At 36.3% G+C, this 144,179-nt stretch overlaps 2 protein-coding genes across 5 annotated transcripts in view; both read left to right on the top strand.

Annotated features, from left to right (window-relative positions):
- The window catches only part of slitrk3a (SLIT and NTRK-like family, member 3a), a 12,735-nt gene extending 7,267 nt beyond the window's left edge, over window positions 1-5,468 (top strand). For all 4 annotated transcript variants that reach the window (XM_027998967.1, XM_027998964.1, XM_027998966.1 and 1 more), the window contains one exon: window positions 1-5,468. This exon is cut by the window's left edge and continues 3,713 nt beyond it. The gene's annotated coding sequence lies outside the window, so the exon portion shown is untranslated.
- Window positions 5,469-30,625: 25,157 nt separating this feature from the next.
- On the top strand, window positions 30,626-89,263 carry si (sucrase-isomaltase). The gene is made up of 48 exons (XM_027999541.1): window positions 30,626-30,772; window positions 31,607-31,730; window positions 32,431-32,516; window positions 32,730-32,850; window positions 34,224-34,333; window positions 34,470-34,621; window positions 37,750-37,921; window positions 38,207-38,306; window positions 39,371-39,483; window positions 39,581-39,706; window positions 41,354-41,485; window positions 41,729-41,848; window positions 44,670-44,783; window positions 45,222-45,306; window positions 45,700-45,817; window positions 48,276-48,447; window positions 50,612-50,728; window positions 53,104-53,258; window positions 54,146-54,230; window positions 57,759-57,815; window positions 60,766-60,890; window positions 61,014-61,102; window positions 61,317-61,366; window positions 61,752-61,931; window positions 64,105-64,254; window positions 64,356-64,562; window positions 64,700-64,854; window positions 65,745-65,913; window positions 67,441-67,537; window positions 67,992-68,104; window positions 68,401-68,526; window positions 70,006-70,134; window positions 70,388-70,501; window positions 70,636-70,698; window positions 71,207-71,320; window positions 71,428-71,518; window positions 71,631-71,769; window positions 73,690-73,823; window positions 73,964-73,998; window positions 74,585-74,701; window positions 78,942-79,090; window positions 79,690-79,774; window positions 79,913-79,969; window positions 80,405-80,529; window positions 81,033-81,121; window positions 83,808-83,857; window positions 85,592-85,762; window positions 88,924-89,263. Exons 1-48 carry the CDS (start codon window positions 30,755-30,757, stop codon window positions 88,996-88,998), a joined length of 5,475 nt encoding a protein of 1,824 aa, XP_027855342.1. The 5' UTR covers window positions 30,626-30,754; the 3' UTR covers window positions 88,999-89,263.
- Window positions 89,264-144,179: the final 54,916 nt, after the last annotated feature.

Below are 144,179 nucleotides of genomic sequence, written 5' to 3'. Positions count from 1 at the left end.
TTGTAGTAAGCACTTTTAATGTTTTCTCTTTCACAAAGATTTGAAGAAAAAAATGTGCATATATTTATTCTGTAATTTCAGTGAAGAATTTTATTGTAAAGATAATGTTAAATCAATGTATAGTGATTATGCGTCTGGTATAGCCTTCTTAATAAAAACAAACTCTTTAATCTAATTGATGAAGGTGTCAATACCAATTCCAGTGGAACATGTGTGGAGTGGAACAACAGGGTGTGTATCTGGTGTAGGATGTGGTCAGCCATTAGCTGTTACTAGACTCAAAAAGCATGCTAGACCAAGAAGCAGTGCAAGGTATGATAATACAAACTTGCTAGTATTCATATAATGGGATTTGCATCCACTGTATCTAAACTACATGGAAAGCATAAATACAGGGTGCTGATTTGTTTTCTTCTTTTTTAACAGAGGGACTCATTTTCATATTTTAATGTGCAGCTTGACTTTATTTTGTCCAGTACAATGTAGGATTTAGCCACATTTAATCTAAAACCAAAGTAAAACACAACCCAGAAAACGTAGAGTAAATGCTGCTGCCTCTTGAAGAAGATATCTTAAAAAGTAAAAGGCAAATCAGTGAGGAATGGCACACCTGTCACTCTCTGAACATGTATCACTGATGTATGCAAGTAAAAGGGTGAGTGATATCATGATTGGAAAATACTTTTGTAATTTATACATTTCATAATTTGGCTCTCTCATCAAGTTTGCTATGTGCTTTCACTCCACTGGAGGGCGATAAAAGTGTTCTGCCATTGCAGAAATGTCATTATATAAGCTTGATTGGGTTTAGCTGACAGATACACACACACCCACGCATGCACACCCCTACATGTGACTACATCATGAAGATATTATCTTATTAGCTTATTAAATCTACACTATGAATTGAAAATGTAATTTACTTTCAGCAGTCATAATTTTATGTGATTTTTAATTGTATACCACAGGCTCCTTTCTTAGCCTCCTCCATTCTACAAACAATGAAAAGGGAATTTTAAATAAAGCCTTAGGGTTGTGTCAACTATGGATTAATTTGCTATAGAAGTCAATATTTTCAACCAATAGACTCTTTTTTTCTTTCTTAGTAACATTTTTTTGGGAGAGATGTGAAGTAGTCCTGTCAAACTTGTAAGTACAGTGAATCTAAGAAGTTTACACATCCATGTTAAAATGCTGGTGTTTGGTGATGAAAACACTGAGACCAATACAAATTCTTTGAGAATTTCTTTCCACCCTTAATGTGACTTTTAACCCATACAACCTGACATTATTACAGAACTGTTTATTTTAATGGGAATGAATATCCATAGCAAATGTTTATTTGGACATATTTGGTCGCTCATTGCAATGCTCTAGACTTGTTCGACTGTGAAGGCATCTCTTCTGTTCAGCCTACTGTAACCACCCCATAGATTTCCAGTCAAAATGAGGTCTAAGCTGTTGGTAGACTATTTTGTGAAAAAAAGTTATTTGTTTCTGGAGAAGTCATTATTTTGTGGATTTTGAAATGCACTATGAGTTGGTGTGCTAAAAGCTGAATTCAGTTTTCTAGCAGAAAACTGAATTTTCTAGCAGAAAACTGAATTCAGATGTGAAAACTTTGGTAGTTGGGAATGTTCATGGTATCCTCCATATTGATTAAGTCCCCATATCCGGCTTCAGAAAATCAGTCCTACAGTATGATGTTGACATCATCGTCCCTCAATTTATGTATCATGTTCTTTTGGTGATGTGTAATGTTGTTTTGGCCCCAAGCAGACATTTTGGGATTATGGTTCTAAAGCTCAACACTGGTTTGATAAGACCATAACACATTTTCCCATGTATTTTTAACAGATTAGGCTAGAAGGCTTTTCTTTACATGAAAATGCTTAAATTTTTGTCTATCTTACCATTGTACCCCAGGCCCAGATATATGAAGGTTACTATCAGTACTTGTCAGAAGTTTATGCAACTCCTCTTGGCAGCCTCCCTGGCCAGTTTTCATTGTAATATCATCACCTTTGAAGGAAAATCTAGTTCTTGTTAATGACAATGTTGGTAGATATTTTCTACACATGATGTGTAGTATACATAATGCCTTATAAAGTATTTTGTGCACTTTCCCTAATTGGCACCTTTTGACAAAGAGATCCCTCTGATGCCTTTGAAACTCTGCAGATCATTGTGTTTGCTCTGAGATGCAGCACAGAAAATGTTGGGAAAAGCATACTAGGATGACTGAATTTATGTCATGGTTAATAAGAGGCACTCTGAACGGTGACAGGTGTGTACTGATACCTATTTAAGATGAGGTTGTACAGGGTGGCCAGCCAGATCCCCACATATGAGAGGTTGCCCACTCTTTCATTTGAGTTGAATGTGAAATAGGTTACATGCAAGCTTTAAAATGTTCTCAAATGATTGATCTGGGTCTCAGTTGTTTTGGATCAGAAAAACAGAACAGGTATTTTACACTAAGGTATACAGACACCTTCACTGTGTGTAAATTGGGAGATTGATTCAGATTTTGTTTAATCCCCTTGCTTTGATTTCAATGCTTAGTTGGAATACAGTGTTATATTCCCTAATATATGTCAACATAACACCAACTAAAATGTAGCAAACCAAATTTTATTTTCTAAAACATGTTGAGGTATTGTTGATGGGTCATCTCCGGTATCGGTTGTCAGTGATTCAGCCTACAAGCTTGCATTAAATTGAGCCTTTTATCTCATGTTGCCTTCATTGTTCATTTATTTTTGGCAAGTGTTGTTGATCAGATAAACAAATGACACATTCATATAAATTCTTCAGAAGCGTGGCTGTATAATGTCAAGCCTCTTTTGTCTTTATTGCTTTTAGAGGATGTTGCAGTGCTGAAATGTGATAATCTGCTCCACCTAATTTATCTTCTTATTTTTCTGCACTTACACACATTCACACACAGAAAACACACAAAACCTTAGTTTCCATGAATACAAGGTCAGATTATACCACAAACAGTTTTAGTGTGCACTCAGTTTGATTAAAAGCATGATATATTACTCTCTTAACATAAACCCTTACCACATCCAACCCACTCCAAAATTAACAAAATAAATAAAACCTTGCAATCGTTAATGATTTTATTACCTTTTTACCCTCCCCATAGTTCAATGATTACACAGATGAGCATTGAGCTTTCCTCCAGGACTTTTTCATGTGTTCTTGTTATTCTACTTGAACATCTGTTGGCCACTTGGCTGTGAAGGTTGCTAATATTCCTTCGAGAATAAGATGATGCTATGATCCATGAGTAAAAACTATTCCCATCATGTTCTGAGGTTTCAAAAATAAGCTCATTGTGAAAGTGGTAATTTTACACTGGACCATGAGTCCAAAGTGTACAGACATTTTTCTATAGCAGTTTCTTAAGCAAAAGCATACATACAATTTCCTATGTGGATTTCAAGTGAAAGCATTTATGGAGTACATATTACATTATTGATATCCTATGAGGATATTTTAGCTTTATAACTACAATGCTTATGCAAGCTGAAATAACATTCAGTTTTGCAAGTTTTTTTACCTGTGCCTGCTCTCTTTACTTGCCGTTATTTCTTTATTTAATTATTTTCTAGTGGATTTTTATGTCAGCAATGCACGCTTATTAACACAGCTGTCTTGATGTTTATTTCTATATTTCCTGTCTGACATGCCATTGCCATGATACTGCTGCTGTTAATTCTTCAGGAGATATGAGATACCATAATCCTATTAGAAGAACGTCAGCGGGCTCCTGTGACAACACTGAATTCAGGACAGCCGTTAATTGTCTGTAACTGCGCTGGGTAATATTTGGAGTAAAATTGATAATGGGGCAATCTAAAAGCGGGATCTTTCTTCAAACTTGGTGTGGTGTGATGTTTTCTCCTTCTCTCTACTTACCTTTTTTTTACTTACCTTATGATGTGTTTTGGCCTCTGGTTGTTTGGGTGATATTTGTCTGCACTGCACCTTGGAGGAAACATGCTGTCAGTATGGATCTGTATGCATTTGTGTGCACGTGCGTGTGCATGTCACTGAATGTGTGAGGTTATCATCTGCTGCATGGATTGTTTGCTGATTTGTTGTGGTTATTTGAGTGAAAATTGGCTTAGTCTTTGATTTGGACTTGCAGCCCATTATGAATGGAGAGGAATGACAAGAGGAATTCTGTTTTCTAAGAGCAGCATTGATCATTCGGGCGAGCAAAGACCAACAGCTTAGGAAGGTGTGACAGAACATTGAATCAACAGAAGGAGGTTCTGAAAACAGTGCCTTATATAAAAAATGAACATATGTTTAGTCATCTAAAAATGCAAGTGTAATGAAAAGACAAAAGAGGAGGAGAAGACTAAGAGCCACTTAGTAGCATTTTGTGTGTGTGGTATACATTTCCTTTATTGTAGTAAAATGCAACATTATCTTTAGTTTGCTTAAAAAAAGCCAATCTGCCTCTGACCACTGTGCTGAGTTGCAGTGTGATGCAAATGCTACATACAAAAAGGTAGAGTAGTGTGCCATAGAAGGTATTGGGTGATCCAGAGAATCTTTCTTTGCTTGTATTTTTATCTAGCAGCTAATGTGCTTATGCTGATGGGTAATGTAGTTCTGTTGCATGTTATGTAGCTCCATCCGTTCCATCAGCTTTGATCAGTTATCCCATCCCCGGCAGAGAAAACAATGTCATCATCAGTATGATGCTGCCACTGCCACCTTTGACAGGAAATAGTGTGTCCAGAATGATGTGCAATGTGTAGTTATCTGTCACATTGTGTGTTACATAGGTCTTAAAGTTCCATTCTGGTATAACCTGATGAGAGCACCTGCTTCCACAATTTTTTGTGCCCTCTACAAATGGGGCTTTTATGGCTTTCATTCAACAATGGTTTTCCTCTTGCGTGAAGATCAAATTTTTTTTTTTTTTTTTTTTGCATGGTAGTTTTCCAAAATTATAGGTCCCTGCAACTCTTTCTGAGTTACTTTAGGGATCTATGTTGCCTCTATTTATAATGTTCTTATTACCCGGACTGTTAGATTGAGGGGATGAGAGCTGTCCTTTACTTTTACTTGATTCATGACTGAAATGTCCTCTTGGAGATGTGCAACGCATGGGAAAACATAACTTGAAACTCCTTTAAACTTCTTACTAGCTTCTTTTTTGACCTGCCTGCTGTCTACTTTTGTCTTCAAGATGTTGTTTCTTTTACTAATGCTCTCTAATAAACCTCTGAGCCTTCACAGTAAAACTTTATCTTAAAGTAAATCAAACACAAATGAATTGGATTTACTAATTAGATGACTTCTAAAGGCAAGTGGTTACAATGGAATGTATTTCAGGGCATCGTAGCAAAGAGGCCTGAAGACTAATATATGCAGAACTTTTCAAATTTTTATTTGTAAAAACCATAAATAATAAAAATATGTAATATTTTTCCATTTCACAGTGATGTACTATTTGTGCTGAATTCTTTTATTTATGATTACATAAATTCCCTCGATATACCCAAAAGTTTTCTAGAAGTAATGTGACAAAGTGTCAAACGTTTCAGTTCAAGTTCAAAGTTCATAAAGGGTTATTTCAATTTATTTAATGAAGGACAGGGCATTTTAAAACAATGCAACCATTGTTTTGTACAACAGAGGCTGTGAATATGTTTGCAAGGCACAGTTTTAAAATAGAAGATTTTGGTAAACTACACTTTCTTTTTATTTTTGTTACCATGTGAAAGCTTTATTGTATGTTATACAGAAGGAGAAGTTAAAGGCATAAGACCACCCCTATAAATGCAGTTTCCTATGTCCTGAAATTATGAAAAAAAATCTTTCACACTGCAGTGCAGGAGCTCAACTGACCCAGTATGCCGAAAGAGAGAGCGACAGAGAGAGAGAGAAAGAAAGAGAGAGAGACATGGAGGAGAGAAAAGAAATGGGCGCAGAAAGCAGCAGAGTGAAAAAGGGAAACGAGGTGATTCTCTCAGCCCCGTGCTACCTCTGCTACCATGTGTGCAATAAAGCTCTGCAGCCGTATTGTTTGCCTTGTGAGTTTTGGCTCCCTTGAGATTCTGGTTCTCTCCCCTGTCTGGAAAAAAATACTGCAAGTTTGGGGAAAGTAGGAGTCGTTTGTGCTGCTCAGCAGTGTACTACAGCCGCAGCTCTTGTGCATAAAACAGATTAAGAAATCTATGTCCTTATCACTCTTTCCAGGGAGAGACAGAGAAGAGAACAGGAAGCATAAATTTATATAAAAAAGAATATGGAGCATGGTGTCCCTAGCTAGTGTTAGGAACAGTCCATTTCTCTCTTTGTTCCGCAGTGTGGGGCCTACTTTGTGCTTTAAATGGCTTGTAATGAAATTCTATGAACTACTGCAGGAGACCTCTTCTCCTATCCCTCCTCTTTCTAATGAAGTGACATTTGCACACTCACTCATCTTAATGGCCTAAGATGTCATGTGATGCAAGAGTTAAACCCCATTGAAACATTTAGCAGTTTTCTACGGCCATTTACAGTGTTGGAAAACTTTTCACACCTTTATCAAGTTCCTCAATTTTTGCATTTTGTTACGTCTAATTGTTTCAAACCATCAAACAAATTTTTATGTCAAACATCAAATGACTTGATTAAATACAAAATGCAGTTTTCAGATTACAATTGAGTTTATTAAGCTCTGTAAATTTACCTGAAGCCTTTGTAGAAATTTAATTTTCTCTAAACCTAACAGCTGGTCAAACGTGGCCGGAAAAAATCTTTTGTCTTCTGTTTTAATTTAGTCATATTGCATGTTTGCGTGGATGAAGAGCCTGTTTAAGGTCATTTTACTGCATCTCAATCAGAAATGACTTTGGAAAATCTACTCAAAAACCTTTATTTCTTCATGAACAATCTCATTCAGGATTTTCTGCTAGAGAACAGTTTCATCATAACTCAATCAATTACGGCAAGTTGTCCAGATCCTAAAGCAGCAAAGCAGACTGAGATCATCACTTTATCACCTCTATGTTTGGCTGTTGGTATGCTATTAATTTTCTGGAATGCTGTATCATTTTAATCCAGAAAATGTTAAATTTAATCATGCTAGTCTTCAGAATATTTTCACAAACATCTTATGGATCTTTAAGATTGTTTTTGGGAAATGTGAGAAAGGCCTTTTTTCTATTTTTGGTCAGCGTTAGACTTTGGCTTTAACTTTGTGGATGTCATTTTAACCAGGTCTCTTTCTTAACAAACTGAACCATGAATCATGAACCCTGACCTTAACTGAGGCACGTGAAGTATTTTGTGTCTTCTTGATTGAGATGGTGCTTTGCACCTGGATCATGTTTGTGGGCTTGCAAAGTGGAAACAGCTTCATAATCCTTCCAGACTGATATATGTCTAAATTTGGGCGTGGTCTGTTTCGGTATTTGAGATGTGTTAGCCGTTTTCATGCTGTCAGAAAAGTTCTAATTACATGGCAATATTATGTTTTCTACTCATTCTGGCTGTTATCGAGCTCAGGTGTGGCTACTAAAATGAATTCAGCTTTCCAATCTCACTTACTTCATAGTTTGATAAGAAGACACAATTACTTTTTCATACAATGCCTTTTAGATTTATAGAACAATTTTACCTTATTGAATGAAATTGTAATTTTATATGAAACCAAGCATAGCCATCCATTTGTTTCCTGTATATATTGGCAAACAAGATGGTGGTGACCATCAGAGCTCCCTGCCTCTGTGTAGGAACTGGATAGGTCATTTTTCTGTGGCACCTTTCAGTCTTGTAGTCTCTGCTCTGTTTTAACTGACATTGTGCTGCTTTACATATACACATATAAAAGCGACTATAATGTGTGTTTTTTCCACACACATATCCACTCAGATCCAAGTACATCATCGATTTATTTTGTATATTTAAGGTTCACTTTCTGCTCATTTTTTTCCTGTCAAGAAAAATAGAAAAAAGTATTGCTTCATATTTTTTTTACCATCATTTTTGTTTCTTTTTGTTATGTTGGATTTCTAATTAAAACAAACTAAAAATTCGTGAATGTGTGAAAATCAATTTTTCAAACACTGCGTGGACTTGAAATTAAATGACAGATTAGGGAGACTGCTGTCTTTTTTTTTGCCTGTGTTTAAAAATACAGCTGCTCCTCTTAAATACAAATGGCTTAGTTGGCCAAGCCCTCACGCTGATCGCTTTTATGACTGATGTGCTTGTTTGTTCAGACACCATAATCTTTCTCGTTTTAAAGTACCATTCATTCAGGGGGTTTCACAGCTGTTACAAATTTTGAAAATGTCAGAGATTTGGTGAAAGCAAAATCTTGCTTCCTGTTCAAATACGAAAACAACAAAGCATGCGTGAAATTTATTTCGATCAGACAAGACGGGAATAATGTAATGCAGATGACACTGCCAGCACTCTCTGTTCTAAGTATCACTAGAATTGATGATCGATATGACAAGTGGTAAGAGAGAAGAAGAGATGAAAACTGAAGTCTAGAATAAGGCCTTAAAATTTGTCAAGTTTTCTTGTTTGTACAATTTGATTGTTGAAATTTCCATGGATGTGGAAGCAATATGCAAGGCTAATGCTCCAAGAATGCACCACTGAGGGAGTTTTAGTGAATTTGCATAAATTATTCATGTTTTCATGTGGGTCACCATTATGCAAAATTGACTGTTTGAGGTCAAGTGAAAGATAATGTCATATTGTATCACACAGTAGGGTTTTATTAATAGGGGTTTGACATACTGCAAGGCCCGTGACTGAGCCATCAGTTTTTTTACTCTAAAAACATTTTGTGATGTTTCCATGATATCAAACTAAATGCCCTTAACTCACATTAATGTTTTAAAGAACAAAACAGCCACTATAGGCTACTTGTTTTATTTATTCTCCTTAATTATGAATGACAATTTTCTTGAACTTAGGTGCATTTGATTAAAGTAGAACATCACTAATACGTTAAAACGTATATGTTGTTTTTTTAACACATTGCCTGGCCAATAAAAAAAGACAACACCTGAATTTAAATGAGCAAATAGGTATGTGTCTCCTATTGGATAGTGACTGCATGCCTAAAATATTAGAGTGTGTGACTTTTTTGTGGTGGTGTTATATCCATTTATCTTAATTGTAGTTGGTCGATCAAGGGCTTCTGTTCCTTTTATTTAACATTTTACATGTTTGTAAAGCAGTTTTTCAAAGAGCGTATGCTTTAGAATTGAACACGGTTATTTTTTTTTCTTATGTATAAGATCTTTTATTAATTACAGAGACACAGAAGTTTTAAATGTGTAAAAAAACAAAAAAAATTGTGCCCTTGTTCGATTTCAAAATTGGGCCGATGGAAAGAAACATTACTAACTATTAGAAACATATAAGAAACACTGCAAACTATTATGCACTCACAAGCAACATGCAGCCATTTTTGCTCCATTAATTGTAAAAATGAGAGTTTCTGGTTATAGCTGATGTCAATTTAGGCTTTAAAGATGCAGGTCTTTGAGTTTGTTGAAGTTCAGCTTGTGGACAGAGACCAATACCATCTTCACACCGACTGATCCTATACTAACCAAACATATTTTTCTGGTTAGACAACATAATGATGCTCATATTTTGCAAGAGTGTGGCCTTGACTGTGATTCTGTACGTGTGTAATGATGTGCATCGGATGTTGTGCTCTGTGAAAAGTACTTCAGTGGAGAAGAAGCGATTTGTAGAGCATTTTGCCTAATTGAGGAAGGATTACTTGCATTGCTCGCATTAGCTCAGCATTACAGGAGTTAGCTTAATTAAGGCAAGTGAGATTTTAGAGGGATCAGCAATTCCCCACAGTTCCATGCACCCACACATGCCTGAAGATTTCTGTGGGCCATAAATGTCCCAATACAGAGATTCATTGTTCCTGCAGCAACACAATTTTTATGCTTAAATAATAATGTAATTTTGGAAGACAAGAACTCCAAACATGTAAAGATATGCACACACTTACTTACCTGACTTATCCTAATAAGTCAAGTAAGTTATTAAAATGAGTTATAGCGATTTATTATGTCTATAATATATTGTTTGACATTATCAGCTCATTTTTGAGGAGGAGGCTCCTTGTGTTCTTTGAATTCATATTGCAAATATCTAAAGCAAAAACAAAATGTAAAATGTGTTTAGGAATACATCAAATCCCTAAACACATACTCTAGCACATACTTTATGCTCCCATGTATGGAATATCCAAATGAAAGCTTGAGTTCGTAATGCCTCTGTTAACAGGGAAGGCACTGCTTGTGGGCGGATAATCTATGATACTACTCCTTTTACATACAGTACAAGAGGAAGCTAAAATTATATATCTGATAATTAAGCTGAAGTTGTTATGTTTAGGATTGTTTTGTTGTGAAGTGTAAACGTAGGAGGAGCATGTGTTGCTTTTTGTGGCACCAAAGCCATTGCATAATCTTCCTGGAAATCAGTCAAATCAAAAGGGAGAAAATTAAAGTCAGCAGAAAAGTTTTGCTGATGTCTGTTCACTGCTTGTGTTACTACTTATGTCAGTGTATGTTTGGTATTTGCCTGGACAGCAGGCATGTTTAGGAGAACATTCATAACACAACCCTGTTTGTCAAACAGCAGGTTAAATCGTGGGCATGAAATCGCTGTGTTACATGTCTGGTTTGTTGGGTTCATATTACCAAACAATGGAGACATTCATCAAGGCATACAGCAGATAAAATACTGCGCCGAATATGGCAACATTTGTTTTTTTATTAAGTAGAAATCTAAAAGTTCAATATATAATTAATAAAATTAAATACCCTCCAGATATCAATAACAATCCACATAATCTATAAGTAAATACAAATCAACAAAAGTTAATCCATAAAATAAGTTATGAGTAATTAAAAGAAATAAGTGTGGATGTAATAAAAATAAATATGTGCGATAAGGTGTAGCATGAGCAAAATGGATATATTGGCATAATCACATATTTTATTAACTGGCCTGGCCTGTAAAAACATGTATAAAAGTAACGTAAAAGAAAAATTAATATTTATATAAAATGTTCTACTGATCCAACATATATTAATTGCAATGGTCACAGCTGGTTTCCTAAATTTCTAAATGTTCTAGCCAGAGGAGAAAAAACCTAGTTTCACTATAAACCAGTCATGACCAACCTCTTGTACGAGTAAAAGGAATAATCAAAATATTGTCCAAGAGCCACTGAGCACTTTCAAAGAGCTTAAGATAGACAGAATTGGCAGGTGCTGTTTTTCCCAAAGGAAAAAATTGTCTGGTCAGAATAAGACCATGTGTTAACATTGTTGTGTTTACAATCTCACAGCGTGTGATAACGACAAACTTCATCTAATGAAACAAAAGAGGAATAGAAGGATGTACTGGGAAATTGTTTAGAAGAATTTGAAGATGAAACATGTCAGGATTTCACAGAAAGTCAGATAGAAACTTTTAAATGCTTTAGAAGAAATTAAGGTTGCTAGAATGGCCCAATCAATCAGCTGACTTGTAATAAATTAAAAAATTCCCTGGAAGAACTGAAGAACGGAGTACATAGAAAGGACACATAGAACCTTCAGGTTTTGAAGACAGTTATGTTTAAGCAAATCTTATGAAGTTTCTCACTAGAGGAGATGCCTTGAAATCTTCACTCCCAAAATAAACTTTTTCCAGAAGTATTTTGTACGTATCTGTCAGTATGTTCAACACTTATTCCTTCTGTCATCCCAATTTTTTTTACCTATTTTTGGACCAATTAGTTGTTTGATTATGTCATCTGTGTGGATTACTTTTTACTGACATTTGGTTTGAATTATGGATAGACGGATAGATACATAGATATATGTACCCAGCGCCCAAGCCATTGACTGCTAAGTAAGTAATTAAGTAAGAGAGGAAGGAAGGATGGAAGGGAGACTTCCTGTTTGTGTAAATGTGAAACTTAATGGCTTCATAGAATGACTACAATCTCCCAGACAGAAAATTATTTACAGATTTTAAAACAAATGGAAAAGTGACCAGGAAGGCTGTAAAAGTAGCACATTTCCTTCTTTCTTTTTTCTTTTTGCTTCTAGCAAAGGTGATGAAGGTGCTACTGTAAATAAAAAAGACTCCCTGAAAGACAGAAAACCTTAGCAAAGGAGTGTCAGGATCAATAAGTTAACTTAACTCCCTGTACTTATGGTGCAGGAACTTTGCTAATGTAACACAAGGACAAATACACACGATAATTTGAATATAACACACATAATTGCTCAGTGATTCAACACAACATGCATAATACTGCAACAGATATCTTAGAGCTGCCTTACAAAAGACTCAAAACATCTTAGATTTATCCATCAAACAAACACATTGAGTTCTCAGTTTAACTCAAAGTCCAAAGATGGCTGTTTGGGAAACAATGATTACCATTACAAATAAATATACAATTAACATATTTAACTGTACCTCAATTTTGGAATACAGTAGAAAATTCCCTAAGCCCAAGATCAATGTGCATCAAGTCGTGACGATGCAACACAACTGTGCTGTTGTTTCGGTATACGAGTGAGCGCAGACACTATTGGTGTGATGGGTGCGAATATGTAAATGAGTACATAGAGACAGCAAGTTGTTAGAAAAAACAGTGAAAGAAAAGCCCCCAATAAATTCCCCGTAAGCTGCTGTCAGTCTTCCTCCCACTATCTCCTCTTCCACCATGGTCAGTTTTATTTTTTAAATTCCCTCCATCTTGTCTGAAAAGGAGAGGGGCAGACTGTGATAAGAAGCCAGAGGGAAAAGTGGGGTGGGTGATAAGATGAAAAGGCATGGAGAAGAGAAGAGAGGATGGGAGATAAACAGTGTAGGCGCTGCAGACAAGTGAAATTATGGACACTCAACCAAAGAGTGAAGGGGCAGATGGAAAGGAGAGAAGACAGAGAGGTACTCTAAAGGGCAAAGACTATTTTTAAATGACTGATGTTTGAATGTGCTTAACTACTTTGGATGAAAAATCTTAGGGGCTTCATGAGTAATTTGATTAGAAGAATGACTGAGCAGTGACAAGAAAATAGGAGGAGAAGATGGACAGGCATGTAAGGAAGGGGGAAGTGCAAAATGTATTGTTATAGTTCCCTCCAATGCAGCTTGAGATGATGCTTTTAACAGTGCTAGGGGAATCCATCATAGTTTTTTCACATTATTAGTTCTTTACAAATGTATTTTGGCTCTTTCATTTTCATTTTTTTTATCACACTTTCAAAATTAAATAAATATGTAATATTTAAAAGAAGGTTTTATTTACTGGCAGAAAAACTATACGTTAACTAACCCAATCTTCTGTGTTTAACTATAGACTTGGAAAGCTGAGTTCAGTTCACTAACCCCATCCAAGCCTGATTAGTACCAAATCTATAGAATGAACAGAACAAAAAACAGCCTTTCTGGCAACACGTTGTAGGTCAACATGGAATAGGATCTCAAACAGAGACAGTTTTTGAAATAAGAAAAGTATAGGCAAAAACTGGCACTGATGGCACTTCCAAGGTGAAAATCAGAGCTCCTGAGAAAAAGAACATAGTGGCCCTGCTCACCTTTCTCCAAACAATAATTGCTGATCCACAAAACCTTTAGGAAAATATTTGGAGGACAAACAAAAGTGGAACTTTTTAGAAGGTGTGCCTTTAGAAGTGTAGTTTTTCAGAAAATGATATTACTGACAGTCAAGCCTGGTGGTGGTACACCATACACGGGAACTTCATGGTTAGAAACTTGTGTGGATCAAATAAAACAATTCTCAATTTTTCTCCCACTCCTGGACTGTAGCTATCTCAACTTCTGATGGACATTTGACCAGATGACAAACAGATTTAAGTGATGAACAAACAGCAGAAAATAAATAGTTCAAGACAATTTTTCAAGAGGAATATAGATGGAACAAACCACCTGCTGATCCATTTCAGTTTCATTAGTTACAGGTTTTCACTGGGATGTTTGAAAGTAGTAGCCATGAGACTAATACAATAGTGGTGCAAAATATGATCATATACAAAGTACGCTGCATTAAGTAAAGAATACTCCAGCACAGTATGTTTTACGTAACTCCAGTTTAATCACACTACATGTTCAACAAGTTTGGGTGTGATTTCACTAACAGTGCAACAGTGATGAAAAAAATCTATGTGTTATAAGATCACTGAGTGTCAAGCTCCATGATGCTGGCATTTTGTCTGCACCGATGAATGTTTAATCACCTGAAATTTTCAAGTGGCTCCAACAGCAGCTCAGAAAAAGACTTGTCAGGACCTGAGATTTCACTAAATGCTTTTAATTTATTTTCCGTCAGACTCTTGCAAAAAGCGGTTTTAGATGTGCCAACACAAATAGCAAGATAAGAAAAAGTATGACAGCAGTTTAAGGAGAAGAATGGTGACACAATCAGCCCTGATAAAATGAAAAGGCTTGGTGACTAAAAAAAAAAATGGTTTAGAATTTAAATTAGAGATACTCCAGTGGCTTGGCAATTAAAAAAGGAGTGCTGTAATCTTCAATAAAATACTATATCTACAACAAGTGCCCACCAGCTGGGGCAGAACAAATCCTATTCCTCTTTATTGTGTAGTTCGCTGGAAGCTATTGTATCATCACTGTAAATCCCGAAATGACATAATGATCATGGCTTTCTCCCAAGACTTGCCAGTTGATACTTATCAACTTTCATTTAAGTGTAGTGTAGCTAATCACTTTATATTGCTTTACCTTAAAATATGTTTAATTTGGATTTAATCCTACAGCTGGAGTACTTGCTTGACACTATTAACTCTTTGACTATTTTAATCCTATGTATGAGATGGAAGCCTGGCTGCAATGCAAGGCTTAATTTTGCTGCACATTCAGCAGTGCCCTTTACTGAGCCAAAACTGAGAAGAGGGAGTACTGATCACCTCTATTGTTGTATATCCAAAAATCTAAGTCTATATCTAAATGAACAATTACCTCAAAAACTGACTTTAGCTTTTGATTTATAAACTACTTCCACTAGAATGAAAAAGTTTAAGGTCCATTTTGCTGACACATTTTTTGCAAAGTAGACAGTTTGTGATTGAACGTCTCATTCAACTGCAGTTTTTGATGAAAAAATTTAGATTTTTAAAAACCTGTATACATAGTAGTCAGGTTGTTATACTTTCATTTAATTTTAAGTTAGAACTTATAAAAGTCCAAAGAGAGGATGAGAGGAGTTTCTGACCATGCTTTGTGCCTTGTGCCTGTGGTGTCATATCCTAAGCAAAAAGCAGAGGCAACTTAATGATCTTCTCAGCTCCCCTCACCGTTCTCTGCAGGGCCTTTTGTCTGCCATAATACCGCTGATGGAGCATGGCCTTGAGGTTCAGTATGTCAGCACACTCCAAACCACAACTCCATATAATGTTGTGAACATGCTGGCTGTTCGTGAATCTTTTTTCATCTTCCACTCATTGGACTGTCTCTACTGGGCCTATTTCAAAATACCAGTGAACACTCACCTGGTGTTCTTCCACCAGGTGAGGTCATCAGAGATCTGCAGGCCACTTAATGTTATTTATTCTCTCTACTGCAACAATGCTGAGGGTGTGTGCGCCCAGGTTATCTATCAACTTGTTGACTATCAACCTTTAGAGGTTGACAGTCAGCGTCTTTATTTTATTCACATTAGCGCTACACTGATGACTCTCCACAAGGTCTCAAGCTTTTTGACTTCATTCGTGTGCACTGATGCATTTTCAAAGAAGGCTGCTTTTGTTTTCCGTAAAATTTTTTGACACATAGGTTCATACAGTTTGAAACACAAGCATTTGGTTCTCACTGTTGGTGTCATATTGAACATTATGTTAAAACCAGAAGCATCTGAGGCCATGAAAAGCCAAACCAGCTAGTGAGTCATCAGAATCATCTCTAATTTGATCTCTAATCACTTGAACTTGAGGGCTGGCTTCAAGTTAAAGAAACATCCTCCAAAAAATTGAAAATATCATCACAGCTGCTTAAGAAAGGCTTTTACTGCTGTTGATATAAATGTGCATACTTGTATAATCAGCAAGATAATACAGTACATAACTTTGTAGTTCTTTCATTGGCGAGTTTGTAAGGAGGAAAACTTTGCTTTCTGAGAAAAGAAAAACAAAGGCCAAACTTAAGTTTACTAAAATAAATGTAAACCAGGACTTCTCGAATAATAATCTTTGGACAGACGAGTGGAACTATTTGGTCATCAGAACAGAGGAAAGAGAGAATCAGAAAAAAAAAAAAAAACTTATGCTGAAGTGAAAATTGACCCCATACAGTGAATTAAAAAATAATGGTAAAGGCACCATTGACTGGCTGAGAATTTAAAAAGGAAAGTCATGGGGCATGTCTGGCCCAGGCTTCAGTGGTTAGCTGCTACAACAGGATCTAGTTTGGTAATATGGCTATTTGTTAATTTAAGCAAGAAAGTGTTCTGGGACAGGTATGTTTAGTTGGACATAAAAGACTGCAGGAAGGAATGTTCTGATAAGAGATTTAAAATTTAAGTGGATGTCCATTTGACTACTTAGGTACTATTCAATAACCCACTCATTTGGAAGTCCAAATGTTATTGTCATCTGTAATTAGGATTTAAATATATTAATCTCAATCACTGGTTCATTACTGTTAGTAAAAAATAGAAAGGATCATACATTTAAATGCTCTCTCTTTCTCTCTGTGTGTGTTTTTGTTGACATTGAGTGTCTGAGATTAGATTGCTCTTGTGGGACCTGATTGAAACACTCCAGTGGATTGAAGTGGACATCAGTAAAGCTTGACATGGCACATAGCTAATGCTGAGCTCACACTGCTTTATTTATCACCCTAAAGTAGGAGTGGCTGGATTGATCCAAATATTTATCATGTCAATACTGTCATTGGTACTGGTATTGGATCAATATTTCCTCGGGATTGATACATCAGTTTCAGTTTCTCTCCAGTTTGTTTGAAATGTTGCATTTTTTGTGTATGTACACATATTCACTATCTCCTCCTCCTCCTGTATGTCATCTTGTTGTGGTGCCTTTCACTCAGCACAGTACTGAGTCATTTAAGTTTCACTGTGTCGCTCCTCCATCTCTGATTGCCACCAGACTTTTGGCTGCGCCATGTCCGATGCTCTTTGTTTGGAATTCCCCTTATGCCACCACTTATGTCTGATTGGTTACCTCACATTCCTTTTTTCTTTCGTCCTCAAGAAAACACAACATACATTGAGATGCAAGACAATAAAAAGTGTTTAATATCCCTGATTTTAGATCAAAGTAGTCATTCTGAGAGGACTCTGAGCACACCACATATGGCAGGATTATCACTTAAAGTTATCTTAAGAGTCATCCTGATAATCAGGGCATCCATAAAGGTATTCAGAATTAGTTGAACATCTTGACCGAAATAGCTGGTTTTAGCTTTGTGATATGTAAAAATCCATGATTACTTCATAAATTTTATGTCTTTCATAACATTTTTAACCCGTGGAGGTTGCCACTTTTTCACCTGCGCAATGCATGCTGGGTTGATGATGCAGTGTGGTTCATTCTGTATTGGAATTCACAGTGAACACAAGAAGGCTAACTTTACCTGACTTGGTTTTTATCATATTGCACTTTATTTGTGTAAATTTAGACAGTGCCACACTGCGTTGCTGTTGGCTACAATTAAAAAAAGATAAAATAGTGAGGTGAGTCTGCATTTTTCTGCATCTTACTCTTCCCAAAAAAAGAAGAGCACAGTGGTATAAAACCAAACACAACTTCTGAGGGACCTACATTTGTGCTCTCAATACTTCTCTCCAGAAAATAGAGTCAAATTGATAATCTAACTGGTTTCCTTCATAAGCTAAAACCAAACGCCATGCCGAGAGTTTTTCTGGACAAAGAGCCTAAACTCGCCACCGGCTAACGAGCGACCCTGAAAGAAACAAAAGAGACAGACAAAACAAGAAGCTCTTTTAAGCAATAAAGGAACTACTGTCAATGCTTTAGACTTAGACTTAGACTTAGACTTGTACTTTATTGATCCCTTGGGAAGACTCCCTCAGGAAATTGAAGTTACCAGCAGCTCCCAGGCAAAAAACAAAGATAACACACAGTAAGCAAAAGTGCAAAAGAATACAAAATACAAATTAAATACTAAGGTACACACTAAATGTGAGTAACCAAAACCTTAAATTATGCAAGAAACAAGGAATAAGAATATAGAATATAAGAATATAAGTAAATATAAATACAACACAAAAAAATATAAGAATTTGGTGGATAGATTGACCAGTGATATCGTATTGCACTATGTGGTTTGACCTGATAAGTTTGGACCTTACAATGGACCAAAGACCAGACCTTAAACAGCTGAAGACTGGACCAGACACAGAGAACATCAACCGTTTACCAGATCACACAGTCCGAGCAGTGGTACATGTCATTCATTGTTTCATTTATGATATTGAAGGTGGAAGCACAAATCTTGCTTCTTCGGCCAACTATTTCCTCTTCCTCCATTTGGTCCTCCTCATTTTCATTACCTCTTGTGATTTGTACCTTCCCTTCAATTTCAACATGGTCCGTTTCGCATTGAAAACGATGTTACTTGTTGCTGTTTTGGCTGAACAGAGCTAGAGTAATCGGACCTACCATACGTCATATTCCCAAAATGCATTGCAGCATGGTGATCTCTGTGTCACAATATGTTATTTAGATTTTTAAAAACCAGACAGCCTACAGTATTTTTACTTTACTGTGTTCGCATCTAAAATAAATATTTCTCAAAGTCTATTGTTACAATTAATTGTGGATCCATTTAAGATTGTTGGAAGGGGAAAATCGGGACGAAAATCAGCATAAAAATCTTGCAATGCAAACTGGGCATTATGTTATTTGCATTGTTTTGAAAAGAGAAAGATGTGACTTTTGTACACAGCTTCCTAAAAGGAGCGTGTTTGGGATTGACAGTATTTATATAAGCCTTTCACAAAAGAATATGCATGTAATTTCTGTCTTTTATGTATAAGAAGGCAGGAAACTGTGAGCCTATCAATACAAGCACACAAATATGTGTGTGTGTCAGTGTGTGTGAGAGAGACTCTGGACTTAGTCCAAGTTCTGCCTTTTTTCCTAATTTTATATATTATATTTACATCACAAGGACAGTCATGGAGTCAAAAAGAGACTGGTAATGAAGTGTATCCCTATTTGCCTTTCATGTGTATGCGTGTGTGTGTGTGTATTTTTATAGCACAAGGACAGTGATGAGGAGAGCACTGGCATACTGACTAAGTGAAGTCGAAGAGAGGGTCTCTGTGTTGGCAGAGCCTCTTAGTAACAAAAAGTCATTCACCTAATTTAGAACACACACACACACACACATGTTTTAACCCAGAATCCTTCAGATAATGATGCATGCAGAAGCTACAACCTAAGATGTTGATGAAAAATAGCATTTTTCAACCGAGCTGCACTTTAAATTCAAACTTTCAGTTTTTGCTGCATTGTTGCTACCGTCGAAATACACTGTACTGGCCTATGATTAAGTAAAGCAGTCATCAGAAAAAGAGCTTGGAAAGAAGATGGGACCAGAAAGAAGAGACTATAATGGATAGAGCGGGCAGAAACGGAGACAGAGGATGGGAAAGATCAATACAGTCTGTACTTTGAGAGAAGCAAATCTGCATATCATGAAAAAAAAACGATGCAGGGCGAGGGTGGAACGTGGGAGGAGGAAAACAGAAAAGCACAAGGCAAGTTTTCACGTTTTGTTTACACATGTCCAGGGCAGATATAAAGGAAAGGAAAACATCAGGGCAGATAACAGATAAAGAGAATTTGACAAAGGTGAGCCTTCTTGAGTTATCCAAAAAGAAAGAGACATAATCATGAAAAGGAATTACTCGATTAAAGATTATGGAGGATATCAAAAGAGAAGCTGAGACAGAAGCAAAGTCACGGTGCTTGATAAATCAGAGTGGCAGACTGAAGGAGGAACTTGGTCTTCCTCCAAGATAAGCACTTTTTCTTTTATTCAATACACAGTACATTTTGGAAATCACGCAAGATGCTGTAATGTTGGTGAATATTGCAAAAACAATGACTTAAAAAGTGCTGCTGCCTTTCTGCTTTGAGTTCATAGCAAACATAGACCCTAGATAATGAAAGGTCAATCAGTGCACTGGAAAAAAAATCAATTGTTTGGATCTCAGCAACGAGGTTTTACTGAAAACATCTGTTGACATCTTGTTTTGCCATTGAAACGGATATGTTGTATTTTCAAACAACTTTAGCACCTTGGCTTCTCTTTATGTAGCAAAAGCTTTATAATGTATCCAATACTCAGAATTACCAACTATATTCTGGCATATAGAGACTAAATGCATAATATCTACATAATCAGGTAGATTCATTGCAGTTCAAGCAATTGTGCAGCTTTATGGTTAATAATACAAAAGTTAACATTCACAAAACATGCACACTGCACCTCCCAACAAAATAAAAAATAAAATCTAATAAAATACACACAGAATATAACTTATTCTTGCCTGATTTTCTTGTAAACATAGCATGTAGTAAATTAATCTAACTTATGTTGTGCTTTTCACACCACTCATTTTATGTTTTTAAGCAGTTAAAATAGACTGGCAGCTTAGAGAGAATTATTGTAAGCAAATTATGAACGTTTAAGTCCAAATAAGAAGACACAGGCACAGATTCCAACCTGGATATTTCTTACTATAAGTCCAAAGTGGAAACAAACCCACTGTTATGACGGGTATACCTTGTACTTTGTAGTTTGATTTATTTTTGTCATGTCCCACAGGCTTGGATTATAAAATTATACATGGTACTTTAGTGTATAATTAAGCAAAAAATGTGAGAGATTTCCAAAAGGAGCTATTCGTGCCATCCACATTCCAGAGAATCTACCTTTAGGTTCAGAAATGACACCCTCATTTCTTTGTGTGCTTTACTCTGCTGCAGCTCTTGGCACCTGACAAAAGTTCATCTGCTCAAGTTGTCATGGCAACAGAGACATTTCTTGTTGCTACCCGTTTGCCCTGGATCCCAACCTGATGAGTTAAAGAGCGTATGATGGAATAAGAAAAAGGATGCCATTTTATTGAATTTTTAAATAACAATGTTGATTTAATGACAGGAGTGTTTATTCAGCAAAAAAAAAAAAAGTCAACATTAAGTATGCACTCCAGTTATTTTATTCTTTTTTTATTTTTTCAATTTTGGCAGAAGTTCAGAATATAATATTAATAATTTCTGATCAGGAGATATCAATATTATAATTTTCGATGTCTAATAACGTCACAGTTTGAATGTTATTGTTCTAAAATTTTATGGAAGTGACTTATTATTTGTTGCTTCTTTCTGACTTATTACTTTACTTAGGGACCCATGAAGATGTTTGAAAACAGAGTATTTTTTTAAAATAATAATGCCTCCATTTTAGATTTTTTTGGAGGAGCTGGTTTTCTGAAGTTCCTCTTCTATTGTTTTTTTCTTCTCTGAATATATTTTTAATTTCTCTGAATTTCAGTTGTTTTCATCAAATACAACTTCCAAATAGTGAAAAAACTTCTTTCAAAATGAATATTCATTGATTTTTGGCACATTCTAAAGTGGTGAGGTTGAAAGGAGTTATGGTAATATTTCTTTTGTTATAAATATCTTACAACATAATGTCAACATGAGATGACTTTGGAAAAAAACCCCTACATGGTCTCACTTTGAAAATATAAACTATTTATTTCTTGTCTCTGAAACAAATATGGTGTTTAATCCAAAATATGTACATTAGCAAATTTCAGCTTTTCTCTTTGTAAAGTGTTAAATTTTTTTGTCCTTTGAACTTCTTCTTCATCTTACCAATTCTCAAGTACCAAATAAATCCAAAGCCATCGATTCTGTCAATAACACTGCATTGCTATGACTGTGAATTCAAATAATGTACCGTTTTGAACATTAAGGTTTTTATTTTGAAGCGCAAAGCAGGTCTTTGTAGTGATAATAAATGACAGAGGCAAGTAGAAGCTTTTCATTCTGAAATGACCTGAGGTCATTTAATACATAATTCAATATGAGAGGCATCTGTGAGGTCATTATTGTGAAGCTACAGCTAAAGTGAGCAGATTGGGTTTAACTATTAACAGCACAAAGTCTGCAGATGCCTATCTTCTTGCTATTACCTGGTTGGACCCCCTGTTATCTTACGAACCTCCTAGTGCTTTTTGTTATAGGATTGCCATTATATTTGACCCATCCCTTGCTATGTATTTGTGTCAATCCAAAAAATATAATTTAATAATGCAGCAAAAAAAAATACCATTTGCAAAACAAAAATGGTGATGGAAATGCATGTTATCTTTCACATGAATAATTTCCCCTAAGTAAAGGATTTATTTCTTTAGAAATACTCTTCATGAGCTAAATATCCCAAGTTAACATTTCTTGCCTTTCAATTGTTGGAAATACCATGTGTAACAAAATTTGACAAGAAATGGTGAGATGCCAAGCAGTGGTAGAAATTACATTGTGATGGATATCTTTGTGTCTTTACAACAGTTTGTTGAGTGTTATGGCTTCTCTAAAATCCAGCCCCCACAGATTTTATAAAGTTATTGCCAGGTTTTACAACAACCATGACAATGGAAAGTAGATAAAGTCATACTTTGACCCCTTTAATAAATCCCCAACTCTTTCAAACATGCTTTGCACAGCAGCATGGATTGCATCCCATGCACAATTGAGCAACAGTTAATCATTATACTGCGATAGCACGCACTCTGGTTAATGAAGCAAACAAGGCTCAACAGAAACAGCTTTTATCATACCTATTTTATGAACGACAATGAGCAAACACACTCATTTGAATGTTTGTAAGTGGAGATGGAAGTCTGTTCCTGTCAAAACATGCAGACAGTAACAGCAACAATGAAGAACATGACTCTTAAGAATGACAGCAAAAGCCATGTGTGCATACATGTGTGTAGCTCTGTGCATTATTATTTTTGTGTACATTAATTTCCCTGTTTTTTCCTCAAAGGGCTATAACATCTCCACTGATCTTTTCCTGGAATGAAAGCCTAGTGACAACATTGAGACAGACCAACTGCATATCATCACCTTCCTAAAAGAACAGCAAGTCATCTTTTGTCAAAAGTGATTTTTGGCAACAACAACAACAAAAAAAACACCCCTTGTTTTTTTGCCAAAAGATGATTTAAGCAAGAAAATCCCATTTAGCAAAAAATGACATAGGCCATTATTTTATTGAGGTGACGATATTATAGTTTGAGATGTCTTTGAGAGATCTAGTCACTTCATAAAGTTGCAGAGTCATGGTGTAAAAAAAGTGATGACGTTTCTAAGGACAATAAGTAACTAGATAAAATGAGGCAGCTGATTGTAAAGCAAACATTTCCATCATCCGATTCTGATGTGACTCAAAGTCATCCTTTCACTGCTGCTTGATGAGGGAAATAAAATGTTCTTATCACACACCTTGATAAAAGAAAATGCTGATAACAGGGGAAAACATTGCATTTTTATTTTCATATAATTATTATTATTTTTTATTTTTTATTTTTTACAAGGAATCAAGTTTTAAGGAGGAGGTTTCTATGAAGAAAAAAAATCTTAGTCGATAAATTAAAGGTTTGAAAGGTTAACTTATTTCAATAATTCCATTTGCAACTTAAATATTTTATAAATGACATGCAGACTGATGTTTTCATGCCTTTATTTTTGACAGTTTGTGATTTTCTGCTTACAGCTAATTAATATTAGAAAACATCAGACCAAAATAATAAAATAAAAAATGTGTAAAAAATATGTAAAAATAGTAAACATATTTTTACATATTTCTGTAAAAATACAGTATGTTTACTACCTGCTTAATGGTTGTTTTTTTTTTAAAAAAAAAAAAGCTATTATCAGACTGACTTTCCAACATGCCAACATGCCCATCCTTGTGCCTTCCTCAACATTTCCACAGTTTACCTCAACTACAGATAAAATAGCAATTAGACGAAATATCACCTACTGACACAGCCCATTATTAGCGTCATTATCTGGTGGGTCGGTTTAAACCTGCTGTTTCAGCTTTTATCTGTGCTTTTAAATGAACATAGCATGTTAATGTACAGTTTGTATATGGATTATCCAAATAGGATGACGACAGATCACAGATGTGTTTTAAGAAGCTGGTCAGAAGTTTACACTCATAAGCATAAATGTCATAATAATTTTGCGTTGAATTTTCAGCTATAATATCTGTAGCTGAAAAACAAACAAATCGAAAATTGTTTATTTTTCTATTTGTTTACAAAAACACTTCTCTCTAAGGAAATGTGTATGATTGCACAAAGTCACTGTCTTCTCCTGCTCCAATCACTCCTGATCCAGCATGTAGTTGTGATGGTAGACAGTCAATTACATTGAGTCTTTACATTTGTACCAATCTCTCATGCTGAGAAAGCACAAAGCAATGGTGGAGATAACTTCCCTATAACTTGATAAACTTGCCTTAATGTGTGTGGCTTCCTGCTATGACTGACTTGGAGTTCTGAGAAGAACCTAAAGGCACTAAAAAAAACAGAAACTCTGGTCTGGTGTCAGTATTTTTTATGTTAAATAAAAATGGTAAACAATTAATAGCTGCAATAACTCATTTAGCAGCTTCAAATTAGACAGAAACACAGCCACAAACATATGCTCTGAGCCAGTTGTAAAATATACAGGCTGAAGCACAGCTCACAGAATCCTTCAGCTGCTTTGTCTAAGGAAGAGACAAAAGAGGGCTGAAAAGAGAAAGAGGCAGATGTATTATCTGTAGGAGGAGAACGTGGGGTTTTTGGCAGCAGTAGCTAAGCCTTCATTCCAAGAAGCTGGGGCAGCTAAACAAAATGCCAGACCACATGTATCACACTGTACCTTCAATTTTGTTAGAAATGCAAAATTGGAGAGCAGTAGGAAAATGCAAAGTGGTTTTAAATTGTCATTGCATTCTTTAACAACCTAGGCATATTGAACAGACATAGTTCAAGATAACCTAAGTTGCTCACTTATTAGCTTAATCAAGAAAAGTGTTTTTGTCATGATGTCAGTGTGTTGTGTTTTTTTGTTTGTTTGTTTCGTGTGTGCTTCCTGTTAGATGTCAGGGTTTATTTTGACCCAAGTAGTCTCCAGTGCTCCCTGTTAATTTAGGCCTTCTGTGTCACCCGGGTCAAAAATTTGTTATTCCCCTCACCTGTTCTCCATAGCATTTAATTTTGAGTTGCGTCCTTGCATGGGGCGGGATTCTTGTCTGTGTTTAAATCGTGCCAGTGTCTCTCCGAGTGTGGACCTGCTCGCGTTGCTGACTAAAGAAAAATAAAAGCAAAATGCCACGTCGCCGTGTATCGTCTGGTTCATCCTTTACCTTAAAAACATCATTCCTGACAGTTATGGAATGGTGGTGAGCAGGATCCAAATGCAGAGAGGATGAAGGAGGTTGAAAAATGAAACTATTTGCTAAATGAAATAAGAAAATTCAAAAACATATAAAAGTCAAAGTTCAGGGGAAAATACAAGAGGATCATGAGGACCCGGAGACAAGATGGAGGTAACAGTGGGATCTGACACAGAACTGACTGAAAGATATTTAAACTAGAGAGTTGATTGCTAAACAAGGATCATGTGTTGAATTATAGTCTATATAATTCTATATATTATATAGGAAATAGTGCAATGTAGTCTTCTGTACTATTTTTAGAATTCAGACTTTGTTGTGCAATAGTTCCAATAATTCACTTCGAATTCCATGTGAAAAAAATTAATGTAATGAAAAAAATATTAAGCATTTTTTTCTATTTATTGCAATATGTTTTCATTATCTTGTTATTGTGTAATGTAAATCTAAATTTTCTAAGTGTATAGGACTGAGAAAAGCTTCATTCCTCATATCAACAACGGTAAATACAACAACAAGGTCTCAATGGAAAACCTTGAAGAACTGCAAATTTAAAAATTTTATTAATGAAAAATTAAAATTAAATCTAGCAATTCTAGCATTCATATCACTGTGAAAAAGCTAATTAAAACTTATGCCTTGCTGCTAGGATACAGGGACTAACGTTGATAGGTCTGTGCATAAAATGTTAAAAGTTAAAATTCACAGGCTACATAAAATAATTGATGCTCATAACTGATCAGATTTTCTCCAACTTCTGGCTGAGTTTGCTCTGCGCTTCGCACCAAGCTATGCCTAACAAGCACAGAAGGCAAAGAATACTTTCTCTGCCTTCTCTGAGATAGAAAAAAGATTCAATTAAACATTTATGAGTAGGAGAGTTCACAAGGGACAAGGACAAATGAACACAATATAAGAGCAACATTGGACCTGGAAGTTGAAATCACTGTATTGAATTGACTTAGACACAAAGCTGCAACAGCTACAACAACTTGACATTACTGCTTAATGGAAAATATACTGATTTGTAAAATGCAGAGATGTCTATGTAATACAGCAAATTGTGAAACAGTTACAGATTTGTGAATACTTTTACAAGGCACTGTTTGGGCATATTGCATAACCATGTTCACACGAGCAGTAGAACACATGCATTTACACACATATAAACTTGCTTGGCAGCTCTCAGTGTTGAGTGGCGACTTTTGAAGTGACTGGATCGATACGGGGGAGTGAATTGCCAATTTCAGTTTGTTCTATTGAAATCGGCTGTCGCTGCATTCTGGAGGGAAAGCACCTGAACTTGGCAGAGGCAGAGTAGAATTGAATTTGCTCAGGGAGACAGAGATTGAGGATGGCTATACCTATTCTCACAAACAAACAGCATTTACTAGTAGTGTATTCAAAGTTGCATACATTTTTGGATGAATTATGAAGCCATCATACACTTGCACAACACAAACTTCATAAGCATATTTTATCGTCTTCGATTGTTTGATCTTTGGAAATCTTCTTTTCTTAGAAGTCAATTTGGAGTATAGTTTTAGTTTAGTTTTCTTAACTCATGACAGAGGTCTGGTTGGACTGGATAAAATCTAATTCATGGAAGAATAAATTACATCTGCAGGAAGCGTGGAGTTTTGTTTTGTATTTCAAGATCTCTCAGCCAAGCTCACTAAACATTGTTTCAGAGTACTGCTTCTATTCTGAACATGTGGCCCAGGAAACTTCACTTCCCCAGTCGCACGTTTAGCAGCAAACAACAGTCATACTCAACTCTCTATATCTCTATTTATCTTTACAAGGCGGACAGTGAAGCTTGTATTTTATGTGTTTCTGGTTAATGTTTAACGGTTTTGTTGGTGTAGTCTTTGTTTTACGATGTCCCTTGAATTTGATTACACTGGTTATGTGTTCAGCTGCTTAACAGGATTTCATTTGGTATTCTGGTTAAATTTACTTAATATAAAGCTCTGGATGAAATGAAGAGACCACTGCATTGAGCCCCATTGAAAACCTCATGATTTTCCACCAAATATTCCCTTCCTGAGTTAAAACATTAGTTTCTAAATGAATATGATCTTGTTTTCCATTTCTCATTTTTTACAAATAAATAAAACATTTTTGCTTGGAATTTCAAAGACATGTTGTCAGTAGTTCACAGAATAAAAGAACAATGTTCATTTTACTCAAACATATACCTATAAAAAGTGAAGTCAGAGAAACTGCTATTGTCACCCCCTAATGGCATTCCCAACAACTTCCTTTATTTGCTCCCGGTTCATTGCCTACTCTTTGTGAACATCATTGTCTACTTCAGTTTATCCACATTTGTATTTTTCTCTTTGTCGGTCATCAGGATTTTTAGCTTAGATTTGGGATTGCATTGAAGTTTTTATTGTTGGCAAGTCCTAGAAAACAGCTTATTATTATGCCATCTGACAGTTTATTCTTTTTGTATCTTTCAACTTTGTGATGTCCTGCAAATCTGCAAGGATAAGTAAATGTGTGGATGGATGAACTTTGTGATATAATGTTACAAACTCACAGTGAGCAGAATATGGTGTTGCTCTCATCCCAAGCTACATTTATGTGACAAAAATTGACTAAACATCTGTTTAGACATGGTCTTCCAAAGGTGTAGATTTTGGCATAGGTCCCCCATTTTTTTTGTATTAGGGACCGAGATTGCAGAACTCCTACCACCATCACTACCACCACAAAACCACAACATGGGATAAGGAACACCCTACTTTCGGTGTATTTAGGTAAAAGGGGAAAAAACATGCTTCCTGTATCATGTTTTATTTGAAAAATTTGTCTTTAAATGTTTTCTTAAGGTATTTGTTAATTCCTATAATTCCTGATTTTTAACTGCTCACTCTGAAATGTATCTTCTCTTTTAATGTAATTGGACAAGCAGGAGTCTGTCTACTAATGTTGACCAATTGAGAATCATTAAGGTCCAGTAATGCAACCTATCAGGTTTAGGGAGCGTGAAGAATCGCAGCTCTTGATGGAAGATTCTTGTTGTAAGTTTGAGCTGTTGGCAACTGACTTTCATGCAGTGTTTCTCAATTCCGGTCCTCAGACCTCCCTGCCCTGCATGCTTTAGGTATTCCCCTCATGCCACACACCTGGATTGAATCTGTGGCAGAAGCCTGTTAATCACCCACAGATGGGTGCAGAAGAGGACATGCAATAATTTGGATCAGCTGTTTTGGAAGAGAGGCACATCTAAAACATGCAGAACAGGGGGTCTGAGAACAGGAATTGAGAAGCACTGCTTTAATGCAAGTACTTTTTATGTTGTCATTTTGTTTGGCAGCATTCGATGCAAATTAGAAAAAGTAAATTGTTCGTTTATATCGCTTGATTTCACTGGTGTCTGTGAATTCTGTTTGAGATATCAATGCTGTTCTGTTAGCTTTTCTGTGCACCAAGAGTTTCTGCATCAAGTTTTAGAATTTGTTATGTGGCTATTTGTGTTTTGTGTTATGACCTAATTTTGGATTTGTGTAATATCTAAACAATGGGCTTTGACGAGTTGCCACTCAATCTACAGCATAAGTATGCAAGGACTTGTCTCTGACACCCTGAGGTCCAGCTCCTTTCCATGTATGGCAAACTAGAGGGATCCTTAAAATTCATCTCACTGAACAAAATACATTTTAATTGCATCATCTATAAGGATTGCACTAGGTACTAAAGAACAAAAGATTGGAAGTATTTCAGTTGAACAGTGCGTTCCAGTTGGCTGTGTGGTGACGATAGAACTTCCTACAAATTTACAAAGTATGGGATTTGTTTTATTTATTAAAATCAATTCTGGGTCATTTTAAGTTTATTCTGAATCATATTAAATGAGAATCCCAATTCTTATGCGTTTTCTTTTTTTGTTTGTTTGTTTTGACACACCTGTAGAGAGTATTCATATAGACTGGACAGATAGTGATATCTGCTTCAATTTTAACCTGAATTGTTGCTCTGATGTGCAAAGATATAGAACAACATGTTCCTCCTAACTAATATCGCTCCAACATTAACTAATTTATATTGGTGAATTATGCAGGTCTGCACGATGTGTTTTCACAGATTATCTGTAATATCGCTTATACATGTTTATTTAACAAATATGGTAAAAAAAAAAAAAAAACACATACTGCAGCCTTAACTGTATTAAAGTTCAGTTTATTAGTCATTATCTCTAATTACCTGAAATGTCTGGTTACCAAAAAAGGTTGTGGTGAATATGTAAGAGGACTTTAATAAATAGCTCATAATGATACTATATTTGAAGATTACCAGTAATACATACGAATATGTAAAAGTTTGTTTTAAAATCCTGAGACCAGCTTGCTGTATGTCCTATTATGAATTATCAGCTTAAATTAAAAAAAAATCTGTTTTGGTAATAATGTTCATAAAGTTTATGAGCTGTTAAATGAGTATACACACAATGAAAAAAACTTTTTAACTTTTGGTTTTGTTTTTTTTAAATTTTGTGGTTTGTCTAAACTAAAGTAACTTGTCTGTTGCTTAATTTTCATTCTGCACAGAAGCAGGAATCTCTACATCAGCCAAAAACGCTGCATTGATTTAAAATTCTGCATCCCTTTTAAGTGGGTTGTCCTAGGATCGCGGTCCAGTATAAAATAAGATCTAAGGTTAACATACATTCTAACTGCTGCAACAGAAAACAATTTATTGCACATATATTTACCGCAGTATAGCAATATATTTTGTATTCTATGTTCCTATTTATGCTCTGTTTACTCCTCTAACTTCTGGAATGTGAGCATATGAGAACGTACACCCAAGAGTGTTAATTACTAACAAGTGGTGATGTGACTATGAAGGGCTAAAGATTACACTGAATCATATCTTCATAATTCCATAAAAAACACACTGTTACTTAGGTAATTACAGGCTAATAATACATACTTGCTAAAAATGACGTAGAGGTCAGACTGAGTTCACACTTGCACAGGTTGAATTAAATGACTGCATGATAGATAACAACATGCTGATATGAGTATTCTGTTTTTTGATTCACCTGTTTTGTACGCTGCAGATTGTTATCTGACATTCTGTGACCTTGGGGTCTGCACGTTCAGACTGTAAATCACACACCCACAATGACTTGCACATTGAGGAGAAGGAGTGGCAGTACCTTTCGACAACAATACGTCCTTTGGTTTATAAAGGATCTATCTCTCTTGAGCTAATCACCATTTTTCCTTGGATGCAAAGGAGAGGCAAGGTAAGTGCTACATGGTTCATCTGTTACATTCACTGTAATCTACAGGCAAGTAAATATTCCCCACAGTCCGCTTCACAGCTTTTGGTATGCTAATAATTGAGTATGTAAAAAATAAAAATGCAATGCTTTACAGATTTGAATCAGTAACAAATAAATAAATAAATAAATTTAAAAAATAATATATATTTATATATATAAATATATATATATTCATCATTGTCCATTTGCAGTTTTCAATTTGCAAATTGCATATTCTGTAAGAAACTGTGTGGACAAGGCCTGTATTAATAAAAATTGACAACCATTTCATGCCCAAATGATAAGACACTAAATTTTCTGCAGAAATAAACTTAAATAGTTTAAGTGTGTTGAGTTTGCGTGTCATCATAAACCCTGTGTTGAAAGTAGTAAGATGATCCACAGTGGGGAAGTTATTTTTAGGAGAGTAGCGCAAACTACAAGAAGACTAGTAAGTTTGCACACTTGCTCTCTGTTAATCTGATTTCTATGTTGTTTTCTATGTGTAACCATGCATGTTAGTCAGAAATGTTTTGTGTTTTACATGCAGCTGATTGGAAACAAACAGGGGCATGCACAATGCTTGGTTCTGTCACACGTTTTAATTTCTTCACAGCAGATTTAACTTAATGGTTATGAGCCTTGACAACATCTAGAGAAAAAATAATAGATGCATGCATGGGCAGAAAATTTTGAGAACTTGCTTTTATGAAATGAGATATCTGTAAAGGACTCAGAGGCAATGACATGGTTGCACTATGTAACATCTGCATATTTCTGTGTTTTTTTTGTGTTTGTTTTTTTGTGGGTGATTAGATGGGGAAAAAGCGATGGACCACTGCAGAAATCATCCTTACGATTCTGTTTATCCTGATGACCATACTGGCCATGACTATGATCGCTCTTTTCGTCACCAAAGAACCTGGTGTCATTTCAGAGGGTAAGTGAATTATACTAATAAAATAATAACAAGAATTATTAGAGATTTAAAGAAAAATAATTTAAAAAGTAAGGCTCTGGGGTCCAATCCCAGTCCGGGATGTTTCTGCATGGAGTTTGAGTGTTGCAAACGTAGCTTTTCCCCAGGTACTTCAGCTTCCTCACTATTCAAAGACCTGACTGTTAGGTTAATTGGTCTCTCTAAATTGTTCTTAGACATGTGTGTGTGCATGTATTCACTGCAAAAAGGGAATGGAGAGCCAACTTAAAAATTACATTAATCTGCTACATGTAACTGAATTAAGTTTGTCAAACCTGCGTGTGTGTGTGTGGGTGTGTGTGTGTGTGTGTGGGGGTGCGTGTGTGTGTGTGAGTTTTTAAGTTTGCACACACAACACAGTGTCAACTTCTGAAGTAAATTCAGAGAGGAAAATTAAAAAAAACACTCCAAGACATTCTTTTACAAAGTTGTCAGAAAGTTAATTTTTCAATAAATGTTTTGCCATCTGGGAAAATACCACTACATTTTAACATGGATCCCATCTCCTTCCACAATTTCTATTATGAAGGATGATGGTAGCGGTATGACACTTTGAGATGTTTTAAATCACCACAGCCTGGAAAACTACAAGAATTATTGATGGAACCAAAACATATTTACATTTACCTGCTTTTTTGTGTACTTGTTATTGACTTCACAGAAACGCCAAATAGATTTATGCCTGAGTGTCCCAACATTCCTATGGCTGAAAGAGTCGACTGTTATCCTGATGCTGGAGCCTCAAAGGTACGAGTCAACATCATCTCCAGAAATTCAATCTAACTGTGTTTTGCTTTTTTTCATTGCTTAGCATATAAAAATAACAGTTATTTTGATTACTACTACTACATTATGTTGCCAATTACCAAAATCTCAACACTAATCACATCACTGTAAATAGTAGCTCTAAAGACAATATTGGTTAAAGGTAATAACAGTCACTTCATCTTGTTTGAACAGGCAGGATGTGAGCAGCGTGGTTGTTGCTGGAATCCTCTGGATGAGCGAAACGTTCCCTGGTGTTTCTTCCCAACCAACCATGGATACATAATGCACTCATTCCAAACCCCACAGCCTACTGGTAAAGCTATATTTTTCAGTTGTCACCTATGTTTTAAAGTGTAAAGCTCTGGTATTTACTTACCAATACAGGAGTTGTTTTTTTTCTAATCGCTCCTCATGCTCTCAGAATGTCTGCATTTCCCGCTATTTTCACTCACTCTGGCCAAGGTGTGAGTTTTCAGTGAAAGTAAGACATAGATGGCATATCAGAAAACCTGATTGATTTCACTGCACGCAGGTTTTTACAATTTCTGCTTGATCTCTCTCCCGAAAGTAAGCTGAGTTATTGTGTAAAAGCAAAACAAAAGAAAATATTGGACCTTTTTATATTAAATCTAAACTATATTTTCAGTTGTTTTGTTTGTGATGTAAAATAACACTTCTTTGAAGGTAGAAATTAATTGTGTGACAAGGATAGAAAAACTGAAGAAAATAATGATGTCCTTGTGGTTAGACTAAAAAAGGAACAACATCCAACATATCTCTTTTTTACTTGGCAAGACTGAGAAATCCAAGGGAAGTAATGCAAAAATAGATAACAAATAAAACAAATATGGACAAATGTAAACCTTCATATCTAATCTTGAGCAAACTAAGCTAACATCAAAATAAAATTCTTACACTTTCTTTTGTATGACAATAAAACAATAATTTTTCAAAAAAAAATTCAGCTTGGAGTACAAAATTTGTTAATTAGCAGTTATAAATTTCATTAACCAGATAATGTCAGAACAATTAGGTTTACTTTTGACATTTTTGTAAACTAAAAGTTACTTTTGTGATATTTTTTTCATGGCCAGAGTTCCTTGGTTCCTAAGCAATGAAATTATTTGTGCCTGTGTCCGGTCACCTGTCAACTTTTGACTCACCGGAATATAAATCACTGCTGTTGTGCTTCCCAACAATCTACCTGGCCTTCAACCAAGAGACATGATACAGCACAGAAGATTAGCTGGTGATATCATGGGCTGTTTACATTGCTCCTTCTCTGCCACCTAGTCCAACAATTTACTTAGAAGCAAAATGATTTATTTGAGTGAACATGTAAGTGTAGGCATGTTTAAGCTGAATTGCTTCAGCCTACACTTTTTATATCTACACAACCCTTAGGAATTATTTTTACTTGACTTTGTTTTGCATTTCTTTAATTTGTAGTTTGAGAGTTGATTGACTGTAGCAGCTACCAGTTGTGTGTCTGAATGTTTTGGATTGAATAAACTAAACTACAACCAAAATTTCAAAATTATTTTAACTAGACCGCATTTAACTTTGTGGTAGTAGTGGACAAAAAATGTTTCTTAATATGAAGCAATTTCATAAAACTAAGTGTATTTGCTAGTAAAATAAAAAGTAAAGGAAAGTAAAATTGCTTTATTGGGTTTTCTTCTGCAGTGTTTTTTGCGGAAATGAAGAGAATGGATTCTCCATCCTTGTTTGGTGGAGACATACAGGACCTGACACTGCATGCAGAGATGCAGACAAACAATCGACTTCATTTTAAGGTGATTGCTAGCAGACTTTTCTCTCTCTCTCTGTCTCTCGCCACTGGGATGCTAAACAAACAGAGGAATATATCGCAATGTGCGAAAATGACCAGGAAATAGGACACCGCTTGATTGCCTGTTCCTTTTGCCTTAGATCTATGATTCCAAAAGCCAGAGATTCGAGGTCCCTCATGAGCACATCCCTACAGTCACAAACAGCGCCTCCAGCCCTATCAGCGACACACTCGAGATCAGAAACAACCCCTTTGGCCTGATTGTGCGCAGAAAGGAGAACAAGAAAGTCCTGTGAGTGTTGCCACGAGGGTCTTCTACAACTTGTCTTGGGTGGTAAAATTAAATCTTACATGCTATGAAAAGACTAAATAGATAAAAGCATGTATACACATTAGATATGAAGAATATAAAGGGGACGTTTTAAATCTATGTTCAGGATAGACAATGTAGTTTTAACTGTGAAGATACATCATGTGTCATAGCACTTCTAATCTATGAGACAAGATGAGTTACTGAATATTTGATTAAGTGACTCACTTAATAGCTATCAAACATCTCCCTCAACCTGAAAGTTGCCAAACAAAATTGTCATTGATTTTGGGATTCTCATTTGCTTTAATTATGTCTGAAATCTTTTAAAGTGAGCTGTTTTGCTCATCATCTTGTTTGCGTTTGTCATGCGTTGTTACCTTACCATAATTTGGTTCAGGTTCAGGTAAAACTTGATTGGTCAACGTTGACATCTCAATAGTCAACTGGATCTTGGAAAAGTGTGCACTAGAACACAATGCCATTGGAAATCAAAAACAGCTTGATAGTATAGGTGTGTTTTTGAGAATTACAATAAACATAAGCCAATAAATAAGAATAAGAATAATAAGAAGAATAAATGATCAACAATAACTTCTTGAAATGAGTTCCAACTGGCCTTTATGTGCAGATCTTTTGTCTCTCATGAACAGCATTTGCTTTATTTAGATTATTTGAATGGTTTTCCTGTCTCGGAGGGATAATGAAAGCTTAATTTTACATTATTCTTAAAACAAAGGACCATGGAATTTTAATCCATTTAATAACACATTCATTAAATTTTTAATATGATATATTATTATGGGTTGATACTGATAAAGAGAAAGCATTAAAGTTGGCACTCTGGGGATTGCTGGTGTGTTAATATAGGAATTACGGATGACTAAGCGTCTTTTTCATATGCATTTGTTATAGGATAAAGAAAAGCAATGCACGGGCAAAGGCTGTCAAATATATTTACCCCTAGAATGCCCTGAAGTCTGAAAGACTTCAAAACTGGTAACATGTCAAATGTTGGGAACAAGCTTTCTAAGAACCCTGCTCCCCACCCCTACACACACACCCTCATTTTCCAATATAATCCCTGCATCTCATCATGCAAATGTGGCCATGTGTGTATTGATATGCCAGAGAACATGTGAAATAAACAGTGAGCTCCACAATTGAGCATGACTTCTTTAGAATACTTTATGGCCTTGAAAGAATGCAGTTCACTTTGGCTTTTTTATGTTTATGTGTTGCACTGTGTGCCAAAGGATACCAGCAACAATTAATGCAGCTGCTTTGCAATTAAATTTATGTTTCCAGCAGCATGGTAACCCATAATTATAACATAAGTGTGAGATCTCACCATCTAACCCTGTGTTTCCTATTTAAACATCTATGCAGAGGTAGACATGGGCAATAAACCTCAACTCCAAGGGTATCAATCCATTCAGAATGACACAAGCTCTCAAAGCAAAGTTATCTATCAATTTCACCTCTTTTGACTTTTCCTTTGCATATTTACATGTCCTGCTATTGAGAGTTTGCCCCAAGTACTTTGGACTGTAAGAAAATATGTCTGCACATCGGAAATGAATATTAACGTCTAAGTGGCTAATTACTTCACAGATTCTAGTTTGTCCAAAAGTTAAAATGCTGTTATGTTTTTTGTGACTAGATTTCTTCATCTTTAGTTAAAATCTAATATATATATACATTTCACAGCAAATAGAAAAATGTAGATATAGACTATTTGTGTTTATTCACTTTTGCATGGCTATCTCAGGGAGGCCTGTCCTTATCCCTACTATATCTTTACTTGCAGAATTAGCCTAGATGTAGAAGCTGAAAGTCAACTTTAGTTGGGGTGTTTGTTGTTACATTTTTTGGCTATTGTATTCAGCAATGTTGCCTGAATATACATTTCTCTCAGGATTTTTATTTTTTATTTGTTAATGTTTTTGTGCTTCCTAAAAACAAAACAAACAAACAAGAAGACACTGTCTTGGAAAAATACTGGAAATAAAAATATGTAATACACTATGTATTTTAAAACATATCGATACTATTGCTACATATTTTCCAGCCGAACAAGTGAGTAAAGAGTCATCCTGAGGTCACGTCGCAACCTTTGCTTTAGCACTAAGCAGTATAGTTCCCTATCAGTGCATTTCACAACCCTTCCTCCACCTTGAGCCAGGAGACATGATATCACTCTTGTGATTTGCTACTGAATTTTAATTTTGTTGTAACTTTAGCTGTTTTTTTCTATTAGTGGTTCTACATTACGACTAATCCACATTGTATCCAAGCAAATAGGCATTTTTTCAATTGATCGGTTTCTCAAAAAACCAACTGTTTTTTTTCTTCCAAATTGACTTTTTCATCTCAATGTATAGCAGATAAGGAGACCTTTAGTTAGCATTTCTGGATTCTCTTTGCACAAATCTGAGGTGATATCCTGACAATGATGACATATAAACACATTATCAGACATATATCTATGAAATTAGGGTTAAATATTTACTTTATTATTTATATGCGGCCAATAAAAGCTGATTGTGTTGTCTAATTGCACCAGCAACAGGTAAATAACTTCTAAGTATTGATTGTGCATGCAGGGTAGTCGTGATTCTGCTCTTCTGCCTGTGTGGCTGCCACATAGGTGTTCTATTGTCATAATGAAAGCTTCTTGTAAAAAGATATTTCTATTTACAGGGACATTAATGCACTGACTGTGCTTTATATAACCGATCATGATGACTGATAACAAACACTCTTTATTTCTACCATATGTTTATGATGATTATTCATTGACAAAGTATATTCATTGCATCCACAACTTGGGTTTTGACAGCTGTTTGCAATTGCAGTATTTCAATTATCCGTGCACGTTTGGTGTTGAAGAAATGCTGGCCAGAGGGCTTATTAGAGCTTTATGAGATGGCCTGCTTTTTTTCTCTTTGCAATAACCCCTTCACAATTCCTTGTCTTATTTCTCCTCTCTCCACTGCATCTTACTCTTGTTTTCTTTCTCACATTTTCTCTCTTCTCACCAATCTGTTTTTTTCACATCAAAATCTTTTCTCTCACATCTGTGTCTTTTTTCATCTGAACACATTCAGGTTTGACACCACAATGGCTCCACTTGTTTTTGCGGACCAGTACATACAGCTGTCTGCTAAGCTCCCATCTCACAACATCTATGGCCTGGGTGAGCATGTGCATCAAAGATATCGCCATGACACAAACTGGAGAACTTGGCCCATTTTCACCAGAGATGGATTCCCTAATGGGGTAAGAACTTGCACACACAAGTCACACCACTGTTGATGTAGATGCAGCATGTAAATCAAGACTCTTCAATACCAGTTAACTCTGATGTAGACATGCATTTGTGCACACATGCAACCTTCTATGTGTTTGCATTCTGCCCCCTCAAAGGGCTTTTAATTGAATGTTTTATGATCTAATTGGACAGCATAGTCACCCCTCTTCAGTTGCAGTGAGCCCCCCACATCCCTCCTGCAATTCACAGCTCTTTGCCACATCCCTTCATCCTTCATTCTTTTCTCCCTGCAGGGAACACACAACCTCTATGGACACTATCCCTTCTTCCTCTGTCTGGAAGATGAGAGTGGAAAGTCATTTGGGGTCTTTCTGCTCAACAGCAATGCCATGGGTAAAGATAAACACTGACACGTGCACACGCAATACACACGTTTCTATGTTTCACTCTCCTCAGGAATGTTCACGGCAACCAAAGACTACAGTGTGAAAAGGCAGCAGCATGTTTAAGAGCAAGGTCTATGCCCTCCCTCAGTTGTAATGTGCAAAATAAAACATAGGCATGAAGAGCTATGCATGATTTTAAAATTTCACCAAAAATCTTTTTTAGAAAGATTACACCTTTAATTTAAGTACATTTATAATGCCAGGAAAATTCTTGTTTTTAATACTGATGCCACACCTACTTGCATAAAATGAAATGGAGGATTATTTCTCCTACCAGTTCTTCAAAATGGGAAAAATAAGAGCATATTCCATTTAGCTGTAGGGAAGATGTGCATAAATTTTCAAAAGCCAGGCTGTTTGAAAAGAGTTTTTGGCCTAAGCTTGCCCACTTATACGGTGAGTAATAATTAAAAGATTTACAGCGTCTGGAACTGTGAGAAACAAGGACAAAGGAGGCGACACGGTTATCTTGAGGAAGAGATTATAAAAAATAACCTACAATGCTCACGGTTAAAAAACTGTTGTGTGACATTAAGCTACCGAAAAAAGAAAAACTTAATGGGAAGGTTTTTTTAAAATTTCTTTTCACATACAGTAGTTAGTAATGGTCCCAAGAAATATTGAGGGTGCTATAGAAAATTACAAAGCAAACAGTAAAGAGAAAGGGATTGGATACACTCCTATAGCATAAAACAGGAAAAGCAAATTTCAGAAATGACTCCACACATGGCAGTCATTTATACCCCACCCAAGTCACCCGAAAAGAGCTTCTGCTGACTCATTCAAGCAGCTGTGCAAAGAGAATAACTCATGGCTGAAGTAGATTGAAAACACCAACAAAAAAGTCCACTGTCATGTTTAACCATCTTTTGTTTATTCTATAATACAATAAAAAGGTTAATTTTTTTCACAATAAATGATGCATTGTTAAGACAGGAGTGCGATTAACAAAAACAATGACAAGGGCAGCCTGGAGAGCAATTGACATTAATAATTTTTTTCTTTTTTCAGAGGTGACTTTGCAGCCTGCCCCAGCAGTGACCTACAGGACCATCGGAGGAGTCCTTGACTTCTACATTTTGTTTGGCGACACACCAGAAGATGTGGTGCATGAATTCCTTGAGGTAATATTCTTGTTTCATGAATATATGGACACCTAATTTATTTTAAGTACTGTAAAAGCTTTCCAGCTGTATGATAATGTATAATCCTCCTCTCCAGCTCACTGGGATGCCTGTCATTCCTGCCTATTGGTCCCTGGGCTTCCAGCTTTCACGGTGGAACTACGGGAGCCTCGATGAAGTCAAGACCACAGTGGAGAGGAATCGTGCCATTGACCTTCCATATGTAAGATCTAGTTTTCTTTCAACTTATGCTTGTTTTTTTCTTTTCACTTTTTAAGTTTACTTCATTATCTCCTTACAAAATGTTCTTCTTGTCTATTTAAAACTGATAAAAGCTTACAGAGCTAGGATTGCTACCTATTACTCTCATATCTTGATATGGAAAGTAATAGAAAGCATTTACTACCAAAGCTTTTATCTACAACAATGTGTTTTATACCTAATGTTTGCACAAGTTTGGCATGTTGTCAACGCTGTTTAAATTTCAACCTGTTTGTAGCACTTTTATGGTCCCATTGTGAGTAAATGATAAACCGTCTGTCAAGTAAGCAGAGGTGTAAAATTTTGATAACGATACCACTTAAGATGAAAACATGACAGCTGTTTTATAGCTAAAAGAATAACTTTTTATTTCAATTGAATACTGTGTCAAAATCTGCACATTGATTTTGACACACAAAATCAATATACAGAGAAAAACAGGTGTTTAAAACATTATGTGAACCAGGAAGAAGCAGTGGCAAAGTCTGGTACACAAAAGAGAAGCTTCTTTAACTATTACCACTGCTTTATAGCTTCCAGGAAGGGAAACGGAAGCAGCTGATAACTCACCTTGTAAACCTGTTTTTGAATTTGAACCCCTGTGTGCTTCCAGAGGCAAGAGACTCAAACCTCTACACTGTCTGTAAGAACGCGATATGAAGGTTGGAGCAAGAGTTCGATAGACACCCTGAGTGATAGGGGTGGCCTTTAGCTTAGATTGGGTAATCCAGCTCTCTGTCAAATAATGGAGAGTCTGCTGGCCTGTACAGGTTCAGTTCAGGAAGCACAATTCTTTTTAAGCATCAACGAATGTTAGCACTGATCAAAGATCAATCGCCCAGATTCCTTTTATTATCTCATTCATCTTCAACAGAATGTTAAAAATACTCCAGTACTGCATTACTACTAAGCCATGAGATAAATACCAGTTCTGGTTGACATTTTCTTGGAAATGAACCTCACTACTTATCTTTGTGGAGCATATGACAGTGAGACTACTGTCAGATGATCTTTTCAGAGAGAAAACTGATATTCAGCATACATTTTTAGCCCTAATTATTCAATCAAAATTTAATAAGATTGTGAATACCACCTTAACATATTTAACTGTATCACAACAAGGCAATAAATGCACAAATCAAGGACTAGACTTGAGTTATGTCTTATCAAAAAGAAAATACACCAACAATCTCTATAATATTTTTAGCAACCAGTTGGACATGTCAGACTGCTGTATTATACATGAATATATTTAATAACATCACAAAAAAACACATATAATAGTCTAATTGTTTTTTCTGGAGGTGAATACCGTCAAAAAAAAACATGGCAGAGACTCTCATAACTTAACTGACAAATGTTATACAAGATACATAAGATATAAAGTTCTTACAAAAGATTGTAGAATGATTATTTTTGTGTCTTAACATGTGATTTAAAAATGAAGAGAAATACGTGTTTAGAAATTTAGTAAAATTTACCAAATAACAGCAAACACTGGAAACAAGTAGCCATATAATAAAATTACTCCGAGGTAACGTTTTTATAGATGCAGAAAAGAAATAGACATATTATAGGCAACTTATTTGATCTACTTTATTTTTGACAGGACGTTCAATACACAGACATAGACTACATGGAAGAGAAGAAAGATTTCACCTATGACAAAGTGAACTTCTCAGAGCTTCCTGGGTTTGCTGACTACCTCCATGAGAAGGGGCAGAAGTACATCCTCATCCTGGTAAGAACTCTCATTTCTCACAAAACAATGACAGACGCAGTAATACATCCAACAATATAAACTTATCAAACTGAGTTATGTACTGTTTTTTCCAATCAACACCAAAGTGACAATTAATTCACCCACCCATGTTGCAATGTAAATCAATCATTGTGGCTTTTAGTTGATATAACAAAATTATGTTTACTGATGTAAAAATAAAATATTGTCACATTCTTCTAAAAAGGTGTTTTCTTTCCCCAGGACCCTGCAGTAGCCACCAGCAAAAGGGTGGGGGGTGCTCCATATGAGGCGTATGACCGTGGGACTGAAAAGAGTGCTTGGGTCTTTGAATCAGATGGAAAAACTCCACTTGTAGGAGAGGTAAGCTGTTTATTGGTACCGATTATTGAGTGCAGATAAGACCAAGAAATATCACCTACATTTTCCAAAACTTTAGAGAAATCCTGTAAAATTTTCTGCAGTTCATGAACCACTTAAATTCTTTCTGTTCACATTAATCCTATGAGATACACCCTGCTACATGTGCGTGTGCTATTATTTTACTGTCTCCATCATGCCAGAAGAAATTTCTGTATAGACATTCAAACCTACAAAAGGCTATTTTTGATCATTTTTCCCACATTGAACACATTTGAAAACTCTTGAGTACTGAGGTGGGGAGCAAAGGTATGTTGCTCCCATGCTTTTATATTGTTGCCTTTGATTATACACATGATTAGACTTAGTCCCAAAACTAATTGCCTTTTCATGCTGTTTATGAACAGGTCAAACATATGCATTGATTCTGCATTAGTGTTTAACCTTAAAATGTTCTGAGTCACTGCATGACAGATTGGGTGTTCCAATGTGTGCATATGTGAGATAGGGAGAAAAATGTCTGGAGTTCATCTGTGTACCCATTTTTAAATGGAAAGCTATATTAGGTCGTCTGCACATGCAGACTGCACATGTGAATATGACTGATTATAGTTATTTTTATATGGCAGAATGTGCTTTTGTTCTAAGGATGAGCTGGCTTTTTCCAAAACAACATTTGCTGTTTCTACACCAGTTAAAAAGTGATACATCCAGAAGCATCCTGGATGCGCCCTTTTTTTGCAACTCCTGTCCCATTATCTCCCAAACCACACACACCTTGCCAGCTTCATACTGGCAGCACATCCAGCCTCAACTCGTCTGTAGTTGTTATAACTCCAAACTCTATGCAAAAATGCAAAAACACACAATAACAACAAATTGATAAATTGGAACCAATGATTTTGATTCAGAAACTTCATAACTTGTGTATCGTCTCTACAAAGTTTATGAATTGATGCAACAGTAAAAATATTTAACCCAGACCTGTTTTGTTGCTTTTGGAGTGACAAGTTAGAATTGAAAGTAGAATAAATGTCAGATTTAAGTTTGAAATAATTTACATATTTATTTTTCATTTGTTCCCTTATTTGCACGTTGAGCCAAGCCATTGAGAACCCTTTTGTATTCACCAGGTGTTTCAAAACCTTTCCTTTTATTTTTATTTTCACTGCTCTATAATTTAAGATAATTTATTGCTTTTTGGGGTCGTTGTTACATTATTAAGGATCAACACCCCCCCTCCCCCCCCAACACTTTACCACAGATAAAAGGATGAAAACAGATTGTCGGAGTATGAATTCCCCCCCCACCCCCCAAAAAAAAAAATAAAACCTGATACGGCAGTGATATATTTTCATCTTGAGAAATCCTTTGGACTGAGATTTGTAGTGGAAGAGTGCTAAACATATACAACTGATGAAATAATTCCTCCATTATAAGTGAATCCTGTAAATATGATCTCATATGAGTTGATTACTTGAGAAATTGCTTTTTTAGTTTTGTTACATATGTCTCGGTGTTTGTGTAGCAGTGTTTGTATTTTTCTCCAGCTGAAGAAGTTAAAAATATACTAAACAAAGCAACTGGAAGTGAACAGAAAGTATAGGTAACATGAAAAAAAGAAGATTAGTCACAGTTAATGGATCAGAAGGGGCTGTAGATAATAGATCAGAATGTACACAGAGACAGACTGTCTGTCTTACTGAGCAACTGACAAGACAATTGCACAAGAATCAATCTACAATGAGACATGAAAGACAAAGCAACAGTTTATCAGGCACCTGGAACAAGAGGACAGACAAGGTGGAAGCAGGAGAATTACTTTAAGAGAGAAGGTTGTGAAAGGGACTTTGAACCATCCAAAAGAAAAGAAAAAAAGTCAAAATCCAAAATGGTAAAAGAGGAACATAAAAACTACAAAAGGCAGCAAGAGGTATGTGATGACAAATGTCAGCTGATTTGTTTAACGCATTTGCTCTGTAGAAGCCATCAGCAGGGATGTGTAGATGACAAAATCCTGGAGTAAGGGAACAAATGACTCATAAAAGAAAGATGGCATCCGCAACGGTCTATCAATAAGCTCTGACCTTGCCGTTCTTTCCACGTGCCAAAAGCATTGCCCATAAATATGTGTGCGTGCACGTGAGTGTACATAAGCATAATTCATACGCTCGCTACAAACTGGGCTGTGAAGTTATTGCCAGCAGAAGTAAAGGTAAAAGATAGCCGGATTGGAGCAACCTTGAGATTTTATATCCACAGCAGGGTTTACACACAGAAACTGCTTACACACCCACACACACAAGGAAAATTTCTCCCTCTCTCTGTGTGGATTAATCATTTTTCTCAATACACGTCATTAAGGGTGACTTCTAACACACAGTCACGTCGCAAGATTTCTATTGCATTATCGATTTCTTCTCTTCTCTGTTCTCTTCCTCAACTCATTCGACTCTTTATCCCCTTTCTCCTTTTTCACCTTTCCCTCATCAATCCCACCCCTTCTCTTAGTTCATCTATACTTTCCTCTCTTTCCTATTCACAGGTCTCAGAGCCGTTTCTCCAATACCCTCACAGGCACAGTTTTTTTTTTTTTTTTTGCATAGCTTCAATGAATCTCACTTCTACATATTTTCAGGAGCATGTGGTTACAGACAAAGCACCTTTGAATAATAGAATATAAAGGTATTGTTACAATTGGAGAAAACAAAGAATGGAGCTTGCAAAGTGAATACCAAACAAATTTTTCCACAGAGTTGTCTGCAACAACACTAAAGTGTAATGGCAGAAACAAATGGTTTTCATGCGTGTATCTTCTTTGTAGGTTTGGCCAGGGGAGACGGTATTTCCGGACTACACCAGTCCAAATTGCATTGAATGGTGGATAGATGAGTATGTGCGGTTCTCCAAGGAGGTCAAACATGATGCCCTCTGGATTGTAAGTGGATTTTCAGACACATATGATAGTCCTGGTAATTAGCTGAAATTCTGAACATCCTGACATTGTTCAGCAGCCAATTACAAATATTCAGCAAGGGACATTTTGTTTGATGTTCTAAAATATTTTGTGGCAATTGCTGTTCTGTGCGTTGAGTATCACTACATAGAACAAAGGTGAAGATAAAACCAGACCGGAATCTGTACCATCAATGAGTTCTTAGTTGAAATTGTGGTTGGGACTTTTGTTACTCAGACATTTTTGTTACAAAACACACATTCAGTTTCAAATTTCCCTGAAATCCCGTGGTATAGCCACGTCTCTTGACCACTAAGGTAAATAATCATGGATCCACAAACCAGCCGGGAAAAAAACAAACAAAGGATAGGTCTTTACTAAAGTCATCACGTTGACGTCACATCTTTATTTTTCATTCAGGATATGAATGAAGTGTCTAACTTCTTGAAAGGATCAAATAAAGGCTGTGCTGACAACAACCTCAACTACCCTCCCTACACTCCAAGTAAGACTTTCAATTTTAATAATCAAAAATAAAATATCTTCTAATTCAAGTATTTGTGATATTTAGATATTTATTAATGAATATCTTTCAGATATATTTATTTCTTCAATTGATGTATTGGCTTCAAATTATATTTAAATATAACATTGTAGCAATGTTTAGTGTAATGGATTGTACCACTTTTGCTCTTACATGTGTGTCAACTTTTGATATGCAAATAAAAAACAATGGGTCCCAAATAAAGCATGACAGTAAAGACATGAATGCACTTCTTTTTCTTTATCAATCACTTCCCTCTTTCTTAGTTTCTCCATGTCTTCTTATTGTTTAGAATGTAATTACCATTGTGTCAAGATCTTCCTCTTACTTTGTTTTTCCTTTCCTTTCCCACAGAGATTCTGGATGAGGTGATGTACAGTAAGACCCTCTGCATGGATGCCAAGCAGGTGTGGGGGAACCACTATGATGTCCACAGTCTGTATGGCTACTCTATGGTGCTGGCCACTGAAAAGTAAGTGCAAGTGCATCTATAATCAGTAACAAGTATGTTGAATGAAAACAAACCCACTGCCTTGCATTTATCTATATAAATATATATATATATATATATATATATATATATATATTACAAAGTGAAAAATGGAACGTGAAACTCCACAAAATATAACAAAGGACCGTTAAAATGAGATGGTATTGTGCCTTGACTGAAAAAGAAAATCAAAGAACTGGTATTTTAAAGTTTTGTCAGTTCATTGCACTGAGGTGACTTATGCCCTGCTCCAAATCGCAGGAAATGATTCCTGTAGAAAATTGTAAGTCAGATACCATGTGCAGAATTATGTTTTAATGAGCCCAGCTCCCAGGGTGCCTTAAATTTCTCATCTGGGTTTTGGCACTAGAAGTGTGTAATGACCCATTATGTTTGCAAACCTACAAAGAGACATCACGGTGAGTATAGGGCATAATCACTGGAACATGGAAATTCATACGGATCATGGATATCTGCCAAAAGACAGCACGAATGCAGGTTTTATAACAAATAATTGCCCTTTAATGCTGAAGAAAATACTCTTAACATACACTTAATTCTATATGTATCATGTGGGCTGTAGGCAGGTAAATTTCTTAAAAATAGATGTGTTAAACATTATAGTCATAATAATCTGGTGTCTCTGTGGTATCCTGGACTTGCAGATATCAAATCACATGTCAAATTTGTCTACAATTAAAAACAAACCAAGTAAACCAGGAGACAAATCTTTAACAAACCATCTGAGATTAGTCAGAGTGCTGTTTTGTATTACTATTTTATAAAATAGGCTGTAAAACTTTGAGTTTTTGACATGGCCAATAAAATTCATACTGTTGCTAAGGTCAAACAAAATTAAACATCTGAACTGTAATAAGTAACGTCTGTGCAAATTAACATACAGTTAAAATTATATATATACATATATATTTTCTTTTCTTCTGAAACTAAAATACATCAAAACGTTTTGGCCGAACATATGGCCTAGTGGAAACTCATATCCTATCTTAAAGTCTCCTTAAAGAAACTATTTGACTTAAGAATCTCATCATCAATGTTCCCAACATGTTTTAGTTGGAGATTTTAATTATCTGAGTTTGACCAAAATCAGTTAGATTAGGTATTTATAAGAAGGCTTGTAAAGCTTTTTCTCAGCTTAACTTTACACAGTCTCATTGAAGTTTGAATTTTAAATATTAATGTTATGTTAAGGCTTTTATTTAGGTCAAAACTGTTTGCATTCATTTATAAAATAATAAAATAGAAAATGTCAACAATACAGAAATAATACTGAAGGAATCAGTTCTATAGCTTTGTGTCCAGTCCGGTAACAGTTGTTTAGAGTCTGGTCTTCTGTCCGTGGTTTAGGCGTTTTGTGGATAAAAACTGTCGACATGCATTTGGTTTTAGCTTGTGAACGTAAGACCATCTGTTAAAGCCTTCATGAGTTTTGCTCGTACACATGACTCAAAGTTTGCTGGAGAGAAATGTTGAGGGCACAAATGTAGGTCCTGTGGAAGTTGTGTTTGGCTCTTTCCCACTGCACTCTTTTTTTATTTTTTTTTTATTTGGGAAATTATCCAGACTAACCTCACTGTTATTTTTAAATAACAGCCAACAGTAGTGCAGTGTGTGGCACTGTCTAAAATTACACCAGTCAAACGCAATACTATAAAAACCAACTCAGGTAAAGTTAGCCTTCCTGTGTTTACTTTGTAAATTACAGTACTGAACGGACCGGCCGCGTCATCAACCCAGCATGCATTGAACAGGTGAATAAATGGTGACTTCTATACTGAAAAATAGAACAAAAGTGCAATAAAAAGGTTACGTTATATATTTAATATAATATATTATTATGTACATATAACGGTGATAAATCTGCAGGATGTGTTATCATTTCCTCTCACTTTGAGCAGTGTACTGTTCACAATAAAAGGCAGCAGAACTGTGTGCTCAGTGAACGCACTAGGACTACATGTGCTCACCCACACTCACACAAACCAAACACAAACCCACCTGAGACTCAGAAATATAATCCCACAGAAGACAATTTGCTGAATCACTACTTTTGGATTAACGTTGACTCATAATTCATTTGTCTATTTTTTATTCTCTTCCTGTTTTTCTCCCTCCTTCTAATTAAAATGTAATATTGGCAGGAGACACATTTTGTAAACATCAGCAAGACTTTGTATTGTCATGGAGATCAATGCAGCTTTGATTTCTCCCAAGCTTAGCAATAACATAGAGCCAGGAAAGGCAAAAAAGTACTACAAAACTGTGTGTCTGTGTATTTTATTCTGCAAACACTGATGTTTGTGTGCACGTGCTTTAAAACTTTTTTACCCTTTCGTAATATTTTGTTTTTAGCTTCAATATCCTTTGCATCGTAATTACCTCCTACCATCTCACACGAGTCTCTCCTGTCTTCTCTCAGAGCTCTGAAGCAAGTGTTCGGGTCAAACCGTACCCTGATGCTGACACGCTCCTCCTTCCCAGGTGTGGGAAAATATTCAGGACATTGGCTGGGTGACAACGGTGCTAACTGGAATGACATAAAATGGGCTATTCCTGGCATGCTGGAGTTTGGGCTTTTTGGAATTCCCTACGTGAGTACCACATACTCCATTTGTACATGCATACAGACAAACGTGAACTAAGAAATACAGGAAAGAAACTATTTTACTTATTGGTTGCCATGACAGCATCATCCAAGAATCAAAGATGGTTTGATATGTTGACTTTGTGCAACTTATGGAATTTGCACACCATTAAAAAAAAATTAGGCTAAAAGTTACTCTGTGTCACGAGTTCCTCATCTTTGCCTATGAGCAATTCAAAAAAACAATGTGAAACACTCAATTACACCCATAGCAGGCAAGTCAAAGATAGCTCCGTCCCTAAAGTCCACCACTATGTAGCTATTGTAGGACTTTTTTTTTTGTGATTGAAAATGTAGCCAGATTGGATTTACGGTGAAGGTTTTTATTGTTTATAGACAATTTGCATCTGAGAAAAGCAAATTAAGCAAACTGTTTCTTTGTTTTGTTGTCTTTGCTGTCTTTGCCTTCCTCATCTTCCAATTGTGCACAATAATTATCAATTACCTATTTCTCCAAAGTTCCTTAGAGCTTCAGTTCCTAGCTGAGCTTCCGAACCTCAGCGCACACTTCTCCCACACAGCTCCTCCAGACTAGCAGCAGCAGCAGCAATTACCAAATCCATCCATCCATCCATTTTCTGTTCACCCTTGTCCCTAATGGGGTCGGGAGGGTTGCTGGTGCCCATCTCCAGCTACGTTCCGGGCGAGAGGCGGGGTACACCCTGGACAGGTCGCCAGTCTGTCGCAGGGCAACACAGAGACATACAGGACAAACAACCATGCACACACACACTCACACCTAGGGAGAATTTAGAGAAACCAATTGACCTGACAGTCATGTTTTTGGACTGTGGGAGGAAGCCGGAGTACCCGGAGAGAACCCACGCATGCACAGGGAGAACATGCAAACTCCATGCAGAAAGACCCCGGCCGGGAATCGAACCCAGGACCTTCTTGCTGCAAGGCAACAGTGCTACCAACTGCGCCACTGTGCAGCCCTCAATTACCAAATACCTTGTGGAATTACAAGTCAATTGAGCTTATCATGCAAACTACAATGTTCCTAAGAACAATTGTACATGACCAAATGGACGGCATAAAGAAGAATTGTGATAAAGTGCTGAAGTCAGGAAGGGAATTATGTTCTTAAAGAGACAAAGACCCATGTCAATGCATCAAATGTAAAGTAAAGTTTCTGTTAGCTTGTTTTTAATATAGACAGCATATTCATAACAACTGGAGATAAAATACTTGTGTGGTATAAGATATCAACATGTGGCTGGAACATGTATAATATTGACCTCTAAAGATGTAGTTATTCTGGGCTTAATGAATTACACTCCATTTTCTGACAACAAGGTAGGCAAGAGTATACAGCACAGCAACCACTGAAATTTCTGTAAGGCTACCAGTAACTACTCTATAAAACCAACATTTTACTGACAAACATACTAGAACTGCACTGCCACTAACAACCCAAGTGTTTATCCATCGCACACTACAAACAGCAGTGAGAAAACAACGGGAAGCAAGCTGCACACACACCACACACACACTCTTCCAGCTGTGCACATCAGGTGGTCTTACAGATGCCAACTACTCCTGGTAGGACTCTGTCAAGCAGATTTTAGGAGCCTCAGCAAACACATAAACACAGATGTATGCTTCACAAACAAAGAAGACAGCAAGATGGAAATAGGATTTGGACCGTTTCCTTCTTATTCTGTCAATCAAATTTGCAAGTGGTTCAAAATAGAAAACAGAGTTTTTGTGAACTTACTAAGGAGCAGGAGTTTGCATTGCACAATTGGTATACTCACATCTAGTCTCTGCATTAATTGAAGAATTAAATCTTTTTAAAAGAGAATATTGTGGCCAGGCATCTCACTAGGGCCAGTTTTTTTTTTTACACTCCAGGTTATCTGTTATCATCAGACAGAGGTGTTTTATCATAACAGGTGCTTAGACTGATATTCTTAACCTTTAGATATTTCATTTTAATAAATCAAAGTAGGAATCCACAGCATGGATCCACAAAGTTTATTATGCTGAGTTTGTTAAATGGTCTTCTAACTCTCTGTTTCTAGTACAACTATAACATGATGACACACAGACACACACCGGAGCTTCTGTCGAAATGTCAAACCTGATATTCCTCCTATGTGTTCCAGATTGGAGCTGACATCTGTGGATTCTTTGAAGATTCAAGTGAAGAGTTGTGCCGTCGCTGGATGCAAGTTGGCGCTTTCTATCCTTTCAGTCGGAACCACAATGCTGAGGGCTACGTGGTACAGTAAAGGCATTTTGTTCTGATGTTCTTTTATTTGAGTGTCACTTTTAGATTTATGTACTGCACTACCCCTGTTTGGTCTAAAGTGCTGCAGGGTATACCCTTTATTCCATCACATTATATAGGTGCTATAAAGTCCAAGCGGTTAAAACATAAACTACTTTTTTTTATCCACAGAGATTGGTGTACACCAATACTAGTACAATTGCTATATGAAATGGGAGCAGTGGGACCTCTGAATTTTGGCTTTAAAACATTGAATGTCAGCTGTTAAACATTACAGCCTCTCTAGGGACCAGAGTAAAAAAAAATGGATTCACACACTAATATTTGCAAATTTTACGCTTAAGCAAAATGTAACAGCTCTGCTGAAGTATGTCAGATTAGCATAATATGATGTACCATATGGTGGACGCAATGCGAGCATGTTGTAAAATATCAAGGTAGTTTCAGCTAAGAAGCCCCCCACTGACAACAGATGGACTAGGAAGAATTATTTTTCTACCTGTACCTCCTCACCTCCAGCTGTGAGCCTAGCTGGATGTGCTGGTCAGAAATGTAAACCAACTGTTTTACACTAATGATGGAAGCCAGCTACCGTCTGACAACATTTATTTTAATACATCTGTTAATTAGTACAAGACAAAATAAAAAAAAAAATACTTTTCTACATCGCTTAATAGGCCTATCCACAGACTGAATGTGGCAGGTCATTTTTACACAAAGCATAAATTCGAGGGAAGATGCAATCCCAGAATTTGGGGGTTAAATTCATTGGACACTTTTATGTACTTTGAAAGCCTGCACAGCAGTTGCTCCTTAAAACACTGCTAAATTTAGCCTAATTACACAAGTCAAGTGCGGGCTAAATGACGAACCATTTGGGAGCCAAAGGAGCCAACGTTTATTGCTAATCTGATCCAAATGATCTGGCTCACTGATGGGGCTAAGAATTCCCATTACTAATTTGTTGAAATGTGGTACGTTGGTGTTAAATTTAAGATGCTCATTTGATTTGGGTTTATAAAAATAAATAAATGAATACCATCCAGAGCAATGAGATAGACTAGAACAAAACATTGTAAATGAAAGGATCGGACGATAGTTCATTGCAGTTGCATGTAACTTAGTTAAACTCTTCAATCTGTTAATTGTTAACAGCAGAGAACATCCTCAGGATCATGACCTCCGTCCTATTCTCCATATTTTCAAATTATATGTTTTATGATGTGGGATTCCCCCCCCCCCCCTCAACTGAATGCATATACTCAAATTTAAGACTTAATTTTGTTACAAAATTTTCAGCAGGAGATTACCACACTGGAATGAAAATGACTACATTTGTAGACTTTCATAGATCTTAACAAGGGTTGCCAATAAAGGTAATTGGAGTATCTTCATATGGCAAAATAAATCTAAACAGCTTTGACTGGGGTATGCCTGATTAGAATTAGGCTTTAGCAAACAGCCATCTGAGCTGCATTATGGATTTTTTAAAAGAGAAATATTAGACTCTCAAAAACATGTAAATTTATCCAAGCAAGATGGATTTGTTGAGTATATGCTTAGATTATAACTGAGCTATTTTTGTTGTTGACACATACAGCTTGTAAGAAAAACCAGTCTCAAATAACAAATGTTGTGAAAACCGATGCTGTGACTACACTCTTTCAGGGGCATTTCCATGCTAATCACTGATGCAAAAAATAGTCTTAAACTGTGAGTGTGTGCATGTGTGTGTGAGGGGGCAGAGGTGGGGGGGCGGTGGTGTTAAGATGTCGTCTATAAGTATGTTATAAGGATTGGTAGTTGCTAGAGGACAGCAACAAGATGATGATGATGATGAATCTGATGCACTATACCCACCAAACAAGACAGCTAATGTGTGACCTTTACTTTGCCCTAATCATGCCCCTCATCAAATGCCCATGCGGCCAAGACCAAGCACACACCGACCCACTCGCACAAGCTGCTCATCAGCCTCTTGGAGGTGCCGGGGGCAGAAATGATTGGCTAGATGTTAGAAGTATGGCCTGTTAGCAGCTAATCATCCTCTCACTCACACCGTCATGAAATTAAATCATGCTGTACTTCTTCACTTATTTTCTTTGCTGAATCCATAAAGGCTATTTCATTTTTTTTTTTTTTTTTTCCATTTTACACGAGTTTAAGGTCTGCTTCCATATAATAAAAAGTGGTTTTATTCCTCACCTGTTTCACTCAATCCCATGCCTTATTCAGACAAGTTTCTTTTCCACCCTCTATCTATTTCTGGTTTATTCCCCAGAAGGTTAAAGACAAATCTTTGTTTTCTTTTTGTTATCCACTCCCATTCATCAACCCCAACGCTTTAATCTGGTTTTCTGCCTCCAGCCCCAGGATCCCGCTTTTTACGGTGCCGACTCAGTGCTGGTGAAGAGCTCCAAACATTACCTGAATATACGTTACACTCTCCTGCCTTACCTCTACACTCTCTTCTACAAAGCCCACACCACAGGGGAGACCGTTGTACGTCCTCTTATGCACGAGTAAGTCATCCATTATGTTGAGTTAAGTTATTTTGGTGCCAATTCAAGTTGTTAGTTTTGTGATTTTTGCTATACTGTTGTCTTTATTCAGATGTATATATTTTTAAAATGTAGAGTTGGTAGTGCTCAAAACAACTTGTTGCTTTTCAATAAAAGTAACCTTATTGTCTATACTTATTGAATTATCTCCCTCATAAAATCCATGTAAAACCTGCATATCTTGAGGCAAATATGAGTAAGTTGCAACAACCATGAAATGGGAATTTTCTCTATTTAAAGTTATTTCTGCAGTCACTTAAGAGCATATGGTAACGATACTGTAAAGTTTTAGTATATTATATTAGGAGTATTAACTTTTAGGGAGCTTATTTTATTAGAAAATAAATGTTGTAAAGATGATAAACATATTTTGTTGCATTGTTAAACTTTCTTTGCAGTCTCTTGTTCATTAAAATGACAATAAAAAAGTGCTTTGCACAGATTAAAGAACATAAAAATGGTAAAACTAAGTGGGGAAAAAATTACACAGATATTATGTACTGTGTTTCACTTCAGACTAAAAAGCTTGGATTAAGAGAAGCAGAAATGAGGAACTTAGTGAAAGAGCTAATCCCTCAAGTTAAAATTATTTATTAAAATTGACTCAGACTGCAACACTGACAATAAGAACAGATAAACATTTGTGAGAAGACTAAGTGAATGTAGTAAAGAAAGTGATGAGAGATCCTATGTTTGTGAAAACTGAACTTGCTAATTTAGGTTTGGAAGGATCCAAAGCTCTCCTAAAATGTCAGTTTTTCAGGGGGGGTTTCTAATAAATGCTGTCTTTTAAAATTTGGATTAGGACATTCTAAGTTACTATATATTGCCACACTTTCTCTTTTAAGGTTCTACTCTGACAGCGCCACCTGGGATGTGGATCGCCAGTTTCTTTGGGGAAAACACCTGCTCATCACACCTGTGCTTGATCCGGTTAGTTAAGAAACAAATACACTTGAATTTCATAAGCAAAATGAAAAGAATAATTTTAGAAGGAACAAATGATGCACGGGAAGTCTTGTATAACACAGAAGCAGCTCTATTATATCCTGGGCATTTAATAAAAAAGCTGCTAAACAAAAAAAAGGTCTGTAGCAGATTAGATGATCAGCTACTTATACGTGCAAACCATGACCTCCCCTGAGAAAATATGACATGGGATTTTCTTTGTTGCCCTCTCCTCTTCTCATCCCTCATTCAGCTCTCTTTCAAACCCTCCCTTCTTTCTCTCAGCTCTAATGAGAACGCTGACCTCATTACTAGAAGATTAGAAGTGCAGATAGAAGTGTGTATACTTGTTTGTTTGATAGTGTATGCATGATGGCGTGTGCACTTACAAATGTGCAGATATGCAAATGTGTGTGTGTGTGTGTGTGTGTGTGTGTGTACATTACATTTACTGTACGTGAAGTAATTGCAGTTGTGTCAAAAGGGCCTGAATTTTAAGCGGTTTTGAATGGCCTCTTGTGTGTTACAAAGTATTGTAAACCCAACTGGATTTGTGTAAGGCTGGAGAGCTTATAACTTTAACCATTGTGGAAAAAGTTTTTTGTAAAAGTGGAAGTGTGTGTTGACAATGGTTTAAAGTTGGTGATGTGCTAAATGCAAGGAGAAAGAACAGTCGAAGAGTGATTTAGTAGGATGCTATTTTAAGCACACATGATTTTCTGAAAGAAGATAAATGTACCTTTTCACAGCTTGTTTGCAGGCAGAGATATAATCCAGCTTTAGCAGTCTAGCTGGAAACAGGATTTTATAAAAAGAAATAATAATTCAGGAATCATGGCTGTGGTATCAATTATGACTAGGCACTCATTTTTTTCTCTTAAGTAGTAATTGCTTTCCATCGCTGTGCCCTGATAATTGAACACAGAGAAAAATCAGCCATAAAAGTTCATCTCCAAAGAAGAAATTAATGACCATGCTTGTGATCACTAGGATTTGTGATGAATGCATTTCCAGTACATTACCTAAACATATTCTGGAAATGGATTCAGAATTTTCACATCATGTTGCCCTTGTCTAATAGTGACAACTTTAGGAGTGCTGCATGTGCAAGCAGCTGCAAACATAAGGACGCATAATGGACATTATTGGTTCGGAATAAAAACTGATTATTATTATTATTATTATTCATCTTTTATTTATCCAATTTTACAATACATACCACTTAGATCAGGGGTCTCAAACTCCAGTCCTCAAGGGCCGATGTCCTGCAGTTTTTAGATGTGCCACAGATACAAAACACTGGAATGAAATGACTTAATTACCTCCACCTTGTGTAGATCAGTTCTCCAGAGCCTTAATGACCTAATTATTCTATTCAGGTGTGGTGCAGCAGAGGCACCTCTAAAAGTTGCAGGACAGCGGCCCTTGAGGACTGGAGTTTGAGACCCCTGACTTAGATAAAGCCAGTCCTTAGTCTTTTTTGCTGTTATGAAGGTTTTAACATGGAAGTCCACCCAAGCACTTACATCACAATCATGTCCATCTTGTGTGAAGCATGAGGGAGTTTCTGAGCTGTGTTGTTTGAGTTCAGTCCAGGATGGCACCATAGCATCTACTATGTGGAACATATGCATCTGGTTTAGTTTTTCTTTATTCTCTTTTTTCTCCAACTCTCTTTATTCTCCGTCCGCTATGCATTTCTCTAAAGTTGCTCTTTGTATAGCATTTAAATCAATGCATGATTTAACTTTGATCTCTGTGATAAACCAAGAGGATCTCCTGTACTGCCTTTATGCTGTCCCCTCTGGTTTTCAGAGTGCTTTCCACTCTGCTGATAACTCCCTTTTCTTTTTAACTCAACCTTTCATCAAACGTTGGCTCCCATTGGAATTCTCTTAATCATCTGCTCCCAACTTACCCTTGTGATCATATTCCATTGCGTCAAGTTTCTCTTTAGCTCGCTCTCACAGTTTTAGTCTGTAGCTGTCTCTCTCTCCTAGCTAGAATCTGATCATTCTGCCAGAGCAAATCTTTGGCCCAACAGATCAAATCTTACCTTTTGACTAACCCAGCTTCAAAAACAAGGATGCATGCCTTTTGCATTGCCCCCTCTAATTATAATTAGCAGCAGAGCTTCATCCTGTAAAGCTTTTCCATTAGTTGGTGAGGTGAGTGATGGGTGATGCTAATATGTCAAGGTATGAGGGGAGCATTTATGTGTAGCACTTGTGACAGGGAAACAGAGCCCGAAAGGCTGCATTATGTAATTTTATTTGGTTTATAGATCCTTTTAGAACCATCTGCTTATCATAATTTACCATTATTTATTAAGTTTCAAATAAATAAATAAAAACTAGAGCACTGCTTAAGCACCAAACCATGTCCCTAACTTTATGACCACTGTGTACTAATTTTGTAATGACTTCTACCAGCAGGATAATAATGTACCATGTCATAAAAATCAATTCTGCTTAACCTATTTTTAATCATGCCAGTGCACTCCAGTTCCCTCCACAGTCTCCAGATCTTAATTCAGTAGAGCACCTGTGGGATGTGGAACAAGAGAATCACATTATGATTGTGGAGCAACTATGTTATGCGATAACCACAAAGCATTAAGATAGTTGTAAGGACAAATGGTGTCCCAACTGGGGGACTACAAAGGTATACCTAATAAATTGGCCAGTGAGGGTGTATGAAAGGCCTGAAAAACAAACCTCTGAAATCAAATGAGCTAATATATGTCTTCTCTAATAATTTTCTTTTTTGGAACCCAAAGACCTCAGCAGGGATCATTCCACTCAAGTCTCAAACAGAAAATGGCTTTTGCCATTGGTACTTATTGGAAATTATGTTTGTCTGTCCTCAGTTGATACAGAGTGTTTCACGATTTGATATTTCTTGGAAGGACATGCAGTTTGCCTTACCTTTTGCTGTGCCCTCTGTGTTTATCTCTTCCCTATCCCTCTGTTCCACACTGTCAGAGAGAACAGGAAAGTGACAATGCCATCAAAGCCCTCGGCGTACGTCTATTGATTGCCCCTGTCTGTGCACCACCTTAAGCCATCAAAGACTGTCACCTATCAGTCGTCTCTTGGTGTTGTCTTTTTCGTCATCTGTTGCAACGTAGCACTATAGATGAAATGTGACAAAGTTTTTTCTAAAAAACTTTTTATTGGAGGATGGGCAGTTAAAAAATAGCTTTCTGAGCTGTGAACATTTAATCTTTTTCTTTTACAAAGTGAATAGTAAGTCTGCCCCGCCTTTATTTGCATAATATGGCTTTTCTTCTAATCTTTTGCATTATAAGATTGAAGTGTCAGGATTGGAACAGTGTGTTGTATAATCCATTTAAAAAAAAAAAAAAAACAGGTCTCCTTTCAAACTAAATGAGATGCTGACATGTTGATTTCCACCCCACATGTTAGAGTCATATAGTCTTAGGTTTACATTATAAGCTTATTGGTATTGCACATGTGAACAAATCTAAAGTGTTTGTTTTTTCTCCTGTAGGGTGTGGACAGAGTCTCGGCATATATTCCAGATGCTGTGTGGTACGACTATGAAACGGTAAGAATCTTTTCTACTCTTCACCAATTGTCCATTAGAAGCCTCACATCTTATTGTGCACAATTTATTTACAGTGTTAACCTTTACTTTCTTTTACATTTTGTAAAGTTTGTTTTTGTATTGGGCTATTGCGTAATAATTTTTCAAGGCAGCTGCACTTTCACTTTGTTTCACATGAAAGTCTTTGCTTTGGGATACTTGTTTGTGATGGAGAAACTAAAGGAATAAGAGTGAGGACAAAGAGAAAGAGAAAGAGGGGACAAATAGGAGAGAGAAGAGACTGTCTCACTGACAGAGAGATAAAAGAGGTGCCGTACTCCTTTGGGACCTTATTTGGGCGTTACACTGATGATGTAAAGCGCCCACTGATCAGATGAGTGATTAGATTGGCTCTCGTGCTGCTGGCCCCTTGTACTGTTTGGTCCCCTGTGACTATTCGGGTAGGAGGATGGAAGGGTGGGAGAGTTTTAATATGAGTGAAAATGACCATGAAAGAAAAACAAGCTCCAGAAAAGGAAAGTACTGGGAAAAAAAGCATATTGGTGGAGAGAAAGCCGATGGAACAGAGCTCAATATTAATAAAACAAGTGAAGAAAAAAACCCCACTCCTTTTCATAAAACGAAGAGAAAACATGGGATGCACAAAAACATTAAAAACAGGCAGATGAGGATCACAGATTTTGGAGAAGTAGTAAGATGTGTCATTTGGACAGAAAAAACTAACAAGACAAAGAGAAGATGAAGCTAAAGAAAACCTAAAGAAAGAAATGGGGAGAAGATAGGATCTTAAATTGCTTATATACGCTCCACTACCTCTGAACCCACACACAAGCCAATACTGTAAAGCAAAAAAAAAAAAAAAAAAAAAGAGAGACATCCTGTACACACATTATAACATAGACACATTATTTTGTTTGAGGTGGATGAAAATGTGACTTTAAAAAAGATTAATTAGAGCATCACAACAATGGAAAGTAGAATGTGGGAAATAAATTGGGTAAGAAGCAGAACAAGAATGGATAGAGAGGAGTGTGTGTCAAACTGGTCTGAGGATTCAGTCTTCAGTGGATCAGAAATTAACCTTGAAGAGTCAGGATCCTCTGATAAATGAAGGCAGAGAAAAACCAAGGGAAATGATAAAAAAAATTTAGAGGGTCTACTCTCATTCTAAATGAAAAGCGTTAACTACCTATAGAACTTACCCATGAGTTGCAAAATATAAATTTTTATATATTCATTATAAATGACTTATTTATTTTATGTCTAAATATTTCTGAAAATTTAAAATCTTTTTATATCATAGTCCAAATGTCATTGTCCACCATATGCTAACAATAAATCCACACAATTAATTCTTAGAGGAAAATTGGGAAACTTTATATCTTAATGCGTTGAATGGGATCAGCAGCTTTTAAATCCAAAGAATTATCTTTGCTTGGTTCCCACAAAATATTGAGTGCAGAATTGCAGAAGCTCATCGAACTGAAAAAACATTTTATGAAGTTTATATAAAATATTTTGTATTTTGATCTTAAATAACTAAAGTAATTATTTAATCATTATTATAATTTTATTTATATTTTTAGTAATAGTAAGTAAAAGTAAAATATCAGTTAGTAAAAGCAAGGAGAACCAGACTAATTGACATTTATTTTTTTTGACATTTTCAAGGTAGATAGACTTTATATGAAGCTAATCATAGGGTAAACACTCCCTTGTTTCACTGCTGGTTTTATTATATTGTGGAATTTCTATGCAGATAGTTTAGACAGAAATGCTAAAATGAAAACGTTTATATGTAAAATTTTCAATTTTTGGATATTGTATTTGTCAAAGTCATTATGAGCCACTGTGGAGTGGATAAAGAGAAGCCACAAATTGCAGACCCGTAATGTAGGGCAGTCGCTAACGGAGGTAAAATGAGCCATAATTCATTAACGGTAAAAAAAAAAAAACACCACGCAGTCGACTGTCCACTGTCACCACATTCTGGTTCATGAGTCATTGCTGAACAGTCAATGACTAGATGTCATCAGCTGGATTTCCTTTCTACCAATTTGAATAAAAATAACACTTTTAAATTGAATCAAATCAAAAATGGGAAATTGGTAGATTACTAATTGTAGTTTTACAATAGTTGTAAAAAAAACCCCAAACATTTAGTAAATAGTTTGATACATTCCTGCAGAGGTTCAGATCTCTGTCTTGGAACTTTATGATGCTGAAGGGACACATTGCAGCAATCTTAAATAAATCAGTGTGATCTGGATAGCAAGAGAGGCATGAAAGGCAAGTGGAAGACAGGTCAAAAAAATCATCAGAGGAAAATTGGCTACAGAAGCCAGAAATATGTTGCAATATAGCAGATGGATCTAGATAAATCAGACTACACTGCCTTTGAGATCAGATGCAGTCATAAAGATAACCAGCAGGGTTAGGCCCACTCCACTACCATCTCATGTCAAACTTGAACTCACAAACTGAGGCATCAAAGAAAGTTGACAAAAGAAACATCAGTCAGTGGTTTCTTTTGTGATCAGGAAGACTGTAATTGATTTCCTGTCCGTTATGGTTTTGTTTTCAATTTGTATTTAAATCTATCAACACCAACTAACAACATTTAGGACAGATATTTTCTATTGAAGTACACTTGCCTTAATTTGAAGTGCAGAAGATGTTCAATGTGAGACTTAAAAAATGGGTTCCATTCATTAAAATGTAAATATAATCATATAAAGAAAATATTTCAATTGGTGCTTATGCATAAAAGGTTCAGGTAGAACAAATGTAACTATGTAATACCTGCAGATAATCAAACATCAGGGTAAACAATTTTATTATCACCCTAAACTGTGGAAGTGTGGACACATAATACAAAGTCTTGAAGTTTACCTTTGATTAAACTAATGCTTAATACAACCTACAATTATTTTTTGCTTTAATAACTTAGATGGAGCGGGTGGGAGACCGCAAAACGCCTGTTGAAATGTATCTACCTGCTGACAAGCTTGGCTTGCACATCAGAGGAGGCGCTATTCTTCCTACGCAGGAACCTGATGTCACCACAACACACAGGTACTCACACACAGCTCCTGTATCGCCCATAAATATAATTACATTGTATGTCTCACATTGAACTCTGTGCCTTTTTGTATGTATATATTATATTTTTGACATCTTTTTTCCATATGTCTGCAGTCGCCGTAACCCAATGGGTCTGATTGTTGCTCTTGATGACAACAATCAAGCAGCTGGGGAGTTATTCTGGGATGATGGAGAATCCCGAGGTATCGTAACATTTCTCATTTTCAGCAGATGTGTTTGTGTCACCAACACTGTTATTATCACTGATTACAGGCCTTCTTTTATTATTATGTAATGGAAGCACTTATCCATTTGAGCTCAAAGAATTGAATGAGTCAATAAAAGTATTTCAAACACAAGCAAGCAGCCCACACAAGTGGGGACCAGTTACTATTAACCTTTGAACTTTCCTTACAGAAACTGTTGAAAACGGCAATTACATCCACTACCAGTTCTCTTTTGATAATGTAAGTTCCAACTACAAGCAATTTCACTGTATCTTCATTGACACAAGCTCACATTGGAGCTCACACTTAATGGTGAGAGCTGCTGGGGACTTTTGTCCAGATCACGAGGCTGAATTGATTTACAGATGCTGCTAAAGCTCTGTTGGATAAAAAAATAAAATAAAAATGATGTTCCTCCTTTCACACTGAATAGAGAATTGGCAGATATGTTTAATGTATGAGTGTTAATGTTATTCATATACTGTAATGTTGAAAGCTTACTCAAAGGAAATGTCACAGTGCTTTATTTGTTAAAATTAAATCATGAAACAGGTATTCTGCTGAAGTGTAACTGTCATATTTTGTGAATTTTAAGCTGACCCTTTTCTTGTCTGCTGCATCATAGGGACGCCTGAATTTACAGGTGACCAAGGCGGGCTACAAGGATCCAAATAATCTTAAATTTGAGAACATCACTATCATGGGAGTGCCTAGTCTTCCCTCATCAGTCAGTGTGACTCACATCCCCTCTGGCTCAATTACACAACTTCCAAACTCCACATTTTACCATGATGAAGTCAAACAGGTAAACAGACTTTAACTATAACTCAAAATAGTAACCCTTTCACCTCACCATTTTAGTTTCTGCATAATCTTTCTTTTTCTTTGCTCCTGTTCATTAATTGAGAATTTTTACGTGTTTCTCATCTTGACTATAAATACCAATTGGTTTATTGTTGGTGCCATGATGTGTTTCAGGTACGCTAAAGACTTACATGCTGTTAAATTTAGCTTTCTCTCTGTGCAACAAAACTATGAGTCTTCACACTCTTCTGCTTCAAACAACAAAGTTAAGAGTCACCTTGTAGACATGTGGGAAAAATTGCCTCAAAGGGATTTAGATTGTTCCCATAAGCTTTGATGACAACCAGGGCTATTATTATCAAACAGTTTCAAAGATAACTCAGAACTTGGTTTCATAAAATGCTGTTGTCTTTCCATATGATCCTTATAAGGTTGGATAAAAAGTTATCAAGATTAAACAAATAGTCAACATTTTATCAACATTTTAATTGACTGGACATTTTACTGTGGTTTGTTTTGTTTACATGAATAGCAAATCTGCCTTTCACAGGGCAACACCTACATGAATTTAGGAAAGACACCAGCATCTAGAGGTGCTGAAAAAGGAGGTGTCTGAAGGTAGCTCAAATAACCACTTGTTATTGCCAAGGTGTGCTGAATACGATCCTTGAATGCACAACATGTAGAACCTTGAAGCAGAAGTGCTGCAGCAGCACAATGACACACTGGATGCTACTCTTGTTAACTAAAAATGGGAAACTAAGGCTACTTATTCCCGCAGACATGATTATGTTATAAATACTTTACATTTGTCTAGAAGTCAGAATAATGCCAAATCATGCTTAATTTTGTGTAGTTGCAGACTAAAACCCTGACATTATGTGTTTTAGTTGGGCTATATTTGCGATGAAAAATATTTACGTAATTAGACACATTACAAAAAAGAAAAAATAAATAAATTAAACAATAATTAATGTTGAAGTAAGTGTAACTCCTGTAAGCAAGAGACAAGGATAGAATAGGATTAACCACAGACAAGTAAGGTGAGCCTAATAAAATATTATCAGTGTCAATTTATATTAAAAAAATAAGCACTTTACAGTCAGTGCTGTTACCTCAGACATGCAGGATGGATAAATTCTCCAACAGCTACACATCTGCCATTTGTTCTAATAAAACCTAAAAAAAACAGGTATGAAATTCAAGGTTGGCCTCTAACTGTAAGAAATGACAACAGTTCACATTAGTTGAGGGCCATGAGAGCCTTCTGTGAGTGTCTTGTGTGTGCGCAAGAAACCAAAACAAAGATTGAGGATAATGACTAAGAGCAATGATTCTACTGTAAGCTCTCATGGTTACTAGCAAAAGGCAAGAGTTTATAAACCATCAAGAGGTCCCCGGTGAAGTAGTGCAAGAGAGATTTTCCTTTGTGTACCCATGCGTGCGCCCACACACTTGCGGGATGCGCTCGTGTGTGTGTGCGTGTGTGTGTGTGTATGCACAGCTGCAGATGCTCTTATGCGGATCCTCAAGGTCTCTCTGGTCACTCACACAAGCCTGCATTTATCAAATGACTGTCTGTGGTAATCATTTCCTGGAGGTGAGGGGTAAATGTGCTGTTGAACTCAAACTTGCGCTTGTTGTGACCATTTGTCTTTGTGAGTCCAAACTGGACCTTGAATGTAGATAGCAACTGCCAAAAATCATTAAATACATGTAGGCTTTTCAATATATGACTTCGATTTACAGGGGGTGGTATTTTACTTATGCATTTTGTCTAGAAGAACATTTTAATGACCTCTTGAAAAGTGTATGGCCTAGCTCTAACTTCTGTTTTTCAAACCTTGTTTTCTTTTTTATTCCTCCTTTTTAATGTCTTGTTTAACATTTTGATAATGCCTTCCTTTGCATTCCTTTACAATTCTATTGTTTATAAATGTAATATTCTCCATTTTTGCTCTGCATGACATAGTCATCACAAAATAATCTGAAACATTGTATGCACCTAATGATCCATAGAGAACAAAAAAGATCACAAATACCAAAATACAAGTTGGGACTAGATACCATTTCCTGAGCAATACAAGTAAAAATAATATAAACAAATTAAAACTTTACAGTTTGGATCTCCTTGACTAAATGATCACACCGATGTTTGGCATAATTCTTTTCAGGTGCTTTTCCTGTCCAAGCTGGACCTGAGCCTGGGAGAAAGCTACATAGTTGAGTGGGAGATGATAAACGAAGAGCTTCATCGTTTTGACTGCTATCCAGAGGAGGGTGCAGATGAAGCCAAGTGCAAGGCCAGGGGCTGCCTGTGGAAAGTGAGTAGTAATTCACCTTGATGGTGTTCATGAGTACCGTACACATAGTCTTTTGTGGATTAAAGATCAACTTCATAATTTTTTTTTTGTACCCTGTGTAGGAAAGTAACAATGCTGAGGCACCTTGGTGTTACTATCCAAGTGACTACGGTTACACTGTTACAACAACCAGTGAAACCAGTACTGGTATGACACTTGATATCACTCGGAACATGAAGTACAGGAGCAGTGGTCGTCCAGACTCACCAGACGCGAACAACCTCCGTGTCCAGATTTGGTATCATAGCAGCGACATGCTCCAGTTCAAGGTTTGTACTTATTTATCATTATAGCGTATGTTTTTTATGCTGCCCTTTGCCAGGCTTCTTTTCCACTAGCAAATATGTGTTAAAGACACCCATGCCATTATATTACTCAACATAATAAAAAACCCATCTTTGTCCAGATTTGGGACCCAACAACAGAACGCTTTGAAGTACCAGTGCCACTGTCAGTTCCTTCAACTCCTGAGGCGGACGAAAACAAAAGGCTTTATAAGGTCTCAGTGACTCAAAACCCGTTCGGCATCCAGGTTGTAAGAAAGAGCACAGGAACCAAGATGTGAGTATTCAACATTAAATGTGTGATTCAAGTCCTCTTAATCCCTGACTGCCCCAGCAAATCCTGCTGTTTTGGGCATTTGGTTAATAAATATTTTTTGTACTATAATGTTGATGTAGCTGCTCTTCCAGGCCACCAGCACAATGAAAAACACAATGTATTTTAGTACTTAAAGAAGTCTTTAATCCACAAGTAAAATGACCGAGTCATTTTAGATTTTAAAATGAGACTAAAACCTCACCTTTTCAAAATAATCTTTGCTATTCACTTTTGTTTTATGCTGTATTGATCACCATGCATTGTGCATTTTTTAACTAATTTACTTGTTTTATGGGGTTTTCTTTATCTTCAACCTTTTTACATTTTCTCCTGTTCATTGGTTGAACATGTTTGTTTTGAGGTCCACTTGTTTACAAAGTGCTTCATAAATGATCTGAATAAGCATTATGGTTATTCTTACAGCTTAAGTAAGATATACCACGTTTATATACTAAAATCTCTAATTTTACCCTGTGGGAGTAAGTAACTACTGACTCCTGTATTTTTGTCAACAAATTAAATATGCTGAAGAAACTTTAACATAGTCAGTGACTAAAGTAGCTTCCTGTTGTTCAGCAGTCACAATAATATCACATAACAAAAAAAGAATCTATTCCAAGCTTAACTCATAGCACAGGTGTCTTATTTTATAGTTTAAGGTTAAGATCTTTGGATTCCATGTCATCAAAGTATTTTCAGTAAAAATTCTGGGGATGTGATAAAGAGAGAGTTGTAGTTCCTTGGGGCCATTTTCCTTTTTCAAAATGAGACACAGCAAATAAGTGCCTTTGACAACAATTCCCTCTACCATCCTGCTTTTGACTAATTACATCCTCCATTGCTTTCCTCAGCTGGGACTCTGCCGTACCAGGTTTTACCTTCTCAAACTTGTTCATCCAAGTGTCGACTCAACTGTCATCAAATTTTGTCTATGGTTTTGGAGAAACTGAGCATACCACCTATAAACATGATCTTAACTATCATACCTGGGGGATGTTCGCCAAGGACCAGCCTCCTGGTGTAAGTACTTCACTAAATTATACCTTCAAAAAAATAAAGAATAAAGATGATCATCCTAAGAGATTTCTTTCAGTATCCAGTCTAACTATGGGAAATTTTATTAAGGTCTTTTGATCACAGTTTCATCACAACCAGCAGTCATTAGCTCCCTTGGTTCCAAAAGTTAGGCCCTCTCAATAGGTTTTACGCTTCTTGTGTTTTGCTACATCCGTGTGCCAAATGTCTTTAACATTGTATACTCTTCAGAGATGTTAGAGGTGACCTGTATAAATTCTTTCTACCATGTCACTTTGATGTGGTTCTGTTGATATGAAGCAGTTTTTGAGTGTCATCATGTTTCTCCAAATAGTGTCAAGGCCAGTCAGGATGAGCTTTCTACCTACATCAGCATTATCAAGCATAATTGCTGAGCACGTGGGATAGCTCTGCAGAGTTCATACAAATGTTATGGTGCCCCTCAGAGAGCAAGGATATTAAAACTAGAAAGGGGAGAAAAAAGGCTAAAACACGCACCATAAAAATAAAATTAATTACTTTGCAAAAATATTCATAGCCCTTGAACTTTTCTTGGTCATGTTGCACTTCAGTGTATTTTCTTCTGATTTTAGTTGACATTTTAAGACAAAGTAGAGCCTAACTTCGAAGTGAAAGTTTAATAAAAATAAACAGACAGGGTAAAATGAATAACAAAATAAGCCACCATGCAGACACAACTTACACACTGAACCATGGCAGTGGCAGTATCAAGCTTTTCTTTTCAAGGGTGAACAAAGATGAGTAAAAAATTCAGTACCTAGATATGAAAAACTGGTATAGATATTTCCCAAAAAACTGGTGAATTTAATGTATCATTTTCCATCCACTTCATTTGAGATGCTGGATAGTTTTTTTGTGAGGTAAGAACCCAAAAAAGTGAAAGTTGTGGCTGTAAAATAACAAGATGTGAAAAGTTCAAGGGATATGAATCTTTCCACAGATCACCGTAAATGTAGAAGACAGAACACAACATTCTTTGTGCACACAAAGACTTTAAAATACAAGTTAGACATTAAATCATAAACTTACCAAGTGATGAGAACTTTTATTTTTTAATTGCTGTTGTGGAAGAATTTCTCAGTTTTTCCCAATGTAAAACTGAAAAAATGCAATACTGAAACAATACTAAAACTGATTCCTATATCCATACAAAAAGCTATAATAGTAACTGAGCTGGAGTTCATCAGCTTCTTATGTTGCAGATATCGTTGCCGGATGGTGACATCTGACAGTGCAAATGTCTTCACCTCCACTAACATATTATCTGCTCTTTTTCAACGACTGTACAGTTCTATCCAAGAAACTTGTGCTGCTGGCAGATATTTCATAATAATAGATTCAATAAAATATTCATAGAAACTTGCTAATGATGAATCAAAGTGGTGGAAAAGCCGGCCTTTGGACAAACGGCACAGATCTCCACATTTCAACCAAGATTTGGCAACTTCACACTTTAAATACTCTTTTATGTATTTACTTCTGTTCCTTCAGTACAAGATGAATTGTTATGGAGTGCATCCCTTCTACATGGGCCTTGAGAACACTGCTGATGCTCACGGAGTGCTGTTGCTGAACAGTAATGCAATGGGTGAGAAATACATACACATTAATACAGACTCTAAATCAAAGGTAAATAAGGGTTTCATCGGTTTTCACATAACCCCAATGATTGACTTATTTTTAAAGTTGTTCTGAATTTTGGGTTAAGTAACTACCTATATTATGCATGCATATAACTACTACCTTCGATCAAGAAGAGTTCTTCAAATCCAAAAACACTGAGAGCAGAAACTTTGAAGACTGCTCTCTGAGGAAAAAAAATCTTACTCTTTACTATATCATTTTCAAACACAAATATTGGGTTACACACTTTATGTAATAGTTAAATATCTTTGAAAAACTATGAAAAAAATGTGACTTATAAACTGGAAAATATGATTTAGACCTCGTATACTGTAACAAACATCAGACTTATTCTTGGACAAAATAGACTTTATCTAAAACTTTTAAGAGTCATTAATATCTTCGTATTTTGTGTCCAGATGTGACTTTCCAGCCAACTCCGGCTCTGACCTACCGCACAGTTGGAGGCATTTTGGATTTCTACATGGTCTTGGGACCAACACCTGAGATGGTTGTGCAGGAATACACCGCAGTGAGTCTTCTTCTTTGTTTCATATATGTGACTTTAGCAGTGTGAGCATGTGTGTTTTGCACTTGGCCCTGGGCCGCTGGTGATGAACTGCGGCAGCTGGGAGTTCCTTGCTTCATTGCATTCTTTCATTTAGCCGGTCCAAACACACATGCACACCAACACATACAAACACTAAAGCACACAAAAAAACAAACAACAAAAAAAACACTTTATGGGCCTTGTCCTATTTTCCCAAAATGCAACTATTTTCCTTTGCTGAATTACCTTGACTTTCTTGTTTGTTTCCATCTTTACAGCTAATTGGACGACCTGTTCTACCTGCCTACTGGTCCCTTGGGTTTCAGCTGTGTCGCTACGGTTATGCCAATGACTCAGAAATAGCAGAGCTATACAGTGACATGAAGGCAGCTGGTATTCCCTATGTAAGTTTAAGAGACTATTTTGGGTGACTGTTGGTGTTTAACAATAATTTTATCTACAGAAAAAAAAAATCGGTATTAGTTCTGCATCAGCAATGCAACCATCAATGTGAAATATGTAGCAAATATGTTAAGGACTATTTAACATACTTGTTAAATGGTAAATGCTCTACTGTTGAGTCTAGTTTTATTTCCCCACCTAATTACACCAAGTTAAAAATTCTACTTCTAAAATTGCAAACAATCAGCCCTCTTTTGGAAAAATTTTCTAAGTGACTTCTATAAAAAAATGCATACCTTATTGATGCTTTTAACTCTAGAAATGTTAACAAAGGCCATGTTCACACTGCAGCCTCATGTGACCCGAATTCCGATATTTTTGTCATTTTTGCCGCATATATTTCACACTTCGAAAATATATGCGACTGTGTTCTCCAGTATGAACTGCAAACGACCTGGAATTGTTCTGCTTGTGCAGTAGACTGCGTAATATCATCACACATAGAGAGCGTTCTCATTGTTTCGCCAACCGCCATGAAGAAGAAGTGCTCAGTGTTTGCGGAAGTAAACAAGGATGCTAACGGTGAAACATAACTTACAATTTTGAAGTTGTTGTCTGACCAGAGCACTTTGACAACTTAATCCTCATTACAGTCCGCCATGGTTGCTGTTTTTCCTCCCGCTTGCGTGTATCAGGACGCAGAATAGTGATATTTGTTGAGTATCAGTGACGTCTAGGTCGGATGAATGCAACCTGGATGCTAGGTCACATTTGAATCTGGTCACATTCGCAGTCTACAATCACAAAAGTTGACAGGCAGTTTCTGATTTCTACATTAACTCCATGAATCTTGAACTAAAACATTTTGTGATCGGTATCTAAAATGGCAAAAATACTAACGAATTAAAGCTCTTCTAATGTGAGTTAATTAGTATCTTAATCTAACAACATTTCTGAGACCTACCTATGACAAGTTTAACAGAGCATTGAACTTTGTAATCCCCAGAATGTGCTTTTATTTACTTTTACTTTAGGCACTTCAGTAAAAACCTAATAGAAGCAAAAGTTACCCCTGTTTTCTTTTTAAATTAGTTATTTAAAAATAAAACAAGTTAGTTACGTTTAGAGGTATGTTGGTCTTGAGGAAGTGTGGGAGAGGAGTCAGAAAGGCTGGGAATGCCTCTGCAAGCAACAGAGGTTTTGTAATTTTTAAGAAAAAATTTAAGCTATGTAAAAAAAAAAAAAAATTGTTTGCTGAAATATAACACTGTAGCAAATCTAATGTCCTTAGAACATTGTCCTTTCATTATTAAATTTTATGAACATTTTAATAATTTGTTGTAAGGATTATCAACTTTTATGAGTTTGTTAGTAAGTTAGAGAAACAATTATCATACATTAATATCAAGTTGAGAATTTGGCAAGAATTGATTGTCAGTCAAGCATAAACTAATCTGAACTTTACCTTTCATCTGCTGCAGGACGTGCAATACGCAGACATCGATTATATGGAACGTCAGCTAGACTTTGTTGTGGACTCACAGTTTGAAGGACTGCCACACCTGGTGGACAAAATGAGAGGAGAAGGCATGAGGTTCATCTTCATTCTGGTAAACAACACTTAGCTCTTGCTGGCAGACACATGTATGCACAAATACGGCCTTATAGCTCCAAGGCATTTTTACAGTTTAGCAGATTTTAGCAAACATTTTAACTTGAGGCAAAAGTACTTAATGCTTTTTGTAAGGCGTTAGGCTTACAAATGATGTATCTGATTCCTATAGTAAACTCAATATATTGCAAATCCCTGAAGTTGTTTATTACATGAACTGTAATGATGTGTATATGTGTGTCTAATTTCAGGATCCAGCCATTTCAGGCAATGAAACAAATTACAAAGCTTTCAGCAGAGGAATAGAAGCTGATGTATTCATCAAATGGCCCAGTCATCTGAGCAAAGAAATTGTGTGGGGAAAGGTAAGACTTAATTGATAGCAAATCAAAGTCAGCCTGAACTACTGATAAAGGGAGACATAAAAAAAATATGGTAATGGATTTTTTTTTTTCCTCGATGATTTGTGACCTTTTTTGTGACCCTTTGTTTCTTCTAGGTCTGGCCTGATTACCCAGGTGTCATAGTTGATGAAAGTCTTGACTGGGACACCCAAGTTGAGGTACGCTGCCTCCCACATTTACAGTGTGAACTTAGAATATTTTGGAAACTATTAGCTATTGAATCGTTTCCATCTTTGAAACCCTCAAAGTAAAACTGGTTTAAACAATTTACTGGAAAGTTTGGTAAACATATTTAAATTTTATCTTAAATGATAAATGGCTTTTACTTGTACAGCACTTTATCAAGACCCCAAAACGCTTCACACTACATTTTAGTCATTCACCCATTCACGTATGCATATTCACATACTGCTGGTGGCAAGCTCTCTGACCGCCACCAGCAATCAAGGTGGGTGAAGTGTCTTACCTAAGAAAACAACAACAGAGGCCGTCGGAGCGGGAATCGAACTGGCAACCCACCGATTATAGATTGTTTTTCTTGAAATTTTGTCTTGACACTTTCCTTTACATATATTTTTGGTCGACTTTATGTAAATTCATGGTACATCAATGTAACTGAGTGAATATTAGAATTTTAATTATGTACGTTCTTTTGATCATTTCCAGTTGTACCGGGCGTTCACCGCATTCCCAGACTTCTTCCGTACTCAAACCGCAGCATGGTGGAAACAAGAAATCAAAGACTTCTATGATAAGATGAAGTTTGATGGTCTTTGGATTGTGAGTATAAGAAAATAAATATATGGCTGTTCCATTTAGAAATTCTTCACAAAATTGTCCACAACATTTCTTCTTATACATTGCAATCTACTTTTTTTTTTTTGAAGGACATGAATGAACCTGCAAGTTTTGTCCATGGCACAGTTGGTGGTAACTGTCTTGGTAATCCCCTCCTAGAAAACCCTCCATATATGCCACGTAAGAAACTGAGAATCTATTTGTGTTTGTTTTTTGTTTTTCCTTTAAACCCACCTAAAGTGATATTTTTAAATTGATTTTTGTGTGTTTTTATATTTTGTGCACCATACAGCCCTGGAATCCAAACATATGGGCTTAAAACACAAGACTCTTTGCATGAACAGTGAGCAGATACTTAGCAATGGAAAGGCAGTCAGTCACTATGACGTCCACAACCTCTATGGATGGTCTCACACCAAACCTACCTTCGAGTGAGTGTATATGTCTTCATGTTTTCTGGTTACATGGGTTAATTGTGTGTATTAACCCATGTATTGTTTGCAACATAGACAAAACACCGCCATAATGTAAATTCCACATAAAAGGAACAGAAAGCTCTGACTGAACCGGCCTATAAAGGAAAATCCAGCTTCAGAAGATTAATAACTCAATCTGTCCTGCCAGAAATCTGTTCTCATCAAACCTTTATGACAATGTTTGCCAGTGCAAAAGAAAATTGGTCCCTGCAACATAATTTTCTCACTGCACTACGGAAAGCCCACGTCACAACATTTGTTTAAGTTGTAGTTCTAAGACTACAGCACAAGTAAGGTAACACTATTCTGTGGAAGAACTACAGTATAATCTCATTAGATTCTGACATTTTTTAGATATTGAATTTATAAAACTGAATTTTTATCCTGTGCAATTGTGTATATGAAAGTCCTGTGAAACATCCAGGTGAAAGACTTGATTGCAGGTCTCAACACTGCAGCACAAGATAAGTAGAGCAGCTTTTAGCTAGCCTGGTCATTGCCTTCCTATGCAATTCTGCTCAACGAAAATTATCACTTCCAGCATAGTCTGGGGTTTCTCCCCTTGACTCAGACTAGTTCCAGTTGATTTTTGACCGGGTTAATCAGCGAACAGAAGGAGAAGTTGTGAACGATGATGTCAATTTTCTATGCTGTTTTAGAATTGTGCTCTGCCTATAGATTTAGCAGCAGCAGCGGAGGAAGTGAATGAAGCCATTCAGTCCATGCTGGCCACACTTCCAAATATTGAAATAACATTAACAGCCGCTTTGCTCAGCTCAGCACTTCTCTCTTTGCAGTGGAAGACGGTTGTTTACAGCACAGGCAATTTCTGGAAAGCTTTTTGGCATTGAACTGGCACATTGCATGCAAACCCAAATGTTATTGATTAGGTAAAATGTAAAACTTCAACAGAGCCCACACCTCCAGGAAGCAATAGTTTCTCAGTAGCCAAGAGTCCAGATCCTCTGTACGAAACAAACACTATGGGACAAGGGGCTGGTTTTTGCCAGGCTAGCTTTTAGCCAATCAAATAATTCTCTTTTCGTCAAGTGACACCATTGTGTTGGCCTGGGCCAGAGTTGTCCCTCTTAACATTTTACTGCAATCCATTGCACAGGTGTCATGTGGTTAAAGTAATAAAAAACAACCTTAGTTAAAATGGAAGCAGATGACGGCAGCCCCAGTACCACTACTAGTACAGAACTAGTGATTCTGCAGTTGTGAATCTCTAGTTTACCTCTGCAGTCAAAATTCAGATATACGAACAATGTCAAACCCAACAGGTGTTGTCCTCACTAAGCAGGCTAGTTGGTGTGAGGAATATACATTATGTCTCTACAATTTATGTACTAAATAGTAAAGGAGAATGATTAGTAAGAGAGGTTGTGCATGTTTGTATGTTTTGTAAAGATTTAGTGAGACACAAACGGCTGGAAGTTCGAACTGTTTATTACAGTTATTATTGAATGCCTGTAAGTTATATTGGATTTTGAGGTCAGGGCTGCAAATAAACCTTTTTCTTTTCTTCTGGAATTCTGACTTGAAACTCACAAAAATGTTACTGCAAACATGCAGAATAAATACAATTTTTAATGTCTTTTACTGATAAGAAACAATAACGAGAAAAATAAAACTCCTGTTGCAGTACTGTTTTGAGAAATACTGATCAGTCGTAATTCTCAGTCACCAGAGGGCAATTAATATAATTTTGGGATTAAGTGTATAATTTTAAATGCCAAATGCAATGGTTCAATAATATACTGGTTTAGGTGATGGATCCAGCATCGTTAACAAGTACTTTCCCAATGGAAGAATATGCTGTTTCATGTATATCCATGTCTGTGTTTTTAAGACAAACTGTTTTTCTTTATGCAGTGCTTTGCTGGAAGTCACTGGTAAGAGAGGAATCGTTGTGACTAGATCAACCTATCCAACTAGTGGGAAGTGGGCAGGACATTGGCTTGGAGACAACAACTCTAGCTGGGACCAGCTGTACAAATCCATCATCGGTGTGTGCAGATACAAACACAAACTATAAAAGATACAGTTTCTTGTCAATAATTGCTGATTATCTTTGCTAGCCTTTAATCTGACTGCATCAAGATCTGGCAGAAACTAGATAAAGCATTTCGTGTTTTTATTCTTACAGGCATGATGGAATTCAGTCTGTTTGGCATTTCTTATGTAAGTACCAATATCTGATCTTAGTTATGACAAGACATAATCTTATTGATATGACCTTGTTCTTTCTAAATGGATTACAGCAGCTTAAGTGATCTGATTTTGTTTGCCCGACTCACTGATCAAAGGACATCTCAAAATAATATGTGAAACATGTCATTACAAGCCCCACTCCCTCTGACAAAGTTTGAGCAAGTCTGTCATGACCTATAAAGCTTGTCATTAATTAAGAAATCTTAGATGTAACTTTTATTTTCAAACTCTGGTGTTGATATTCTCAGGCTCCACTTTTTCACCTCTTAGTCCTTGACTTATTTGTTTCTGCTCCTTCCTCTTGCTCACATATCGTTCTGTCGTATCTCATCATCTCATTGTGTCCAGGAATAATCATAATCTGACACCTTATTGATTGTCTTATGGAGAATCATTTGCATGCTCCAAGTTGAGCCACGGGGTCATATCACACAAAGACACTTGATTAATACAGTGCTGGCAACAAAAGAGGTGTGACCTCTGTTATTGTCGTTGGAAGGTGCCCTGTGTGTAGTTTCACCTGTTCTGATGCCTTTTCTGTCACTGTTGTTTTTAGACTGGTGCAGACATATGTGGGTTCTTTAACAAAGCTGAGTATGAGATGTGTCTTCGTTGGATGCAGCTGGGTGCTTTCTATCCTTACTCACGTAACCACAACGGCAAGGGCAACCCGGTGAGTACTTCCAAAACACTTGTATCGTACTGACATCGAGTTTGATTTTGACCACAAAAAGCTCAGCTTAAGGTGCAAATGTTTGTCCAGTCATCTCATATAGTTCAATTTCTCTTTAATTTCTTTTACATGCTTTAGAGTAAGAGAAATAAAGGACAATGCATTTTATTGCACAATAATTCAACCTCATGAAAAAGACAAGAAATAGAAATTTTAGCTAAGTTTTTGAGTTGTTGTCAAGTCGAATCATTGAGTTGATTATAATTGGCTGATAATAATTGTTTACAAAAGAACAGAAAAACACTCCAGTGTTGGTAAACAATTTGTTTGGTAGATTTTGGGTACGCTATGAAAATAAACAACTCAGTCAAAAATTAACTATAATTTTTAATCACTGTGGGAATACAAAAATTGCCTAATCTTCATCAGTTAATGATATTAAAGTTGGATGCTTCATGACTTACTGATTGGAATAAGATAAAGCATTAATGACCATGAACTGCAGGTGTGAATCTCTCGTTTGAAATCTTAATATACTGATCAAACACAGTTTAAGATCAACAAAACCATCATCTTTTTTGTGAAAACAGAAAATAGGGGAGCATTTTCTATGCTTTTCTTTTTAAATATTTTGTGGCACTAGTACGCTTTGTTGTCAGTAATCAGACAGGAAACAGGCAGAGAGATGTAGCAAAGGTCTCAAGGTCAGGAACATCAGATGGCTGTATAAGGATCAGTAGCTGCCATTTAATGGAGAGCCTGCTCTACCACTATATTGCACACAACCCTCAGAATTTCCTGTTGTCTGTCTTTTTTAGCATTAAAATTGCCTCAGTTTAAGACAAAAAAAAAACACTCAATACATGGACTGGTTGGTTTACAGCCAGGTGTGAAGCAGCCAGGATGAGGATCAGTGCCTCCAAATCCGAGGCCATAATTTTTAGCCAGACGAGGGTTTCACAAATGAGGGACAAGTGGACCAGGACATCAGTAGGCGGATTAGTGAAGCATCTTTGTACCAGACTGCTGTTGTGAGGAGAGAGCTGAGTCAAAAGGCAATCTACGTTCCTACCCTCGTCTAAGGTTATGAGCTTTGGGACCTGAGCAAAAGAAAGAGGTCATAGATACATGTGGCCAACATGTGTTTTCTCTGCAGGGTGTCTGTTCTCACTTAGATATAGGGCGAGAAGCTCCGATATCAGGAGGAACTCAGAGTAGAGCCACTGCTTTTCCACGTTGAGAGGAACCAGTTGAGGTGGATCAGGAATCTGCTTATCCGACCCTGGATAAGCAGAACAAAATGTATAAATGATGGAGTCTTTAAAAAGCTATTCTAAAATGTTGTCTTGCTTCTAATGCCGTCATGTTCTTGTGAATCCAGTAGCTATTATGTTTTGTCTTGTGAGATGAATGTCATGTCAGATGTCTGAGATCATTCAGTGTGAATAACCTTAGACTTTAATTTGAAAATTACAACCTGAAACCGAAGTGATGGCAACCAAAAGTTTAACAGAACAAAAGTGTTTACCTGAACCACTCTGGAATGTTTCACAACATTTTGTAAGAACTTTGAAACAGATGTTGCTCAGAGGGCTATCCTTTGCAAGTGAGGAATACAGTGCAGATAACAAGTCAATAAAAGCTTACTTCAAAAAATCCAAACTATTATTGCTGTTGACCCCAACCTTGGGAGCTTACGGTGTCTGCATTAGCCTGTAAAGTCAAGTTGTACAAACAGAGTTCGAACAACAAACTAAATGTAATCAACCTTTCCTTCTGTTTTCCACATCGTATCTGTCTTAATTTGTGTCTTACACATACCTACACTGCACACAAACACATGAAAAAAAAGAGACCTGTTTGGCTGTCTGGTGTCGTTGGCATTCATTTTAGTGGTGACCTTTAAAGGCGTTGGAACACATCTGAAAAATCCAATAACGCCCGTCCAGAGATCGATCTCATAGGGCGAAATTTCTCCACACGAGAGACTGCAATGCTAGACAGGGCACCTGCGCGTGCATCTTGTGTGTTTGTGTGGGTCTACATCTATGCTTTTTAACGACATGGAGTGAGGATGTAATTGAATTCTCAAGGTGATCTGAATACCACAGCGCTACACCTTACTTCCACATTAAATACACACAGCATTAAATTATGAACATTCAATAATGAGAATATAATAGAAAGAAATACTGACAGGAGACAAAAGTATAATAGAAGTAGTCTAATTAATTAAACAATTAGTTTTTTATTTTATAAATGTATAAAAAAATGTACAGGAAGGAAAAGTGGGGACAGTATGACAAAGGAGTGATAAGATGGTACAGGCTCAGCAGGTGCTTACGATTGCTAGAAAAAGAACAAAAGTCAAAATTAAGAGGTAGAAAGCGAAAAGGTCATCTATGTAAACTACACCGTAAAACATTTTCCTGTAGGTTTTATAAAACAATATTTTGACATGTGAAGAGTGTAACCTTAAAGACATACAACAACAACATCACCCCTGTAAACCAGATATGCTGTGCAGGGTTAGATGCTGTAAGGGCAGAAAGAGAAGAGTTTCTGCAGAGTCATTACCATCGCTCTGTCACACTGTCTCTTTGCCCTTAGCACTGACCTCCAGATAATTTTAGTGCACTGGCAAAACACTGCCAGGTCCACAGTCAAATCAGAGCCCAATTAATTAAGCAAGTTAAAAAGCACACTGAAATACAGCACACGTTATGTTCACTCTTTGTAAGATACCACAGGATTACCACATATGGTTCAGTATCCATATGCAAGTCTTTATATACTTGAATGATAAAAAAAGAAATCACACAATAATGTTTTTAAATCAAGAGATAGAAAAAGCGCTTTTTTTTTTCGCTATGGTTTTCATCAGATATCTATATTTTTTTCATTAGGTCACAAATTATATGCATTTTTCTGCTTATTTTACACATATAGAAGATTACGTAAGAAAGTATTTGTCTTTTTTTTTACTTTACTCTCAAAGGCAAAAATTTAAATTACATATGTTGCCAATCTTTGACTCAGAGAGTGAAACAAACTGATTTTCTGTGAGTTGTTTATAAAAACAAATGTTTTTTGAAGAATTGCCTTTAACTATAGACAAAATAAAATTTTTAAGATGGAGGGCAAAGTCAGCTCTTTTTATCATGAAGACTGATGACCCTTGAGCAGGTCACCAAACAACTAGTGGCACTTATAAAATTACAATACATTTACAATAAATAAAAACTTATGTCAATGGAGTAAATTTTGCCCCCTTTTTTTTCTCATGCACATGTTCTAAAAGTGCTGAGAATTACTTTCCAGTAATCATACTTGATCGTACAGAATTAGGGTGGAAAAAGGGCTCTCCGAAATTTGAAGCAGATAGAATTCCTTTGGTCTCCTGATAATTAGAAGTCTCAAAACTTACTTGGAAAATTAAATGATAATCCGCTAAATTCACCGGGTCATAAAATAATGGAAATTGTCTATATTCAGTCGCATGCAGTTAGGCTTTCAATAAATGACCGCTGAGCTGCAATTAATTATCACTGCTACAGGTAATGATCACATTCAAGGTAATACTGGGGGGGGAAAAATTGTCTGTTGTTTCTTTGCTGATCCTAATAGATTCTCTGAAAACTATCATAGAATATTTAATTTCTCCAATCAAAAAAGGAAGGTGGCACATACACACTTAAAATCAAATTTATCTACTGAACACAAGACAATTTGCATATGAGGTACACATCCACGACACAAACACAAAGCATCATAGGGAGTAGCATATGGTCTTGGCCCGCTTCTTCATGATCGAGGGTGTGTGTGTGTGTTTACATGTGTGTACTCGACCAGATTGATTATTGTCCAGGCTGCAGTCAATAGCTATAATCTCAGTTTTATAATAAGCACTGAACAGTTTTACGTTTAACCCTATCTGCAGAAAAATCACACTACTGTACATCTTCTACTCTGTATCTGCGCTGCCTTTCTGAGGGGATTGTTCAGCTGTTTTGATGATAGGTTGCCATCACTAAATAATACAACACCCTGCAAACCTATTTACACCCTTTAACTTTTTCGAGAAAGATCAAAGGGTAGAACAAATTTAAAATGTTAATGACACAAATACATTTTAAATATAATTGCTATTTGTGATGAGATTTAAATGCACGTATACCATATTTTGTACCGATTTGAAATGTACTTCATTCACGTATAATTGCATTTACTTCTTCCTCAGAGACAAGACCCTGTTGCCTGGGATGACAGATTCACTGAGGCGTCCCGAGATGTTTTGAATATCCGTTACACCCTCCTGCCTTACCTTTACCTGCTGATGTTTGAGGCTCACACCAAAGGAAGCACAGTTGTCAGACCAGTACTGCATGAGTAAGTACAGACATATTTGTTCATACTATAGAGTTTTATAGCTTACAATAAAGTATTCAATAACAGTTTTTTTTTTGTCATCTATTGATGAGAAGATCCTCATTAAAAACCAATTAAACCAATTAAAGGGTGATGTGTCAAGCTTTCTTTTAAAGGTTTTAAGTACTTCTGCTTTAAAGACATACAATCACTAAAACTTTATCTATTCGATTTTTTTTATTGGTAGAAAGCTGAAAGGTTGTCTTGCCATAGAAGCTGCAACATAAAAGCCTTGAACCAAGATGCTTTATTTCTAGTAGGACTGCCTCAAAGCCATTTGCACAGAGCCCAGTGGCTGCTCTTGGCAGCTCCCAGATGAGATTGTTTGAAATTGTTCGAAAAAGATGTATTTATTCATCTGAAGAGACTCCTATAAAGTCACAGATGGTATTTAAGAAGCTGCCAGAATGAGTCTGGCAGGGTTATTTGGCTAGCATCTTCAAATCACTGAATTCTAGCATAAGTATTTGAACAGTCGGTGGGGCTAAGGACGCACGAGTAAGCTTTGGTAACATGCCTTCTCTGTCAGGATTAATAGCTTTTTTGCTTCTCTGTCACAGGTTTGTAAAAGACAAAGCTACATGGGACATCCACAAACAGTTCCTCTGGGGACCTGCCCTCCTCATCACCCCTGCTCTAGACTCAGTATGTTTATACTCATTGTATTTTTCTTCCATTTGTCTGTTTTTATCAGAAATATTTAAAAATGTGACGCACTTTACCTTTATACTATAAATTGATCAGTGACTACCTTTTAATTTGTGTTTGTTTTTGTGTGAACAGGGAGCTACAGTGGTAGAAGGCTATCTTCCAGACGCACGCTGGTATGACTACCACACAGTAAGTATCTGGCTGACAATCATTTTAGAGAAAGACGCTCTTATCTAACCAACAATCTGTTTATGTTGGTAAAACAACATGAGACAATATCAGTAAAAGAACTACACTGACTGAGCATAGTTTTGGATTTGCTGTTAAACTATTGTTAATTGTGCACTATTAGAAGACAGACTTCCCAGCTCAGGGATTTATTAGAAAACATGGTGAATTAAAAAAGAGGCAAGAATTTATGATGAGGCTGTCCTGTTAGTCTCTGTTTATAACTGCAGCCCCCAGAATTACACCAGCACACAGAACCACTTCCTAATTTAACCCTTGACTAATGACAAAGTTTAAAATTTTATGAATTATACTGCTGCAGTATTAACATACCAAATCCATAGCTACAATTTCAAACCGTTCACTTTCACGAGTCCTTCTTAATTTTCTCCTTAGGCCAGGGATGTCGGTAAGCGTGCCACAAAACTCTCCATGGACACACCACTGGAGCACATTAACCTCCATGTCAGAGGCGGATACATCCTACCCTGGCAGAAACCAGAGAACAACACATTCTACAGGTGAACACACTCACACTTCTGTCAAACCACTGACGGCACGCAGTCAGTGATCAATAAATTAAAGATATTGGAAGAAAAAAAGGCATGCCTTTTGGGAAGCATTGATTTTTGTACTTATGTTCCCATTAAACATACAAAAAGAAAATTTGAATAATTTTATTCACGTTAAATAAATAAAAATCTGCCTCTAAATCCTTATCATCATACACTTTTATAATTAGAGATGATATCACATGTTGCAAATGTAAATAAATTTATCTTTAAAATTAGATTTTGTCAAACACAAGTCAGTAAGTTGCTGTTTTAACTCTGTTTGACTTGGATGTAGTCACATGCATGCAGCATGTGGAACAACAGAATGAGTGAGAGCAACACTAACAGTTCCAGCAGCAGGTTGATCAGGTGGATCCCCCAAGCAGAAATGGAAATGTTTTTGTCTGAAGCAGCAGGTATAAATAGAGAAGCTCCTTTAGCTCTAACTCTCTCTGTCTCATTCCTTTCAGTCGGAAGAATCCTATGGGACTCATCGTTGCCCTGAGTGACTCTGGAACTGCTCAAGGATCTGTCTTCTGGGACGACGGCGAAGGAATAGGTGAGTGAAAGGTCACTCATCCAAAGAGAAGCTTGCCATTTCATGTTATGTGTGTGTGTGTGTGTATTTATGAGGTACGTATTCATGATAGTCAATAACATATCAAAAATTAAAGAAATTAAACACATTAAAGAGTCAAATTCATGTTGCATGTCTGCATACATACAGTGACATATGATCACCAATCCAAAATCAGATTTCAAATAAATTGTTGAATACAACAAGATTATACAGAAAAGCTTTTGTAGAGTTTTTTGTGAGGAGTTTATTCAGTAGTTTTCATTATTACGTTTCATGTTGTTAAATTATGTGCCTCGTATGAATAATATAATGATATATATGAAAAATAAATTGCCACATCATCAGCTTCTATAGCAATGACATTTCCTCTTTCTGGAGGACGCAAGTAACTGCTGGACAACTTTGAGCAGTTTTCCCATAATTACTTAGACCAAGATTTCTGTGTAAAATATCTTATCAGTATTAGCTCTAAGCCATAAAAAACATTAACATGTAAATTAATGGGAATATCGATTAAACATACCACTTCATACACAACTTCAGAAAAATGGAAAAATAATTTTTTTTAATGGGAAAATGAATATGTAAGAACAGAATTGGTTGGACATCCTAGTAAACATTATTGCATCTTTTTGATTTAGCTTTTCAAAAATTCATATTTAGTGTTTCCTGAGTACATTTAGAAATTTACAAAATTCACAGAAGATAAAAACTATAATTTACTACAATTTCTTTTGGAAGAATTTGTAGCTAAATTTAGCAAAGCTATAAATTTAAATAGACCTTAGCAGATCAAGCCAGACAGACAATTTTCTGTACACTTCCTCATTCATTCTTAGGTTGTTCTCTCACACAGTTAAACTAATTTAGCGTATGAAGTGCTTCTGTTAGAAAATGCATTACTCTGTGAAAGGCATGTTTGTGTTGGGACAAGGAAAGGGAGATAGAGACCAATCGACGAAGAAAGAGGGTGGTAGGTTGGGGAGGTAGTGACAGAAACTATTACAGTAATTCCATGTGTCGCTGCCTGGAGATATGCTCTCCATCACTCCTCCTTTATCTTGTCCCTTGCTGTGTCTGTCTGCCATGTAGCCTGTCTGTGTCTTTTTATGTTTGTTTTGCCTCTTGTTTTAGACTGTGCTCACCTCTATTATGTACTATTCTCCTGTTTTAAGTCCTGAAGGCTTTAGCTTTATTTCACTCCACCGTCAGTCAGGCTCTTGACTTTTCAGTCACACACTTATCTGTTTACATACTTACAGAGCCAGCTAAATACTCAGTTTCATCCAGTTAGGCAGCTGTACTTCTAATTAACTTAATTTGTTGATAGAAGTCTGTCATTTTCTAACTTAACTCAGCCTGAAATCAACTTGGGGTTACCACTGAGCCAGTACCGTTTTACTCAAATATTCAATCACTGTATAAGTTCACTACTTGTTCTGAATCTCTCCATGACATTCATTCTGAAGTTACACACTAATTTAAACTCCATGTGTAGCACTATTTGATGTTTATAATGAAGCAGTACTTAATGCACTGAAGGACTAGATAGCTTCTGACATCAGAAAACTAAATTCGTCTGCTGGAGCTGTCGTCAGAAATCAATAAAACAATACAAGAGAGTAACCGTTTTCAATACTATGTATTTTTTTAAAGAAGAAAATTAAATAAACAATACAAAACACAAAACATACATGGAAACCAAAATATAATAAATATATACACAATACTGCAGTTGATGTTCTAATGTGCACAGAGTCCTTCACTTTTCCCCGCTTGGTCAACACAGTGTCTGACCGACACACATTTAAAAGTCCATAGTTTGTTTATCCAGAAACTTTAAGGGAAAATGTCCAAGCGCAATTCAGCTCTGATGAAAAAGGTGAATAATGGGTAGTGTGTCTGTGTAATGAGAAGGAGGGGAAAGTTCATGGACCATCAAACTCCTACCAGACCAGTATGGAGTGAAATTCGGTTCTCCTGGCTCCAGCCAGATCTTAGAAGCTCGCCATCCTTTAACCCCAAAAAGGGGAAATCACCTGGCCTGTATTAAAATAAACAGGACCAGTCAATTACCAGCTTGCTAGTTAACTAGACTCGTTTCCGTTGTACACATAAATAAATACAATTATACATAAATAAATGCAATTATATCTACAATCAATTATTTAAGATAAAGATATTTAACATTTATCACATCATCTTAAACACATATGTTGCATTTAAAAGTTAGATTGTGTGTTTGATGATTACACAATTTGGCTATCACCATCAATATGTCAACCAAACAAAACATTCATGTTCACTACTCACCAATTCCTTTTAAAGATCAGTGCATGGCAGCTTCAGGGCTCCAAGCTCACTGGATATTCAGATCTACATGGTTTATATTGTGAGTTTTTTAAACAAAGTGCATACAAACAAAGAAAGAACCAATTGTTTGACAGCACAAACCTGCAGCTCCTTTTTCTCCAGCTCTCCCTCTCACAGCTGATTGGGAAAGCTGGAGCAGGCCTGAAAAACCTACTTCAGGTGCAGTGATTGGCTGATTGCACTGTGTGACTGACTGTCACTCTAACCAATGAAGTAGCAAGGGTGGGACTAAGGCAGTTTTTACCCTGGGTCTCTGCTCTGTACTTAACTTTCTCATTTTTTTCCCCAACAGACACAGTTGGAAAAAACCAATATCTCCTAACCTCCCTTACGGCAGAAGAGGTGAGTTCAAGGGCCAACTAAATTTCACATGTCCATAATCTTCTTCTGTTTTTCTGTCACCGATTATCTAAACACCATGCATCCTTATGAATAGATTTTGTGGATGACTAAAAATGTGACATTATTTGGCAACGCTTTGTTACAAAACATTGAGTTCAGTTTGGAGGTATGTCATTTGCCGAAATATGACTAGAAATATTAAAAAATTAGCTAATTTTCAATTATACGTTTCTCTTAGGCCAGTGGTTTATACAATAACCTTAAAAAGTTGTCAAGGTTGTTTTTTGTCCTCGACAGTTTACTAAAGGAGAATAAAATACCCACTGCATCATCCCAATGACAGACTAGGGTTTCATTTTTTACTAAAACAAGCCACATCAAGCTGGCCTTTTTCTTTAAACAGCCTCTTTTCAAATAGCTCTATTGTCCAGGGAGAATAAAATATGTTTCAGTGTGGACAGAGGACCAAAACAGAGAGGAGAAAGATGCTTTAAAAAATGTACTTGACTTTGCAAGGACATAGTCTCAGAGTATATTTACTGTCCTTTAGAACAGATACACTATGAGCTTTTAAGGGAAACAATACACTATGCACCCTAACCAAATCATCTTTATTATGTTTTTAAGTGGAATTATGACAGGATAATCAATTTATGAAAAAAAAACAGATACAAGGTGGATGCAAACCTCCTGTTTACATCCAAAAAATTGTTGATTTATAAAAACATATTTCTGTTAATATGTGTGCCTACTTAAAGACTTGTGGCTAAGAAAATATTGACTAGACCTCGGTTTGAGTCAAATATGTCAGTAGCTTCCTAGTTGTTGGGACTAATAGGACTATCACTGCTCCATTTGTTGTTTTATTTTGTTTTCCTGCCAAACAATCACAGGCACACACAAGCACACATTCATTGCACAATAACAATGCATACATGTGTGCGCACTTCTGCAGTATACAATGTTACAGTTAGCGTGGCCAAACATCTGTGGCTGTCCTCAGGTTCAGTCCAAAGCAATTTTACATGGCGATAAAAACAGAAACATTATCTGGCAGCCGATCGAAGAAAAAAGAAAGTGTGCCTGTGTGAATGCTTGTGTATGTAGGCGTGAAGAAAACAGATGTGAAAAGATGAGGATAAGTTGGGTGATGCAGTCAGATAAGCAGATCATTGTCCATTTTGGATGGGCTTTGTGAACATTTATTGTTATTTGAATGGGTAGGTGAGGGGATCTGGCCGTGTAACTCGAGGATAACGCTTTAGTCTTTCCAAGTTTTTGGAAAAGGTCAACATGAAGACTGGCCATTCACCTCTTTGTCATTCTGTGCTGTGGGAGTCATGGTTATTTTATTTCTTCAATCTGCTAATTGCCAACTGGAAGGAAATGGAGTTACCTGAATGAAGTAAATGATAAATGGTTCCTGGGGCCAAAATCTGTCATGCCAACATCAATCTATCGAAAAATGGTGTAATATGCAGGCTTGTGAAACTGTTTGGGATAAAATAACTAATATAGAGTTAATTGCTTTTAAAAATAAATTGAGATAAGATGGTTATAGAACTGCATGCATGCAGGCAAATCGATGTGTGGAAAAGAAAGTAATTCTTAGTACACTGTTAAAAAAGTGCCACATAATGTATTTTATCAGATAAACAACCTAATTTAAATAGGTAATATTTTGTATTGCATTTAATAATTACTAATTATCTGTTTCTTTCTTTGTTTCTCCAGAAAACGTTGTCTAGTAAGGTTGTTCACAACGCTCTAGACCCTGCTGATCATCTGAACCTGGGAGTGGTGAGGGTTTGGGGGGCAGGCACTGTCCAGATCACCGGGGCGACGCTGACAGACAAGGATGGCGGGACGCATTCGCTAAATGTAGAGCATGACACCAACACTGAGGTCAGAAGTGTTTCCAAATTCTCATTGTTTATGATGGTGTTTTGATTGTTTTCTGTTTTTAAATAAGAGGAACAAAAATTGTATAGAACTGAAAGGCAGATTGGGGAAAAAGAAACAATAAATTACAGTTTAGTGTTGGCAAAGGAGGCTCTCTTCAGGCGCTTCTATATGCATATATATATATATATATATATATATATATATATATATATATATATATATATAAAGCTGGCTGGATAGCTCAATAGATAAGGCATCGGTATATCACCCGAGAGGGCAGGGTTCGAATCCAGTCTGGGTCCTTAGGCAAGACCCTTCAAGCTACTGCCTACCTCATACCATGAGAGACACAAAAATGCATAACATGCCGGCTCAGACGTCGCCCGGCCAAACAAGGTCTGCGTCAGGTGTTGGGGAACCAGAGCACCTTGATGACAAATGGGCTACTGGAACAAGACGGAAATGGGCGAGAGATGAAAATGTGGATCTGTTGGAATGCTACTACTCAAGTAACCCTAATCAGAGAGGTTACATGCAAAGACTGGTGAAAGAATGGTTACTTCGACATCCCCAGTCAACACTAAGCACTAAACAACTAGTAGCTCAGTGTTCCAACATCCGCAAACGGCAACTGCTATCACAACTTGAGATTGACGAGATACAACACAAATGCTACGGCAAAAAGGAGGAACCTGGATGTCAGAACTGTGGGGACTTAACTACAAGTCCCCACCCAGTCAGGGGATACACGGCCCCATTGAGCATAATATATACAGTATATATGTGTCGTTCGGCTGATCACAAAGAGGGGTCGGCTGATCACAAAGATTCCATCCCAAATGTATAAATGTATAAGACTGAGACTGAGACTGTACACGAGCCGCAAGGAAGGAGGCAGAGGACTAGTGAGTGAGAACCACAGTCCAGGACGAAACAACTAAGACATACATCAGGGACAAAGCCTCAACAGACAATGTGCTCAGGGAACAACAGGGGCTTGAAATACATGGGGGCAAATAACCCAAGTGGCTGATATCAGTAAAAAGCTGGACTCAAGGACAGCACAGAGGCCCTCATCCTGGCCCTCATCCTGGCCGCAAGGAGCACGAGAAACTAGAGAAATACCAGGGCCTCAGGGAAGAACTGGAGAGGAACCTGGAAGGTGAAGACCACAGTGGCTTCACCAATGGCTACAACAGATCCCAGGAACAACATCAGTCCAGAAATGGTAGAGGACCCGAGCTCAGAGTGAGAAGGGAATTAATATAATCTTTTATATGCATTATTTCTCTTAAATCTTACACTCAAAATGCCACGTTCATTCAAAATGCCACGTTCATTTCTGGTGAAATGACTTGTCTAAAATAAATATAATAAAAAAAATAAATTCAGTTAAGTTTCAAGTTTCACTTGTATGCATAAACATATTTTTTTAGTGATTTTGCATGTGAATTTAGAGAGCTTTCTGCTCTAATAACCCTTGCCTAAGCAAATTAATCAGAGTCTGACATCTGCAGCTGCTTGTGCATCACTGTCATACCTCATCCGGCTTTTTTTTACATTCCAGCACACATGTTAGTAGACAAGCACACACACATGTTTGAGTTGACTGAGCATTTTCTAGTCAGCTTAAAATGCCCAGCAAAGCAAGGTTCGCAGCCCATATCCTGCTGTGTAGCATTCTGTTGTCTAATAGCTGTAATTAATGCTGTGTTCTCTGTGACACTATTGTTCTGTCTTCATTTTTTGATGAACACAGAACTTGACGTAGGACAGAGTTTTTAAAACTGCTTGTATTTTTAATTTTTGCCACAGTGTCATATCAGCTGTTGATTGGACAGAAATAAATGTTTCGGAAACTCATGAGCTCATTTCAAACTCATTTCATAAAATTTTACAAATATCCAACATGACTTACGGTTCAGGTTAGTTTGATTTTTAGTAGTCGCTCTGCAACGCAACATTTGCACAGTTTTTCTTCTTCACATCAAAGTTACTTCACAGACTGATTTTGAATGAACCTACTCAGTGGTCCTGTTTGAAGCAAAAGGGTCATGGTCCACATGCCAGAACTGGAACGAATTTGGGGTTCAACTTGGGGACACTTCAGTGGGATTGTTGCTGAGCACATCAGGGCTTTAGGTGATAGAAAGCCCAAAATAACTCAAAGGTATACTGGCAACAATAGTCCAAGATAGAAAAATAAACAGAAAGGGATTTGAAAGTAAAGACCAGGCAATGCAAAGGTGGACAGTGCAGTGACACATGCAATATGAAGAACTGGCTCAAAAATAAAATAAAAGATGACAGGAGATAGTGTATTACTTCTCACTTTTGGCTGCTGTGAAATACTTCTGTTGAGGTTGTGTACCTGTACTCGGTTTTCTTCTTAAGAGCATAAAAATGATACCCAGTGCAAATCCTTAAATAATCAGAGGTGAAAAAGCCTCCAATCTTCAGATTTGATCTGACACTTGAGAAGTTAGACAGCGAAGTAAGTCAAGAGGTCGAGAATTGCATATAAAGAAAGTCAGGACTTCTGTTGTTGGGTTGCACCTGTGATGGAGATGGAAAGATTGACTCTGAATAAAGAAACGGCAGAAATATATCCCATCTAAAGAGTGAGAAAAACACGCTGAAAAGGATTCATATGGAGAATGAATGGGCAGAGGGAAATGAGAGAAATGGAGTAAAGATGACACAGTTATTAATGGCAATAACAACTAGTTTTTCAGTATGAAACAATCTCTTACCTGTAATCATAGCCTGATTGGGTGATAACTTGAACATCGGTAAATGAATCAGTAAGCAGATGGCGGTGTCATCGAGGTACAGTGAGGTAGGAGAGTCATTTCTGCCCCGTATAAAACAAGGCAGCTACAATCATGCAGAAAACTGGCTTGCTGTACTTTACATTAGGACTGATATTACCAACCAAGCAGTTTCTAAGCATGTATCTGTTATAGCACGTGCATTCATTTGTTTGAATGAAGTAGTTCACACAAAATAAGGAGCAAGTCTTAGACACATGTCTGCACGCTTATTATGCATCGCCATGGAGATAGAAAATCATGCAAATGGTTGTATTTTGAAATTGTTGTTTTTACACATACAGCACAGCGTCCTATGGCTCATTCATTCTTCTCTTTCTTTCTCTATAGGAGCTGACTATTGATGCTACATCGCAGGCTGTTCCTCTGCACTATACTTTCAGTATAACATGGAAGACCGGCTGAGAGCAATCATCACATTTTTTGCTATTTAATGATTTATCCAATTAACCAGATTTTAACATCAAGCCTTAATTTATTGTATTTGTGCCTTTTTTTTTAACAAAATGTTTTTTTTTCATTAATGTGCCTTAAAATGAAATGCTTAGAAACGTAAGAAAATATGTGATGACTGAAACTTTTAATAATGTACAAACTGTAATGTTTTTTTGTCTTTTTTCCTTAATAGTGTAATATTAATAAAAATGATTTGTCTATGTTGAACTGAAAAGTATGTTTTTGATATTCATACAGTCAAAATGGCTCCAACAAAATGATCTTTGTCTTTTATGACAATGTCAGGAAGATGGATGGATGGATGGATGGATGGATGGATGGATGTCTTATAAAGATCATTTGCATTTGTTACACTGTTACATGCAGAGCATACTATTGAGTGAAATACTTTTTTTAATTTACAGAGTATTGCTTTTATTACCAGTATTAATTATGTAACTGTTTGTAATTAACAGGTCCTCTGAATATGCAATTATGAAAAACTTAAAGTACCCTATTTGTATATACATTTTGGTAAATTCTGATAAATCAAACAAACAAAACAGCCTGTAACATGTAGATTAGTACAAATAATGCTCACTTTAGCAGTGATTTGCTTGTGTCTTCTCAAATATTCAGAAGGTTTATTATGTAAACCTTAGCTAATCAGCCAATCACAGAAATAAAATGTCTAAATCTAACCACATAGTAAATTAGAAAATGCTTTGCAGTCCAGACAAAACTGTCTCTGAATCTTATATCTGACATTAAAAGAAAGCCACGTTGTCTTCTAATACCACTGCTATGTAACTGTAACTATATATGCTCCAAACTTTTACTTTTAAAACATTTTTTTAAGTTAAAAAAAGAAAACATTTAGCCCTCGCAAGAACTTTTCATCTTGCAGTAACATATTAAAAAAGTAAATAGATGCTCAAATAGCTTCTACTGCTTTTTAATATGCTTCTGTACATGTCTTTATTCTCTGCACAAATGATGAGGTCCAAAACTTTTTACACAATAGCTAATTTATGTCTTACTTTTTTGGATCAATACATTTTTAGAGACATTTTTATGGAGACTGTCTTGCCAGACAATATGGTTTTAAATGAGTTGCAGTAAAAATGCGTCTTTGTTACCAGAATGACTGCAAGATGCAAGTGTGTCACAGATGAAGAACGAAACAAAAACATAAAGCAACATGAAAGCGATAGTGAAAAATACTGACAACTGAAGGTTGTCAGACATGACAGGTGTGTGGGATGGAACGTGTGTTCTAAATATGTTTCTGGTATGCTTTTATATATTTATGTGAATCAGTTATTGAATGTCATTGTGCTTTGTGTCTTTTGTTAGAACTTAGGGAAGTTTTGCTAAATTATTGTCACAGTGAAGTGGTTACCAAAACTGAAAGATAATGAAGGCACAAATGGTTCATCTGCATGCTGGTTGATGCTTCAGCCATTACTTCTGTAATAAAAGCATTTGCTTATGTGAGATTGCACTTGCAACTATTTACCCAGTAATTCAGACACAGATTTTCCAGTGACAACTTACATATTGAAAATAATGACTTCTCTTCTAACATATGTCTCCTTTTCAGACTCGCCTAACAGTTAAATTTCCATAAAGTACAAACCAAATGCAAATGCAAAATGTGTAATACTAAAGTGTGCTGCTTCTGTCATGCTCAAGACATTATTTTGACAGTAACATTGCCTCATACCTGGACTAGTCCCCAGATTCCTATTCATAATTTTACAGGCTCTCACATTCCCACCAACCTACGCGCCCCAAGTCAAACACTCTAACAATCTGTTTGTCATGAGCAATTTCACCTGTTAAATACTCTGGTTATCCTCGCTAATGTGCCACTCACTCACTCAAACCGCCATGTACTAATTCCCACTGCAGGCCCTATCTTGCATTACAACCTGTAACTGATGCCTGTTAAATGTATTTGTTTCATGAGGGTGTCTCTAAAAATGCTATAGAGGCATAAGTGGTACCTATGGAGTCTGGAAGCACATGAAATTCTTTTGACTATTCTGAAAGGTATCATGAAAAGGAAACTTCAGAATAGAAACATTCATTATGGAATCTCATTTTGTACAAGACAAAATGTAATAATGTTAATAATGCTAAATATGCAGTGGATTTCACACTGAATTATGGGGTTTTGTATTTGATTTGCAAAATCTGACCTTGATTTGCAAATTTCTCCCATCAGTATTTAGTATTTTGTTTCGGACTGATCAGACATTTAAATATCAAAGAGGGCCATTTGACTTCTTTCTGGACTTTAGACAGCCTCAAATTCAAGATGGTAATCCAAGTAACAACAGAATGTACTTTCATACTTTAGCTGAATGTAACTAAAATAAAAAGAGAGAGAGAGAAAAGATCAACTTAAAGCTCTGTCTTCAAAATTCTTATAGATGAAACAAAACTACCTAAGTTCACAAATTGTGGTTCATATAATTTGCCTTTACTGTGGGATACTCATCCTCCTACTTGTCAAACACAAGAGGTGCAGATTTTGAAATATAGGTTGCCTAAGTTGTCCTACAGCTGCCGAGAAAATCAGTGAAGTGATAGTAAGTTGCATTCTACCCAAGACCATTCCAGTTAAAAAAGTTGTATTGTTTCATATATTGGAACCTGTAGAAAAGTCTTTCTTGTAAGCAATTCAAGTTGAATATTATTATGATCGTATGTCCTGAATGTTATTAAAAACTGCAGCCAAATGAAAATCACCAAATCTGAGCTAAAGTAAGAGGTTTTGAAATGAAAAAGGAATTCAATTCTATTTTGATTGTGCTTTTCTCCATTATGGCTCGTATGCATTTCTGCAAAGGAAGACATGCCCACAGACTGCACAGCAGGCTGCTTAATGTTTGGCATTGCATGACATGACACTTTCAAGGGAAGACATTCTTATTTATTTTCTGTTATATAAGCAGTGTACTAGATGACATCGTATGACAAATGTTCCAAATGTGATGCCTTTATCAGCTTTTTCCCCTCACTCTTGTGTCACAATACAGATCAGCTTGTCGTGGATCACTTGATAGCCATGAGGCTCCTTTCAGAGCACACTCACAAAGTGTCATGATTATATAATACTTCTGTCTGCCTAAATCAACCTTTGTGTCAAACTAATAGTATTAAATGTAATTTAATCTGACAAAGACATATGTTTTTTTTTGTTTTTGCACATTTTCAAATGTTGTTCCCTTGTACAGCAGACTGAGACATAAAGGAGATCAACTGTATTTGAGCAAATCTTCTGACTAATAGAAAAAAGTCAAGTTGCTATTAAACAATAACAGAATATAGAATGAAAAAACAGAAGCAACAGGCAGAAAAATTCAATCATCATCATTAAACACAAGGAAAAGAATAAATATCTCAGCCACTCACTGCTGATATATATATATATGGATGGATGGATGGATCATACAAAACAACAAACATTACACATCACAACAGCATGACAGCATTTTATTCCTCTTTAAAACTGGCATTAACTTTAAAGCAATCCATCTGTGGTTTCTTTGAATATAACTCGAAACACATGGATGATGCAGTTCGCTCTTCTTCACCAGTTAAAGTTACAAAAGGAACAAAGTCACTGTTAATGGGCAGTAAAAGTGGAGTGAAGTTGCAAGGTTACTTACGAGTCAGTGCAAATTGAGAAAGATTCCTTCTTTGGATAGAGCACTGATGAGAAAAATGCATTTCCTTCAATGGATTGTGGATTAAGCACCAAAGGATGGCCACACGCTCACAAATTCACAAATCTCATCAAAGGCCAAAGCGGCACACCCACACACTCACATTTACCAACATTCTTCACGCATTAAACCAGAAACAGGGCATGCACAGAACAAAGATTCACCAATTGGCTGGACCATCCATGCAGAAAAGGGTTTAAATATCACTGAAAATGGGGCCACACTGATTGCATCACTTCCGATTCAGCAGAGCTGGTCAAATGCCTCTGGTGACTAAGTATTTCAATACCCCAGACCGTATGCATAATGTCACAAATAACCTTGCATGCATGATCACCTGAAAGCCTAAATTAAGTTCACTTGCTGCTATTTTCAAGGATGTAAGGTGAGTGTTTAGGCTGTAAGCGCGGTAGGGTTATTGGAAGTTAATTACATCTAGGGCCAAACTTCTGAAAAACTGTTTGTTTCTAAGCTTGCCTCATCTAAACATAAGAAAAATATGTGGCAGCTGCTCCCTGTTGCCATCAGCTAAAAAAAAGGGATAAAAAAAGATCCAATAAACAAATGAGTAATCTCCACTCATTACATACACAGAGGGAGGTAAAGATGTTCTGTTTACTTTGGCTATTTTAGGGTTGCCTTTCCTCGGTTTTGTATTATTTTGCTCTTAGAAAAACATTTACTAAAGTATCTACCTCTTTGATTCACTGTAGATTAGAATCATCCCTGATAAATGACACATATACATAATTTAGTGTGCACTCGGGCTCATAAAATTTAGTGATTGAAATATGTAACACATTTGGCTCACATAAAGAAAATGGGAAAATTTTATTTTATTTTATTTATTTTATTTAGTTTGTGGGTTAGTGGCAACAACTTATGCCTGACTGACATTCATGAAAGACATTGCTAACAGTTCTTTGTAAAAGTATTCACACCTTTTTCTCAAATTTGTATCAAACTTGAATATATTTCATTGGGATTTTATATGACACCATTATAAAATATTGCATAGTTATGAGCTGGAAATAAATTAAAATATTGCTTTGATTGTTTCTTTTTTGCTTGTTTTCTATTCTTTCCCCTCTGCATAGACATTTTGTAGAACTGGGCCATTCCAACACATATACTGTAGACTGATCTGAACTAGGGTGACCATATTTTGAATAACAGAAAAAAGAATATTTGGTCCAGTCCTGAAAGACTTTAATCATATTCTGTTGACTTTAAGACTTTTGATCTTAACATATTGAAAGTGTGTTTTCACTGTGTGGTCAGATAAGGTAGCACATTTCAGATTTCAAAAGTCAAAATGTATAAAAATGATGTCCTGCTAGGTTTGCCATTACACTATCTTTGATGGGTTACACAATGTCACAGAAAATGTTCTTGGGACGTTTTGTGCCAAACGATCCTGAACTAATGTTCACCAAAACTTTACTCCTCACCTATTTGGTGTCTTCTTCATGTTCATGGTGTTATTTTTTTTTTTCAATAATGTTCTCTAACAAACCATTTATCATTTCCCAGAACGTGAACAAGTTTTATAGGGAATGAACACTTTGCAATATGAGCTTATCAGCCAATAAAATATCTTATATCAGTAAGATATCTTTGTCTATGTGAACCTCCTAAGGATAAAAACAAACTTAAAAACACAAAGAATCAGTTTCTTTGTAACTGATTATCACCACAGAACAAGACTGTCTATGATGACAAATCTAGGGTAATGTCAGAGAACAAATTGTGAAAATAGAGAGAGGTCCAAGAAGCGAGAAAGGAGCTGTGCGAGATGGGGAGCTGTGACATGTTGAGGGGGTGGGTCAGGAAAAATAAAGAACTGTGGATGAGAGTCAGACACTGTACTGAGTGCTGGGGATGGATGGAAGGACACGAAGTGGACGGGAATGTCCTTTTGCAAGAGTAGATCTGATTGAGGTCAGTTTGGCTACCAGATAAGACACCATTTTAATCACCCTTTGTCTGCCTCATCACCATGAAGGGGCTGGCCTCATCAAGAGGAAAGAGGAGACACTGCTTGGAGACAGAGAGAGAAAGAGAGCGGGAAAGAACAAATGTGACTGTAGAGACAATGAAAATGAAAAACACTTTGCTGAATAAGACAGTGGAGGAGGCAGTTCCCCGAGAGAAAGAAAAAAAGTTGGAAAGAAGTGTTGCATTATATAAAATCTCGAACTGAAACAATGAAAGCAATGGGTGCAATAAATATAAAATAAGAGAAAGAAAAAAGCTTAAGTAACTCACCAGCAACAAGACCTAGATATGCAATATTTACAGAAAAAGGTTTCTGCATCCAGGAAAGTCCTTGTTTAGTTATTGTTTGTTGTTTAGTGATATATTGGGTTTTATTGCATTGTTAAAAAGCTAAAACAGGCTGAATAAAACACAAACAAAATAGTCTGTATTTATTTAAGCAGTCATATCACTGCAATGCAATAGTCTCTTTCTAAACCTAAACAAACCTTCAACCAGGTTTTGCGCAATTTGTTGAACTTCACCATATTGACGTCTCCAGTGAATTCAGCAGCAAGTCACTCACACAACGACCATCAGATTGATCTGTGTCAAGCACACTCATTGACAGTGTGAGGGCAAACCCCATCCATTCAGTGCTTAAGGTGGAGAACTACTGCTAAACAAATACTAGACTGGCAGGTAATGGAAAACATACTGCATTTCGGCTTTGTTAGAAAAGACACCTAAAGTAGATTGTTGTCAAAGGAACAACAACAAAAAAAACAGGGCTTCCATGGTAAAATGTTTATCCCAGATACCAGACTGCTTTAAAATAGAGAAAAGTGCCAGAAGTAGATGCAGTCTTCATTCTTCTTTGTTTTGTATTCTACGTTGTTCTTTCACTGATCTTGTTGCTGTTTTTGATTAGGTTTTCACATGCATAATGTTCGTGCAGTATCACATACTAATGCTGTTTACCTTTTAAAGAAATTCAATTCAGTTTCCATTTACGTTGTCTAAAGAGTGCTAAATCACAAAAAATAATAACCTTAGGACATTTTACATGAACACAAACGTATCCAATTTAATCTAATTTACAATCAGATTTAAACCAATAAGAAAAACATCTTTCGGGGATATGAAGAAACACCTCCCAAAAGATACTAAACAATGTAATATCCATTTTGAAAAAAAAAAAAAGGTTTAACTTACATTTTCTTAAAAATAACAATTTGAAGAGCATCTTTACTCTTTTCAATTATCGATGGTAGTATCTTTTATAATCAATTTTAATTGCTTACTATTTACTGGTATTTTGACATTTTGTTTGGTTATCACTTCATGGTCTTTGAGATTGAAAACCCCCCTTGCCATTTAGCCTCCATGGTCTCTATCTGCAGTTGTTTTAGGGGTTTTTTTCCAGCTTCTACTTTTAGAACACATGAAATGAGCAGGCCTCTTTCATCCTGCACACACTCCTACAGGCAGCTGTCAACAGCTTTATTACAAGAGCCTGTGTTGGATCCTACATATCAATTGGGCTCCTCTGCATCTAATGATGACCTTTATAATGCAGAATACAATTCTATCTAAAAGGATTGTTTTAGCGAAAATTTTGTTAAAGGCAGTAGAGGTTTTGTAGTTAGATTTATGACTCTTTTCTCTTCCACGTGTATACTGATGGAAATTCTTATTAAAAATAACATGTAATATAATACAGTTATTATCACTAATAATATTGCACTCTGGAAACAATATGGTGCAACGCTTGCCTGTGGTTTCTGTGTGATTCTGCTTTAAGTTTGTGGCCTGCTGTCATCACATCACCACATACATGTGTGACTCTTGGAGAAATCTTAGGAGCTAACACATTACGGGAGTGCAGCTTCACTGAAGGATTAGTTTGCACAGCAGGAGCCTGCTTTCAGATGTGTTAGCATAATGCTGGAGACAGCTGGGGATAGGAAAAGGAGCCAGAATAAGAAGACAAATAGAACAAGAGATGGGTCTCTGTGAAAAGAAATTGAAAATTAGAAATGAATCACATTGATTCAAACGATATTAGGGCTGGTAAATTATGACTTAAACGCCCATATTTTATATTACTTTAGACTCTCATTGATTCATAAAGCACTGAGATTATTCATGACTCAATGTCACTAAAATAAAGCAAACGTGGATTAGAACTGTCTTATTTTTAGAGCTATTGTCTTTAATCTTTCACAATAACAAAAATGTAACTGGGGGAGAATGTGAGCGATAAACAGGATCATTTCAGAGATGTGTGGCATGAAAAGAAAATGCTCTCCCCCTCGTAAAGCCCTGTAGGGTTGAGCCCTTAACACCTCTAATAATGTTACCAAAAGTAAAAATAGCAGTTATTGTAGTGTTTTGTTTTAGTTTGCTAATGTACAAGTTTTTCTCTTCAACCATCAATGTCAACATTGGTATTAGGAGTAAGGAGGCCACAGTACACCTTTATGATTACCTTTACTTAAATTTATTTTCACTCTGCTCTAATTTCTACTATAGTCTATCAAAATAGCTTTGGTAGAAATTGAAGCTCAAAGTAAGATTGAATTTCAGAATAATTTAACATCAACCTACTTTTCAAAAATGTACATTTTCCAGTGTTAGCAAACACTATGATCATATAAACACAGCAATAAACAACACTATGCCACTTAATTATGTCTGCTTACAATTATTTTGGGGGGAAATTCTTATGAAAACAAAGGGAGAGGATTTTGGCCCAGTACCTGTTATGCAGTTTTTGTAATGTATTGGCATGTAGTTAAAAAATGCTTGAAAGAAAGAATAGATTTTTCGCTCTTGTTCGTCTCCTTACTATGTCTTTTTCAAGGTTCTTTCAAGGTTTGTCTATTCATAAATTAAACAATAGCATTTTGTTTTGAATTTCTTTCCTCAGAAAGAATAACTATCACCACATTGTTTGCTCTGTTTTCATATTTGATCATCTTTTCAGTCGGTTTTAAAAAAAAATAGTTAGAGAACATATAAACTATCTTCAGTTCACAGATCAAGGCAATGCCTAAACTTCTTTGTGAGTACAGCAAGACCAATGATAACTAATGACAAAAAAAGTTGTAGCTGCCAATTCTCTTTAAATTCCCTTTGATTTTAGAAAAGTGAAAACTGGAACGTTTGTTGGAACTTAACAGTTTTACAGAAAAAGTGACCAGCTGCTTTGCTTCTGTTGGACTAGACTGTTTCTCTTTGTTCAAGCTCCTGATGTTGTTTAAAGCACTGCAAGAGAAATGGAAGTCAGAACTGAAGATTTCTGTTCAGAAGAAAATTAAAGGCACATGGACGACATTTGATTAGCTTTACCCAGTTCAGAATCTAGACTGCTCAAACCTGAACTGGTAAATTCTACACTGAACTAAGTTTTTTTGTTTGTTTGTTTGTTTTTAATTAACTGTTGAGGTTATGGATACTGTTATTCTATTTTTAACTCAATTATTTTCAGCACTTTTATTGGCATCAGGATGACCTTTAACTTTCTCTTTCAGATGAACATGAAACAGCAAAGTACAGTATATACTAGTTATACTGGGAATAAACTGCTTTGCCCTGGAATTGATAGAGTTTACTACCATCGATAATACCATAAATAGATACAAAAACAAACAAATGTTTAAATTCAGTGTATAATGCCAGCTCTCACACAATATTTGAAAGTGTTTGAATGTTTTTCCAATGTTTCAAAGTACATAGTCTTACCACAGCTTCTTAAAAATGACTTGATCTATTATATGCACAAAAATCCAATTATACAAACAGTGATGCACACACACATACACCCATGCATCCCCCTCTCCCCCCCTACAAACACACACATACACCTACACTTAAGAAGGTTGAGTGAGGGCTGTCCAACATGCTGAGAGCAGAACTCATGTGTTGAAGTTGGCAGCTTTATTAAGGCTGCTGAAGTGGCAACATGTTCTTAAAAAATACTGTGTGTGCAGTGTGTACATAGCAGCTCTAATATCAGGTAGGTGCCATTTTTGTAATGTGGTGATTTTCTGTTCTCAGATGCTCCTAGATTCAGCACTTTCAACCCAGCTTCTTACTCAAAGAGGCTTGGACTAGAAAGAGTATAATCTTCCTGAAAGCATGACTTTCCAACCTTTTCACGCTTCTAAATGACATGAATAAAACATGCTGTAAATAGCACATGTACAAGTTGTATTTCTCAATTTCTCTCTATTTTTACTTGACTCTGCCTTTTACCTGTTTATAGGACATGCAAGCCAAATGCAGGCGTCTGGTGCAAAGTGATAAAGACATGAAGTCCTATGACTCCATGACCTTGCACATATCTTGCCTTTCAGATGCCCTCTTGGATCATGTCAGCCCCGCTCCATCATCTTGAATAGACATCAGTCAAGTCCTTGACAGCAAATCGGGGTGAATGGCAGACTTGGCCTGTCCGCTCACTTTCCTACGGCTTCCTATGTAAATCTCAACCTGGTGGTGTGGAGACAAGCCATAAAAAACAGACATCTGAGACAGGGAGGAATGTGGATGAACCAATAAAGGGGAAAAGAAAAAGGCAGATAGAGGGATGAGTGACAGATGGGAGAGATTTGAAAACAGAAGAAATCAAGAAAACGAGGATGTGGAAGAGTAACATACATCGTATCAGGGTAGAGAAGGGGAGCAGTCATAAAAAAATGAAGACACAGAAGCAGTTACAGGGTAAGATGAGAACATAACATTTTGATATTGAACAAGAACAATGGAAAACATTTAATAAAAAGATTAAAATGTAAGTAGAATAGGCAAAGAATGGGCAATCTTGTTTTGGCCTCGTGTCTGTTGCAAGTGATTTTCATATTTCTACATTTTTACAAACTTTTGATGTTTGACACAACAGCACTTGTCGACCGACCAACAGATATACAGACCTATTCTTTACAGAAATTGGCTTTAATATTAAATGAGTTGATCCTATACAAGCTGTTTTATTTCACTAATTTAACCATATATTTAATCTTTAATTATTGACGATGTTTTATCTAATTGCTTTTCTAGAAAGTATTTTCAAAAGTCCCATTATCCAACTTTATTCAACCTGTTCTTAAAAGGTAAAAAAAATTATTTTAAGGTGATGATTTGTCTGCTAAAAACAAAACAAAAGAGAGATTTGAAAAAGGAGTGTGAGGCTACAGTTTGAGGGACAGGAATTACCTCTGACTGATGCAACAGCAGACTCCCTGGGCTTCTTGTTGGTGTTATTTATTAATAAATAATGGACAAACAGAGCATTCATTTCTCTTTTCTGGCAATTAGTTTTAATTGGATAACCTTTTCGTTTGCACTATTTTTAACTTTGAAAGCATCGGGTGTTAAAGAACCACACTTTCCCTTGGGAGCAGCTCACACAGATAGCTTGACTTTTAATATGGAAAGAAGATGCAAGAAGTGGAAGTCAGACAGAAAAAAGCACAGACATCAAACGCATGGAAATTCCTTGTTTAAGGGGATTTTTTTTTTTCATTTATAAAGAGGACTGAAATATAAGGTTTTGAAGCAAATGGATAAAAATTCTCCATACTTATTAAATAAATTCACCTAGTTGAATAAAATGTTATTACCCCAAAATATGTGCATTTATTGAAATGTATCAACATTGCCTACCTACTGTGTGTAGTTAACTATTCAAGGCATCACAGCTGGAAGACCTAGGATAAAAATGACCACCTGCTTCTAAGTTTAAATTATCACATTTGGAAAAGTATTAGATTATGGTTTCAAAGGAACAGTATTTAAAATATGGAGGATCTTAAACTGCAGTTGGTCCTAAATAACATCTGACTACATTTGAAAGTTTGAAAGTCGGATGTAACTTAATTACAATTTTAGAATTGTGCCAGTCAAGGTGGCAGCATGTTGGAGTACACCTGTTATTTCCATCTTAGTTTATTCTTTTTAAAAACTTTGTTTCCTCATTATCTGGCTAAGAACTTTTTTATTTCTTTATTTTGTTTATTTTTTTAAATAGTGATTCCCTCTGGAATCTGGTGCTGTGCAGCTGGAAGGTTTTTAGCTGCTAAGTTTTTACTTTTTGGACAATTGTTATGATTCTCAACCAAAGTAACAAGGTGGCTTTTTTCTTATTTTGCTTTTGTTTGTTTTAACAACAGGGAGCAGATTATTAACATCCCATTAGCTCAAATAATACCTTAACTATAGCAACAAATCCCAGATGACGTGAAATCATGGATGCAGATCAGTAGTTAAGAGAAGACAGAGAAAGAGGGAGTTCAACCCATGTCTTTCATTGATCATATAGGATAATCATCATCATTGGTAAACAAAATGGAAGAACTCCAAGCACTAATAAGGACCCACTTAGAGTTTTGGGAATTATTTGTTTCACTGTTTCATTTCCTTTGGATCTGACACCGACATCTCTCGAACCAGGTTTGTAACCGTAAGACCTGACAGATTTTAAGAGAAGCAGTTAAAGCAAAGGAGGTTGATGGTGTAACATTAGTAGACCTTCAGCCTTACCATAACGTAGCGAAACGTAACATACAATAACATGTTTATTTACACAGTCCTGAACAACACAACGATGATCAAAGTGCTGCACAATTAAAAACAGGGCAAAGATAAAATGTTGAATCCTGAAAACACCAGCATATATAAAAGTCAGACTAAGTGAAGCAGACGGTGTCAGGCTCATGCTATGTTAAAAGCCAAGTGTAGTAAAACACACTTTTACTACGTACTTTTAATACAAGTACTTTTCCATTAGTAAAAGTAAAACACTTGTAAAACTGTTTTCTAAGTTAATTTAAATCCTACAGTTACAGGATTTAAATCAACCATAAATCCTACAGTAAAACTGAATGAATAACAGAAGTTTATCTTCTGGGTGTGTCTGTTGTGACAAGAGAGACAGAATATATTAAATCTACAAGAGATTTTTTATAGCCATTTTAATTAAAAAAAACTGAATTATAAGGAAACCTCAGTCAGATGTATTTTCTGGCCTCCCGCACCTCTTTTAATTATCTAATATTAATGCAAATAAAAGTGTGTTTAATTGTTAAAATGACCATTCATATTTGGATTACGCTGGTCTTATCATTGTTTATGAATGAATTTCAAGTGCACACTTCATATTTAACATGCAACTCACAATTTTTTAGAATTTCCCTGATCTTGCATTTATAATGATCATAAACTCATACCATGGGCACAAGACAGATGATTGCAAATGAAAAAAAGTTGAGGATGTCTATTAGAAAAATTGCTTAAGGCAGTTTTAAATTTAAGAGAAACTTTTTGTCAATTTGCTTATTAACCATCTGTGGGTGTGAATGTGAACATATAGGGCTGTTGCTTTGTTAACCACTGCAGACCTTTCTCTAGCACTTTATTTAAGGGGTGTGCATAAAACTGACATGACGCTGTCACAAACATGACATAACACTTGCTATGAACATGAAGGAGTCTTCATGAATGTCTATGACTGTTGTCATGAAGTGTAATTTGAAAAGTGTCATTATTTACTAAATAATGCAACATTGGCCATTTTAATGGACTTTTGATGCAACTTTTAGTTTTAGCAACCTTGCATTAAAAGAGTCATTATTCACCAAATTTATGTAATGTTTTGTTTTTTTATGCAATGTTCATGACAGTGTCATGTCAGTCTTATGCACATCTCTTCAAACAAAGTGTTGCCGACTTTTCTTTCCCTTTTTCATTGATTCATATCTTCACTACTCATCTACCATTCTGAGAAAATTGTTTGCCCTATTTAAATTTGCATAGAAATTGTGTAAAATTAGCTTTACATTTTTTTCTCCACGTTTGTGCTACAAGATTATAATAGGCCTTGCCAATTTTACAGTGTTTTGTAAAATGGGAAAAGACAATCCTGTTTTCAGACGTTTAACGCCTCGAAAAACATGAGTTATTTATTTAATAATTCATCCATGCAATATATTTGATTCTTTAACAAGTGGCATCAAGTGACGGCATGTTGTGTTCACTTCTTTAATCTGTATGTACTTTCATCGTCATCCCTTTTATCGTAATTTTCATTATCAAATAATTCTTGAATCCTTCTAACTTTGAAAGGCACTGGTTTTTGTAAGATCAAACATGACGAGGTTGAGTGTGCAGCAAGAATATAACTTTCACTTTGTATCCCATATAATTAACTAATCTGACAAAGTAATTACATATTCATGCTTAAATGCGAACGTATCTTTTAAGAGGCTGTAAGAAAGTGTGACAACCAATGTGTTTCATGGGAGCTGAAAAATGCCAGCATTTCGTTACGCTCAGCTGTGAGACAGGACATGGTGACATGTATCGCAGAGAATGAAAGGGTGTGTTGTTTATTTATTTTATATATTTTTTAATTTACTATTACTCTCCATTTTATGATGAAAGGTCAGGGTAAACATTTACACAGGCGTGGCTAATTGATGTGAACTGAAAAGGGAATGCATTAGATACACTTAGCTGAATGAAGATGAACTCTAAGCGTATGTGTTTGTGTGCAAATGTTACTGAGAAGGGAGGCATTTCTGGGTGTGCATCACTGTGATCATTATGTGTGTCTACTAGCGTGTCCTTTTGCTTGCGTGTCAGTGTCTATCCTGATGCACTTTGTGTATTTCGGCCCAGGGGAGATAAGTTATTGAACTGACCCCTGTAGTGTGACAACAGCCAAGTCTGAGGTAATCCAAAAGCCTAAACATCAGTTGCCACCAGCAACCAAAATGTATTAAAGATTAAAGCAGTCACTCAGAACAAAGTACACTTTGTTGGTATCATCTTTTCAACTGGGGCAAGTGAGGCCTTGATGTTTGTCTTTGTGTGTTCATTCTTTCCTGCGTGTGTATTTGGGGGCTGTTTTGCAGTTTGCTACTATAGAAGGATGAATGTGAGTTAAGCTGAATCCATAGGGAGCTACACTGAAAGCCACTTATGAGAATAATAGCACATGTGTTTGTGCAGCTTCGCTTATTTTGCTAAGCTTACACAAGCAAATTTAAGGATCTAGCCAGTTTAATTAGCTTTTCCTATTAAATTTGAATTTAAAACACGTTTTGATAAATAGGGTTGTTCTATTATTTGCATCTTTTTTTTATAAAAAAAAAACAAAGATGCAATACTTGCATGATCAAACAGCAGGTGTGCTTATCTACTTTTGTTGAAGACAGTTTGATAACCACTGAGACTGACAAGGTCTTTGTGTATGTGTGGAGATCATGGAGGAGATGATTTGGCAGAGCTAAAGGCAAATAACACCTCCTTGTTAAGTGAGAATCTGCCTCCTTGTTAACAGCACAGAGAGGGTGACTGAAAGCAACACTTTTGACTGCCTTGTCAAAAAGTGACTCAGAAAAGCTTTTTTTGTGTAGTATGACTATGAATTTTGTTTATACATTTGCTACTGTCATATGCAGTTGTTTGTACTGCTGGCAAATCTTTCTACTTTATAAAAGGAAAATAGTGAAACTGGTAATTATTTTGAAGTACAAAGAAGCTGAACACTCTTTGGGAACAGAACAAAATTAGCAAATTGTCCCATGCTCTTTATTGACACATCTTTCTGTATAAAAATCTTTGATACATTAATTTCGATTAATTAATTACTTAGATTTTAATGTGTTAAAATTTTAAACAATATTAATCGTTTTTGTTTTTTATTCATACAACATTCCCAATGGGAAACTTTGTCACAGGTTTCAGTTACAAACCTGTAACAAACCTGTAACCTGTTACAAAAATGTAACGCACAAACTATAGCCGTAAAGAAAGCATTTGACATGAATGCCACGCCCACTGGGGTTAATTTTTGCTTTAAAAAATCTGAGAGAATGCTGGAAAAGACTATTGTTGTGTGGACGTTGTGCAACATGGAGTTGGCCTACTACCGAAGCTGCTCACGCCTAAAATACCATCTCAATACAAAACATATTGCAACATGCACAGATGTCTCCACAGTGCACATTTTTAAAGAAGTACTTTTCAAAGGAAGTTAAATGAGTGAAGTGAACTGATAATTTTTCACAGGTCTTTTAATTTTTTCCAGAGCTGTGTATATATAGATATAGATTTTTTTCATACAGAAGAGAACACACTTTCTGTAACTTTTTAAATCTGATCTCTTCTTTGTGCAGAACTTTCTTACTCCAAGGCATCCTTTTGACAGCTTGTCAGGTTTTCTAGTTGAGAAAAGCTTACAAAGCATTTACTCCATCTACAGGGTGAAAAAACAGCACACGTTGTGACACACACACAACTATACACCCTTAAACGTACATCAGTACACACATTTTGCAATATTATCAATTTTCCCACTTTGTCATAGTTTTGATAGGTTGTGAAGAATATGGTTTCTGTTGTGACCTCTGAGCCAAATGCCATTTGTCAATGAGGCAAATGTCCCCAACATATAGAAGTATGAAGGTCTTACTTTTATTTTTTTCATTTCTCTAAAACAAGAAATGCATGTTGTCATTCAGGCTTAATGAGCACAAACCTATGTGTATTCTAACAACATATAGGAACGTTTTTGCAAGTCAGAACTTCAACTAAAAACATTTCCCCAAACAAATTTTGACTGAAATCCCTTTGCTTTAGATCAGAAAAGATTTTCTAAATACCTCAATACTGAGAGAGATAATGTTTGACAACTTGCTTCCAGATTGAGGAGGTGTTATAGATTTCCTGAGCCTCTGCAAACTGTAGATCAGCTTGCTTTACTGCTTTGTAGTATTAGTGTCCTTCTCACTGAGTGGCCTTTAAGGTCATGTCAGCAAAAAAGCAAAGGAGACATTTTTCTGTGGATAATGACAGTCTTACCACCTTCAGCCAGTATCTTCGTAAGGTCTTTTGTATTTAGTTTTTTTTGTAGGGTTGATTATGGACATATTACCTCCTCCTGAACATTGTGCTGGCTGGACATTCCTAGTGTATACATTAACATGTGCTGATGCAAAAATTAGAAGCTAACCTGAAGTGCCACATAAAGGCAGTATTGTTACGACACTACACCATTTCACTGCAGGACAAGGTGCCACACCAACCATTTTTTTCTGCACTTTTAGTGTACAAACTGCAGTAAATTACAACCCAGAGAATGTTATGGAATGTTTCTGCCAGTCCAAACATATTTACAATATTTTTATCTTCACCTGTTTGGTTGCCAGTTCCTTCAAAACCTATTTTTTGTGCCACAAATGCCTTTTTCTCTCTTTTTGTCTTTCTGTAAATTATAAGACTGCTACATTTTACATACGTTTTTAAAAAGCAAATTAAAAGCTTGATCAAAATTTTACTCAGTAATAAAGGTCGGTTGATACCCAGATTTAAGGTTTGAGCCTGATTGATCATTTTAGTCAGAGGGGAATTTAATATGAGATTATTCATCAGGTTAAAATTTGCTCCTTCTTGTTCTGATATATAATATTCACCTTAGATAAGCACTGGTTTAATTAGAGAGCCCATATTTTATCTGTACCACAAGCTGAATATTTTTAAAAACTTAAACACATCCATTTAACAGGCAACATACTCACTCAGGTTTTGTTTAAAAACTAAAAACATATTGGGTATTTATGGTTGGCTGCAGTTTGGCTTCACAGGCTCCTACAGAATCACTACTGGGACTCCAGACAGGTGTGCATGCTCATGTGTTTGTCAGTCTTTGTACTTTAGAGAAGCTGAAAACCTCACTCAATGACTTGTGTGTCTGTGCTTAAGATAATTCTGCATGAAGAGTGTCGGCAAATCCATGTCTAATATCCAGATATTCCATTTATAAAAGCATTATATTTGTGTTGTGATTTTTTTTAGGTAAATGTTATTGTAATTGCACATTAAAAATTGTTTACACCCTTTTACACATCTCAATTTTCCCCATTATCTCAGGACAACATTTCTGTTTTTCACTTATATATTTTTCTTCCTAAGCTACATTGTTTTTTTACTTGAGTTGCAAACATATGTAGGTTTATCCCGTAAAATGTTGGACATGTTTCATTGTGGTCTCCTTTTTTTCTCAAAACTCAAAAACCTTGATTTTGTTTTACCAGGGATGTACAGATTTGATGTTGGAGAACCTTGATTTCATTAGCCAGTCATCAGAGTTCACATTTCACAATTTGTGTTCCTTCTTACTCTGCTGTCCTTTCTGTGTCCCTCATTGCATGACTAAACACACAAACACACGCATGAAGAGCCCACAGAGCAACTGCTCTGTCACAACAGTCTCCAGAGATGTATGCCAACAGACCTGTAACCGTCGGCAAATGCTCTTGTTTACGCTGAAGATGAATGAGACAGATCGTTGCTCGACTTGCCTAAATAGTTCCCTAAACGCCTAGACAGGTGGCGTGAATGTGTCTGTGGTTTGGGTTATGTGTTCTAGTAGCGTGTGCAGGGGTGTGTGTGTCAATAGTTAATCGTTTTAGAGTGTGTGATTGCATGTATGCTTCGTGGATCTAGTGGCAGATGGCATCATTTATTTGTTTATTTTTGCTCCTCTTCCCTTTTGACTCCCTGCTCATCTCTCACATTCATTTTCTCTCATTTCCCATCCTTTTGCCTTTTCCTTATATCTTGTAATTTGGAACACAAACACTGAGGGAAGCCAAACCTCGCAACTTTCAGCTGTGGTTGTTTTCCTTTACTTGCAACTTTGGTTATATGCAAAAAATGTTCATCTCATGAAATGTAGGAGAAGAACATGCCCATACAAATAATAACTACAAAGGAAGAACATTCATTAGAAAGGAAAATTAAAGTTAACTTTTAAAACAAAAGGTTTATGGTTTCGTCATTAGATGGATGATCAAAATTGATCAAAGGTATGCTCAAGTAGACCAGATAATTTTGTAGCAATGCAATTATAAAGTTATTATATAAACAGGATTTTCAATTTGACATAAAACACATAAAATTGTGAATGAAAATGTTTTTTTTATATAATTTTGAAATTAAATGTACAATGAAGCCAGACTTTCGCATGTTTATTCAGGACAATTTATCTGCTGTGGGTCTGCCCCCTAGAATCAAAACAAACACAGGAAATGGTTATGCAACATAAATCATGTCGTCAAACATTACGTGGAACCTTCTTGCAGATCTGAGCCTTTCACTGTAAATGTAGAACGTTCTCCCTGGGTCTTCTATCAAGAGTTTAAAAGCATGCATATTTTGCACAGCTGTACTTTAAATTTGCCTAAAGTATGACTCAACCCATCAGCCCTGGTATGGATTGGCAATTTGTGCAAGTTAGTGGCAATTTCTTACTTACGGGAATAGCTTTCAGTTTAAAACCAGAAAAGCAAGTCCAGCTTTGTGCATTAAAGTCTGCTCCTTTGACTATTGAAGGCATCCATCACCCAAAGCAGGAAAAGTGACTCAGTTAATGTGCCACCTCTTCTACTTTTGTACGTTTGTCTGAATTACCAACAAGGTTCTCAAACATGAAAAACATTACTTTTGATGGAGAAACAAAGCCTTCTCTGAAATATATTATTAACCTCTCGTTACCATTACCTGGTATTTGATCATTTGATTGGGACATATTTATAATTCACATGAGAAATCAATTTTAATGACTGATGAAATGAAAGTAGTACTTAGCTTTTCTATTTGATAGTATCATAATAGAAACACCATCCAACTCCCATGATGCATTATCAGCACACACACACACACACATCCACGCCCACACATGAGATGCTGGATGAGGCAAGAAGACAGCTGAGAAAGAACATCTGCTTGTGGGACAAGGGAGAAGGGTGTCGGCATACTTCATGGTTTCATAATGATGCTTCCCCTTCGATAGGTGCAACAAACACAGCTCAGGCAAAGCGTGCACGCTTTGTAGTCACGGTGCCAGCCCTGGCCATTGTTAAACACTTTAAAAGTAAATGTCAAGTGATAAGAATTAGCTGCTGTGGTGAAAGATGATGTGTATCAGAAGAGCATGCTCAGACGGGGAAATCCTTAACAAGAGATACTGTAACAGTAGCGGATTAGCAGGGATGAGGGAGTTTTTTCTCTCTGTCTTTGGACACAACACGGGTATTTCTGCTTTAGCTGACACACTAAAACGGACTAGGAAAGATTGAGTCTGTGTTAGAGCAGTGAGATTTTGGTTATTCATCGGCAGCCCATGCACATCCTGAAAGGTGCTTGGCCGGGTCTCTAAAATGTGACGACTCATGATCTCGTACCTGCTTGCTCGAGTCGGCCCCGGGTCTGGAGTCAGATCTTGAAGACAGGTGGAAGAGGTCGCCCGCTTGCAGGTGCCCTAACCACAGCTGAACTCGATCAATCGCTGTGCGTTACCCACAATACCTCACAACAATATTTCTAGTGGTTGTTTTGATGTCTAACTGAGCACCTCACCGCACAGCGGGGGACATTTTAGTTGTTTTGCTCCACCGATTTGTGAGCGATTTGTGAACAGAAATTAAATCTGGATCTGACTGAAAGCTGGAAAAGTGAAAGTAAAAGGTTTGCAGAAGGCAAGCCTCATGAAGATGAAAACTAAACTTGATTATTAGAACTGAGAGGAAAGTAACAAATACTGCGCCCAAGATAAGAGCCGGGACCCATTCTGTGTCAAGTTTGAGTGAAATAAAACACGGCAAACAATAAAAGTAAAAGTAAAACGAAAGTCCTTCCAGTAAGCCCAGCATTTACTGTCTAGACATAGACGGGGCTCTCAGAAACCAGCAGTGCTTTAACAGAAATCCTCTGATTTGGTTTTTCTTGGCACTTAAATGTTTCAGACCACAAGACAAAAACATTTTCAAATTCTGATTTAATTTATTAGTTGAAGAAGATAACTGGTGGTGTCCACTTTGACAGCAACAACTGTGGATGGATTTTGACCCACTCTTTGCTATTTTTTGGATAACAATGTTTTAAGGAAAAACTTCAGCTGCAGCAGGAAAGCTAAAAGGATTACATACAGTTCCTGTGTTATTTTCTAAGCCCTCAGCCTCCATCTGCTATGGAGCACAAAGAAATTTGAAATGCTGCCAGCCTGTTAAAAGACTGACAAAGGTTAGAAAAATGTACAATCTAGAAAATACGCAGAGAGACTGCTTTTACACTTAGAGATGCTAGCTTGCATTAACCCTTCCACATTCTTAGCTTGATGCTAAGGCGCAGCAAATGCGTGGGCGTTTTCCTGTCAGACCGTCAGTTTCTGAAACAAAAAGAGCCCTCATAAAAGCACACACAGGATCAGTGTACTGCGCAGAGAGCTAAAAACTTGCGGGGTCCAAATGATCCACTTTTTAAGACTGTCAGATGGTCTAGAAGCGCAGTTGTCAAAAACAGTTGAAAAATGTCACCATCATCTGGTAGTTTGTTTCACTGAAACTGCAAACCACTGCAATGCTTTGTCTGGCTTATTTTTGAATCACATTCACTCTTTTATCAGTCACTTAGACACATAATGTAGGAGTCTTCACTTATAAATGATTAATAAAATATTAATGACATTTTAAGATTTTACAAGTGATTCTGTGGCTGAATGTAGGAACTTGTCTTATCAACCATCTTTTGTCATCTAAAAATACTGAGTTGTCACAGAATCGACAACAGGAGTTTTTTCTTAAAGTATGGCTATGCGATAAAGTTTGTTGCACTTACTTCCTCCTTTTTTACAGTGTGTAATTAAGATTTAGCAGGATCACAGCTGTGTGTGTATATAGAAGAATAATACCTTAATAACCAAGGATTGACGGTGCGTAGCCTGAGCTTTATCTTGCTTTATTTTACAAGTTCTTGTTCCTTGCATAAAATAAACCATACACCGCTTCTGTCTTTGATCTTGTATTTATATGTGGAAAGTGCAAAACATGTTTTTGGACATAATTGTTGCCCTTTTTGTGGTGCCATAATTTCATCCTTGTGTAGCTGTGTTGTAATAAGAGTAGCATGAAAGTTACAATAAAAAAGAAAAAAAATCTGACACAAGCTTGTTCTTTGTTGCTAAAGGTTTTTGTGGCACGAGTGGCCCAGCAGTAGTTGGACAGGAGGGAGGAGAGACAGCGAAGGGTAGGACATGCAGTAAATTGTTAGGGCTGAAAATTTAACCAGTTGAGGACCGTACTGTAGTCTGCTCTACCAACTTCTAACTGAACATTGTAATAATTGTAAAACTGAGAGGTTGATTTTTTCAGCCCTTTATGTTTTCAATTTGAGTTTCAAGGATGCCAAGGGAGAGTGGATTGAGTTGTTCCAGTTTTTAAAGTGACTTTAATGCAACGCTACGACACTCATGTCTTTGGCACAAATCATCCCATTCCTGACATTTTGTGAAAAATGCATCACCCATACGTTTTAAGCTAGCATCATCCTAGCTGTACAGACTCATGGTGTAGCTTAAAGAATGTGTCAAATGCTTTCAAATTTCTGTATAACTGTTCAGACACAACAATCAAAAAACCTTGATCATAGAAATGTTGTAGCAGGTCAGCAAGGTATGTATTAATTACTAATCATTATGATCACCTATACTGTGTAATGATTCAAATAAAAAAATGTGGACAGATTTAGCTATTACTCCCAAATATTCAAAAAGGAAAACTTTACACCCTATTAAACTTACATTTCCACTTCCAGAATTTTCTGACCCGACCCAAGTTAGTTACATCCCAGCATTACTTTTTACTACGTACAAAACAGAATACTATTTCATGACCTCCCTTTTCACTACTTATGTTTAATACTCTAATATTTTATACAACAAGTAAAATACTATCAAAATTGGAACTTGAAATAATACAAAATTTGAGACTAAATAATGCAATATTGTTCAGGTGACAAGTTATTTTATATGCACACAGTCCTCAGGCTAACTCTTTAATTTACCTCTGTTTATTAAAACTCTCCACAGTGTTGACCAAACGCAGAACCCAAGGCTCTAGTAAAAAAATAGCTCAAATCATTGGGCCATATCATAGTGACAACATGCATCTTTAATTTGCAGTTTGTGCCATCAGTAAAACGTTTCTTGTCGTTAGGTAACAAAAATGAAACAAAAAAATTATAATTTTTTAAAAATCTGTGACTAAACATGTATGCTATTTGGTAAATGAAAAGCAAAGGTATAAGCTCAGTTTTTCTTAATAAACCATAAATATTTGAAGAGGAATCGAAATAAACAACATAGGTATGAAAGGAAAGATGAGAAATGACAGAGCTGCGGCAGGATACCTTAATCTTGGCTGTCAAGACCCTCAATGCACTATTTTTTCTGCCCAAGCATGCTTGATGTGTATTGAGGGATCAATAACAAGCTTCTGCATGACTTGATAACTAACAAAAATAGTAATTCATTCATTTAAGCAAGGCGTTCTAGAAAAGTGAAATATTGCAAAACATGCAGTGTACCAAATCTAGAGAACCAGTATATAGAAACACAATAGGTTGAAAAAAAATCTTATTTTCTTTTTAAAACCTTTACACAGTGAGAATGACAGGGTGAGTGGTGACAGTTTCACATGTAAAGTATGAAATGCACATATTTTACAAGATTCACAAATATTTCAAATGTAAAAAGCTTTAGAACTTAAAATCTACACTTATTGCTGATGAAAGTGTCATGAAACTTTCAGCGAGAATTCTCTACTATTCTGAGCGAATAGTAGAGAATTCTCTCAAACTACTGTTTTGGTAGTTTGCTTTGATTCTAGTTTCATTGTTATGTTAAATATTGGTGAACTGACCAGAACAAAGCAAGTAAAAGTGTACTTTTAACACAAACATCTTTAATACTCTTGTATTCTCACCATTGCTTTTTCTGGTCAGAATTTAACATATATACACCACACAATACCAAACTTCGCCGTAATAGCAAATAGACTGAATGGCTGATGATAAGCTTAAATGCACATTAAGGTCAAACGACTGAACACATGACTTAATACAAGGATTAATATTCTCCTTATGTTGTTGAGTTTTACTCCTTATCACACATTCTCTTTAAGCCTTAACGTTTGACTAAATGTACGATTACCAAACAATGCCTCTATGCCACAACAGTGTGTGGTCGCTTACACCACGTTTTCCCCACTGGTTTCGCTGAATGAAAGTAGAGTAGTGGGTAAGTGCTGTGAATTGTATAAGTTGAATCACAGTTTGTGCCTAGATAAAAAATTCTGCGCTCTCACTACTTCTGTATCTGACTCAGAGGCATATCAACGGGCTGTCAACTTTGACCCTCACTGTGCAACAAAAGCGCATCAGAGTTTAAAGTAGTGTGTTTTGACGCACAGCTGCACCCACGCCAAGCAACAAGCTGTTTTATGTGTCCATCTGCAGTGAACATTTGTGGCAGATGGGGGACACGCTGAAGAGCCATCGGCCATTACACCTCCCAAAGGAGCTACTACCTTACCTGAAATGACAAATCACTCCTGCGTTTATTCTCCCTCCTACTCCCCGGTATTGTTTAATCCTCTACGGGCGTCTGGCACGGCAGGAGAGAAATTTAACATGACACATCACTGTAAGTGACAAAAACATCAGGTGAAACAACTAGAGGAAGGGCAGATGGGAAGAATGCAAAGAGGATTTAGATATTTAGGTGGATTAAAAAGAGAAATTCAAACCAGAAGACTGGTGTTGTGCTCAATATCAGACTTGTCACAGCTCTGTAGGGGAAAAAAAGTAATCTTGCTTGGATTAAAGTGACAAAATATGAACAAGTTCAAATGGCAGCAATACTTTTGCAACAAACTTCTCATTGGAAAGTACTTTATACAAACCTACTGTTATGGCAGAAAACACTTTAAGCACAGTTGTTTCATTGTTTCATCTGTTCTTTAAATGAAACAAACCTCCTTTAAAATACTGTTTCATGAATAGTGTAAAGGCTTGGATTGCGAGTGATTGCTGTAATATCTTCAAAAACATTTCTTTTCTCCCTGTTTCCAAGACACAACAAAATTGTACAACGTTTTGGTAAATAACATGAAATTGGTGGTTATACATACAATTTTTATTTTTTTTTTACAAGCAAAAGCATGCAAACGTTTGAGAAAAGTCTATTTATGTGCATGCAAGTATAATGATGTGAAAGAGACTGTGAAGCAGACAAAGCAATGGTTGAGGGGTGACGATGGGCAACGTGACAGAGACAGATAGAGATTTCAAAAGGCTACCGTTTCTTATCAGCAAAGGTCACTCAAGCAATTACGTGACACATTGATTTATATTCCCGAGGGCAAACACTCCCAGCACAATAACAGCAAGTGAAACACAAAGAACATCACATACACAAATGGAGGCATGGTATTAATCTGTGACCCAGAGCTAATTATTATCATTTTCTGGTGGAGTCCAGTGGTTGGTCAAGATCATTAAAGTTCACCAGGCTGTTTTAGTCTCTCAACTTGTGTCTCACATTACAAGAAATCTTCATATTTTTTCATGGAAATTATGCACCATGTATTTAGTTTATTATTATTATTATTCAAAGTGTTTTTTTACATATGAAATGTCTGTTGAGCTTTAACTTGCTTGGCATACAAGCTATTCCACAATCACATTTTCAGGTCAAGGAGATGCAACAAGTTTAGTTAATGTTACTTACTGTCACTTTTTTGTCATGCAAAAAGTGACAGTAACATGCACACGACATAAAACTAATATCGTATTTCTTATGCGTTTTCTTTTTATTTTTTAGATGCAATATTTGAAACACTACTTACTTTATGAAGCCATTGATTTATCTCTGTCTCTTGCCAATTATGTCAGGATCTTTCCTCCATACTTGTGCTCTTTTTTTTACATTATTATTAAACAGCCATGGTTTTACTTGGAAAGATTCCTTGTAATTTTAGATTTTTTTTTGTTCAGCTTAGCTTATAAAGCACATGATTAGATTTTAATAATCAAACAGGTTCATAATAAAGAGGTCATAAAACCCATTAGGCTATAACCTCTAAGGACCAAAACTATCTACATTATTTTTTATGCTCTAATGACTAGCTTATAAAATGTTTCACAATGTTCAAGAAATTATTCATATCCTCATCTAATAACCAATAAATCTTGAATCTACAATGGATCTTATTAGGTAATACCTGGAAGGCCTTACTTGAAGTACTAAAGTAAGGACATTATTTTCAGCATGTGTCTTGAACCATCATTAAAAATCTGTGTGAACACTTAAAATAGTTTAAATTCACTTTAGATGAACTAATTGTATTTATTGTCTTTACATATAAAATGCTAAAGTACTTTGCCACTTTAGGCATGCTTTCATTGCAGGAACCTTACCAAGGAAAACCGATATTTAAGGAAGGGGGTATTATTGCCAATTTCTCTACCTTTTCCAATGGAAAAAGTACCAACACAGAACTTTACCCCTGAAATGGTTGGAAGGCAGCACTTTCTAATTTATCAGTCACTTTTGGATAGACTATTCTGGAAGCACATTGCTAAGCTTATCAAACCGGCACAAGATTTCAATATTTTAATAAAATGTGAGGTAGAATGTGTGGAGTTTCCAAGCACATACTGCCATTTTATAGCACAATCAACTATCTTTAATTGCTATAAAAATGCTGTATATCTCCAACATTGCTTAAACAAAAATAGACTCAATTATTTTAATGCTTTGAAATTGGGCTTCTGTCTCTTTAAGAAGCTCCTTCTCTTTCCGACACTCCGCCTCATGACAACAGTGCTTCTCATTATCCTGCTAACAACCACTCTTAGGAGTGATGGACTGAGAAGTAGTTTATATGATAAGCTCAGCGGACTTGCAGTTGTCGGCAGAACCTTTGCGCAGGGCAGGCTGCTCTGTGAGGCGGACGTTCGACTGGAGGCTGCAGAACCAAGGAGGAGTTTTGTTGAATTAGGTGGCACCAAAGCAACACTTCGGGTATGTTTTTGATGAGGGAATAACATTAGAACATGACATAAAGCTTAAAAAGAAGTTGATTTTATATATTACTTCCTCACCCTCTTAAGCAGTTAAGTCACATTAGTTTAATGTCGTCTGCAGTTCATATTTTGTTTTACCCTTAAAAGATTTTAAATCATCAAAAGACTGTTTACAGCAATCTGTTGCTAAAGAGGGAGTAAATCCTTGAGTTTTAGTTTAACTTTTTATGACTGAACCATTTACCTCCTCAAACAAAAGTAAAAAAAAACAAAAAAGCCAACAAAACAAAAAACATTTCTCCCATTCACTTAGTTTCCTGCAGCAGATTTTCTAGCGAACAGAAGGAGAAGTTGTGAACAATGATTTCGTTTTTCTGTACTATTTTAGAATTGTTGTCTCCTGTAGTTTTAGCAACGGCAGTTGAGGAAGTGGATGAAGACTTTCAGTCTGTGTTTTCTACACTTGCAGATATTGAATTATCATCAACAACCGCCTCGTTCAGCACTTCTGTCTTTACAGTGGAGGATGGTTGTTTACAGGGCATAAAAATTTCTGGTAAGCTTCATATTGTCAAACATTACAGACATCAGGGCCAAACATTAGTGATTGGGTAAAATTTAAAACTTCAACACAGTACACACCTCCAGGAAGGACCGATTCTGATTAGCTGAGAATCCAGTCCCTCTGTATGATGCAAATTGTGGTAATTATTAAAATACTTTTTTAAAAAGAGTCTTAATTCTAAGGACCAAATGTGCAGGATTTAACCTACAATGTTACAATCAGATAGGAAGAGTAGAAAATTTTTATCTAAGTGATTGGACAGCTAATAGCCATCAGACTTTTTGGGAAATATTTCATACTTGATTTGGAAAATGACATCTCTGGCTTTCACATTCATATGAACAAACATCTCATCATATTCCTTCTCGAAGGAATCTGTGCTATTTCAGTGTCTTTACTAATTAACACCACACATTTATAATCAAGTCACATATCCCTTGTGCTTTATAAGTTATATAAAGGTGAAAACAGACATATGTTTATTCTACTGAAAGCAAATAGAGACTGATTTTTTGCAGATAATGTGAGAGAGAAACTCCCCTGTTCACACAAAATGATGAGCTTCTCTATAGTATCTGCTGTACTAATCTATTTAAACTTGGAATGAGATGGGGTGTAAAATAGCATATGGATTGCTTTTGAATCTTGTAATTTAACACACTTAACAGTATTGAACTCTTTCCTCTCGCCTGATTGACTGGCCATTGCAAAATCGAATGTGTACATCAACAGAGTGCCGTAATTGTTAATATAAGCTTTGAGCTATGTTAGAATTATTGGACTGACTGTAAATAATTAATTTTTTTTACATATTAAGAGAGATAGTTAGTGAAGCTCATGCAACAGATTATTACTAAGGCTTGTCCCATACACCTATGGGACAACACATGTTGATTGTAAGCAATTTGGATGCAACATTTTAAGACACAACATTAATGAAGGACTGTTGGTAAAAATCTGCTTGTATTTCTTATGAAACTATGCTTAAATTGTTTTATTACAGGATTAAAGTAAACGAAGCTGAAATTCTCCATCATATCATTCTAAACTCTGACAGTACCTTTAAAGAGATGACAGAGAAAGAGTCCAAGGGCCCATTGTCTTCTCCAGTTAGTGGAAGCATGGAGCAAGAGCATCACCCATATGTGTTACAAAGGTAACATTCTTTTAAAGCTATGGTTCAAAATCAACAAGCAACAACATGTCTATGAAAACAATAGCTGAAATAAGATTATGTTCTGTGGTGTGGTGTCATTATCAGTAATAGTTCCCTTACCTGTAATAAACTTGTCATAGCCTCATGAGTTTGTTGTAGAAAATGAAATATAAAAATATACATGAAGAAAATCAGACCAGTGGACCAATAAACAGGCCAAAAACAGCAAGAAAAGCAAAATGTATTCCGCCAATTCATTTTAATCATCACTCCGTGTTATTCTTTAAAAAAGCAGAATGGCAATGGGTAATATTTTGTCCAACATACGCTTATATTACTAAATGCTCTTTAGCTTAATTACAATGTGATTATTATTTAGAATAGGTGTACCTATCACAATAAAAATAACATTGAATATATTAATCTAGGTAACACGTTAATAATCGATACGTTTAACTGATTTTGCAGGAACACCAATAATTGTTTGTTCTGTTAAGAATGAAACCAGTTAGAACCAGTTAGCAATTTGTTTTTATAGTTGGTGCAAATACAGTGAAATCATGACACACTCAAGGATAATCAGCATAATCTCAAACCACTGTGTCTAGTTTCAAAAAAGCGGATTTTTTTTTTTTTCAGAAAAAAGAGACACATTTCAAATTTGTTTTCATAATACAGGTTTGTAGGAAATGTTTTTACAATTTGATTCATAAGTCACATTTTATCCATGATGTGATGGAAAAAGTTGTAGTAGCCATTGTTAGCCATGTTTTCCATCCTCCAAAAAGCTTTGTTGTGTTAGTAACAGCAATATCAGTTAAATGCATACACACTACAAACACCTTGGAAACATTACAGCTTATCTGAAGACAATTGTACAAGCAGGACAACTATTTGCACTCATGTAGTTGTTACACCATGTTTAAACTGCAGAGGGAATAAATACTGTTGTGTCATATGTTATCAGATCTGCACTGTAGTCACCATGCGCATGTGTAAATATAGCGTGAAAGAAAAACCTGCATTCATACCCATCCCAGCCAAACATTTTTATCACACATTCACCTCTCCTGCCGTGAGCTTTAGTTTTCCATAGCATCTGTTCTTCTTGGCACTTGATGAACAATTAGGCCAGCTACTTCACACTGAATTCATTTCAGCACATTTTGCATAAATGATAAATAAAGATACATGTTTTGTACGCTTCCAACTGCAAATAACCATCCTCACACAACACCGTTCCCACCTCACACATATAACCTGCTAAAGTGACAGTGAATGTATTTTTTATGACACAATTATACAAGGTAGTTTTAAATATTTACTGAGCTTGAAAGTATTTAATTTACTTGTGGAGAGGCCACTTCACTTTTAGCTGATTCACTGTTCAAAAACAATAGATAACTAATTGAATATACAAACCAAATGGAAATAGTGGAGAAAGCAAAATATGTCCCTACAGTTGTTGCTGTAGTGTGCAATGAATTTCAAAAGCGCAAATAGTCCTCCTGTAATATAGTAAATAGCAGAATTTTAGAAAGTATGTTTTAACAGAACTAGTGAAAGTGGCTTGTTAATAAACACGCTTAGCAACAATCATTTTTCTGGTATTTGAAGGAGACCTGAAGTTCAAGAGTAAAGACAAGACTCATTTGCATGTGAACTTCTTTTTTATTCCTTGCAAAAGTATTCATACATCTAAACTTTTCCATATGTCAATATGCTGTAGTCGCAAACTGGACTGTTGTTTATTTGTATTTTACATGATGGGCTAACAGAAAGTCTGTAACTTTGATCAAGGCGATCCTTGTCCGGGATATCTGTTCAGCTGAATGGCCATGCTTTGGTTAGTTTGCAGTTGTGTCATGCTCTTTCCATTGTAAGTTGCTGGAGCAAACAATGCTCCGTAATATTTTAAAATACTGGGATTTTTTTTTATAATCTAACCCTGCATAAAACTTGTGTGCTCCTTGCTGGGTTTTTTTCATGCTGCTTGCTCACTAATGTTCTCTAAGAAACACGGCAGGGTTTTGGAGAACTGCTTTAGTCATACTGGGATTAATTACACACTTGTGGACTAATTTAATAATCAGAAGAGTTCTCAATGCAAAGAGTTACACTAGATTTTACTAGAAGTGTCAGAGTTAAGCAGCTACAGTTCATCATAGATACTGCTGCCAGAGTCCTAACGAAAACAAAGAAAATGAGTCAAATCACGCCAGTTCTTAAATCACTGCACTGGTTCTCGTTTATCAATGTGAAGATTTTTTTAATTGTGCTGTTTGTCTTGTAAGCACTAAATGATACTGAACAGAAATACAGTGGCGGTTCTAAAGAGCCACATGTTGGTCTCTGAAGTAAGCAAGTGAGGCAGCACTTGCTTACCTCTTGCTAACCTCTGCAACAAACGTGAAATGTGCAGAAACAGTTGCATTTAAACCAGGACAGAGAACATTTCTTTACCAAAGCTTTAGAATAAACAATTTGAGTAATGAGTTGTTTGAAACATTTGTTTCCTTTATGCTTATAATATCTGCATAGTAACATATGTTTTATGCTATTTTTATTTTCTGTCTTTTCACTGATATCCCACAAAACACTTTGGATTGGCTTGTACAGTATAATAATGGTGTTAAAAATGAGTATAATACCATATACTTGCTCCTTGGGCTAATTCCTCATGAACAGGTTTTGGCTATTTTAATCAGGAAGGCAAATGAATATTTAGCTTCGTAGGCAAACATAAAAAAATCTGTGAAAACAAACCTGACTCTTTACCAACTGGCAAACCTTGGCAAAAAGAGAAGAGAAACCAAGGGTAGGTACAGAGTGCTGAGATGTGGAGTTGAGCAACAGCAACACCACTGGCAGGGATCAAAAGGCCATGCCCTCAAGGTGCATAGAGGGAAAAAAGACAACGGGGAACAAGCATATAGACATCCAAGGGGAAAAACAAGAGGAAAGACAAATCAAACAACCAGCAGGAGCTGTGACTCATTTTTGTTTGAAGGACAAACAGCTTGACCACAAAGTATGTCAGCATTGTCAATAATACAAACACAAGGCTTTTGAAGTAAGTATAGGTCTTAACAGACAAGCAATATCTCCTAGTTATGTATACAGTATATGTGAGCAAATATCAAGCAGTAAAGCCCAATAACATCAATTTGCAGAAATACATATTGAGATGGAATGTGAAAAAATAGAGAAAAATAATTCATGTTTGATATATCCATCAGCAAGACTTGACCAAATAAATGAGTAGGAAGGGATTATGATAGATTCGTGGACATGATTTTTTTCCCCCCTTTTTTTCCCATCTTGCTTCTCCTGCTGGTTTTCTCATTGCTCTACTTCTTTTTGGACATTTCACTGACAGCTTAAGTTATCACAGGGCCATACATCAAACAAGGAAACCCCTTCTCAATAAAACCAAATCATTTTTCACTCGGTGATAAATTTGCAGAAGTGAAGCTTATTGAAAGGTACTGCTGCATACAGCAATTTTTCTATGGTTAATGCTAAATCAAATAGGCCACAAAAATAAGCAAATCAGAGAGAAAAATTCAAAATCTGATCACTAGTTGTAGATTAAGTTTTGAGAAATTAATGTAGTCAGGCTAAAAGGTCTATCTGTCTAGTTAAAATATAACAAAACCATTCCTTTTGATTTAAATTTTTATGCAGGACCGAATCTTGTTTTTACCAAAAGTGCAATACAGATATTCAAATTAATCTCATGGAAGACATTACAGTAGAGCCACGAGAATTTTACATTTCTGTTTGATGCATGTAGAAATAAAATTAGATATAAATTTTCCTGAAAACACAAAAAAATCTTTCTTAAGGAAATGATCAAAAATATATATCCAAAAAGATGCTAACCTAAAATAAGAATGTCATAATAAATGCTTAGAGTACTTATTACTCTAAGCATTAAAACTGACTACTCATGAATCATCTCATAATCTGACAATCAGGACAAAAACAGATTTAATAAAAGAAAGAAAGAAATGATGCACATCATATTCCAATCATCCAATATTTTCTTCTGTTTCTCATTTCCACTTCAATAACAAATTCTCTGATGACAAACGTATATTTAGATAGACTCACTTTCCCTACTCTCCCCTTTTATCATTTTATTTCTTTTGATTCCTTGCTGTCTCAGGCTTTCAGATCTGACAGATAAAGCAGAGTTTCTGTTTATTACAGCTGTCAGTCATCACTGTAATTAAGAGCAGCAATGAGGAATTGCCTGCATAGGCAATGATTCACAAGCATACACGTGCGTGCATAATCAGTCATGTGTAATTATAGTGCGGCAAGGAAAATATCTTGCAGTCAGTAACGTGTCTGCATAGTGAGAGTCACAGTATGACAGAATAATGACTGTCATTAGTGTATAAAGACACAGGCTTGTAGTTCTAACAAATTTCGGCTCCTCTACCCGTCATTAGCTCAGTTGTGCAGGTGTGTATGTAAATGTGTGTGTGTCCTTGCATGTGCCCTGTGTTCAACTGTCTATGAAGTTTTGATGTGAGAGCTTGCAAATAACAGGAATATTTTTCTTCAAACATTTTCAACTAATTTATCTCAAAAACGTAAAGATTTTACTGTTTTAAGGCTCTAACATGCTTTAAAGATTTTCAATGAATAATCATATGGAAGTCTGAGAAAGTACAGCCGCTTGTTTAAGTTGCTTCTAACAGCATAGTAGAATCCTGACTTTCTAGCAGATTTTTCATTTTCAGAGCTGTAATTGTATATTAATGCTGTGTGAAATTCCCATTGTAAGTCAAAACTTATTTCCTATGATGTCCTTCTTAATTGTAGCAGCCATAGCTGGGAAGCGTGTTTTAGGAGTTATATACTCTGAAGGTCAAATTTATGGGACAATTTATACAAATGTATACAACTAATATTAAAATAATTTGCTAGAAATAATTTATATAATCATTAATTTACCACTAATAATTTAACAAAATGAGTTAAAACATTTTTCCTGTAAACTTGAAATAATCCAAATAACCAAACCTTCATCTGTGTGGGCATTTGTAGGGGTGCTCCATACATTTGTTGGTGTGAGTTTTCCTTTGTTGGACATGAAGGGTAATTGTGGCTTTGGTTGTCTGTTGAAGGCAGGTTGTGAGCCATCTGGTGACAGCAGGTAAGAGATGGATGGAGAGGCTTTGGGGAAAGCTGAGTGGTGGAAATGGGGAGGGATTCAGCCCTCCATCAATCACGCGTGAATGAACAACAGGCATGAGGCAATAATAGGGACTGGGGGATGGAGTGAGGGATGAGAAGGGAAAGAGGAATATATCACAGAAGTTTGAGTATGTTTACAGCCATTTTTTCCATGTGAATGTGCAAGAGTGATGAGAGAAACAATTAATACTGTTAGGTAGAAAAAAAAGTGAGTTAACTGCTCAAATAAAAGTATAGTTTTAAATTTCATCATGTTTTAAAGGAAACCACATTTGTGGCTCTCTGGCAAAAATGTTGAGTAATTATTAAATATAAATTATATATAGCCTTAACAAATGTTGTTGCAAGGCTGTGCCCATTTGTTTAAGGTTAAGGCCCATTGACACTGTTTGCAGCATTAACATCCTTGAAAAAACAAAAGATTTCTCAGATTTTTCTGTGGGCTGAAAGATGTGTGTTCTTTCCATCTGCTACTATTCTATGGTTTCAAGGGATGGTGAATTATAGAATACAGTATTATAGTGACACTACATGCTGCAAAAATCTCCAGTGGGTTGTAATATTGCTAAATAAGAGTGCAAGAGTCTACTTATTGGGGCTGCAATGACTGTTGCTGAATTGAAAGATTGCATTTACCAACAACTCAGTTTAGGATATTGTAATCAGAGAAGGGTATTTAAATGACAGTTTCTTATACAGATTTACAAAACTCCTGTTTTAATGTCAGAATACTGACTGCAATAAACCCCCCACAATTTTTTAAATATCTGTTTTTATTTAACTTTGCAAACCATGTCAAAGATTATGCCATAAAATAACAAACTGACAATTTTCTAGAAAAATAACTATTATGTTAACTTAACCAGCTGATCTATTAATGCTATTAGTTAGTTATAACTTCACCAATCAAATCCTACCCACTATGTATAACCCTGTCTGTGATGGATTATTTTGTTTTATTTATAAACTGTGTCACTGGATGTTGCAGAGGTACTGGGTGGATAGATTCAGAAAAGAGTGTATTTTAGACCCTTTTCTGCTCTTGCATGCAAAAGGAAGCACCATTAATCCATCACATTTATGGTGAGGCTCAAAGGGCGCAGCTCTGTTTCCTTTTGTTCATCTGGTTACATAAACTGTCTCTCCCAAAGTTACAGTTTTTGTCCTCTTCTCATTACTGACTCCATCCTCACCAAGTTTAGTTCCTCTTATTAACAATGAGACAATTTACTACACTTATTAACAAAAAGTGTCAATCCTATTAGTAGCAAAATTTAATACTGGTGAGGCAAGTTTCAACTCCCACAGAACCTCCACTCCAGCTGTCCTCAACAACACAGAACAACCATTAGATTAAAATAATAAATAATTCCAAAAATTCCAACACTGGAAGAGAATGGGTAAAAAGAAGAAAACACCCTTAATGGAATAAGGCAGGCAGTTATTGGGTTAAGGACTTTGGATTAAGAAACAAAGCAAAGTAAAACATGCCTTAGCACAAGTAGACAAGTTAAATAAGTTTAAGCTGCAGTAGGGAGTTCTGAGGAAAGCGTGGGCTTAGAATGAAAATTTGAACAAGTACTCCTTACAGGACCCTCCCTTTTACTCTCTGCTACACTACACACCTCATAGCTCTTTCCCCCACAGTGGAGCTGGCTGAGAACTAAAGAAATTGTTAGTTTTCCTGTAGCAATGTCTTGTTTCTTGGCACCGACAATTTTGAGTTTGAACGACGCGCTGAAGGGGAAAAGGGTGTGAGCAGCACACATACCGAGAATGATTGGTAGTGCTAAAACATTCCTTCTGGTTCTGATTGTCTTTTTCTGACTGGGAGCAATGCATTTCTGCAGATGGCAATAGAACTACAGGGAGTAGCTAGAGGAGGTCAATTTTTTCAGAGTACCTGTCTCATATTATACTATGAAAACATAGTGACAGTTTCAACAAATACATGAAAAAATAATTTTTATAAAAGTTACCTACTGCAGCTTTAAGGAACATGCGAGTAGTGGGACAATGGTGACGTTTGCACTAAAATTGATCAATGAATTCAGAACGGTGGTTGGACAGCAAAAGGGATCTAAAAACATTCTTCACAGGTTAGCAGATGTAGTCAGGAAAAACACCTCCTAAATAATAATGTTTTTGCGGATGACATTGTGATCAGTGGTGAAAGTAGGGAGGAGTTGGAAAAGAGCCAAAGGAGATTGAAGTATTCTCCTGAGAGAACTGGAATAAACATCCATGGAAGCAATACAGCAAATATGGCAGTAGGTGGAATAGTGAAGTTGCAATTTGTAGAGGAATTGAGTTTAGATATCTTGAGTCAACCATCTATAATAGATAGTTCAGAAGAGACATTCAAAGAGGCACAACTGAAGACATAAGAAGTAACCAAAATGGAAAGAATTATAAATTAACTTTAAAGAGAAACTTAAGGTTAAAGCTATTGCTTGCACATTGCCAACATAACAAGCTAAGACATTACTTACAAATATGTTAATATTTAGGTAAATGTTACAAATTGCAGTGTAACCTGATACTTTTAATTGTGATTTAATGGCAAAATTATAGCTAGTACTTTAGCAACTTTTCTTATCATAAATTATAGACTTAAAGGTTGGTTTTGTTGAATGGACTATACTTCAAGGGATAGTCCATACATTTCTAATTTGACCCATTTAAAAAGATTAACCTCCGTCTGACAGAAGCAAATGCCATCGGTTCGTCCAAGGGCGCAACTGCACACTTTCTGAGGTGTATGCGAACACATGCCTCCCCCACAGCCCGTCTCCTGGCCCAGGTTTAATATGTCCATACAGCTCTCCCTTATTCATGAACTTATAAAATATAGTAGTTCTATTATGGACTTTCTCCAACAGAATTTCAACTGGGCCAATTAGAAAACAGATGGAGAAGTTGTGAATGACGACATCTGTCTGCCTGCAGTTTTATCAATGGTAACGGAGAAAGTGTAAAGCTGTTCAGTCCGTGTGTTGAAAGTGGGGGATGGTTGTTTACAGCACTGGCAATTTCCAGTAAGCTTCATAGTCTCCACAAGGTTTGTCCGTACATCATGGGAAAACGTTAGATATTGGGTAAAGTTTAAAGCTTCAACAAAGTCCACACCTTCAGAAAAACGATACTGAGAAATGTTTCTGAATATCGTTTCTCAATATTGAGAATATCTTATGACGATTCAAATTTAAAAGAAAGAAAAAAACGAGCCTGAGTGCGTTCTTGAAGGAGCGCGTGTGTGGAAGGGCGGGTGAAGCAATGGAGGGCCCCTAATCAGTCCCATTCCTCTGTTATTGATCATTTTATACATGCACAAACAGCTGTTAAATACAGAAAATGCCGACTAGAAAGAAATTTCCTGTTTTGGCGCCCCCTCTAGTAGGCGCCCCTATGCGTTGCATATAGTGCATACCCACTTTTTGCGCCACTGGGCTCGTTTGACCACCACCAGCAGGCAAGGCAGATGAAATGTCTTGCCCAAGGACACAAAAGACGAGGGCGGACCGGGAATCCACCGATTGCAGGGCGAACTCCGACCACCGTCGACACTGTATACTTTAGGAGAACATGTTCAGTCTGTTCAATCTGTTCTGTTCAGAAAGAACGGGCTTCTCAGCATATCTGTATGCACATGATGTGGAGTCAAGTTACTGTTAGTGTCCTTCAAGGATACAGTCAAACCAATTAAAATAAACTAATGGTAGAATGGGATGCAGCAGAAATCTGTGACAGCAAGGAACCGTGAGATCAAACGAAGTCAGAATTTAAATTGAACAATTAGTTCTTGCAGACTGCCTAGTGAGCACAATAGAGCTGAACTGCTCTAATGATGTGAAATAGCATTTTTTCATAGACAATATTTCACACATGAATAGAATGGATATAGAAAATTGCAAGAAATAATGCAGTTTTTACTGCTTTCAGTGATAGCACCTAGTTTGCATATTGAACATTAAACATGAATAAACGGTTTCCGTACAGAATAAAGTCGTTGCTTTGAACTGTCAATTTGCAGTTGTTCATTGTCTAAGAAGTCAAAGGCCCATACAGTTGACCTAAGTTGCAATGTATAGTATTTAGAGTGTCACTGTAAACTTCTACATATCCAGTACATAAAGGACATCGATTAAGTTAGTTCACAATACATTCCTAAAGCCCAGTCTAATAAATAGAATTAAAGAATATGCATCATTCTTCGAAAAAAAACTCTAAAGTTCCAGTTAAAATGAAATGTCATTTCCCAAATTAAGTGAGGTGTCAGCAATCAGACATGTTTTGACACCAAGCTTATTCCTAGCTTTATGCTAATGCAACACCGAGATGTTTGGGTTTTAGTGGTATTTCACTCTTGCTGAACTTTGCATGGCAGGTCTTTGATTGACAGTGTAGTTATGAATAAATATGCATAACGAGAATGTGTTGGATATTGGTACTAGTGAGCAGGTGAGGAAGAGAAAGAAATAGTTAGACAAGTGAAAAGCTTCCAGGAAAGAGGCTTCAACTTTTAATTTACATTTCTTTTATTGATCAATTAAAAATGTTGCAACTTTTGAATGGAAATCTGGATGGACCACTACGTACTGTTTTAGGAAAGGTTTCTATTTCAGAAATACATTTACGACATTCATGAAGGAATATGGACCGATGTAGTCACCTAATCAAAGCTTTGTAATTGAATCTCACATTTGTTTGGTCTCTTGGAAATTGTCTCTCTTAAATATGCAGAGAGGAGAAAGCAAATGCTAAGATGTGAATTCATAAGGATTGGCTTACTAAATGCATGCATGCACCTATTCATAACAAACAGGGCTGAATTTACTTCAAACATTTCTTCTTTTTAAACAAAGACATACGTGTACTGAATTACAAATTTATTTGATAACACTGGACCGGTACAGCACACATAATACACCAATAGCTTCATGAGCTTTAACGATACAACTGTAATTTGTTCATTCAGTACAATCAAGAGCATAACATTCAATGTAAAATAAAGGATAAAGAATAAATAAGTAATGAAAATGAAAAAAATTGTATGTCGATTAACTTGATTAAACATGTGAAAAATAAACTGCAACAACCTTTTTTCAAATGGATCAGAAAGTTCAATTAGGAATTCAAAATATAATGTCAAATGAATACTAAAGCATAATATTGCTCAGAGCAAAAATAATAAAATTAGACTGAAAAGATCTCCCCTTATGGACTGGGTATATTGTCACCAATATCCAATCTAAAAAAATTTTCAATAATATCAGATCAGCGCATCTCAAATATGTTTGTATATTTCCCATTATTTGTAAATTTTTCTTTCAAATTTGCTCTGTTTGTCTATGTTATAGAAATTAGTTGTGTTTTATTAGCTGGGCTTTCTGTATTAGCAAACTGAATGGACATTTTTCACAACAGTATATTTTAATGCTGTTTTATTGGCTGAAGGAAACAACGATGTTGGCTTGGCTGCTAATTTCTGCAGCTTTTATTTATTATTGTCTTAATGGACAAAATAAATAAAAAGCAAGCACATTTTCTACCTCTTAGGAGTCATCATAACATTATAATATTACCATTATAACAATACACACATAATATCACCAAATTATTGGAAAATATTTGATGAAAGCAACAACATCTTGGTGCCATTATTAAATTATACATTAAAACAATTTTATTTATAATGTGGAATACTGGCTCCTGGAAACCAGCCCTTTTTTTGCATACATAAATTTCAGTATGTATGCAAAAATTTCATTTGTAAATTTCAGTAACACTGATTACAGTGTCACTTCTACTGGTTGATATATTTTGCAACCAAGATGCCCTTGCCTTATGCTTAAATTATTAAATGCACCACTTGGTTTAATAACTTTATTTATGGTTTCATAAACAGCTGAAATTAAAGCACTTTGTGAATGAGAGAGGTTGTGGGGGGCGTGTCTGTACATGCTTACTGCATCAAACTCATCCCCACACTTCATCCAAAGCATTTTAATGAATTGAGTTGGGGTTGATAGTGGCAGTTAGTGTATATGTAGCTGTCACACGGCGTTACTGTTAGCACGGAGGTCAAGCATAGCCAAAATGAGCTCTGACTTCCCCTGAGTTAACACCAGCTCATTAGTCAAGTAGAGCAGTGCAGTCACACCTCAACACACAACTTAATTTCTTCTGTCTCATCCTCTGTCCTTCTCTCCATGTATGTCTTCCTATTTGTGCACCTTTATTTTATTACACACGCAGATTGGCACTAACATATAAAAGTTCTTACTCTTCCAACACAGTTTAGGAGGAAGAGCAAGAAACAGTGAATGCAGTATTAGTTCAATAAGAAAGGAAGTAAAAAAGGCCTGTAATTATACAGCCATGTGGGAAAAATCAGTTCATTATAGAGAAATGTCCACTGACTGATGGTTATTTGTATTTTTTTTATTGATCTCTGGAAAAGTAGTATATTCAGTTTCACTTGAGCAATAACAATGAAACTTGTTATGCTGCTTAAACAAAAATGCTATTTTTCTTTCAAGCAAAGGAACACTACATAAAAGCAATTGTTACCCCTTTAAGCTGAAGTATCTTAAATGAGATGCTGTTTGTAGTCATCAACCACTCTCTAAAATCAATCTGAAGAAAGTTGATCCAACTCTTCACTTTCTGTATCTGGTGTTTCCCCCACAGTATCTCCAGTTGAGCCCTTGTGTAAACCCTTTGAATAGACAGTATGACCAGAAAAGTACTATATATATATATATATATATATATATATATATATATAACAACATAAAATATTTGGGTATATTTATACATGTTAACTGGTGTTGCATATATTTCTGAGCTAAATCTAAGCCTTGTCAGTTCAAAATAATAAAAACAATCAATTGAAAAATTCTTTTTTGATTACAAAAGAAAATAAATCCTATTGTTACTCCTAATATTCAAGGTTCTTCACAGAGTTGTTGTAGAGGCTGATGACTGTGGGCATGAAGGTTCTCCTGTAGCAGTCTGTATTACAGTGGCCCAAAAGAAGCCCCTGGCACTACTGCTGTAAAGCAGTCTCATGAAGAGGATGCTCAGGATTGTCCATAGTTTCCTTGAATTTCTGTAAAATTCCCAGCCTTCTTCATCAGATTGTTTACAGTTTTTAAGTGCCTGACTCTGCTGCTACCCCAACGTACGATGTAAGAAAAGAATGCACTCTCCCTGACAGACTTATAGAATCTTATAGAATCTTACATAAGATACACCGGATCTTGCTGTGAACCTTGAAGCTGTATTTGAGGAACCTTGAAGCTTCTTCAAGTACAGTCTGCTCTGTCTTTTCTTGGCTTCACTGTTGCATCTCCAGTCCAGTCTCTTGTCCAGATGAACACCAAGGCATTTATATTTTTGAGCCACCTCCACTTCTTCACCCAGGATAGAAATGCTGTTTGACCTAAGCCTGTTTCTCTTGAAATCTACCATCTTCTCCTCTGTTTTGTTCTCATTCACAATACAAGATGATTTTTTCACACCAGGACACAAAGCAGTCCACCAATTCTCTGTACTCAGTTTCTTGTCCATCTCTGATACACCTGGCAGCTAAGTACGTCTTCAGATGACAGGACTCTGTCTTGTACTTGAAGCCTGAGGTGTACAAGATTACAGTCACATTTGCTGCTACTGACCACGTGGTCAGAATCCTTCAGTCTCTCAAACTATGGTTTGTTTCTCCAGGCGATTGTTGAGACCTCCACCTGTGTCTTTGGAGTTTTTTGACAAAGCAAATCAGATTGACTTCACAGTGCTGCCTGCTTTGTCCAGATAACAGTGGGCTTGTAGAAGCAGATATATTATGGCATCTTCTATTGCACAGCAATGACCAAACTCCAGGGGTCCTGATATGAGCTTGTTTGCATACTGAAGTGGGAAAACAGGAGTTTCATGATGTCAGGGCAACAGGTTTGTAGTTGTTGTTGACTTATGGATGAGTTTTATGCTCTACTATCTCCTAACCTGGTTGAAGACAAACTTGCAGCTCAGGTGGGAGATAAAACATCTGAGGGGTGGAAGGAAAGCTGTGGGGCAAAGAAGGGTGGGATGTCTGTTAGGCTGAGTGAAGGAGATGTGGATGACAAAAATGTGTATGAATAAAAGCTATTGAAGAATATATTCAGAACATTTGCTCTGTCCAGACTGTATCTGATCCTCTTTGTGCTTGAAGCCTGTGATCTTCTTCATCCCTGACCAGACTTCTCTGATAATGTTCCTCTGTAGTTTGCTTCTACTTCCTGTCTCTAAATTAGACTTTAATCTGCTTCTGTAGTTAATGTGCATGCACATATAATTATTTTCTTTTTTTGTGACAGTGTGCCTTTTTTTTCTTTCTATACTTCACCATAGACTAAAACCAATAAGAATGCAAGTTTACATCTTTTTTCAGCATATCTATTGCTCTTTGATGAATTAGCTGATAGTCAATGTGAATTTAAGACCAAAATTTGATATTCTAGCAGCATATTCTAGAAATCAGTTTTCATTGTTTTACCCCAATTAAATCCACCAAAAATATTAAATATTATCTCTGTTTCTTTTTCATTGCTGCTGATCCTCCATTCCTTAGTCTAAGTTTTTCTGCCTTCTCTGCTTTCTCACTTTTTCCTTTTAATCCCAACAGATGGATAATTATAGTCTGAAAGTTTAATGGCATCAGGTAATTATGAAACTTCAAATGACAGTTCACCACTTACCCCTACCTCCCCTTTCATCCATTCTTGTTTTCGCCTTATGTCACTTTCTCTGACAATGTCCTTTTATTTCTTTATTAAATTGTTGAACTTCACACTGTTCAAGAAAACAATACACTCATTTCAGACGAATGGAACCAGAATTACTGGGATTTTTCTTTTTGTTTTCACTTTGGCTGAAGTCTGTTAGGTATAATTAATATTTTTTTTAAAACTTTAGAATTAAGTTCTATAAAATTTGATTTTAAGTATTAGTTACAACGTGGTTTTAAATTAAATTGCAGGACCTAAAATATGGAACTATCATAATAAGTGGTCTAAGTCGGTCTCTGTTTCTGAATCAATTTAGGCCGTGTTAAATTCTGCCAATTCTTTTTATTTTTTTGCCAGTGAGTTCAACCAAATCACTTCTGCTCTGCTGTCATGTTTGTTGTCCATCATTGCATCAAAGTGTTTAAAAATTATACCTTGCAGATAAGTCTAGCAATAAGTATATGATGAAAAAGCTTTGACTTTGCTACATCCCATTGGGTTGTAATAAACCACAGAATTAAAACTAAAACATGAAAACAAATGCCAAGTTCATCCTCATAACTGAAATTCAAAGTTACAAAAAACAATGTGCTTTTTGCATTGCACCTCCAATCTGCTAAAATGAATTGTGTTAACAGTGCAAACTCAGGACTTTCTAGATATCTTCATTTTGAATTTCTTGCTTTACAAATTTATTTTTTGAAGTTGACATTAATTTGTCCACACAATGACGCAACCGTTTTCACCATCACTGGTTAGAAAGAAATTGAGTTTAGCTCTAAGTAGACGTGCTACTGCAGGCTGTTGTGTATCTGCTGGTGAAAAGAAAGTTATTGTCAAAACCCCTGTTGAAGAGAACCTAATTAGTCTTACAAAGTTTAAAGATAATACTCAAATCTACACTCCTCACCCTCTGACTCATAAGGAAACAAAAGGTAGGTATTCTCCACAACTACCCTGAATCATACTGGTCCTTCCCAGGTAATAATCAGACATAAGGGAGCCGTCCAAAAGTTCATCGAAGAAGCCAAAGCTCAGTGCAATGAGTTCCACCATATGTACACGAGATAAGTTCCTCACCACTTCATCCTTATCATCATTAATTTAGACATGACCCAAATGCACTGAGGAGGCAGGCAGGCAGTAGACATCAACACCCCCTTCCATTGCTATGAGATTAAGCTAAACCAACACTGCAGAATAGCCACTTGGTGTTAGAGCTTACACAAAACAGTGAAAGCCTGAATTTATTGTTAAATTGTGCAATGTGTGTAATTTACAGCAATTTTTACACAGGTTTTAGCTGTTTTGTGTAAGCTCTAAAATCATGTGGTTCTGACTGTGGGACACAAAAGTGATGCAAAGGCTTAGAACTGCAGGTTGGAGGATGGAGAAAGAAAGAAAGAGAGAGAGAAAGGACAGCTACCATAAATGTCACCTTTCCTTAAGACCTGCTGTCAATTAATCAAACCTGGGCATTTTATTTTATTGACCTTTACAGTTTGGACCAATTAAAATGATTAACGTATGATATATATATATATATATATATATATATATATATATATATATATATATATATATATATATACCTTATAAAGCAGCGCTCTTTGCCATCATTTATCTTATTTTGGCACTTTCCATTAAAGTAGATGTGAAAATTTAACATCTCATTTTAACAACCATCTTAACTTGTCACTCAAGCATGCAGTATCTTATTTTGTATCATGTTTAATTTCAAACAAACATAGTCTTCTTGTCTGGAATAATTAGAGAGGAAAAAAATCCTTCATGAAATTATACTCATTATGTTTTGTGAGGCACACTACATGTTGTGAACCTCCCCCTGTTTCACAAAGCAGTCAATATTTGTTTGATATCTCTCCACAGGTTCCATTGTGGTTTTATCAGGTTTAGTTAGAAGCATCTGAGTGGCTTAGCTGTCTTTGCGGCAACCCTCCAAACAAGCTTTACTGTTCCTCTTCTGGGACATTCATCTTCCAAATAGTGAGAGGCTTATATGCTACTGGCTGCACATTGTCAAGCAACTTGATGTTTTCAATTGAGCCAGAAGTTTACTTTCATGAGTGTCAGATCAGTTCTGACTTGTAAGGATTTATCTGTGTCTTCACCAAAGTTCAAGAATCAAACAACAAAAGCTTCATGTAAGCCATGGGGACAAAACTGTACACAGTCCCAAAAAAGTACATGAATCCAGATTATTATTATTGCAGAAAAGAATCCACTCTTTTCGCAGATATCATTTTGATGATTGATTGGGATTATTGTCTTATGGAACATCTTGTAAGAGTCCAAGTTTCATCTAGGTAGCTGTTTGAGGTCTAATATTAGGTTGTAGAAATCACAAGGTAGTCCAACTTGTTCCACTTCCTTCAATACACCAGTACACCACACGTCTTATTCATTCTTTCTCTTGTGTAACTGAAACTTTTGTCCTGCAACCAGCAATTTAATTCATGCTTCACGGTGTTAATTCTGGAGCTGACGCTTCTTTCTTGGTCAACGCTCTCTCAGTCCATAAAGATGCAAAATTTGCTTCAGTGTGGACAGCGTTGTTTATAAATAATATTTAATTTCCTTTCATGTCAGGATCACAGTGTGCATCAAATGCTTGAAAACTTGTCACAATTCGGTGTTCTAATAAGACAATGATCCCAAACACATCAAAGCAGTATTTTGGAAGGGCCTACTGAAAAACATCCCCCAAACCCAAAGTTTAACCAATACACACTTCAACAATTTTTCACTGACACCTTCTCTGTCACAGACTTCAGGTAAACCCTAAAGGACAATGTCACCAGCCGCTGTTTTATCTGTAAAAAAAGCATCTAGTTGTGAAATGGTAAGACTATGTGCTTTTACTTTTCAGAGACATTTTAATTTATGTTATTTTTACAGAACAAAAAAAAAACAAAGTCTTGCATATGTGTGCGTTCAAGTAAGCGTAATCTCCTGTGACCCTACTGCTTGTGCCTTACGTAAGTTTACATTGGTTCACCAGCTCAACATTTACACTGACACGTAAAAATGGCTGCGAACAGATGCTCAGTTATACAACTACACATCTACCTCAGATCTAAAAGCAGAAGTAGAGCCTCCTACACAGTCATAAAGAATGCAGCCTGTTGATTGTGACTTAGTCAGCAGGTTGTGAAACGGCTCGTTTACCAGACACCAAAAAACATAAATGCAGCAATAATCGCTTGTGTTGCGTCGTTGACAGCAATCCCTCACAATGAGCACGCAGGTGGCAATAGTGGAAAGGAAAAACTCCTTCAACAGGAATGAACCTCCTGCAGAACCTAGCGAAACACTGAGTTCCTTTAAATCTAGACTAAAAACCCATCTGTTTAGCTTTAACTTTTTAAACATTACAAATGAAACAATAATTAACATTCTGATGTATAACGACTAAATGTAATGCTTCAATTGTTGACTATGTGTTCTATGAATTAGTATTTTGTGTTTTATGATGTAAAGTGATTTGAACTGCCTTGTTGCTGAAATGTTCTATACAAATAAACTTGATTGATTGATTGATTGATTGATTGATTGATTGATTGATTGATTGACTGATTGATTGATTGATTGATTGATTGAAGAGGCCATCTGCCACAATCGACTGGGGAGGTTTGAGAAGATAGAGCAGATACACAGACAAGAAGCAGATGAACTGATGTAGGATTATTTTCAATGTTCATAAACATAAAGTTAGTAGGAGCAGGATAACAATTAGTTAATGGCAGCATAATCTCAGTCAATGTCCTCTTCCAGGAATGCATCACAGCCAAATGGAGACCAGACCAGATGTAGCTTCTAAAGAGAGAAAAATATGAGAGAAAACAAAAGTTAACAGTTGAAATAACAGCAATTGAAGAGTAGAAGGCAGAAAAAGAAAGTGAAAAAAGTGGTCATAATAGGTGGCACCCACCACCCTGGTTTGCCAACACAGAGGAACTTCCCCTGATGTCCACACAATATTGTAGAGTCGTGTCAACCAACACAGCCTCACAACATCCACAGCTGTAAGGAACTCTGGACAAATCTTATCCACCCAGTCTTGCCACCAAGGAGCTTTTTAACCACTTTGGTGACCTCAACACCAGAGATTGGAGACCCTGACCAAAGGTCCCCACGCTCTGCTTCCCCTGTGGAAATCGCGCTGGTGGGATTGAGAAGATCTTTGAAGTATTCTGCCCACTGACCCATGACTTCCACCATAAACAATGTATGTGGTGCACTGCTTCCCCCACTTTTTTGATTTTTTTTTTCTAAAACACTGAATATCATGGATGATTTTCAAATTGGAAGCAAATGTAATATTTAAAGAAGGCTTTCTATGAAGTGTTACTTTCTTTGTTATTACATTGGGATTTTTAGCCTCAGTATTCTGCCATTGTTCCAGCTACTTTGTTTGAACTGTTTGAGAAGTAGGTGTAAAACTGTATTGTCTAGTGCTGCTGAAAATTATGTTTTCTCACCCTTTCTTGTTAAAGCGTTGCTAAGGCAACATTGGTGGAGTGAGGCACAAGTGTCCTGCAGTTTGTGCTGTTGGTTCTTATTGAACATTGACACTCATAATATGAAGAGAAGCAAGGCAGCTGTCAATAATTTTATAACAAACACTGCCTTATATACTTCAGAGAGAATAGTGCATATTTCAGAACTTAGACAATACACACCTCTGGAGCAAGCGTTCACAAATTTTCATGTTATAAAGATACCCCTGCAAGGCAATGTCTTTGAGATATGTACATGTCACAATTGAGAGCCAGAAAATTTAAGTAGAGGTTTTTCTTGACTGTTTGAACGTTATTTTACAAAATTAAGATCCCAATATGTGGATCTTTATGCATTTAATAAAATAATTATTGATAAAAAGAAAAAAGTTTAAGAATTTCATCTTTGTCTTGAGTGTTTGAGTGGGTGCACTTGCTTAGAAATATGGGCATGTCTTTGTATGTGTGTGTGTGAGCTGTGTTTTTGCGTGTGACAAAGATAGATGGAGTTTCTGGTATAAAAACTTAAGTTAAATGTCACACCTGTCTGTCACAACACACCTGCTCAGACAGGCTGACATTTACACACCTCAACAGACCAAAACACACACGTGTATCACGACTGATATAAGCGCATACACAGAAGACTACATGTGAAAATACAATAGCACATGAGAATAACAGGGCCACATTAGCAAGGGATTAGAGTCTATTCAAGTGAGTGACTATGACATTGTTTTTCCACATAAAACAATCATGTCTACTGTCTATCATGTGTAGTTACATGCATTTTATCTTTTTTTTATATTAGATAGTGCAATGTAAAGTACATTGAATACTATTTTTATTAGAGATGTATTGAATGAATTTCTTATTGTCATAACATAATCTTCTGCCTTCATCCTCATTTGGCAAATGGAAAAAAGTAATCCCAACATACTAAGAAAAAACTTTTTTCCCCCAAGACATCTGTATCTGACACTCACTTTTCCAGTCTTGTGTCAGCTATTCTGTGCAAAGGAGTAAAAAAATGCTGTACATGTTTGAGCTGCTATGATGTACTGACCTGTCTACAGCTTACCTTGACTTCCTTCCGTTAACCACTCAAATAAGCTGAAGACTTCCCTACAGCCCTGTACATGATGGCTGCTGAAATAAGCGAATAAATTGACAAATGTTTAAGAAGAACAAGTAGAACCGATATGGTCCAAAGAAATGGAGAAATCGTAGAATCTTAAGATTTACTTGATACTTTCAATAACATCACAAATCAGTCTCTTACTTTTGTTACATTCTGTCTGTTTTTTTATGCATCCCGGAACATTTACTGTAGTATTTATAGTTATATTCTAGACTCCATCTGGGGATGTAACACCAAAATTGAAACCTGATATTTACACTCAGGCATTTTGGTGCCCCAGGTGAAAATTTGGTTTGACAGCCCACTCTGTCCTCAAAATAACAGAAGTGCAAAGGACAGCTTTTAATAATAGCAACTATTTTCAAAAGGGAAAATATTTGGGAAAACAGCATTCAAATGAAAATCTAAATCTTTTTGCAACCTATGAATCACACTTTGTTTAGAGGCTTACAAAAGTAGAAAGGAACAGTAAAGTAAAACTTCCAGACCCTCCCTTTGTGTCTGTTTCTCAGTGTGTATAGTTTAAATTAGCTTTATTTCTTGCTGTACAGTACAAGCAGAACATCTGCAGCAGGTGTTTTTGTGTTCATAACAAATTTTGTTAAAATATGAGTCATAAAAGTCACATTTATTTGAATTGCACATTTCAGTTACAAGGCAATTAAAAGTGATTTGCATAATGAACATAATGTAATACCAGTTATGGAACAAAAACAATGCATTTTATAAAATGCCATTAAAATTATCAAGAATGGATGCAGCACAGGGATAAAGCACGACAAATGTATGGTGGCCTTAGATCTGGACTTAGTCCCTGTCCAACAACGTTTACTGCACCTCTTTCCCCCTCTCTCATAACCCACCTTCCTGTCCAACTACAGCTAAATAAAGGCCAACAGACCCAACAAAAGCTAAGTAAAAGAAATATTCATAACATCAAATACATTGATCAATGTTCCAGTTATTAAATAGGTGAGGCTTTAGCCTTGATTTAAAGAAACTAATTGTTTTGGAGGTATTGCAGTTCTATGGCAATTTGTTCCAGATTTGTTCTGCATGAAAACAGATTACTGCTTCTTCATGTTTGGTTCTTGTTCTGGGGATGCAGAGTAGACTTGAAACAGACAATTTGCTTGTTCTGGAAGGTTGATACTATCACAATGAATAATTAGTGTATTTTGGTGTTAAGTCAAGAGAATCTAAAATACAAATAATGGGCTTGATATGGAGTACAAAGTATTTCTAAACTATTAAAATCAATTATTATTTCTTTACCTACACTGTAGCCTGCCCTTAGGGTATTCCGAGAGCAAAGACTGTACATCCATTCAGCTGCCAACTCATTAAAAAAACAACTGTAACATTTCAGTAGCAAAAGCCGAATGACTTCATACATAAAACCAGACAGGACAATGCATTGTAGACCACTGACTTATCAATTAGGACAAACTGCTCAACTACACAAATCCTAATTCTGCTTTTTGCTCAATTTGTTTTCATCTCTTACTTCAGTTATTCACATTTCTTCTTGATACAATTACCTTAGGTATTTGTTTAAGGTTACGTAATGAAAGTACTGCGCTAGGGTCAGGAAAGTGTCATGGTTAGTCATTAAAAAGCACAATAAAATACACCGTAGTGAGAAAAGCTTTGCCAGCAATGTTCATATTACCATGGCAATGTGTCTCAGAACTGTTACATAACCACTAAACCTTTGCACTACCACAATGCACATTGTCTAAAATAGTCAAGAACTCCAAAAGGTTGAACTCCAAAAGCAGACACAGAGGTGGGAAGATTATTTTTAGATAATTAATTAGCAGAGAGTTAGCTTATTGCAGATAAGTGAATACCACTTAATAATTTTGCTTTGCTTGCCTTAACTAATAAATCAGATGTTTTCCTACAGAAGATGACTTGACCAGCGTAATGATTTTCCGAATCTCTCCCTGAAGCGAAAGGCAGAAGTGAGCTCTGCGGTTAAAACAGCTGGAAGGAAATTAGTCTGAAGGACTGGCGTCATATGTACACAGTTAGAGGTATTCACTGAAATTAGTAAATGATAAATTGCAACTTTACCTTGTCTTACAGTCCATCTCATCTGTGGAACATACCTTACAATTTTAAAAGAGTCCATTCCTTACAATATTGTGTGTTTTGTTGTTCAAAACAGTAGTAGCACACAAAGTATAAAAATCCTTTATTAACAAGCATTATAAGATGAATAGACAGTGCCAGCTGTGCTGTTCATTAGATGGTTAGAGTTGGGCAGCTGCTGCAGCCTGTTGGCAGCCTCTTGCAGCTCTCAGGTGTATGTCTGGCTGAAACAGCTGGGCCACTGGCACCACAGTGAAGTCAGCAGTGGCTAGTGGCCGGAGTTGACTTCAGAGGCTTTATTTGGCAGTAAGCTGCTGAACTGATGTTAAGGGAGGTTCCTTTTATGGACAGAAATGTGGTTTTATGATGCAATAACTGGGCTAAAATGATCATATTTAGTTATAAGAAATTGACTAATTTCTTCATGTTTCTGTCTAAATTAAACAGTGATACTTTATGATATATCCATTGTTTATTGTCCTTGTAGGGTTGTTTTATATATATATATTTATATATATATAAATATATATGACATTCATATGACATTGAATAAGAGGGAGGAAGAGGGGGTACACCATGGTCAGTTTGCCAGTCTTTCACAGGGCAACCAAAGCCATACAGGACAAACAACCATGCACACACACTTGTATCTGAGGGCAATTTAGAATAACCAATTGACCTAGCAGTCATTTCTTTTCACTGTACAAGAAAGGCAGAGTACCAGGGGAAACGGCTCACACTTCCCTGCACAGGCAAACAGTGTTACTCAAGTGCAAATCCACCTTGTTCCATCAAATACTGCATAAAGACCACTGGAGGTTTCTGATATGTGTTATGTGGCTCTCTGCCCAGTGCAAGGTGTCAAACTCCAGTCCTAGAAGGCCAGTGTTGTGCAAATTTTAAATTCACCTGAATTTAATATTTAAGCTATGAGCAGGACTCTGAAGAACTTGACTGTACACTGAATGCTGAAGAGCAACAAACCATTTAAATCAGGAGTTCAGCGCCGGCCCTCAAGGACTGGAGAGTCACACTCACGGTCTAAAATGTGGTTTTAAGCACTCAAAAAACAAATAGAAAATGTCCCCCCATACCAGGAATTTTGAAGAAGCTGAATGTCTACAACTTAAGTGGGGTTACTATCATTATGTCATGACAGTATGATATGAAACAAATAATCTGGAAAAAGGTTGTGCTCCTCCTCCCAGTGCTACTATTGCCTTTGAAGAAATGGTCTGCCATTGTGCCAATGGCAGAGAAACAACTTGCTTCTACAGTATATACAAGTTACCCCGCTTCAGTCTCAATTCATTTTGAGTTGTTTGTGTTGGTCTGTGTTGTGTTTTTTTTTTTTTTATTTAGACCTGTTTAGTTTTTTCTGTATGTGTTGTGAGTATATAATACTACATTTTGAGGTTGATTATATTTTTTTATTCTTTACATCTGGCCTTTGCTCTGTTCCTTTTGAGTCTTACTTCCACACTTCTGCTAAGCCCACATCTAGGTTGACTTGTGCAAAGCATATCACCCACAATTCATTGCGACGTCTTTAAAGGTAGAAATATATGGCACTTTTTTTGTCTTTATTGAAAGAGAACAACAAAATAAATAATATGACAAGGCACACATCCATGACAAAAAGGTTTGTCATAAACTGAGTAGGTGCTAGGTTCAGTGACCAAATTGGAACACCAGAGGTCTAAATTTCAGGTTATGTTTTTTTTTTTTTAAATCTGGGCTCATTAAAAATTTCTTAAAGCAGGTGGGAATCGTGCAGTGTTTTAGAGAGAATTTGAAAATCTCTGTAATAAAAGGCTCTAATTAATCTACTCTGACTTAGAGGACACTTGCACTAATACCATCTGGAGCAGCTGTTGCCCTGGTAGTTACAGTTTTTAATACCCTTGTCTTTATCAACTCCAACACAGGGAACATCCCTTCCCCTCCTGACATATATGGTGCAAAAAGATGTTAAGTTTGTCAACCATGGAGTCATCAATCCCAGAAAGAATATGTGTTGCTTTATAGTCTGAGATGGTACATCACACCCATGTCACAGTCCCCTGGAATTAGAACTGGTTCTCTAATCTCTGGCTGTAGCTGTGAAGGATGCGATTTGCATCCTTCACAGTTATGCTGCAGGAGGCAGCCTTTATTTCATCCATGTTTCTAGAGATAAGAAAAAACGTTACATGAAGCATTGCGGGGCATCGCAGGCAAATTTATCCACCCTGGGTTTCTTGTAGGAAAAAGTCATGAATCTCCCACTCAATGTGTTATCATCCACTACCTTTGTAATAAATCCCACAACTGCTTCTGTAAACCCCTCAAAACCTCCACCCTATGCTGCCACTGAACATATCAACGTTAGCTATGAAAAACTTTTTCATAAGACATCATGACATAAGCAACTAAACCGATTTATGCCATTTTTTGGCTTTCTTTATTTTTTTGCACCGCCTTTAATTCTTGTGATTAATACTCATTACCTGTCCCATTCTACTTTAGGGCACAATTTGATTTATGGACTAAGCTGCTTTGATTTCATTGTATGTGTGGAATATGTGTGTTTTCCATTATTCAGTGGAGATTTCATGTTTACATCCCAATTAGAAATATATTTACTGAAAAAAAATCAACCCTGCCTCTCGTCCGAAACGCTCGCTGGAGATAGGCACCAGCACTCCCTGACCCCACTAGGGACAAGGGTGTACAGAAAATAAATAAATAAATAAATAGATGGATGGATGGATGGATGGATGGATGGATGGAAAAAAAAAATCATATGTTGAAATTAGTTTCTGCTCCCTTTCTGTATGTCATGTGCTTCTATCCAACTGTCCATCTATCCACCATGTGTAGTTGCTTTTTCCTTCTCACTGGTTGGGGGGGAATGGTCCCTCTTCTCCCAACTGAGAGGTTGAGTACACATTGGATGGGTCAAATGTGCTTTCATTTTGACTTTTTGTCCCAGTCTGTAATTTTCTGATGTTGAGCATGAGTGTTTGTTTGATTAAGAGGAAGAGTGGCATACTGACTGTCCTACAGCCCATTCACATTCAACATTGTTTAGGATCAAATATTCCATCTGCTCTCCACATCCTGCCTATCTGTAACAGGTATGGTATATGTAAAAGCTCAAAAAATACATAATTTAATTCATAACATAATTTCCTGCAACACACCATAAAATATTATGCTCTCGTAGCTGAAAGCAACAATATTGAAACATACGTAAACAAACATGTCAGTCATCCAGCCCTCTTGATGCAGAATGACAGCTGCAGATTGAACTACAGCAAGCCACAAGGCCAGATTCCAGGCATAAGGTCACATAAAAAAGATGCACACATATAAACACACACACACACAACCAATATCTAGTCCAGCAGAGCTCCAGCAGTGACTCAGATGCAACTAGCCTATCTCTAGGCTCTAGGGATTAAGAGCCCAAACGCCACAGAGACGGGAGATATGAGCTCCAGGAGTTCTGCTGATCAACAACGTCAAGCCAGTGCTCAAGATATCAGTCTGTGCTCAGTGAGGACAAAAAGATAGGCTGTTCTGTTAGCCAAGTAGTGAGAGAGTGCAGAATAGGGGAAATGGAAATGACGGGCAGCATGTTCTTTTTTAATTCCTTGTGAATTGATTTATAACTAGAGCAGAACCTATAATTTGGTGACTAATTCAAATGATAGAGGTTAATTTCTGATGTTTTATCCAATATTTAAATATCCAAATTATTATGAACAAATCACTGAATAACTAGCTTGGTCTAGTTATAGCTGTGAGTCTTTTGCAGTATTAATTTACCACCTTTGCACAAGAGACTCAAATTTCTGCTCGTGTTTTGTTTTGCAAAACTGATCAAACTCTGTTTGATGCACGAATGGAGTCTGTGAACGTAAAATTTTAAGTTTCACCACAAATTCTCAGATGAGTTTGTGTCTGGGTTTTACTAAGTCATTCAACCATATGAATATGAATTGATCTTGGCAATTTCCTTGCAAACTAATTCATTTGAAAAGCACAGATACATTTACAAACTGCAATATTGAAATGAAATTGATGGCACAAATGTCTTGCAACAATCACCTTACTCCACAAACGCCATTAGTTCTAGAGGCTCTATAAATACCTTGCAAAAAGTTGCTTTTTTTGTTTAAGATAAACATAATATATACATGATGAATGCTCTGCAAATATACAAGACAAAAGGTCAAGAGTATTTTACTCATCTGTCATTTTTATTATTGAAATTATCTCAATTTTATTGGTGGTGTCCAAATGTAAGCATATGAAATAATGTTAAGTGAAAAAGGTTTAATTTGTAAAACATATTCATGTGTCAGTGGGCTAAATTATAGATAAACAATCAGGATGTGGTAGAGGAATGTTGTCCCTTATGGGAACCACTGTGGTTTTCCCATCTGCTGTGAATATCTTAACCTTGCAAGTCCTAAAGTATACTATAATTTTTTGTCATGGATGTATAGGTAAAAAAGCAAAATAGACAGCACAGAGTGAAAAAATAGAGTGAATTAAAACCTCAATATTCATAAGCAACCATATGGACACACACATATATGCAGCTGCCCTTACCTCATGAAGAGGTTAAGTAGCATTAGAACAGACACACTCATTAGATTATGAGTGATGCGTGGCAGTAACTGCAGTAGTTTGACTTTATGGTGCTCTGTGTCATCATGATCTCTGCCACTATTACAGCAGCATCTGTAGCAGTGTTTGTCATTAGAGGTATCACCATTTTCATAAATGTAATCGGGTGACATTTTCCCATGTAAAAACATTCTAGGAGTGAACGTATTGCTAGTAAACAGCAATTTATTTTCATTAAATAGTAAACATTAATACGGGATACTTAATCTTACTTAAATTTTAGATTTTGGATATGGAATATTTGATTTTCAAAAACATACTTAAACCAAACACTGAAAAGTCAGCAGTCAGCACCAGTAAGCATGTCCATAACTAGGCTAGCAAATATCATTCAGCAAAAACTCAGATTGAATTATACCCGTATT

This window comes from Xiphophorus couchianus, chromosome 18 (genome assembly GCF_001444195.1).
Source record: "Xiphophorus couchianus chromosome 18, X_couchianus-1.0, whole genome shotgun sequence".
Lineage (NCBI taxonomy): Eukaryota > Metazoa > Chordata > Actinopteri > Cyprinodontiformes > Poeciliidae > Xiphophorus > Xiphophorus couchianus.
Note: the sequence above shows the minus strand (reverse complement) of the source record. Positions and strands in the feature narration are given on the sequence as shown.

Bases quoted from the DNA above. Each gene is read 5' to 3' on its own strand.
- si (XM_027999541.1), top strand. The intron at 45,818-48,275 runs GTAAGTGCAAGT...GTCTTCTCTCAG, and splicing joins ATGGTGCTGGCCACTGAAAA to AGCTCTGAAGCAAGTGTTCG. The intron at 64,255-64,355 runs GTGAGTAGTAAT...TACCCTGTGTAG, and splicing joins CCAGGGGCTGCCTGTGGAAA to GAAAGTAACAATGCTGAGGC.